The following is a 144,179-nucleotide window of genomic DNA, read 5'->3' on the forward strand; positions in this document are numbered from 1 at the left end:
TCTTTGTCACAATTACACATAAGACCACACGCCGTAATGCCAATTACACATTGGGCCACACATCATGATGCCCATTACATACTATATAACAAACCGTAATGCACATTACATATTTGACACATAAGTGCCGCTTACCCATGTGTTCATTGTTAGGGGGTTCTTGCTTGATGCCAGGGGCTTAATGCTCGTTGCCAGGAGCTTTTTTGCTTGATGCCAGGGGCTTCATGCTCTATGCCAAGGGGGCTTCATGCTCTTTGCCAAGGGGGAATACATGGTTGTTGCCAAGAGGGAGTTGTTAAATGCTCATTGCAAATTGGGAGTGGGGAATGCTTGTTGCTAAGGGGGAATACATGCTTGTTGCTAAGAGGGAGTGAATTGTTCCTAGCCTAGGGGGAGATAAATGCTCATTGCAAGAGTAGAGTGAATTTGCTTGTTGGGCGGGGGGGGGGAATTACTCATTGCCAAGGGGGAAGGGGATTGTTCGTTGCCAGAGGGGAGTGAAATTGCTCGTTGCCAATGGTGGGTGGGAATTGCTCATTGGCAAGGGGGACGGAATTGCTCATTGCCAAGGGGGAGTGATACCAAGCGTACACAATTTATAGAGCTATGACATGTGGGCAGAAAGGGCTGTGCGGTGCCCGGCCGTATAGTCACTGTCTAACTTCTAAGCAAAGAAGCAGCTATATCTCCGTCGATATCTTTATTCAATACTCTCGCTGGACCGCAAGCTCCTGGCAGCCAATCCGGAGCGGCATTGGTGGTATTGGTGGCCGCTCCTGATTGGCTGCCGGACCGCGAGCTCCTATCGGCTTGCGGTCCAGCGGGAGCATTGACGGTATTGACGGGCTCGGAGCTGCTGCTTTGCTAGAACTTAGTTAGCCAGTGACTATATACAGTTGGGCAGCGTACAGCCCTTTTCTGGCCGGCTGTAATTTCTTTAAATTGTGTGTGCATCGGCGACGGTCGGCGGTCTAATGGGTTGTCCGGTGCACCCCCGAACCACCCCTTAGATTCGCCTATGGTCACAGAGGGTGTCATCTGGAGTATACTCCTCACCATCAGTGTTACTGCCATGTGTTCCCCAATGTTCTATAATATCCCCCATGCTTTGTGCAGTGTATATGCTACCACTGGGAGAAATAATTAGGTGCCATGGACTTCTCTAGCACTGCTATGCAGATGATACCCAACTGTACTTGTCCTTTGCTCCAGGCACTGAGAACAAAATAACCCTAAATGACTGTCTCTGACCCCCGGGAGTGGATGAGTGCCAGTTGGCTGAGACTGAATCCTGATAAAACAGAGGTCCTTATATTATAACCTCAGCATCAAAGGACAAGACTACAGCACAGCCATCCAACCGGGCAGACACTTGGGGTATAGAATTACAAAACTCCATGTGTGGAATCTTGGCGTGGAACTAGATGGTGGCTTGACACTTAAACATCAGATATCAGCCACAATCAAATCCTCAATCTTTCATCTGGGGAACATAGCCATAATAAAACATTTATTTCCCTCTGAAGATCGGCCAAAAGTCATACATGCATTTGTATCATCTCGTTTGGATTACTGCAATGCCCTTTACCTTGGTCTACCAGCAAAAGAACTGCACCAATCACAGCAGGAACAAAACACAGCTGCCAGGCTGTTAACCAACCATCCCCGCTCCTGCCACATAACTCCCATTATCTACTCCCTTCACTGGCTGCACCTACAATGGCAAATCATCTTCAAGATTAATATACTGAGTTTCAAAACCCCCTAGGTACCTGAAGCAGCATCTGACTCCATACTGTCCCACCCGATTACTGCGATCTGTAGATGAAGGACTTTTAACAGTACCTAGAATCACACGTTCTTCATCTGGGGACGAGCTTTTAGCCATACGGACACTATGGAACAGACTTGCCCGCACAGATCGAGAAGCGCTCTCTACAATCCTTCAAAAACAGACTCAAGACTTTCCTGTTTACTCATGCATTTCCATAATTCCTTTAAGTATAGTTTATGAAAAGATTTTTTTTGTACTTCATTGTTCCTGTACTGTGTTACATTCATTCTATCCGTTAAGCACCTTGAGTCCTATTGGAGAAAGTGCGCTATATAAATAAAATTATTATTATCATTATTATTATTTATAATTATTACTATTGTCATTTTCTCCCTTACATTACCAGATGTTTCTTCCCACCAGACAGATTGGACAGATAAATCTTTAGGCATGTACCCAGCTTTTCAGCCATGGCAAAAAGAGAGCATTTATTGTGGCTGCGTGTTTAGCCCTGCAGCAAAATGAAATTAAATACATTCTGTAATAGAAAGGTGAAACTAATATAAATAGGGTTTCAACTATGTCAGAAAATCCTGCAGGGGAGACGAGATTTGCTGCTGTCACTCATAAAACAAAAACAAAAAAGGCATTTGCATCACGGACAGGAGCTGTCGGTGCATTGTGAAACATATATGAATGCAGCTGCTGTGTCTGTACAAATGTAAAAAAGCAATACATCTTCTTGACCCTCTTCTACAATGTAGAAGGTGATAAAGATCTATTACTTTATATATCATACTTATTGAGTTCTCCCATCATGCTGTGATTTGCCGGCCCGCTAGAGCTTAAATAACAAATTTCTCGTTATTATCTGTCGATCCTGCCTGCTTCATTTGTGTGGGCAGGACAGACGGTGTAATAGTTATGGGTTAGGTTCCCACCATGGCCCTAACTGTGCGGAGTTTATATATTCTCCCCATGCTTGCGTGGGTTTCCTCCTGGTACTCCGGTTTCCTCCCACAATCCCAAAATATACTGGTAGGTCAATTGTCTCCCAACAAAAATGAACCCTAGAATGTCTGCGTGTGCGTGTACATGTGGTAGGGAATATAGATTGTAAGCTCCACTGGGGCAGGGACTGATGTGAGTTTTCAAATATTCTCTGTAAAGCGCTGCGGAATATGTGTGCGCTATATAAGTAACTGTTAATAAATAATAGATAAGAGTGTAGGCAGGATGCGGGAGATAAACCTGTTCTTGCAGAGTCGTGAACCTTCCGCAAGTTCTGTCCCTTTGCAAATTTGATTGCTGAAAATGCATCTTAATCTCAGTGCACAAGAACATTGAACACTGTGCTGATTAATTTGATACTTGTATACTGTGTGTGATTAAGGGGGTTATTCTGATTCACTCAGAAAGGCACAATCACTTTCTAATGGACAAAACCATATGCACTGCAGGTGGGGCTGATGAGAGTGATTGTGCCTTTCCGAGTGAATCAGGATAACCTCCTAAGTCTGTATACCGAAGAGAACAGAACTTGAATTGGGAAAAGGTCATGGCTGCTACATTGTAGCACTTTGTGCACAGATTGAGAGACTCAGTGGCACACAGATATTCTCTCTCTCTCTCTCTCTCCCTACTTCTTTCACCCCCATCCCCACCCCCATTCCCCTCTATCTCACCTCTCTCCTCTCTTTTTCTCTCCCTCTCACCCCCATCTCGCTCCTCTTTTTTTTTACTCTGTGTAGCTCTCTGGCTCTCTCTTACTCCCCACCTCTCTCCCCCAGCTTCCCCATCTTTTTCTCTCACTTCCCCACTCCCTCTCTCCTCTGTTTTTATTCCCCGTCTCTCTCCTCTCTTTTTTGCTCTCACCTCTGCCCTATTTTTTATCTTCTGCTGTATCGCCCCCCCCCCCCCCCACACACACACACACACACACACACACACACACACACACACACACTCACTTTCCTCTTTCTCTGTCTTTCCCACTGCTCTCTCTCTTTCCTCCTGCAATCTTCTATTTCAACCCTCTCTCTCTCTCCCCATCCACCTCTCTGCCCTTAGTCTCTTTTTTTCTCCTCCATATCTTCCCCCCTCTCTCTTTCTTTCCTCTCTTCCCCCTTCCCCTCTCCCTCCCTGATGCTGTATCTCTCTCTCTCTCCCTGTTTCTTCTCCTTTCTCTAACTGACATCTCCCTACCTGGTGCTACCCTCTCTCTCTCTCTCTCTGTTATCTCTTGCTCCCCCCCCCCCTTTTCTCTCTCTGACACCTCCTCTCTATTGCTACTCTTTCTCTAATTCCCTGTTTTTCCATAAAGTATTCTCTCCCCGTGTCCATCCCTCTCCTCTCTCTCTCTCTCTCCTCTCTCTTTTTCTCTCTTTCCCCTAAGGGGCATTGTAGTGATAATGGTGGGAGGAGGGCCCTTTTAATATTTTGCTATGGGGCCCTCAAAGTTCTAGTTACACCCTGATGACAGAGCTAACTGGCTTTTGTAGTGTGCCCAGTGCAAAGAACAATAGTTGGGGGCTGGCAGTCTGTCTTGCAGGTCCTAGAGTTTCTACCCTGGGGCTGGTAGACAGAATGTATGGCGGGGGCCCAATGCTGTGTGTAGCTACCAGCCATGCTGTTTGTACCCCCAATGTATCCACTGCAGTACCTGCCTAGGCTTAAGGGGACTAGTGCTTGTTATGAATATGTGGTGTGATTACTCACCAATTTTGTTATTATTATTATTTATAAATGATCATACACAGTAGCTGCCTGCACTGATCCTAGGGAAGTCTGTCATTTTCTCAGCAAATGCCCCCAAACCGTTGTTCTCTTTTATATTGCAACAGGGCGCTGTCACTTTTTTTTTTTTTTGGGGGGGGGGGGGGGGGGGGGTTTATTATTCCTGGAAATAATTTCCTTTTCATGTTTTGAAGTTTAAAAGCTTGCAGCCCTGTGTCTCATTTGTGGTCACTGTATATTTGTTTCAATATGTGTCACACACTAGTTAATTAGTAAAACCTGTAAGTATCTACAGAAGTGAAGTGTTTCTCTAAGAACTTAAGTTATGAGACGCATTTTCAGCTGCAATGACAGTATTCGCTGCTATGTGATATAACAGGGAGCGGTATAATAATTACTTATGTGAACTAACAACATGTTATATAAATATTGAGACAATAAGCTGATCATTTATAGGGGACATATAATGCTGAGTTGAATGAATGTGTCTGCAGAGAGCCTCATACATGTATTCAGACTGCGCTGTTTTGGAGACATGCTTATACAACTTCCTGTGATGCGTGACATAGGCATATCAGTGGCATCTCCACTGACAACTGAAGGGGAGTAACTGGGCTGTAACGGGATGGTCTCTTGTGAGCGAAGCTGAGTGAAGGTGAAAAGGTGGAACCACAGGTAGTGCAGGGTCATGCGGATGCATTAATATCATACCTCCCAACAGTCCCGATTTTATCGGGACAGTCCCGATTGTCAGGGCCTGTCCCGCTGTCCCACCCGCGGGCGGCAGTGTCCCGCGGTGTGGGGGGGCTGTTGGGAGTCCCCCCTGTCAGCTGCTAAGCAGCGGGGAATAAACGCTGTGCGCATGCGCACAGCGTCTATTCCCGCAGCCAGGGGGCTGGGGGCATGGCTAGAGGCTCACAGAGCCTCTGGGTCATGCCCCCATAGCGGCAAAATGGGGGCGTGGCCTCGCGGAAGAGCCGCGAGCATAGGCCATGCCCCCAAATTAGGCCACGCCCCTCCGGCGCGCAGCAGCAGCGTCACGCCTGCTGTACGACCAAAGTTGGGAGGCATGTAATATGCCTGCTTTCAGATGGATCTTCTTTGGGACAGTGATAGAACTGGTGTTGCACACAATACTTACCTACTGTCACGGAATGGCCGCATCAGCCCCCCGCACACCCACCCACTGCTGGCCAAATACCGTCATTCGCAGCTTCAGTGGTGTGCAGTGGGGTGAGGCAGGTGAGGCACAGCCTTTCCTGTCATACTAGCGCATATGCCGGCGTTTTGAATTGATAAAGTATGTCAAAAATAAAAAAAAAAGAGTTTATTAAAAAATTCTTATTTTTATTATTCTAATCATTTTTATAGTCAAAACGCTGGAGTAAAAAGTCTATGGCAGGTGAGGCAGTGCCTCACCTGGCTACCTTTTCTGCACATCTCTTATCAAAACTCAGTGAATCTCCAGCAGTGTATACTGCTACACATGTGTATAATGCTGGTCTGTACCTCGTGGATCATGTATTGTGTGCTAATCCGGCTCTGGTACTTCCCAGGGACTCTTGAGCCATTTACCTCACCACAAGTCCATGCGCATCTCTGTGGGCAACTTGCGTCATTTAGCACCACCCCTTCCCCGAAGAGCCGCAAATCACAATTACATGAATGGGGGTGGGGCTTAAGCTGCAAAAAGTCTCCTCAGTGGGAGAAACTCAAGGTATGCAAGTATGGTGCCCACTGATAATGATGCTATAAAACTACCGGGTTTATTTAATAAGATGGGAGTTCTATTGCAGATGATGTTGCTATGGGCAACCAATCAGATTCTATTATCTTCTAGAGAAGGTGCTAAATAAATAAGTAGATTCTTATTGGTTGCTACAGGCAACATCGAATCTTCAATAGAAGTCCCATCTTAGAATATAAACCCTAAGCCTACAGATAGGGGCAGTCCGTCTGTATCTATGTACCAGAGATAATATGCATTTAAGGCCATTTTCAATGACAGACGCCAATGCCATCGCAGCTGTGATTTAGATTGCAGCGGCTGCACAAAAATGTGCTAATGATGCAGCCTCCGCGATTCAGATACACCGACACATACTGGAGATGCCTGAGATCTGCCAATTCCGGCATGCACTGACCGCAGAAAGTAAGACGCTGAACCTATTATAACTGCATAATGGATCGCAGTCGCAGGCTCAAACACATCCTTTGAAATTGTCGCGACACCGCTGCGTTTGTGTGGCCACTCCCCCACTACCGCCCACAAATGTTCCCTGCCTGTCAATAACTCACTGAGACAGCCATGGCAAGACCATCACCGCACTGCAGCTTCATTCTGGCAAATTCAAATTTCCACATTTATCAATTTTCCAGCAATGGGGGTTATTCAGACCTGATCACATGGCAGCAATAAATGATAAAATCCGGCAAATTTTTGGCAATATGGAAGATGACAGAAATTCGGGGTTTGTGGGTGGTAACCAGGGAAAATGCAAGCGTGCCCAGGCATTTCAGTGGCAGTGGTGTGACGCCAGCTCTGGCCTCGAACAGCCTGTTTCTCTGGTAGCCACCGAGTAAGTCCCGGGCTACGCGCAGACCGCACGCAGTGGAAATATCAGTCATGTTGAGCGACTTGCGTATGGATTTGCTGCTAATCGACGATCAACGCAAGTTTCCCAAGCAGTGCACATACATCGATTCGCAGGCTTGCACTGGGGGGGGGGGGGTTCACTCTGGCTGTGCGGCAATTACCTGACCACAGGCCTCTGCAAATGAACAGCCCACAGTGAACAGGTCTGAATAACCCCCCCCCCCCCTTATATAATTAAAATAGATTCTATTTAATAATCGTATTGTATGACATGGGACCAGCAGGAGGAGACAGGGGTCATAAAAGGGGGTTATTCTGGTTGATTCGCAGCCTTGCAAATCCACCAAACCCCACCCTCCGAATGACCAACCACCCGCCAAACCCCCCGCCCTTCACAGCGCGTGTTCCCCCGCACAGGCTGCGAATGGATGTTTAGCATAAACATCCATTCGTATGCCGCGGGTAACCTCCCACAACTTCCGATGGTCGCCGACCATCTAAAGCTGTGGAAGGTGCACGCATATAAAAGTGACTTTCAAGTCACTTCCATATGCGTGCACGCTGGGTCGGATATGGGCGGACAGCTCACAAGTGCAGAAGCGCGCCTGCGCAGGCGCAGATGCGCAACATCGGTCCTCCATGCGATTGCACGCAGGACCGAAGGAATAAGAATAACCCCCAAAGGGTACAGGTTGTTTGAGTGCCTAGGTCAACACTCAAAAGGTCGGCACATGGTATGGTCGACATGGTCAAAAGATCGACACAAGCAAAAAGTTCGACATTGAAAATGATGCCATAAAAAAGATCTACATGAGAGTTTATAAAAAATAATAATAATTGGTGTCTATGTCGATGTAGATTGACATAATGCATATGTCAACTTTTTAACTGTCGACCAATAGTGGTCAACCTAATGACCCCATTATATGATAAAATAGGTTACTGTAACACAAGAGTAATCATTTCAAAGGAAATATCCAGTAAGCCAATTACCACTGACTGCTTCCTGAATTATTTATATTTCTCTTATGTTCATCATTTACTAGGTGCACTCCATCTGAACAGTGCCACCAAGTGGCCAAATCCGCATGAAAAATTGTAACTTGCAAACTCGCTATAGCTGTGGAGTGGTTTGTACGTTCTCCATTTGCTTGAGTGGATTTTGGATTGTGCTCTGGTTTCTTCCCACAATACAAAAACCTTCTAGAGGCTTAATTAGCACCTGACAAAAAAATGAACTTTAGTGTTGTGTACTTGGGATCGGGGACATAGATTGTAAGCTCCAATGGTGCAGGGACTGATGAAATATATTCTGTAAAGAGCTACAGGATATGCGTTTGTTTCATAAATACCTATTAATAAATAGTTTTTTTTAAATCTATGTTCCACTATAATTCTGCCCTATTTACTTATTACCAGTTATTTATATAGTGCACATATATTCCACAGTACTGTCCCTGCCCCTGTGGAGCTTACAATCTATAATCCCTACCACATGTACACGCGCACACATTCATTCTAGGGTTAATTTGTTGGGAGCCAATTAACCTACCTGTATATTTTTGGATTGTGGGAGAAAGCGGAGTACCCGGAGGAAACCCACGCAAGCATTGGGAGAATATACAAACTCCACACAGTTAGAGCCGTAGTGGGAATTGAACCCATGACCTCAGTGCTGTGAAGCAGTAATGCCCAACCATTACACCATCCGTGCTGCCCATCTGCCCAAATATCTGAATCTTACACAGGAGCCACCAGAGGTAGCGTATTGCACTTTATGATGATAATGACACTTACCTGCTCCCTTCTTTTTTCAGTAACTCAACCTCCTCATGCCCATCACTGCCAGTGTTGGTACCCCGAGCTGTCACACTGCAGCAACCCATCTTAGGACAGCTGTGGCTGTACAAGCCTCACAAGCACACAGGCAAGTGGAAGATGTTGGGAGATGGGATGGTCTCACACATCCTTCCTCCCTCCAAATTACAACTGTGTGGAGAGGGGGAGCTGGACTGACATAGACAATATGCTTGAAAATTCAGTAACCGGTAGTGTGAAATGGAGAGAGCTTCCTGTTAGGTTAAAGCTTGTTTCTCTTTCCTGCAGAATGAGATGACCTGAGGGGGGAGGGAAGCTCCAGCAAGTTTCTCAGTTTTAGAGAAAGAAAAGAACTTGTAGAAAGGGTGAAAGGCGAGACTGAGGCAGAAAAGACCCCGACAAAGGAATACACTCTCTTTGTGCGACAGGGACCTGTGTGGATAATTGTAAGTGACACTGTGGAGTCACTATTCTGTATAGTACAAAACTTCTGCACACCAGAGAAGGGAGTGAATCCCAGTCAGTGATTATACAATATCACTGCATGGGAACAGCAGGTCAAGACTGTCAGAGATATCAGTGCTAGAGTGACACGTAGGAATAATTCTACATGTCATATTCTATCCTAAGGCAGGTATTTCCTAACGCCAAGCCCTATTCTCAGTGTGGGCGGAGACTGGGGAGTTGTTGTGGCTCGCACCTGCACATCAATTAATCAAGGGGAATATTCTACCCAATAAAAACATCACGGCTAAAATAAAGTCAACTAGTTTGCGACAATTATTAATCAGATACATATAATATGAACAACTTGTCAAATCTTTATTTAACAATTTAATGACCACATGTATTCGCACCACAATAACTAGACATATTTTGAAACATTTTGAAATTTTGTGTAGATTGATTCTTTTTGCATAAGTGGATCTAATACTGCGGTTTTGTTTTAGGATCCGTAGGTATTTCCATAGCGAGTATAGAGGATTTGTTTTGTCTGGTGCATTTGAGGGACATTTTAACTAGAGATGTGCAGGTTCTGATTTACTCTGATTTACTCTGATTTCAAAGCAGGGTCTTATTGGCTATTCCAAAATCACATGACAGTTGTTGACAGTTGATAGCCAATACGATCCTGCTTTGAAATCTGAGTAAATCAGAACCTGCACATCTCTAATTTTAACAGAGGAGGGGTCTGTGTTGCAGACTCCAGATGGGCACCTTCTCTCCACTGTGCCATCAATGATTCCTAATCATCGATGGTTTATGGCCTATGTAGAAACTGTCAAAGAAAATGGATGACCAATACATGCAACCATCAATGGAAAATTGCACTATTGTCATCAATGGCAAACATCGATGGCAATGTTGGCCATAACTACAGTACAGTAGGCTCTGGCATTGTTAAAAAGAGTCAATATTTTATAAGGCACAACCTTGCCTTGCCAATGACTGCCATCCTGTATGTCCAGCGATCTCGGACTGCATTACATCCCGCCTATAGTGTAAATGGATCAGGGGCAATGTTCCCTCTAATTTTATGAAGACTGTGTGCGGCAAAAGATTTTGGCTGTGCAACTTTGGAAGGAAATTTTAATTTTTGTGCGTCACTTCTATATATAACTGGAAAATTACGTTCAGCATTTGTGTTAACTTTTCTTCAAAATGATATTAAACATTCAAAACATTTAAACATTCAAAACACAGCACATGATGTAGTTAATGGGTGAAACACACATGAATTTAGTCCACAACTGCAAAAAGTTGACCACTTCTGCTTTGTGCGCTCTGTTGTAATGTCTGTGCGCATACTCGGCGAGGTGTGTGCGCGCGCACACGCGCACAGCTTAGAGGGAACACTGATCAGGGTGTGGTTTGCTGGGAAGTAGGTATGGCCCAGGTAGAAAATAATAGAAGCCAAGTAGCCATGGCGGTGGCCTAGATGTTAAAAAATAAATACGGGCATGGTGTATATTTTGCAGTGACAATTGTATGGCCCATGTTGCAATGAATATGGTGAGAGTGGGCCAAGTTGCGGTTTGCCAGGAATATGCTACAGTCCATGTGAACATTAACATAGTGTGTGGGCATGCCAGATTTTGGCTTGAGCATATCCATCCCTCTGAGTTGTCATATGATGAAATAGCACCAAATAGCACCAATGGTTGTAGAATTCTGTTCATTATTTAAATATGTAGGTTATGTATATAAAATATCATTCCTGTTTATAAAAATACAGAATATAGCTGGATTTAAACTACTGCTTTGACCACAACACAGTGTTCAGCACAAATACACTAAAAAATAAAAACACTTATACATTTGTGTAACACAAAACAATGTTTACAAACATAATGGGTGAAATGTAATAGGGTAAGAGAATCAGAAAGTGAGAGATTTGGTAAGAAATCTCCAGGGTTTTTTTTTAAAGCGGCAATCATTTACACTGCAAAATCAAACTGGTTTTGCAGTGTAAATGATTGCCACTTTTAAAAAAAAACCTGGAGATTTTATACCAAATCTCTCACTTTCTGATTTTCTCACCCTATTACATTTCACCCATAAGTCTGGATAAACTTCAGGATTACCAGACTTTTTTTTAAAACATGACAGTTGGGATTCCTCTATTTGGCTTTCCAGCACTTTAATAGAGTTAAGCCCCATACAAACTAAATGTCCGGGAACCGCGGCCCATATATTGAACAATATCGGCCATATTGCATGTACAAACGGAACGATATTGGCCACTGATATCGTTCAGTGGCATCACTGGAACCCACTGAACAAGCAGCCAAATTGACCTGCATGTTCAGAAGACATCAATCATCGTTAACGATGTGGCGGGAGGGACCTGTGTGGCGGGAGGGCACATCGTTAACGATTTTGAAAATACATACTAGATGATATTGTGAACGATATCGATCGGGAGTCCTTTTCTGAGAGATTGTTCACAATATCCTCTAGTGCGTGTGTATGGGGCTTTAATGTTAGACCTGAGAATAAAAGAACAACACAATTCTGGAATTTGTTCTGCAGCAGGAAATCTGTCTTTATTCATTTCCAATGGGACTTATTCCTCAAGGGACTTCAGATGTCCCTGTTTAATGTTCTGCGTATCTTCAAGACGATTATGTTCACTGGTTTCCTTATGTCCGGGGTTATAACCAGTGTTTAAAAGATTATAATTGAGACTTGAGCTGACGACAACATTTGTGTATATTGGTGCACAGGATGAGCTCCTTCTGGTGTTCTGGTTTTTTTTATTTCCAATTATCCGAAATCTCTGAGGACCCGAAAAGGAGATTTTGGCTACAGGACTTGGCGGCTCAATTTTGCCTTTTGTTTGTCCCGGGTCTGTTATAAAGTTATGTTGTGTTACATCAAAACTCTTCGAAGTGGTCTCCTTTCTGCCTTTGTGTTTGACTGAATGGAGAGTAAAGCCATCATAAAGTCCGGTCATATTAACAGGAGATACTGCTAAGGTTGCTCTCTGCGGAGACCTGGAGATGTGTGGTTTAGCTATAATGAGGCTGCCACTGTCTTTGGAAGCTTTAAAAGATTTATTTGACTTTTCCACATTTTTTACTGGTCCATTAAGGCTTTCAGATGGCGCTGCTTTGTCCATCTTAACAGGGCTGATGCTTCTGGGCCAATTGAATTTCACAGTCTGCTCATTATTCTCTCCATTGTATAACAGTACAAACTTGCTCTGAGTATTCAGGGGTATAATGCGTTGGCCTTTAAAGCTTTTGTTGAAGATTTCAAGAGCCAAATCTACAAAAACAGAAAAACTGTTGAATTTACATCAGATGTCTAAAGCAGGGCACTTGTGTGACATGGAAACTAACAAAGGTGTGAACTTTGTTAGCCTAGAAGTGTATTTTTGAAAAACACTTTTTATGACATTCACAAACAATTAAGGTGCGTACACGCGCTTTGATTTGCTTTAGAATCAATGTTCGTTACGATTTTCCATTAGATTTGGCATTAGATATTTCCATTCAATTTGGCAAGAGATCTGTACTTTTGCATTCGATTCGATATCGATTCCACAGTGAAGGCACAGTTGACACATTAGATCTACTAGATTGTATTTGATATAGTCTTGCCTGGATAGTCTATTTTTCTATTTGATTTAGACAAAACGGGAGTGTGCATCATATCGAATACGGATCTAACACATCTTAAAACATTCAATTTCGATTAGATTTCGATTAGATTTTGCTTCTAGAAGAAAATCGAATTGAAAACATGCCAAACCGAAGCGAGTGTACAACCCATTATAGTTTAGTCATATCTGCTAGATTTGTGGGATAAGATTTAATGGGATGAGAGATTCAGAAAGTGAGAGATTTGGAAATCTCCAGTTTTTTAAAGCGGCAATCATTTACACTGCAAAAACAAACTGGCTTTGCAGTATAAATGATTGCCGCTTTAAAAAAACTTCTTACCAAATCTCTCACTTTCTGAATCTCTCGTCCTATTAAATATCACCCGTAGATTCAGATATACGCCTGTGAGTTGCTGGGTGGATCAACCACAACAAACACAGTATACAGATTCCTTTATAGTTTATGAATAAATATGTAAACTACGGTAACATCATGTTGGTACTCTCTTGTTTATGCACAGGGCTGGTGCTAGGGTGTTCAGTGCCCTCCCTGCAAACCATAAATTTGCATCCTACCACCCATATATTAATAAAGGGTCAGCAAAAGCAAAAAAGGGGTATGGTCTCACAGGGAAGGACATGGCCACCTTGACCCGTGCGCATTGTGATCATTGCACATGTGCGATCTGCCAATAATCTGTTGCGTGAATATCAGCCATTACATACAAACATGAATAAGGGCCAATGGGTCAGATTTAGTAAAGCAAATTATTCTAAATCTCTCTGCTCATGTTACTGTATCTGCCCCACCTGCAGTGCAATATGGTTTTGCACATCTTGCATTCATTGGGGGGTATTCCATTTCTCGCCTCTATTTCCAACGGGGGATATAGCGGCAGGTGCCTATTCAATGCTGTCTCTCCTGACAGCTTTGAACAGGCACGTCGGCAGAACGGACCCAACTTTAAAAGCAGTCGGGCCCGTTCTGCCGAGAACAGCTGTGGATTGTTGAGCTCATGGTCGTATCTCGATGATCCATGGCTGTTTCTCGCGGACACGTCCTCTTTTCCTGCACTCGGCAGGTGGGACATTCACCTGTTGAATCTTAGTCGAGCAGGCCGAGAACGGGCCAGGGGCATGACTATGGGGACGTACCAACAGTTGAATACCCCCATAGTGAAAAAATATGTGTAAAACAAGTGTTTTGGGGCTTTTATTAATAAACCTAAAATTTTATTCAGCATTTTCGTAGGAGAAAGTTATTCTTTTCTTTTTTTGTATTTAGAAAATTCAAAAGTACTTAGAAATCTACATAAGAGCTTACTGTCTGTGTCCAGCCCCTATTACGTAAGTTCTCGATCTCGGTCCACAGGACCCCACACAGTTCAGGTTTTACAGGTCCCCTGAGGATTTTTAAAATGTGACAGTTGTGTGTACACAGTGCAGCTGCCGGTTGACCTGGAAAACATGACCTGTGTGGGGTCCTGAGGACCGGGTCTAAGAACCACTGTTCTAGTTCATATTGAGCTTGAATATTGAACAGTAGGCACTTGCTTACATCAAAGTTATTGCATGGAAATACCTTGTAGCCTTCATCCAATTGCTGCAAACCACTGATTAAATTCTTGGAATCATCCATGTTTTTAACCGATTGGTTTCCAATGTCCATCCCTACTCCTGTGTCAACTCACCCACACCCTATTAGAGAGCATTGTTATATCTGAGTGGGGGGGATTGAGGCCAGTGTTGGCCTGGCTCGGCGTGGAATAATTGACACTTCTGGAGGGCCCTGCTTTACATTTGGGAAAAACAGCTGCAGAGACAAGTAGACTTCACAAGCCTGGATGGGGAAATGTTTTCTAACCATAGAGAGAACAATTGGCCTATTCATTGCTTGATAAATTGCATTAATATCTCTCCATAACTCAGATAGTACTACGTTACTTCAGTAAGGCAGGAGAAAGCTGGGATTTCTCCAGAGAGGACCATTTAATAAATTGGAGAAGGCCCTAACGATTAATTTATCATAAATAGAGCCCTTAATATCATACATGAGAAACATACCGAGAGTTTCAGTGACCACACTTGGAATGACTTCTTTTAGCACCTCGCAGTTGGTGTGCAGGGCAGGATTGCAGTTCATCTCCAGTAGCCAAACCTAGAAAACAAGTGTCACATAGGGGTGTGTGTCATGCCACAAAGTGATTCGCAGGAACTTTGCAGAACCATTTTCTTGGGTTAAGTGTTTAAAGGGGATACGGTACAGTTGGTCGACCACTAAAGGTCAAGAGAGGGAGGGGTTGAAAGGTCTACACAAGCATTAGCTCAACGATGGGAAGGTCGACAGTGAAAGGGTCAACAGAAGTTTTTCACATTTTTTTTAACCGACTTGTGCCGACAGACAGTATTTAATACCCTAGGGTGTGGAGGGAAAATATAATAGTGTGGCTGAAGCATGGCGAGTGCAGCGAGCCCTGCGAGGGGACACGGTGCACTGATGAAGAGTCCATGTCAAGTTCCATCAAAATACGACAGAAAAAGTGGAAAAACTCCTTTTGACTGTCAACCTTCCCATTGTCGACCTAATGCTTGTGTCAACATTCCGACCCTGTTGACCTTAGCCATGTCGACCTATTTAATGTGTCAACCTAAGCCCTGTCAATCTTTAGTAGTCGAACTGATGTATGTCGACCTGAATAGTGTCGACCCTCCGGCCCATACCTGTTTAAAGTGGGTACATGCTACTTAAAGGCCCATACACACACTGGGCGACTATCAGCTGAAAGACGCTCAGTTTACTCATTGAGCGGCTTTCATCTCGAAAACCAGCCAGTGTGTACGGGGCAGCGATGAGCGGTGAGTGCTGCTGCGTGCTTCGCATCATCGCTGGCCCGGCTGCTCATCTGCTGGTATTACCAGCAGACGAGTGATGGGGTGGACGGCTTTCCATAGTGTCCTGCTATGGAAAGTCGTCCACCCTGGGGAAAATCGCTTAAAACGGGTGAATAACGCTAAGTGTGTATGGACTGAGCAGTTTTGAGCCCAGCGATTTCCCCATCATCATTATCCATACACTCTGGGCAAAAACGTACGCGTGTATGGACCTTTCGTCCTTCCTGCTTCCGTTCCCAACCAACTTGTGTGCTGCTGCTGGCATCCTCATATCCTGATTGCTTCTAGGTAGTGCTAGGCCCAACCAATTAATCTTCTAATGTGCCCTTTTTAAAAAAAAAAATGGAATACAATAGGTGCTCTGACCCTTGCTAAACACAATTGAAAATGTCAAATGAAACAGTGAATTCAATTCCTTCAAGGTAATCAACTCACTAAAAAAGATCTAAATCTCTCTATGGTGATGTAGAAATGTGTAGCAGCTTATAAATAGGATGCTAAACTTAATAGTAAAGTAAACATGTTAGGCTTTACGTATTGGTGGATACAAATATAAACTTTAAGGTTCATAAATGCTGTATTGTGAGTTAAGGCGCTTATTTGTGTATACACTGATTATTATGGGAAGAATGCAGCTAATGATACCCCTTTCGCACTGGCAAATATTTCCCGGGTTATTGCACATGATCGCCCAACATCCCAGGAAATCTGTCAGTGTGAAAGAGCCCTGAAAGAATATCCCAGGTCCAACGTTCTGGGATTTCAACCCAGTTCTTGATCAGGGTAGAACCTGGGATCAACCCGGGATGCTGTGCAGCGTAAAAGGCCCCTACCCGGAATTGGGTACACGGGACTGTTAAAAACACTGTGATTGGAGCTTTCTTGGGCTCACAAAATATGATGTCATCTTCCAATGCCCTGGAAAGCAGAAGAGAAGCCTTGACATCGCAGAACAGAGGAGAGAGGCATTATGGCTACTTGGGCAGAACAGGAAATAAGAGAGCCGCTGAACATAAGGGGTGAGGAGGAAATAAAGCATCAGATAACAGGATTGAAGCCAGAGGAATAATCCGAACACAACAGCAAGTTGTCATTCAGGAGCTATGGCATACACACTGCTTCTCCATTGGCCATGGCTGCTGCAATGCTGTGAGCAAGACCCACCCCTCCCTTTACTTGTCTACTTATTGTGACCTCATCTATGTGCTCCAGAATTTTTTTTAATTTCTAATGCCATACATATGTATTTGCAGGGATTTCCCGGGATCAGTGTGAATGGGGCTGTCCCGGGTCAATCCCAGGTTTGAGTGATTGATTGGTAGTTTATCACTCTCCATTTTATCATACTTGAAGCTTAGTGCATCTGGCCCAGGTAGGTAGGTCGCCAGGGGATTGTCATAGTACAATAACAACTCTACTGTTTTTTTTTCTTCGTATTATTAATTCATTTTAAGCCTATGTGAAATCTGTTTCCCTATGTAAGACTGAAAGGAAATCTGGGATACAGTTTGCCTTCATGGAATACCTTGAAATCTTCATCGATCAGGAAGTCGCAGCCAATAAGGTCGAAGAACCCCTTCCGGCACTCCAGCTTGGATTTCACACTCAGGAAGCTATGTATAATTATCTGCTGCATCCTTCTCTGTCAGATACAGGATGATGTGACACCACATAAAAATAATGACCAGCATTCCTAAAGCACTTCCTACAATCTCTAGTAGGTGGGTATGACATTTATGTAGCATTGCATGTTCTAAATACCCATTCACTGCTTCCAGCGTGGAGCAAGATCCTCACCTGGGACTAAATATTTGGAGATCAAGCTAATACAACATGATTGGCAACTCATAATGATTTGGACATGTCAGATTTATGTGTGAGATTTTACATACACTATATTTAATTTTAGCGTTGAAAAAGACAAAGTAGTGTATTAAATTACCCATGGGAAATACTGTGGGATTTTAACTCCCTGAATAAGAGCTACAGTATTCAGTTACTGTTGGCGGTATGCCCCGAGGGTGCAAACCGAAATCTGCATACAATGCACCCTCGGGGATAGTTGCATTTATTGCCATGGTAACCTGAATAACTCCAGGCACTTATTATTCCTTACCCTGAGTTAGCCGAGGATTTTACCGTGTGATAAGGGGATCACTGAGGGATATTATTCAGCCCCTAACTGTCATTTTCCAAACGTGCACCAAAAAACTCCAAAAATGCTAGTTTCAGTTGTTTGGCCACATGCTGCCAGAGTGGCCAATCCCGGGCATTTTAGTTCAAGCCTGGGACTCTGACCGTGTCACTCTGCGCAGAATTATCACGGAATCTCAGAATTGGAAGCTTTGCTCCCTGGATTCATATGTCAATGATTTTAGGGCCATCCATGCTGCATATGCACCAAGCCCCAGAATGCAATAGATTCCAAGGCTTGATTGATGCGGTGGATACTGCCATCTTTAAATGCAATTGTCCTATTGAAGCCTATATGATTCTATTGTATCTCCCTGCAGAAAGGGGATCCGATTACACCCCTTCATCAATAGACGCATGCACAAATAGAACACTGGGTCATAATCCCAGCATTTGGTACTGCAAGAGCTGTCCTTTGTGATTTTCTTAATGCATATGCCGCTAACATACGCCGATATGCATACACATCCCATGCAAATTTTGATTAATCCTGCCCACACCCTGTAACATGGCAGTTAGTAGCTGATTGGCTGGTAGAATACCTCTGTCCACTTTATCTCTCTCCAGGGCTTAGTAAATATATCCCAAGTTACATATATTTATACAACAATGACTTTACACACACACACACACACACACACACACACAATGGCTGTCATTTTCTATTGTCTCACCGTGAAGACATTCAGTACCCAGTCCTGGGGTAGACCCTTCACTGGAGCAAACAACTCATTGACATATGTGTTGAATCTTTCCATCCCCCAGACTGTTTCCTCTTTCATCTCATTATACAGTGGGTTTTTCTTCTGCATGTACTGATAAGCAAAAATACATGACAAAAGGTAAAATAAAGGCATAACTGTTCTGCGTCAATACAACAGTCTGCCCAGACAAACAGATAATGTAAAATAAATGTAACATTAGGTACTTGTGTATTATCACGGCGCCCATCGCATATCAGAACACGATTTTTAATCGCATCGCATCACATGCCATCGCATGCCATACACCCGATGCACAGCGATTTAAGCCCCCTATACGATTTGAAATTGTATAAGCACCCTAATGGGTGCTTACAATGTTTAATGCACCCCCACGCCACCCCCAGTATGAACGTGAACCCTAAGCGTGGCGAGCGCAGCGAGCCGGCGAGGGGCGGCGTTACGCGTCCTCCGACCTTTTCATACCCCCACCATCCACGTCGGCGTGGAGTTCATTTTATATAGTGTGGCGAGCGCAGCGAGCCTCGTGAGGGGACGCGTATTACTTTACATGTATTCCGCGTCCCCATACTATATAAAATCAACTCCACGCCAACGTGGATAGTGGGGGTATGAAAAGGTTGGAGGAGGCGTAACGCCGGATCGAACCCATGACCTCAGCCGTGCTGCCAATTTCTAGATTCTCTTTGATGATGGGCAGATAAAGTAGTTTGTGTTGTGTGTAAAATCCCTTCCAATAACATGTGAATCTATACCAGCCTGTTACTTCTACATAACATGGCATGTCCAATGGATATGTTCAAGAATCAGTCTACTAATGCAGTGGTTCCCAACCCTGGTCCTCAAGTACCACCAACAGTGCATGTTTTGCAGGCCTCCACACAGAATCACAAGTGCTACAATTAGCTCCACCTGTGGATCTTCTCAAATGTGCCTGAATAATGAGTGCACCTGCCGGGTGACCTGGAAAACGTGCACTGTTGGGGGTACTTGAGGACCAGGGTTGGGAACCACTGTACTAATATTATAGGCCACTAAATCTATTAAAAAAGAACCAATTACATATTTATATTAAACTCTATACAGGCATAGGAGCATACACCTAACCCAACATGACTTGATCAGTGGATCGGATCATTACATACATAAATAGGACAATACACCCATTCAACATACTGTAACATGACCAATGCACATGGTCATTATACAGTTCTGTATAAATGTATAATGTACTGGAGGGCAGAACACTAACAATTCTTTGCTAATAATCCATCTGAATTACACTCAAAAGCAGCAAAAGGACATCCTGATGCTCTCCCAGGGTTGGGAAACACCAATACCCAGCATGCTCTGCCAGCTGTTAACTAGAAAATTATATCAGAACTTGCAGTACCACAATGCCAGTTTTACTCTATACAGTCATGTGGCATTATCCATACCTAGCAGAAAAAAAGGAATAGAACTGCGCAATATAGGGGGTAACAGTACATGCAATTTATTTGCTTACTAATATGAAACCACATACAACATATATTAAAAAACAACATATAAGAAAAATAATAAAAAGGTACATATAATATAAAATATTTTTGCACAACCGGTTGTGTCTAGTTAGTATGCAAATTTAAAAGAATATATTCCACTTCCCTTGAGGTTAGTCACAGTCATATTAGTGTGTTAGTTGATTAGAATGGCTGGTTTGGTTAACAGTCTGGTTATGGATGAATGATGAAACTTGCAATAGATTTTTGTGTTACACTGTCAAGGTTTTTTTATGTCTGGCCAGACATCTTGTAATTCGGGGTACCTTACAGCTGCCACCTGTTATTCCTCCGGTCTCCCAGTTGATGGTGCTGAATCACCTTTTGGTCCAACTTTATCTGGAGTCACCTTTGGATGGATGGTCTGGTCTGATTAGTTTGCTGTATGGTTTCCCTCTGGTGCAGTATTCAGTAGCCAACGCGTTTCCCCGCCTCCGGTCACGGACTCAGCGGCTTTCTCAAGGATAAGATTATTTTCTTATCCTTGAGAAAGCCGCTGAGTGCTAACACAAAAATCTATTTCAAGTTTCATCACTAATCCATAACCAGACTGTTAACCAAACCAGCCATTCTAATCTACTAACACACTAATATGACTGTGACTAACCTCAAGGGAAGTGGAATATATTCTTTTAAATTTGCATACTAACTAGACACAACCGGTTGTGCTAAAATATTTTATATTATATGTACCTTTTTATTATTTTTCTTATATGTTGTTTTTTAATATATGTTGTATGTGGTTTCATATTAGTGAGCAAATAAATTGCATGTACTGTTACCACCTATATTGCGCAGTTCTATTCCTTTTTTCTGCTAGCCAAATTTGGGGCACCAAGCTACCCCCCTTAGAACAGCAGCAACCAACGGGGAGTGACAGTACCGGTGTATTGTAATTAAGATCTGGTTTATTGGTTTAGGAGGGTCAACCCACTCACGGCGCAGGACTTAGTAAAATTATCCATACCTGGCTACCTTCCCATACTAGAACAGTGGGAATGAGATGCGGTGACATCACAAGGCAACGTCTCATTCCCACAGCATGGAGGATCTGCAGAGGAGCATGTTCCCTGATTCACATTCGGATGACACTCATGCTGGAGCCTCAGTTGACTGTAAGTCACACTACTTGTGTGGATAGAAGCTGGCTTCATCATGCAGTAAATTCTAAAAGAATTTTAGTTGGGGCCTGACAAATAAATATTAATTATGGGCGACATTAAGGAGGGGGTAAGTCACATGGTAGATTGATGGTACCAGTGGGACACGGGGGGGGGGGGGGTGTTAGATTGCAGAGACGCTGAGAATGACACTAGAGAGAAGAGGGAAATGTCACTGGAGGATAGCGCTGGGGAGATGCAGGGGGGTGGTGCTGGAGAGATGGGGGGAAATGTTGTTAGAGAGATGCAGGGATGATGGTGCTGGATAGATGGGGAAAATCTGACTGGAGAGATGCAGGAGGGCAACGTTGGGGAGATGGGGTAAATGTCTCTGGAGAGATGCAGGGAGAATGGTGCTGGAGACATGGGGGAAATGTTGCTGGATATATGCAGGGAGACAGAGTAATTGCCACTAGAGAGATGCAGAGAGGACAATGTTGGAGAGATGGGGTAAATGTCACTGGAGAAATGCAGGGAGGATGGTTATGGATAAACAAGGGTAAAGTTGATCAGAAATGCAGGGGAGGTGGCACTGGAGAGATGCACGGGAGGTGGCACTGTAGAGATGCATGGGAGGTGGGACTGGAGAGATGGAGGGGAGGTGGCACTGGAGAGATTATTGAGAGGTAGCACTGGAGAAATGAAGGGAGGATGGCACTGGAGAGATGAAGTTGAGGTGGCACTGGAGAGATTATGGGGAGGTAGCACTGGAGAGATTATGGGGAGGTAGCACTGGAGAGATGAAGGGGAGGTGGCACTGGAGAGATGAAGGGAGGATGGCACTGGAGAGACACAGATGGGATGAAATACAGGGGGAATGAGGTCAGAGACTATTCACAACTGGCAGGATTAGATAGAAATTGCTGGGGTTTTGGGGTTGAAGATATCTATCCTAAATAAACCAATTTACTCCTACAAATGGTTCCAAATTGAAGCTAATGTGTGCTTATTTTCATATGGGGGGCAAAGTTTGTTTTATTCTTGTGGGGCAAATTGGTATTTATTTCCTGTGGGGGTCAATGTGTTTTATTTTTCTCCATTGAGGAACAATGGGTGCTTATTTTGCTGTGATGGACATTGAATGTTTGTTTTTCCTGTGTAGGCCATGTTTTTTTATCTGTGCGAGTCAGACACACACATGAAGAAGTGCATTAAGAAGGTGTTTGCCATTCCTATGTGGCTACAAGGGGTTGGCTAATCAGATGTAGTTCCATATAGTGGTTGCATATAGAGTTTAGCTATATTGCCCAGACACATAGGGCCTTATTCTAGTTCACTCTTTCTGACAAATTCCGTCTTAGATGGACAAAACCATGTGCACTGCAGGGAGGCAGATGTAAAATGTGCAGAGAGAATTAGATTTGGGTGAGCTATTTTGTTTCTGTGCAGGGTAAATACTGACTGCTTTATTTGTACACTGCAATATAGATCTCACTTTGAAGAAAAACCCCACCCAAAGCTAACTCTCTCTGAACAAGTAACATCTACCCCACCTGCAGTGCACATTGTTTTGTCCATCTAAGAAGGATTTTGTCAGAAAGAGTGAACTAGAATAAGAGCCATAGTCTGTATCTAGCATAGGTCTGGTGAAAGATTCAATGGAGCAACCTTTGGCAGTTGTGAATTTCCTATAAGGCATGTGAGGAATCTTTCTAAAGCTGGCCATACATCAGGACGACCTGCATACGACCTAAACGTATGCAGGTTGTAGATCGGTCCAACAAGCGCACATACAGTAGGACTGTAATGAGAGCCGTTGGATGAGACATGCAGCACGTCTCATCTGAGGGCCGACCTCACAACCAGTGGGCCGCACATCATGTGATCGTGTGTACACGATGTGCACACAATCCATCGCACGACCAGTCGAGATTGGACGTTCATGTCCAATGTCCTTCTGGTGTATGGGGGCCTTAAGAGTGACACATGCTTGGGAAGGCACTGCAAGCTCACTAGCATGAGAGCCTTGCTAGGCCCATGGCCAGATGAGGACAGGTGATTCTTTTTCTGACATTATGACTTATTTATTTTGCAGCTGGTGACTGAGGATGAGGTAATGGGGAAGGGATCATGTGGTTGGTGCTGCTTTGGAAGTCAGAAGGACACAGCAACAAGGGGACAGTGACATTGTGGCTGAGAATATGGTAGGAGGAGCTGTGGAAACATGTTGGCAGACAGTGACTGAATGTACCTTGGTGTTACCCCCTTGACGTTTCGCTGCCCGGGATTGCGGCTTCGCAGGTGACTCATTTTTTCTTTTATGTACACCAATTGTATATTTATCTGCTTATTAAACGATGTTCAGAGCGGTTCGGAGTCTAACGACTGTAAATGTAGACACATTTTATTTCCAGATCTGACACTGGGACCTGGTACGGTGATCACGAGGTTAGCTGCCTCCTGGCCACTCTTGAGAGCCAACACTGAAAGATTGTTTCCTTCATACATTGTCAGGATATACTGTACAGCGCATAATCATTGTATGAAACACCTGCTGGTCAAAGTTACGCGCCCTTAGACTGCCTATGGCATACCAGAAGGATTCAGGACAGGAAATAGACACAAGCATAACAGGACACAGCTGTCAGGCCATCACACCTCTGCACTCCTCCACACCCTCCATTTTGAATAGCTACAAAAATAAAATCAGTACTGTATATTGTATGTGGTATTTAGGTAAACTGCCCCATAGCATAATAAAATACGTTTTTATTGAACATGACATATATGCAAGATCAACTCAGGTAGTAACATGGGAGGTAATTCTGGTTGACACGCAATGCTGTCAAATTCACAGATTTGAGCATCCTTTAAACGCCGCCGCGCACTGCATAAATGCCCGCCGAATGCATACGAATGAATGTTTTGCATCCGCTGACGTCAGATGATCTGAATGGTGTGGTTTACTAAAGGTAAAGACAATATCCTGACATTGCAGTATACCACATACCTGGTTGGTCAGGTGACCTGTGAGATCATCAGATTTTAGATCATAGGTGTTGCAGGTCAGTCGGACATAGCCGTGGCGAAAGAATACAAAATAGGGCACAGTAGAAGCTATGAGCAGGTAGGAACGAATGTCAAACTTCTTCCCTTCCAGAAGCAAAGGGTTTGGTATATATCTGCAATGGAAGAAACCCATATACCATAACTTTAATTGATACATAGCCAGTCATAGAAATGCAACTAAAAATAAAAAAAAATTGCAACATGAGTTAATTTGAAGCCACGAAAGATATTTTACACAACTTTTGAACTGTAATGGATTAAAGACAGATTCAGATTAATAGTTTTAAGCTGGTCATACAATAGGGCGACTTCTCCGATAAATTATATAATTATGTAAATGATAAGACTAATAGCATACCTACCAGCTTTATACGGGCCACAGACTGACTCCTCTATAAAAGGGGGCGTGGCCATCGTTGTTGAGTTGCCACTGTTGGGGGCATGGGCAGCATTCTGACAGCTGCTGGCCATGCTCCCTGTCCCTTTCTCCTCATTCACACAACAGGACAGCCCCCCAAAAACGTGACTGTCCCACGGAAATTGGGACAGTTGAAAGGTATGTTATAGGTTATGTTCCACAGGCAAAGGGCTTGAGAAAAGCGTTTAGTATACTTAATTAATTAAACCCTCTGTGGGCCAGATGTATCAAGCTTCGAAAAGCGATAAAGTGGAGAGTGATAAACAACCAGCCAATCAGCTCCTACCTCTCATTATTTAAACTCAGGCTGTAACATGGCAGTTATGAGATGATTGGCTGGCTGTTTATCACTGTTCATTTTATCACTTTTGGAGCCTGATACCTTTGGCCCTTAGTGTCTAAAGTAACCTTTTACCCGACCTTCCTTATTCTCCCAACTGACTATCTCAGAAGAGCAGCATCACCCCGGTGTCTTGTGGGTATGTCGCCTAAATATGCAGAAGGGCCCGGCCGTGGGGAGGGCTGCTGACGTCATCAGCGGTCTCCATCTCCCCGCGGTGATCTCAATCCCGAATAAGTCTAGACTTCGGCGGCTGAGAACAGGGGGGAAGCCATTCAATGGTGAGTGATTGCGAATTGATTTCCCCCTGTGTGCACAGCTGCAAATGTAATGCACAGGGGCAGTGATGGACTCTGGCGCGGTGGCACTTACCTGATCGCTGGGCTGCGAACATTCTCAGCCCAGCGATCAGGTCTGAATCGGGCCCTAAAATAGGTATAATATGTATACTATTGTATTGTAAAATGGTACATAGCAGAAAATGTCTAACTCAATGTACAGATAACGTGATAAATTGTCCCACAAATGTAACTGTTGTACAAGACGAACACCAGAGGGAGCTGTTGTAATAGGAAAGAGAATTCCAAAACCTACCAAGATGTTCGTCTTATTAAAAGCATCCTCATGAGCGATGTAAAATATATATAGAATGTATTGATATAGATATATATATATATGTGTGTGTATCGTGTCCTGAAGACGGGCGATGCTCAAAACGGCATAGACTGCATTAAAAGCATCTGATTACACTGTCTGAAAGTCCTGGAGTGACCCTGTTTCTTCCATGATATATGCAGGACGGTGAAGAAATACGTCAATGTTATAGAGCGCAGGGGGCAGGGTGAGGGAGCGTGTCAGTGTGATAGAGCGCAGGCCGCAGGGTGAGGGAGCGCGTCAGTGTGATAGAGCACAGTCCACAGGATTAGGGAGCACGTCAGTGTGATAGAGCACAGTCCACAGGGTGAGGGAGCGCATCAATGTGATAGAGTGCAGGCCGCAGGGTTAGGGAGCACGTCAGTGTGATAGAGCGCAGGCCGCAGGGTGAGGGAGCGCGTCAGTGTGATAGAGCACAGTCCACAGGGTGAGGGAGCGCATCAATGTGATAGAGTGCAGGCCGCAGGGTTAGGGAGCACGTCAGTGTGATAGAGCGCAGGCCGCAGGGTGAGGGAGCGCGTCAGTGTGATAGAGCACAGTCCACAGGATTAGGGAGCACGTCAGTGTGATAGAGTGCAGGCCGCAGGGTTAGGGAGCGCATCAATGTGATAGAGTGCAGGCCGCAGGGTTAGGGAGCACGTCAGTGTGATAGAGCGCAGGCTGCAGGGTGAGGGAGCGTATCAGTGTGATACAGTGCAGGCCGCAGGGTGAGGGAGCACGGCAGTGTGATAGAGCGCAGGCCGCAGGGTGAGGGAGCGTATCAGTGTGATACAGTGCAGGCCGCAGGGTGAGGGAGCACGGCAGTGTGATAGAGCGCAGGCTGCATGGTGAGAGAGTAGAGGGGGTGACCTAAGCCACACCAGGTGACTATAGGTCAGGTGCGCCTGTTATGAGCTGTGTTTACCAGCTGCTGCTCTGTGACAGGATAGTTAGTCCTGTGCTGATAGACAAGAAAAAATATTGGGTGTTTGAGCAGCGCTATAGGATAGGTATTTAAAAAATTAATGAAGATTGGTTAGATCTAGTACAAAATAAATTTATTAATCTAAAATGAGAATAACATGTGGCCAGTATGCATGAATAGTTATAAAAACATGAATAAAAAGTTTATGTCTCACCAACCCACCAAGGCAGTGGGGTAGCCTGGATAGTCCCGCAAGTCCACAGGGAGCTGAGATAGTATCCCCAAATTGGGTTGAAGGGAGGGAGGACCAGATGTGATGTTTAGGAGCGGCCCAATTTGGCTCGAATAACCGGCTCCCTCCGCTAGATGGAATAGCGGGCTGGTAACCTCTACCTCTACCTTTTTTTTTATGGATGTTGATAGAAAGCCAAAATATGGATAATGGGGGAGGTGGTATTAACGATCTTCAGGGTCTCCAAATCAGCTGAGAAGGTGTAGTAACCTGGGTGGTCTCGCAGGTTTGGATGAAGCTGTGATGGTGTCCCCAATGTGGCTGGGGGGAGGGAGGACCAGATGGAGTGTCCAGGAGCGGCCCACGATGGCTCAAATAACCGGCTCCCTCCGCTTCTGATGGAGTACAGCGGGCTGGTGTGCTCGACCTCTCCTTTCTAGCACGGTATTTGTATCCAAATTGGACGGGGATCTGGATGGAGGGTAAACGGGTTGGTATTCCAGGGTCTCCTGTTGGTAAGCTTAAATTAGCTTGGGAAGGTTGGTGAGAAATCCTAATCCTAACCGGTTTCGCTGCTCCAGGCAGCTTTGTCAAAGGATATCTGGCTCTGAGAGGGGTCTGGCTTTTATTCCCTGTAACATGGGTCATGTGACCAAATCAATTAGAACAACCAATCTATATATTTAAGTAAAATAGCGCTAGGGTAGGAGGCAAATGATTCCTTTAAAGTAGACAAATAAAGTAAAGTGTGTTTTAAGCTAGTATTAAAGACATAAAAATAGCAAGTATTAAAAATAAGGAAACGGAGTAAGAGGAATAAATGGTAGATAGGGGGAATATTTCCTGTTACTCCCTGGTCGCCATGGTGACCGTGATGACTCGTTTTCTATTGACCAATCTCTTAGTGCAGAGGCCCCAAGTGTTTCCGGGTCCTACAACTGCAGAGTTATACTGTAGAGATGGGGGGAGTCACGAGACGTCGTGTCATCGGCGTCAGCCGTGACTCATCCAATCCGCAGCCCGGTATCCTCGCCACGTGTGAACACGGACGGGACCAGGTAGTGAGGGCGGAAGTCCCGATGTCCGCCGTGACGCATCCAGCGTGTGACCAACGAGCGACCTGGTAACCCCGTCACGTGTGGGCATGGAGGGACCAGGCAGCAAGGGCGGAAGTCGTGACGCCGCATCGCGTCAACTGAGCCTCTGGTCATTGATGTGGGGGGAGTGTCTCACTACTCATATTATGTGAGACGGGTCCAACATTCTCACGACCAGGGAGTAACAGGAAATATTCCCCCTATCTACCATTTATTCCTCTTACTCCGTTTCCTTATTTTTAATACTTGCTATTTTTATGTCTTTAATACTAGCTTAAAACACACTTTACTTTATTTGTCTACTTTAAAGGAATCATTTGCCTCCTACCCTAGCGCTATTTTACTTAAATATATAGATTGGTTGTTCTAATTGATTTGGTCACATGACCCATGTTACAGGGAATAAAAGCCAGACCCCTCTCAGAGCCAGATATCCTTTGACAAAGCTGCCTGGAGCAGCGAAACCGGTTAGGATTAGGATTTCTCACCAACCTTCCCAAGCTAATTTAAGCTTACCAACAGGAGACCCTGGAATACCAACCCGTTTACCCTCCATCCAGATCCCCGTCCAATTTGGATACAAATACCGTGCTAGAAAGGAGAGGTCGAGCACACCAGCCCGCTGTACTCCATCAGAAGCGGAGGGAGCCGGTTATTTGAGCCATCGTGGGCCGCTCCTGGACACTCCATCTGGTCCTCCCTCCCCCCAGCCACATTGGGGACACCATCACAGCTTCATCCAAACCTGCGAGACCACCCAGGTTACTACACCTTCTCAGCTGATTTGGAGACCCTGAAGATCGTTCATACCACCTCCCCCATTATCCATATTTTGGCTTTCTATCAACATCCATCAAAAAAAAGGTAGAGGTAGAGGTTACCAGCCCGCTATTCCATCTAGCGGAGGGAGCCGGTTATTCGAGCCAAATTGGGCCGCTCCTAAACATCACATCTGGTCCTCCCTCCCTTCAACCCAATTTGGGGATACTATCTCAGCTCCCTGTGGACTTGCGGGACTATCCAGGCTACCCCACTGCCTTGGTGGGTTGGTGAGACATAAACTTTTTATTCATGTTTTTATAACTATTCATGCATACTGGCCACATGTTATTCTCATTTTAGATTAATAAATTTATTTTGTACTAGATCTAACCAATCTTCATTCATTTTTTAAATACCTATCCTATAGCGCTGCTCAAACACCCAATATTTTTTCTTGCATGGTGAGAGAGTGCATCACTGTGATAGAGCGAAGGCCGCGGGATTAAGCAGACCATCCGTGTGATAGAGCACAGGCCACAGGGTGAGGGAGGGCGTCAGTGTGTTAGAGTGCAGGCCGAAGGGTGAGGGCCGCAGGCATGCAAATGCCCCCTTGCCACCTCCTGCATGACACCCCCCCCCCCCCTGCTGCATGCGCCTTGGTGACTATGCAAGTCTCTGAGGGCGCACACAGAGAAAACCTGCACATGCTCATATTCGCATATGTACATGCTCAGATCTTCAACATCGGAATTCACAACGTGCCAATTAGACCAGAATCATCCCCATTGCCTCTAAAAATATGGGGGGCACCAATGCAGCTTCTTACACGACACCAAAATGTCTCGTTTCAGCACTGATCCTCTGTATTGTGTGTCTGTCACTTGGCTGCTTTAATGCTTTTTATACAGGTAAGCAAAGGAGATCAGATTTTTTTTATTTTACAATGATAGGGAATATTTATGTAACCGTTGCCTACTTTTGTGTTAGCCCCCCCCCTACAGTTGGTTTAGTCCTGCCTACATGACGCCACATTCAGAATTCACTCTCTGCACATCCACTCCCCTGTCCCCATATGTATTTCATTATAATTCATTTGGAGCAGTGGGTGGGATCCAAGGGGGAAAGGGGGAGTCTTCTAAACATATTGGCGGATCAGGCAAGAAATCTGTTCCCTATACACTTTATACAGTACCACAGCTAACATTGGTTTTCAAATGAATCCCTCATCACTAACTGCCTGCCGTTCCCTCCGGTAGAACCTGTATCCCCCTGAGCTATCTCTCAGCTTCTGGCTGATTCTTATGGACAACTTAGCTTCTTCTGTATTCCAGTGCTGCAAGCTGTTCCTCATCTACAAAACGTTCTTCAAGGCTTCTATCCACTGGTTTTTATTACACACATATTAATACAAGGAAGAGGTGAATAAACATGTCTGACATTAGAAACCAGTCTATAATGAACTCCCGGGAGCTACTAGAACCTAGTAAAATCAGCAAGGGAGGTAGCACACGGTCAGGATTTGGGATGTGCTTTGTACATCAAATGAATAAATTACAAAACAGTGAGTGAAAATGCAAATAATCCAGTCATTTGTCAGGTGTGGGGAACAGGTACTGCGGCTAATCCAAGGATCTTCCTGTAATACTGCAGTCATACAAAAGCCAATGCAAATTACTATACAAATGATGATGGTCATCTTTGGAAGACAGAGCAGCAGCCTCTGATTATAAATGTCAAAATGTGGATGACATTAAAATTTGACCAATTCTGAAATACTGTCGGTAACTCTTCCTGTCCGGGTTATGCTACCAAAAAAATGGGTTATTGTTGGGGCCTACTCATATAACATTCATATGTGCCAGTGGTTCCCAAATGTTTTTGAATTACAGCTCCCTAGAGCATCAAAACATTTACAAGGCGCAAAAACAGATATTAAATTCAGTAAATTGTGGTTATATGTCATCCTTACGCTGGGTACAAATTACTAGGTACAGATGGGGCCGGGCTCATCTTTGCTAGCGAATCACCAGAACGTCACCGCTGGCGATTCACCAGCAGCCCAGCTCGCCATCTGACAGACGCGCGTGCGTCTCACGAGCGTCTCAGTGTCCATGCGCCGGGGCAACGGGACCCTGTCCGTCTCCGCTTCAGGGAGACGGACAGGGTTAGGAGGGGTGCGGGGAGGCGGTGGGGACCCCGGGTGACCGCCGACAAGCCGGTGGGGACCCGGGGGAAGCCATCGGAAGGGGACGCGCGTGCATCTCGTGCGCGCACGTCACCTTTCGCAAATACAGGTGGCGGGGGATAGCAGATGGGGTCGCCATCGCCATCCCCTGCAAAGAAGAGCCCGGCTCCTTCTGTATGCACAGGGCCGGCACAACCACTAGGCAGCCTTAGTCATTTGCCTAGGGCGCGGGCCACTGGAAGGCGCCTCATCTCCAGTCGCCTCCACATACCCCCAACCCCCGGTGGAGCGAACCAGCGGTGTCGGAAGGCGCATCACCCCCACCAGTGGCTCTACGGTGCCTTGCACCGGCCCTGGGTATGCGTACCCAGCTATATGGGAGCGGCAGGACCCAACAGGAGTGCCGGCATTGCTGGGTACCGGGGCTCTCCCAACAGGACTCTGGGGGGTAAGTATTTTTAAAAATGGGCGCATGGTGTGTTGTATGGTCCCTCTGGGACTCAGGGGCCCCTATGGACTGAAAGACAAGTATTTCTATAATCTATCAGGGGCAGACAGGGTACCTCTGCACTATCCGGGCCTGTGGGCATTTGGCTGGAGACAGAAGTTTCCTAGATGAAGTCATATCAGCCATGGATTGCATTTGGCAGCGAAGGGTATTGATCTGTTCTTGGTTTTTCAGCAAATAGATTCCCCGGCCCTGATTCAGCCCAGTAGGTTTGCAGATCCATGTCTGGCCCTCTAAAGAGTGATCAAATAAAAAAGAGAACCAAGTAAATGTACAAATAATCTGTATCCCAAGAAACATACGCTATACCAATATTACTAATAATGTAATTAGTTGTACTGTAGGTCTGCCTTGCTCAGATACTTACATCACTCTTTTATCATCTACAGTATATATATATATATATATATATATATATATATATATATATATATATAGTGTCCGTGTGACTCCGAAACACTGCCATCTGTTGGCAGCAAGTGAAACCCTGTAGTGTTTATTTGTTTACTGCAGGATTTCCCAAACTAGGTCCTCATGACACCCTAATACCCCTTTCACACCAGCCTAAATTCCCCGGGGCCCAACTACTAGCGCTGGTGTGTAAGGATCCCGGGCCAAAATCCTGGCAACATTTGCCAGGATTTCAACCATGCTATGGAGCAGGGTTGTTCCCGTGTTCGACCCTGGGTCCTGGCCGGTGTGAAAGGGGTCAAATCCTGGGATACGCCACCCTAGTCAGGGCTAATTGGATATTCCCAGGGTCAGGTGTCCATGAATGTAGCTGTGATTTCCCATATCTAATATGATATCCACAAAAGCTGTTTTGAAATTCAAGGTCGCACAAATCTTTTATTAAAAAACCCGTCTGACAGATGACATTGGGGGCACAGATATGTACACATCCAAGCATACAGAAGACTGCGCATCGTCTCCTCCCATAACAATTCTTATCTATACAGTATATCATTACATTGGGGTTTACTTACTTAAGGTGCCCATACACTAGTAAGATTTATCTTCAGATCTGTCTGGTTGAAACAAAAACATGGTTATGGATGAGTGACAGTTTGTCAGTTTTCCAGCATTTCCAAGCAAACGGTCAACTGTCATTTGCTCTCATCCATAACCATGTTTTTGTTTCAACCAGACAGATCTGAAGATAAATCTGCCTGTGTATGGCCACCTTAAGATAGGAGTTCTAGTTGAGATGGGATGTTGCTATGGGCAACCAATAAGAATCTTCTTATTTATTTAGCGACTTCTAGAAGACAGTAGATAGAATCTGACTGGTTGCCTATAGCAACATCCCATCTCAAATAGAACTCTCATATTAGTTAATAAACATTATACAGTCTCTTAGAAAGTGCATTTCATAAACTAAAGGTGGCCATACATCTACAGATCGATTGTCAGATTGGGCTGGTTGGAACAAAATCCTGGTAATGGATGAGAGCAAATGACAGTTGACCATTTGCTTTGAATTGCTGGAAAACAATATCATTCAGATATTACCAGGTTTTTGCTCCAACCAGCCCAATCTGACAATCGATCTGTAGATGTATGGCCACCTAAAGTCTATTTGACAGGGACTTCTATTAGAAAAGAAATTAGGAGAAAATACTTGGCGCGTAATGTAGTAAAAAGAGGCACGCTAAAAAGACGTCAACAGCTGATTATAAAAAATGACACTTGTGTTACCTTCATAGGTGGAAAAGAACACCTCTGCCTCTTCCTTTGCATCCAAGCGGAATGTCTCCGGGAAGAAGTCTGCCATTTTCAGCATTCTACTGTGAAGGATACAGTTGTATTGTTTATCACATTAAAGTAGAACAGGGACAACCACGATACCTTAAGTTTTAGTATTCTCTGTTTACTGGTGGTAAATTACACAGCCTGATGCACACTGAAAAATGCCTTTTATTTCACCAATACATCTAATTGGTCTAACCAGGACGCCTCAAGAACACAGGTAATCTACACTCTCTGACTGCCTCCGCCGCAGTGGATAGCAAATCCCATGGATACGCAAGAGCGTAAAGTTACAATCAAAGTCCAAACCATTTTGTGTAGTTCCTTTTTGAATAATCTAAGCCAGTGGTTCTCAACCGCAGTCCACAAGTACCCCCAACAGTTCCCGTTTTCTAGGTCCCCTCAGATGAACAGGTGCACTCATTACTCACTGTCACATTTTAAAACATCCACATTAATTATTTCACGTGTGAATCTGTGTGGAGGCATGGAAAACATGCACCGTTGGGGGTACTGGAGGACCGAGGTTGAGAATTACTGATCTAAAATAGTGTACATGGCTTGGAGTGAACACAAAACTGTACTTCCAGGGTGCAATATGGGGGTTCAGAAGGGATTAGAACTCAGGCCCTTGCAATGAATGATCCAGAATGAATTAAAGTACAGGTGGATGAAGCCCCAGAGAACCAGTTTTATTTATTCATTATAAAAATGATGTCAGCACTTAAGATTGGGCCTAATTCAGATCTGATCGCAGGTCAAATTTGTTCTCAAAATGGACAAAACCATGTGCACTGCAGGTGAGGCAGATGTAACATGTGCAGAGAGAGTTAGATTTAGGTGAGTTATTTTGTTTCTGTGCAGGGTAAATACTGGCTGCTTTATTTTTACCCTGCAATTTAGATTTCAGTTTCAACACACCCCACCCAAATCTAACTTTCTCTGCACATGTCTGATAGAGGATGCAGGAAGTGGTCATAGGCCACAATGGGCACTGGCACTGTCCAGGGCAATAGAGAGCCTGGCCGGGCCCAGGTGCACTCAGAGGGCATGGACTAATCACAAGAGGCGTGGCCATGTACCTTAAAAATAAAACACAGAAAAATAGTACTTTAAGCACTTTCCTGGCCACAGTGCAACCCAGCACAGCAGCATGTGTTGGGTTGAGAAGAGCTGCTGCTGCTGCCAGATAAAGGGGGCCCCACTTTGCCCCTCTATTAGATCTGGGCCCAGGTAATTAGTACCCACCCATCTCTTGGCGCCACTGGCACTGACCCTCTATGTAGAATAGATTGTACTGCATTCTGTAATCTATAGCACATTTTGGACCAGATGTACTAAACTTGAAAAGTGATAAAATGGAGAGTGATAAAGTGCCAGCCAATCAGCTCCTAACTGTCATGTTACAGGTTTTGTTTAAAAAATTACATGTATGAACTGATTGGTTGGTGGTTTATCTCTCTCCCTTTTATTGCTTTTCAAGGCTTAGTACATCTTGCACTTTAAGATTTCATAACACATCAGCATACCTCCCAACATTTGAAGTTAGTCCAGAGGGACAGCTGTAAGCAAGCAACATTTTTGGGGGCGTGGCATACATAAAATGGGTGTGGCCTTTACCTGCGATGCTGCCGCGAGGCCACTTTCCCGTTTCCACCTCTGTGGGGGCATGCCCAGCAGCTTCGTGAGCTGCTGGCTAAGCCCCTCTGGCTGCAAGAATAGACACTGTGCACACAGCATCTATACATGGACAACAGGGGGGACTCCCCACTGCCCCCCCCCCCCCATGGGACACTGCCGGCCGCGGGAGGGACGTGTTATAGTCCCAAAAAAACGGGACATTCCCGAAGTAAGCGGGACAATTGGGAGGTATGCAACAGTACACTATACACTAATAAAAAGCTAATAAAAAGCATATCACTAAAACACTCTAAAGGTCAGACTGGGACATTCCAAAACTTGACTGCGGAGGAAACCTGACAAGTAGCAGCATTCCCATATTTCTGACAATGGCAAATATTAGCCAGTATTCCCTGGAGGATCCGTTCCCCAGTATTGCCATAGCCTGAAGCTGGGAGCTGCAAGGTGCTGTAGTATATTACAGGTGGAAGTCAGTGCTCACCTGGTTTTGTTGATTTTTTGCATGACCCTTTCATATTCCCTCAGGCTGCTCAGAAGGCCAATCTTGCTGGTGAGTACTTTATTGTTGGGTATCTGATAGAGAAGTTGTTCACCTTAACAAAAAAACAGTTCAAACTCTTATTTCACATATTTGATACAATTATGTTATGAAAATCCTACCATGCGTATACATATTACTTCCTAGAATAAATAGTTTAACACAAGAAATGAACGGGCCTCATTGTAATAGCTTCTATGACCTCCCTCAACCTATACATCTATTCTTTGGGGGTTATTCAATGTGTGCTGATATTAACAGTTGGAAATATTGACACATTCAATGTGGCCGTGTTCTAACGCGTTTTCACCCATGAAGATTTCGGCTTTGTTAAATTGTCAAATCTGTGGCCGTTTTCCGACCATCAAAATTTTTTAACCGAGTCTTTTCGAAAAGTGCCGACAGACAGAGATACTGTCAACATTGAACACCCATCTTATGGTGGGTGCACACGGTTCGATCCCGGTGGCCATCTATACCAATTCGATATCGATGGCCACCGGGACCGGTTGGGTTACTGGAAACGAACAGGAGGGAGGGCTTGCTGCATCGATTTCCACTATTTTTCTATTTGATTTTGTTTCTATAAGCAAAATTGAATAGGAAAATAGTGGAAATCTCACCGTGTGTATCCACCGTAAGGGTAAAATCCAATTTATCCCTCATTTTACACATTTACAACTTCCGGCAGAAGAAGCTGAGTAGAGGGATCCAAAAGTATACCTCTTTGCAACTTAGGACTCCTTCCTATAGGAAAGGAGTGGCAATTCTATGGAATCGGCGCCATCTGAAGATGGTGATGGCTTCTGCAGTCAATTGTTCTCGAAGTTGATGAATTAATGTGCAGAAGGTCAGATCATGACTGAAAAGTAAGCAGGAAATTTCCGTGACATCTCCTGCATTACCATTATGAAGAATGGAAATCTCTACAAAAGTAGGCGAGAATGTTCATTTTTACCTACTTTTGTAGATATTAACTGATCATGCATAGACCCTTTTAATGTATTCAGCCTTTTGTCCTTATAAGATGTCATGAACTGGGTGGAACACAGTGAAGGCGCACTTGCCGTCACATTTTTCCCAGCTGTAGCAGTAACACTATGGGGGACCTTTCTTGGCTGCTGTACGATGGGTCACCCATTTCAATGAGTCTTCCAAATGTGAAAAAAAACATGTAATGTATTCAAATCTCAGAAAGTGAACGGTACTTGTGGAGTATCATGGCTCCCATCGCATGCCATCGCATGCCATTTATAGTGGCATGCGATTGGATGCGATTTTTGCAGTTTTTTACCATTTTTACAAAATCGCATGCGATCGCATCGCATGCGATTTGATTGCATGCGATTGCATGCATTTTTTTAACAGAAAAGCATCCAAATGCATTGAAATTATTATCAAACATGTTCAATGGCCCCCAAATGTCATTTTTGAGGCTGTACCACCCCCGCTATCAACGTGAACCCGAAGCGTGGCAAGCGCAGCGAGCCCGGGAGGGGCGGCGGTACGCGTCCTACGACCTTTTCATACACCCACTATCCACGTCGGCGTGGAGTTGAGAATAGAAAGTGTGGTGAGCGCAGCGAGCCACCGAGCAAGAAGTGTGGCGAGCGCAGCGAGCCCCGCGAGGGGACGTGGACACCTGTGAAGCCCGCGAAGGGACGCGTATACCTGTGAAGGTATCCGTGTCCCCTTGCGGGGCTCGCTACGCTCGCCACGCTTCGGGCTCGGTGGCTCGCTGCGCTCGCCACACTTTCTATTCTCAACTCCACGCCGACGTGGATAGTGGGGGTATGAAAAGGTCATAGGACGCGTACCGCCGCCCCTTGCGGTCTCGCTGCGCTCGCCACGCTTCGGGTTCGCGTTGATAGTGGGGGTGGTACAGCCTCAAAAATGACATTTGGGGGCCATTGAACATGTTTGATACTAATTTCAATGCATTTGGATGCTTTTCTGTAAAAAAAACGCATGTGATCGCATGCGATTTTTTGCTATGCGATGCACATCGTGGGAGCCGTGATTATCCACAAGTACCAAGTGAACATCTGTAAATCAATATAGATTACATTTCTAATAAGCAAGTACGTGGTTGGCACAGTTGGGTCTGGCCACAAGACTCTTACCGTCCCGGAAGGAGTAATAAGTGGCTGGACTCTTGGTCTCGCACCACTTCAACTTGTAGTCATCTCTCTTGCTGTCCTGGATGCGCTGCCAGCCTTTGTTAAGGCAATACGCACTTACCCTAGAAGTAAATGATTTGTTAACAGTCTTCTCAGTACAGTATCTTTTACTTACACATAGGCCCTTATTCAGGTTGATTCGCCCCCCTGTGTGTTCACGCAGGGGAGCGATGTTTTGCGACTGCACATAGTCAGTTATGCGCCTGTGCAGCTGCTCTGTGTGCGAGCGGCCATGGCGAAGAGATTATTCACTGGCGCTCGCACAAATCAGTGCGGGCGGGGAGGGTGGGCTTGCAGGCTGGGAGATTTGCCCATGGGAACGGCCAGAGTTTCATGGGAGTTCCCATGAAAATGCTGGGAATTCTCATGGTAATTCCCAGATGACGCGGGTGTGGTTGGGCGGGCATCTGATGTCAGCAGATGTCAGCTGCCCGCCTGCTTCCCATACAGGCACTTGCAGATGTAAAACACCAAAGAAGTGTCTTAGGGTGCATACACACTGTACAATTTTTTTGACCAATTTGGTTGAAAGACATTTCCATTAAACCCAGTGTCCTGGACTAAAGATTTTGACGAAAGATATTGACGACAGATGAAAGAAGAAAGATCTAGCTACAGTTTATAGGCTCTTTTTGAAAGATATTCAAATTGAGCTGCATGCACAGTTGACGAACAATCTTGATGAACAACTGGCGGGTCTGCGCATCATCATTCATCGTTTGTTTGTTGACAATATCTTTTGTCAACATCTTTCGTCCAGGACACTGGGTTCAATGGAAATGTCTTTCAACCAAATTGGTCAAAAAAATTGTACAGTGTGTATGCACCTTTAGATTTGCGAACGCTTGAAAAATCATTAGATGTCCAGGACATCTAATGATGTCCATTGATGTCCATTACCCTGCGGGTAATAGCGCCGTGCGAGGGGGGGCAGGCGGCTCTGCGTGAGCCGGGCTGCAACCGGTGAACTCGCAAGTCTGCAAAATTCGCAGACTTGCGAGTCAACCAGAGTAAGGTCCATAGTTCAGTCCAAAGGATCTATTTATTATACTTTTATTACCTCACCTCCATTTTACCATTTTAGTACCAGGAGCAAAACACAGTAAGATATCAGAGCAATGTTCTGCATTCATCTAAGTAATGCAGGTTACCATAGTCAATGTTTTCTATTATTATGATTCTTATTATTTTACATTAATTGGTGCCAGGAGGTGCCCCGAACATGCAGCACCGTGTCTATGTCGATGGTCAATAGGTTGACTACAAAAGATTAACATAGAAATGGTCAACACAAAACAACACAAAACACAACACAGCAGAATGAGCGCCGCCATGTTGGTCTTTATCAAGTGATTGGTCATCTTCCAATCCCAGACAGCCATCTGATAAAGTCAGCCAATCCAGACTCCAATACAGGTATAAAACTCCCAGACCAATAAGCCAGTGTATCCAGACAGTCAGAAAGTGTATCATTGTATTCTGACTTCATCACTGAGTCTCCTGGAAGACTTCTTAGCCTGTACCATCGGTTCAGTCCTATGACCTCTGTGCCATCAGGTCCAGTCTGATAATCTCTGTGCTGATGGTTCCAGTCCAATAATCCCTGTGACATCGGTTCCAGTCAGGGTCGGATTTGTGCCTAGGCGGCGGCCCATGAGGCATGGGCCTCGGGCGGTACCAATTTAGGGCGGCAGGCTAACTGAATAAATGCAAAAAAGGGGAGGTGACTGACTGCGCTTGAGTGGGGGGTAGTAGGGTGCTGCTGGGTGCAACATAAAAAACCTTTAATAGGGTATAAGTCCAGTCTATGCAGCAGTTGTATTGATGCCGTACTGGGCAGAGTGGTTGGTAGTAAAAAATGGCTATGCTCCAGGCTTCTGCACAATGTGTTTTGGGAAACTGAAAAAAAGGTACCGTGTGACGCTCTGTCGCGGTCCTTGGGGAAAGGATGGTGTCTGCCGGCAGACTCAAGTTCTCTCCAGCCGCTAATACTGAATAGTGCTGCGTGCCCGAAGGTTCTCTCTGTCAATCAACGTGTTTCACCCGCAGCGCAGGCTTCGTCAGGATAAGCTTATCCTGGCGAAGCCCGCGCTGAGGGTGAAATGCGTTGATTGACAGGGAGGACCTCCGGGCACGCAGCTGGTGTGAAAGCTGCCAACCCAGGAATGTACCTGCATGATCCGGGGACCATATTCCCCTGCATTTTCTGGTGTGAAAGGGGTATAAATCATCTAATCCTAGAACTAATGCAGTGCCCATCGGCCACCACAAAGTTAAAATCCCCTTGTTGGGGTCCATGGCGAAGACCATCAGTGATTGAGGCTCGGCCAGTCACCTGGTTTGTATTGCAGTTCTTGGTTTTGTGCTACTGGATGATCATTGGTCTGGTATCATCTGCTACACACCCAGCTGCTGGCTGTCCTCCTAGATGCATAGGAACTTTTATATGGGAATAAGGTATCTTGCGGTTTCTTGCATTTATGTTGTATAAACACATCAAACACATGAAATACACAGAAATATATTTTATTTGTGCATGAAACAAGGTTTTAAAACATGAAACAAAGTTTGTGTCCAATCTGATACTGAATTTGAATGCCAAGCCATCATTTTCTTGCACATATTTACTGCCAGTTACATGTTATTTCCCAGGTAGTGCTAGTTACAGATGTACCCAGTAGTGCCAGTCACATATCGTGTCGTCAGTAGTGCCAGTTACAGATGTTCCCAGTAGTGCCAGTTACATATCATGTCCTCAGTAGTGCCAGTTACAGATGTACCCAGTAGTGCCAGTCACATATCGTGTTGCCAAGAGTGCCAGTTACAGATGTTCGCAGTAGTGCCAGTTACATGTCATGTCCTCAGTAGTGCTGTTACAGATGTTCCGAGTAGTGCCAGTTACATATCATGTCCCCGGTAGTGCCAGTTACAGACATTCACAGTGCTAACTACATTGTGGAGACTGTGGTTTTCAGAATAATTTGGATATTTGGATAAGGAATACTCAACCTGTACTAGATCTTGCAATAGAAACAAACAAAGTAAACAAGAGTGTTGCTCAGAGTCTTTTGAATCCCTGTAGGTAGAATAGTTATTTCTGGCACATCATACCTCTATTTTCTCCAGTGAGACTGTTCCCTTGAGTAAAGGAAATATTAAGTGTCTAGAATTATACCTCCGTTGTTTAATTTTACAAACTCCCAGATTGCAGATCCTGTTTGCTTTATATGTAGCGCATGACGTTGTATACCTGTAACTCTTTCATGCCCTGCTGTTCTCCAGACACGGATTACATTTCTTATTTTTTTCCTCCGTAAATGATGCACGTCTAAGGGCCTTATTCACGTTTGTATTGAACAAGAAAGCAGCTGTGCAATTCCATGTCATTAAAATTCAAATGCAGCAGATGGCGTCTGTAGGAAATAGATGCTTCCTGCATGCATCTGCGAGAGCCGAGTTCTGCATCTGAGTTTGCAACCTGGGATCACTATTGCAATCACTGGCCAACCTGTGTAAGCGGGTTGGTGATTTATTCAGGATTAATGGTGTCCTCAATGCTAAGAAATTCAGAGAGGTGCTTCACCATTATGAGCTACCATGAGGGAGGTGTATGATTGGCTCAGAATGTATTCTGTAGCAGGACAATGACCCCAAACCTACAGCCAATGTCATTAAAAATAATTTTCCAGAAGAACAGTCCTGGGGTGGGACCTAATGACATCAGAGGCCGTCCCTAAACCTATGATGTAGCCAGCTGCAACCCTTCTCCAGGCCAGGGTTGCCTACCCTCCCGAAATCCCCCTCCCGGAAAGGGGGGAAATCCTCCCGCATTGCCCTCCATCTCCCATGAAACACAGGTCAAATGATGCAATTGCTGCATTTTAGCCCCGCCCCTGCAGTGCAGTGCCTGAAATACCGGCATTGCACGATGGGGCAGGGCTAAATTGAAGCAATCACTGTAGACTCGCCCCCAATAGGACAGCTCATCTGTGGCTCCACCCCCGAACCACCTTATTTCCCCTCCCAGTGATGGCCCTGCCCCCTGCTTCACTGAGCTGGGTGCCCTCTCCCGGAGAGGGCAGCCAAAATGGCGGCAACTATGCTCCAGGCTTTTCCTAGAGAGGCGATAGAAAATGTTGACAAGGGTTGAATTTAAAATAAGAAAAAAACTGCAGCCCAATACTGATTTATGAGTTGGAAAATGGACTTTAAGTATCTACTGGTTTAAAATTTAAATACTGTCTTGAACAATCTCTGTTAAGGCGCGTACACACGGGGCGATATATCGCCAGGCGATATATTGCCGGGAGATATATATCAGCGAGTGATATATCGCTCAATGCCCCCTTTTCATCAGCGACCAGAGATGGTTGCTGATGAAAAGAAACCTCTGCCGGCGGTGCCGCAGAGGTAATCAGCTGCGACCAGCGATTAGAACGGGGCTGAAAACGGGAGCGCGCGCGGCGATTTATCGCCGGGGCAGACTCCCATCACTGGCAATATGGTCGCCAGCGTCCATATTCCCAGCAATATCAACCCATATCGCTGCCGTGTGTACACGGCTTAAGTGTCAAGTGTTTAAGGCATAGTTACTTACCATCCTGCATCTCCCTAATTAGTCTAGCAATCTCCCTGATTTCACCTATCCCACATTATGCAGCTGTTACATTTTTATTGGCAGGGGAAGAAAAGAAATGAGATGCTTTTTCAAAAGTAGGCAAGTACTGTATGGTTAATTTGCATTTGGAATTTATTGAATAGGGGACATAACACTTATTATCCTGTACATGGTGCTAAGTTAGAAGAAAATAGTTGCAAACAAATAAATCCAAAATTGGACACAGCAATGTCATTATCAATACTTGCTAAATTTCCCCAACTATATAGTTAATAATGTTATATAGAAATATCCTTCAACAAACATTTAAGCATAAAATATATACACCCATATATGGAGCAAGACACGCCCTTTTGGGTGGAGCATGACACGCCCCCTCAACGGGGGTGCCTTGCGAAATTTTACTACCAACAATAATCTCCCTGAAATTAGTTTTCAAAAGTAGGCAAGTATGGTATAAGGTCACCCAGCACAACCTAAGCCCTTAGTGTAGAAGTACAATAGCACAAGTATACCTTGGAAACAGCAATATTCATGAAGCCAGTAGAGGGAGCCATACATTCACTCACATGATGTTAATTGTTATTTTATGGCTGACTTTACAGTTGGGAGACTTTGACACAAAGACAGTTACCTACAAAGCATGCTGGTTGGAAAATATGATTAAACCCTAAGTATTAACTGCCTTTGGGAAAATGCATGTTTACCTTGACCTGTTATACAGGTTACAGAGACATCGGAAGCATTTAAACATTTGTAGATCAAACCGAGTGGGCCTATTTGCCATATGATTCACCAGTGATTGTGTAGGGCTTCGCGAGCCAACATTCAGACATTTACAATGTAAGTAAATTGCTAATGTGCTTTAGGACATGTTTGAGTCACTGTTGAGTGCAGCAGTTTGCAGCAAAATAACTTTACACCTTAGAAAAAAACATTAATCTCTAGCCCAGAATGCATGTAAGCCAGCATAAGGAAATGTAAGTGTAATTGCCAGGAACAACATGCTATTGGCCAGATTTATCTATGTGCAGTATCTATACCCTCCAACATCAGAATGCAGAAACTGGTACAAAAAGGGGGTGTGGCCATGGGTAAAGGGGTGTGGCCACACTCCCTTTTCTATGCTTTCAATGGAGAGTCAGAGACCCAGAAAATTGGTACAATGCCCTTTTTGGCAGGTACAGGCCAAAAAAACTGGGTAAATCAGTCTGATCTTGCATAAGACACTTCCCGGTGATGGAACTAAAGATGGTCATATACTACTGCGAGAAGTCACAGCAGTTTATGGCCAGCCAATCCCCCGTGAGCCATGCGGTCATTCTGCATGTGACATATCACGTGCAATCCCGTTCCCTGCTGCAGAGATAGGAGTCGAGTGGGAGATTGGACGTACAGCAGGTCTGACCTCCAACTTTGAAATGATGCGTATGGGTCCACGGATCGGGTGGCAAACACATCCGATTTCGCCACTTTTCAACCGATTTCTTGGCCAGATCCTTCAGAGTTGGGTGAAAAGTGGCCAAATCGCACTAGTGTATGGGGGCCTTAACTCTGCAGCTACCCAAGCATCTGATACAGAGCCAAACAATCCTGGAGCCCCTAGGGCCCCTCTCCATTTTTCGGTGGTGGTCATTAAGGGGGAAATTTACCAATATGAAAAACCTAGTTTTTCGTATTGGTATTTCCCCTACGGCTGCATACGACTGTTTTAGTCGTATGCAAAGTCGTGTTCCGGAGGGGAAATTACAAAGCAGTCAGATACGACTGCTTTGTAACCCTCCGATGGTGTAACAATTCGTATTAGCGGCCGTATATACGGCTGCTAATACGAATTATTTCTAGCAGTCTGCACGGATCAGTCAGATCCGTGCAGGCTGCAGAGTGTAAAAATTTTTTTAAAAAATAAATAAATGGAAAAAAAATCGGCGTGGGGTCCCCCCCACAGCCGAAACCAGCACCAGGCTGACAGAGCCTGGAGCCGGTAATTAAAAATCAGGGAACCCGACAAATAGGGGTTCCCTGATTTTTAACAACCAGCCCCAGGCTCCTGCTCTGGGGCTGGTTCCCAAAATACAGGGGACAAAATGACTAGGGGTCCCCTGTATTTTAAGAACCAGCCCCAGGCAAAACCAGCCAGCAGGGTAATGCCACAGCCGGGGGGAGACTTTTTATGCAAGTCCCCCCGGCCAAAGCATTCATCCCTACCGACCAGTCAGCCTGGCCAGGGGCCCTGGGGGAGTGGGGACCCCCCCAATGAAGGGGTCCCCACCCCCTCCAGGACTTACCTGACCAGGCTGAAGCCTGGTACTGTCCCGATGCCCCTGGGCGGTGGGCATCGGGCTGATTATGGTGTAAAAAAAAAGATAAAACTATTGTTTTTTACTGTGGCACTACAAGTGCCAGCAAGCTGGGACTTGGAGAACCACAAGTCCCAGCCTGCTGGGCATTAAAGGGCCCGCTGGCACTTGTAGTTCCACAGTTAAAAAAATAGTGCACAAAACACACTGACACACATTTGAAATAAAAGTTTAATACACACATCACAAACACACTGATACTTACCTATCTTGATCCCGTCGGTAGGTCGCTGGCTCCGGTGTCGGCGGCTCCGGTGTCGGCGGCTCTGGGTCGGCGGCTCCGGGTCGGCGGCTCCAAGGTCGGCGTCCTGTCTGAAGAAAATCCATGTTGGACCCGTGGAAGTAAATCCTACTCACCAGGTCCTCCATGGATGGTCTTCTGTCTGCTCTCTTCTTTTCCAGGACTTTATTCTTTCTCTTCTGTCTTCTGTCTTCTTCTTTGTTTACGCGCTGCCGGCTGTCGGGACTTTCAGAGCTGGAGAGATGTTGCCTCCTCGACGTCTGGACTAAGAATGAATTCTAGCCAATCAGGAGCCGACTTTACTGGCTCCTGATTGGCCACTAGGCGGCTCCTGATTGGCTAGAATTCATTCTTAGTCCAGACGTCGAGGAGGCAACATCTCTCCAGCTCTGAAAGTCCCGACAGCCGGCAGCGTAAACAAAGAAGAAGACAGAAGACAGAAGAGAAAGAATAAAGTCCTGGAAAAGAAGAGAGAAGACAGAAGACCATCCATGGAGGACCTGGTGAGTAGGATTTACTTCCACAGGTCCAACATGGATTTTCTTCAGACAGGACGCCGACCTTGGAGCCGCCGACCCGGAGCCGCCGACACTGGAGCCGCCGACACCGGAGCCGCCGACACCGGAGCCAGCGACCTACCGACGGGATCAAGATAGGTAAGTATCAGTGTGTTTGTGATGTGTGTATTAAACTTTTATTTCAAATGTGTGTCAGTGTGTTTTGTGCACTATTTTTTTAACTGTGGAACTACAAGTGCCAGCGGGCCCTTTAATGCCCAGCAGGCTGGGACTTGTGGTTCTCCAAGTCCCAGCTTGCTGGGGAGGCTTGCTGGCACTTGTAGTGCCACAGTAAAAAACAATAGTTTTATCTTTTTTTTTTACACCATAATCAGCCCGATGCCCACCGCCCAAGGGCATCGGGGACAGTACCAGGCTTCAGCCTGGTCAGGTAAGTCCTGGAGGGGGTGGGGACCCCTTCATTGGGGGGGTCCCCACTCCCCCAGGGGCCCTGGCCAGGCTTACTGGTCGGTAGGGATGAATGCTTTGGCCGGGGGGACTTGCATAAAAAGTCTCCCCCCGGCTGTGGCATTACCCTGCTGGCTGGTTTTGCCTGGGGCTGGTTCTTAAAATACGGGGGACCCCTAGTCATTTTGTCCCCCGTATTTTGGGAACCAGCCCCCGACCTGGAGCCTGGGGCTGGTTGTTAAAAATCGGGGAACCCCTATTTGTCGGGTTCCCTGATTTTTAATTACCGGCCCCGGCTCCTTCAGCCTGGTGCTGGTTTCGGCTGTGGGGGGGACCCCACGCCGTTTTTTTTTTAAATTTATTTAATTTTTCTATTTTTTTACACTGAAGCCTGCACGGATCTGACTGATCCGTGCAGGCTAAAACGCAAATAGAACAGGAAAATGGTGTTCTATTTTCCTGTCGTATTTGCGTGGGTGTTTTACACCACTTAGCAGCTGTATTATCAGTACGGCTGCTTAGTACATCAGGAACCACCATTCTTTTGAATGGTGATTTCCGTCGTATCCTATCGATGGTGTAGGACATCCGTATTTGTAAATACAAATACGAATGTTCCATCTTTAGGAATACGAATTGTTGTATTTTCGGGATTGTAAATCCCGAAAATACAAATTCGTAAAAAAAAAGGTGTATTTCTCCCTACGAATACACCTTTTTTCTACGAATCCATTTTGGTAAATGTCCCCCTAAATGTCTAATATAACAATAGAAATGGACATGACTAGAATATACACCTATCTCAGAGTAAAAGAAAAATGTACTTAGATGGGAGTTATATTACAGATAGGATGTTGCTTATAACAACCAATCAGATTATATCTATTATCATCTAGAAGCTGCCAAATAAAGAGTAGAATCCGGTTGCTATGGGAAACATACATGTGCCTATACTTTATCCGAGTCTAAGATTAGAGGATAGTTGTATCTGAACCCTTTAATTAAGTTCCATGCTAGGGATGGCTATCGACCATCGATGATTCATAGTCATCGATAGATAATGTCAATGCAGAATATTTTTGACATCAATGGGGGAGAAACAGATGGTTTCCCTATATCGATAGCACAGCATAACCCAGCGGTTTCCAACCATGGAGGTTACACTGCTGACCAGTTGGGGGTACCTGAAAATAATATTGGTAATAGTGGAAGCAGAAGAAGTCTCCCGGTGGCAGAAGAAGTCTCCCATGGAGATGAACCATGTTGCGTAACTTCCAGTTCTGTCTGCGGTGTCATCAGCATCTCCTCGTACTTTTGCCTGACCAGAAATCCACTGGGAGCTACCCGAGCTGCCCGCAGACATCAGTGATCATTGACCCAGGTGGAGGAAGCAGCGGCATTAATCATACAGGCATTAGTGGTAACCCCAGAGACAGTACACAGCCAGCGGGCAGACACACAGGGACCCGATTCCTGATGGCACAATACTCCTCCGCTGCTCCTCAATATAGGGACATGCACAATGTAAAACACGGGCAATGCAATTTATATGCAAAATACACCATTCACAGATATACAGTATTGCACGTACACACTATCAGATGGTCGTGATGAAATATCGTTGGCTGGTTGCATGAACGATGTATTGTCTAATGTGTACCCAGCAAAAGACTTGTTCGCATACAGTAGCTGCATTCTTTTTTCTTAAACATGTTAGATTTTCTATTAGTGTTTGAAGCCCATGTACATACAGGTTGAGTATCCCTTATCAGAAATGCTCGGGACCAGAAGCATTTTGTATAAGGGATTATTTGGGATTTTTTAATTACATACTCACGTGGTCGCCTGGCAGTCCCCCGATGTCCACGGTGTCCCCTGTCGTTCACAATGACAATCGGATTTGTCTTCAGTGGCACACCCGTGCAATGCATCCTTGGGACTGGGGATGCCGTTAAAGTCGAATCCGTTGGCCGCCGTGGACACCAGGGCAAGAGGTGAGTATGTTTAAAGGTGCGGGGGGGGGGGGGGACGAACAAAAAAAATGGAACTTTTCTGTTTCAGTTTCAGAATATCCGGAAAGAGATACTCAACCTGTACTGTATGAAACTTATACCGCTTTCACATTGCCAAAACGTTTCAAAAACTGGTATTTTTAAATGGTATTTAAAACGGGACTGAGCCTTCGCATTGCAGTAGATTACCGTTTTAAATACCGTTTAAGTACCATTCACATCAGTCAACCCGTTTAATCCCTGAACACGTTTCAAGGCAGAACGCAGGGGACAGCCTATCACAGGTCTGTAGTCTGGTGTTATTACTAAATACCATTTCAGAGCCATTCTCACTGCATAAAAAACGGCTCTGAAACGTGTAGGACTCTGCTTTTTAAACGTTTTGAAATACCGGTTATCTGTAACCAACTCTGGCACTTTCCCACTGCAGCCTTAAACGCGTGTTGAAATGGGAAAAAAAACTTCAATATACCGTTTAACAAGTGCAGTGTGAAAGGGGTATTAGGGGCATTTGAAGAGTAAAATTATATTTTACGTGGAACTTCATAAACACTTTAAATAAATTATTTTTCTCATCCTCGGTTCCCTATATGGTAGGCTAGATAAGGTACTTACAATTGTGCCCCATTGTTGCCCCCAATGTAAAAGTAGGATCCAGGCCCTCGTGGGTCCGCTAGATGAGATGCTTCAGAGGAAATCTTCTGGACAACTGTGGTTGTTTCCATTTTAGCTGCCTCTGAGGGTTCTGTCTCGGAAGGTTCACATCCAGCTGTTCACGGTAAAGCAAATGATAAGATAAATGCCAAACTGTGCAATCCATTGTTTTGTGAGACTGAAGCTCTCCTGAGGAGCCATGTATCTATCTGTGCCAGCCACTAACATATTCATCCTGAGACATAAACGTCCTTGTCAGCAGCAGACAAATACTGGCTATCACAACAATGGTAATAATTGTTGCATTCTGAGCATAATGCAATCACCGTGTTAAAGTTACCTTGGGAAGAATGGTTTATGGACACCTACAATCTATATCTACCTGTCTTTTTTAGGTACTCTTTACCTAGCACGGCGCCCATCGCGGCCATCGCGGGCATTGAATGCACTTAAAAATCGGGTGCGACGCGACCGACGCGATGCCCGCGATTTCCCATAGGGAACAATGTTAAATTTCTCAATTGACCCGATGTTTCTGTTCAATGCCTCAATTGACCCGATTTTTCCATAGGAAACAATGTTAAATGGCCCACAGAGGCCAAATAGGCACCCTAAAGTGTGAAATTGCCCCCACAATTGTTAACGCCACCCCACGATCAACGTGAACCCGAAGCGTGGCGAGCGCAGCAGTACGCGTCCTACGACCTTTTCATACCCCCACTCTCCACGTCGGCGTGGAGTTGAGAATAGAATAGTGTGGCGAGCGCAGCGAGCCACCGAGCCCGAAGCGTGGCGAGCGCAGCGAGCCCCGCGAGGGGATGCGGATACCTGTGAAGCCCGCGAAGGGACGCGTTTACCTGTGAAGGTATCCGCGTCCCCTCGCGGGGCTCGCTGCGCTCGCCACGCTTCGGGCTCGGTGGCTCGCTGCGCTCGCCACACTATTCTATTCTCAACTCCACGCCGACGTGGATAGTGGGGGTATGAAAAGGTCGTAGGACGCGTACCGCCGCCCCTCGCGGGCTCGCTGCGCTCGCCACGCTTCGGGTTGACGTTGATCGTGGGGTGGCGTTAACAATTGTGGGGGCCATTTCACACTTCAGGGTGGCTATTTGTCCTCTGTGGGCCATTTAACATTGTTTCCTATGGAAAAATCGTGTCCATTGAGGCATTGAACAGTAAAATTGGGTCAATTCAGAAATTTAACATTGATCCCTATGGGAAATCGCGGGCATCGCGTCCGTCGCGTCGCACCCGATTTTTAGTGCATTCAATGGCCGCGATGCCCTCGATTTTTTTACCTGCGATGCCCACGATCAAAATCGTGGGCGCCGTGCTAGGTAAAGAGTACCCTTTTTTATATAATGCACTTTTCAGTCACCATGGATACCAGTAATGATGGATAGCAATAAGAACAGTGGTGGAACATGTGAGTGGTCAGCCTAGGGCCATTATTCTGGTTCACACGCAAAGGCAAATTCCTTCTCAAATGGACAAAACCATGGGCACTGCAGGTGGGGCAGATGTAACATGTGCAGAGAGGGTTAGATTTGGGTGGGGTTTTACTTCAAAGTGAGATCTATATTGAAGTGTAAAAATAAAGCAGCCAGTATTTTCCCTGCACAGAAACAAAATAACTCACCCAAATCTAATTCTCTCTGCACAAGTCACATCTGCCCCCCCCCCCCTGCAGTGCACATGGTTTTGTCCATTTAAGAAGGAATTCGCCTTTGCGAGTGAACCAGAATAATGGCCCAGGTGCCAAAGTATAATTTAGGCCCCGCACCAGTGGGTGACAGGGGTACAAGCTGCTTGTCTGGGCAGCAGTGGGCCCTTTAGTCCTCAGGGGCCCCGGTGCAATGCACCTGTAGCACCAATGGTAGTTCCGCCTCTGAATGAGAGAGCTCAACAAAAGTTGCATTTCTATTTCTTATTGTTGTTTGCTATGTACAGAAGGGTAGATACAGTAGTGTATTACGAGTGACATTTACTGTAACTAGTAGTTTATTAGTTCCTGACATTGGGGCTCAGCCAAATGAAAAATAACTTGTAGGGTAATTTGGGCTAATAGCAGCGTTATAGAGAAAATAGGTAGATCAGCCTGTACCCTAAAAAACTGCAAATTATACTGGATAATAGTGTATTAATAGGCAAAAGCAAAATAATTGGGGCTAGTAAAACATTTCAAATGGTTGATTTTTCCATTCTTATACAGCAGTGAAACAAATGATAGAGAGCATGATTCATTTTAAGCCAGTTTTAAAATAATAGTTGGAAAAACACCTGTAAAGGCCCATACACACTAAGTCAGCGGTGTCAAACTCAAATTCATCGGGGGCCGCATCAGCAGTTTGGTCACCCTCAAAGGGCCGGTTGTATCTGTAGGTCCCCCTGTATAATTATAATGCCATGACACCACAGGCTGCTCCCCCTGTATAATATAAAATGAATGCCATGACACCACAGGCTACTCCCCCTGTATAATAATAATGCCATGACACCACAGACTGCTCCCCCTGTATAATATAATAAAAGTAATGCCATGACACATAAATGATTATACAGGAGGAGCAGCCTGTGGTGTCATGGCATTATTATTATTTTACACGGGGACACCTCAAGAAACAGCAGATATATATATTTTTTTATTGTGAGTGTGATCCTCATCCTCACTTACTGTTTCTCCGTCTGTCCTGCAGGTGCTGCGGCTTCCAGCTTTTCTTCACTGCTTCCTGCGGCCACACTGACTCCCGGTCCAGCTTCCCTGCCTGCTCCTACTTCTCTGCAGACGCATGGGCGGGCGGCGTCATCGTCATGACGTCCCCACCCAGTGTCTGTCACTGCCGGGCATCAGAGGGAACAGGCGGCCGGGCCCTCCCCCACGTAGCCGTGGAGGCCGGCGGCCATGTTTCTGTAGCCGCATACATATGTGCCTACAGGAACATGGCCGCCGACAGTGGAGGAACAGGTAAGGCAGACGTGGACGCGGCCCGCAGCACTCCTGTTTTAGACACACTGCCCCTGCATGCTATCTCCTCGCGCGGGCCACATGACGAGGTCTGGCGGGCCGGATTTGGCCTGCGGGCCTTGTGTTTGACACCCGTGCACTAGGTGATAGTGAGCTGAAAGTTTTGTCGTTTGAGCTACTTTCAGCTCAAAAGCCAATCCCGTCTCCTGTAGCACAGAGCATGGGACTCCATTTATACAGACTGTGGCAGACTTTGCTACCAATCTAATCAGTACTTGCTGTGAGGATTTCAGATTGATTGTAAAGGCTGAATCCAAAAGGCATGTACAGGTGTGTGCCGAACAAAGGGGGTAGCTGCCTACTGGGACCCGCGCCTGGATCCTGCCTGACACTGTCAGCATCAGCAGGGTGCTGTGACTGGTAGCAGGATGCGTCTTCAACAGTGACACAGTGTCTGCTAAGTATATTATTAGAATGGGGGGAGTTGAAGTGAATTGCGCTGCTGAAAGAAAATGACACATAAATATACATTTGTTACATTACATAAAAACAAGTACTAAAAATCTAAATAAAATAGTCATGAATTGGGATCCCAATATTATAAGCTGTGATAGTTTTTGTGGAATTCAGCAAGGTTAATTGGTCGACAGGAAAGTGCAATTATATGCACATGATAATGGTTTGCGATACCAGATATATCTGAGGGGGGGGGGGGGGGGTTCCAGATTGTGCACAAAGTAGGTATATTGCATGTAGGCTGACCGGTGGAATTAGTATTGTAGAAGATATTTTACAGTCACAGGCTTAGTATGATATGCTCACCCTGTGGGATAGCACTCTCTCCGTGCTGATTTGCAAGTGGTTCCAGCAAGCGGTCCTGATTGTTTTTGGGATGGAGCTCCTTCCACACCGGTGTGACCTGCCTGTAGTCAGAGACAGAATCCCCGTCTTGACCTCGGCGGCATAAGGAGTGAGTTTGGCGGTGGCTGGATTGCTCTGCTCTGCGGTGAACCCTCACTGTGACGTGGCGAGCGGTTCGTGTGGACAGCTGATGGCCGGCAGCGTAGATGGAAGCTGCACTTCAGTTGAGGGTAGGTGGAAGGTCAGCGGGGAGCCAGACACAGTGGGGAAACCTGTGCCGAAGCTGTCCCGGTCAGCTTGAAGCGTGAAACTGCTGATTGCCGGCAGCGTGAGACAAGCTGCGCTTCAGCTGTAGAGCGGGCTGAAGGTTTGCTGAATGGGTCTCCAATTCAAATGAGGTAATGACATCAACCCGTTTCGTTCCCGTAGTTGGCTGGGAACTTTTTCAAGAGTTGCACAGCTGTCCACACGAACCGCTCGTCACGTCACAGTGAGGGTTCACCGCAGAGCAGAGCAATCCAGCCACCGCCAAACTCACTCCTTATGCCGCCGAGGTCAGGACGGGGATTCTGTCTCTGACTACATGCAGGTCACACCGGCGTGCTGCCGAGAGGAGCTAGAGCTACATCTGGTAGGAGCACCATCCCAAAAACAATCGGGACCGCTTGCTGGAACCACTTGCAAATCAGCACGGAGAGAGTGCTATCCCACAGGGTGAGCATATCATACTAAGCCTGTGACTGTAAAATATCTTCTACAATACTAATTCCACCGGTCAGCCTACACGCAATATACCTACTTTGTGCACAATCTGGAACCCCCCCTCAGATATATCTGGTATCGCAAACTATTATCATATGCATATTATTGCACTTTCCTGTCGACCAATTAACCTTGCTAAATTCCACAAAAGCTATCACAGCTTATAATATTGGGATCCCAATTCATGACTATTTTATTTTGATTTTTAGTACTTGTTTTTATGTAATGTAACAAATGTATATTTATGTGTCATTTTCCTTCATATAAAATTTGAAAAAGCAACAGTGTGTTCGGCATTCACTTTATCCAGCCAAGTTCAGTGTGTTCAAAGTAACATTGTGTAATCCAGCAGCGCAATTCACTTCAACTCCCCCCATTCTTTCTTTTTCTAATGTGAGTCTAGACGGGGCTCACAGAAGTGTATTCTGCAGCTGTAATACCCCATATTTATTAATTTAGTTCATTTTAACATAATCTAACTACTGAGCGCCAGGAGGTGTGTCTCGGAGGGGTCCTCTTAGCTCCACTCCGGTCCACACTTATTCCTTGTAAGTATATTATTAGTTTAATTGCTATTCCAAGCTCTCTCTCACTCTTCTTTCTCTCTCTCGCTCCATCTCTCCCCTCATTCTCTCCTCTCGCCCTCTCTTATCCATTCCTCTCTCGCTCTTCCTTCTCCTCCCTCTCTCTCATTCTTCTCTCCCTATCTCTCTCCCCATTTATCACTCCCTCCTCTCTAACCCCTCTCCTCCCCCCTTTCCCGGTGGTTCCATGTTCATAACTTGAGTAAAATGGCACCCTATCTCTCCGTTCACTCTGCCATGCTCTCTCTCTTCTCTGTTTCTCTCCCCTTCTCCTCCCTCTTCTCTCAACTCCTTTCCCTCTCTGTTTTCCCTCTCCTAACCCCCCCCCCCCCACTCCCATGGCCCCATGTTCTGAACATGAGACAAAGGGCACCACTACTGTGTGGCATTACGTGGCATCATTTGAACCTTTTTCTTACTGCTTTGCCCTGGGTGCCGAAAATCCTAGTTCTATCCCTGTTTTAAGACAGGATTGTGAAGCACTGCTCTACAATATTGAGTTATGAAAGATTGGTGCCTTCTGCAAACCTATCAAGCGGTTTGAGGTGTATTTGTGTGGGATCAAAGCAGCATTATATTCATTCTTCAAAACTAGGGACACCGATGTTCAGAAAATAAAGGAACAGTGGCGTCACAAGGCAGGTGCAGGGGGTGCAGTCCACGGGGTGACATCATAAAGTCACAGAGGAAGAGCTGGCACTAGAGTCAGACCAAATTTCTAGGGGCAGATAGCATCTCTGGGGATAATGGACACGCCCCATGTGTGAGTAGGCCATGTCCTCTTCATATTAAACCATGCCCACCTTTCAGGTAGGTGCACGGGGCAAAATGAAAAGTGTGCATCAGTTGTCATCAGTGATGCCTCTGTGAAGCAGTTGTGCTTCAGGCCCAATATTTGATTTCCATTGTAGAAAGAATGCCACAAGTGAATATCTATGGTTATATCTGCAAAAATCGCTACTTTCAAAAGTCAATATTTTTTACTAAATTTTGTTAAAATATTTCCAAGATTGATAGTTAAGTAGGGGTGCAGAGAGTTGCAATGTGAAGATTGCGATAATTGTTATTGTTTTATACGTACTGCGCACATATATTTGGAGAACATTTTTTATAATCAGTGAATAATGATCACATCCTTTAAATACATTATATTTAGAATTTCTCAATGTGCATCAATGCTAATGTGATCGATTGGAAATACGGAGTTTTATTTTGCCTATTTGTTTTGGGGTTCAATACTGCTGGCATAGAACATCTGTTTTTGAATTTCTTTACACCAGCATAAGAGACATTTTGGTACTTTGCAATTACATAGGTAATTGTGTGGGCGCTACATGTATTCCATATTACGTTAGTATAATATTGACACAGAGGATCCTTTATAGCTTCCGGTATTACTTAAGTGCCCTCACTCCACTTACCACATGTTCCTTTTTTAAGGTGCATACGGTGCGATGAACTCTGTGATTTTAGTACTAGATTCCATTGTATCTAGTATAAAAAAGCATACAATGTGTTACAGCATACAATGTGTTACAGCAGCATGCTTTTTGTACTAGATACAATGCAATCTAGTACTAAAAGCACAGGCTGCACAGACTTTCTGTGCTGCGCGATATGATGTGCGCAGGAGCATTGCACCCAAAAAACGCATCATGTATGGGCACCTTTAGATCTCCTAGAATCCACACTAGACTACCTACCTCAATACATGAATTACTGCCCAGCTATATTGATATCACCTGCTGAGAATTATTATGTAAGCATGTTGGCAGTTAGTGACAGTTGGTATGAACTCTGACCCCTCCCTGCAGTGTCAGAGATGTCACTTCCTGTCATAACTCACATCTATAGTCTCCAAGGAGCAGGTGAATGCCCAATGTTTTATAAGCGTCTCATGAAAACGCTGGGCTTTCCCCCGGGAATGCAGGCGGGCCGATGCCTGCCAGGGGAGGGTGGCTATGATGTCACATGATGTCTGGCCATTTCTATCTTAGTGCATTGGTGCACCATCAGATGGACATTATCACAGTATGCACCAGACCTGTGGCAGCTTCATCTAAGTATGGCCTTCTGTGTCATCAGCTGTGCATCTTTGGACATAGCCTTGTCACGCTATGTCCCCTTTATTACCTCCCAGGAATGCGAGAAACAGTGTTGCAGACACAGAGGGGCAGGAGAGAAACGGTCGCAGATACAGAGGGACAGGAGAGAAACGGTCGCAGATACAGAGGGACTGGAGAGAAACGGTCGCAGATACAGAGGGACAGGAGAGAAACAAACACAAACACAGAGGATCAGGAGCAAAACAGAGATGCAGACACAGAGGGTCATGAGAGAAACCGAGACACAGATATGGGGCAGGAGAGAAACAGATGCAGACACAGAGGTGCAGGAGAGAAAAAGAGACACAGAGAGACAGGAGAGACACAGACACAGAGGGACCGGAGAGAATCAGGGACTCAGACACAGAGGGTGATGAGAGAAACAGTCGCAGATACAGAGGGACAGGAGAGAAACGAACACAAACACAGAGGATCAGGAGCAAAACAGAGATGCAGACACAGAGGGTTAGGAGAGAAATAAAGAAACAGACTCAGTGGGTCAGGAGAGAAACAGAGACATAGACACAGGGGTGCCGGACGGGTTCCCGACAGTCGGGATCCCGACAATCATTTACCCGACGTCGGGATCCCGACTGTCAAAACGCTGACAGCCGGGTGCCCGACGGCCACCCGCTATTTTCCCTCGTGGGGGTCCACGACCCCCATAGAGGGAGAATAGAATAGGTGGCTCACATAGCGAGCCACCGTGCCCGCAGCGTGGCGAGCACAGCGAGCCCGCAAGGGGCTTTTTTGCACTCGCCATGCTGTCTGACTCCGGGCAGTCGGGATCCCGACGTCGGCATAATGACTGTCGGGATCCCGACTGTCGGAGTCCCATACCACACCCAGACACAGAGGGTTAGGGGAGAAACAGAGATGCAGACACAGAGGGGCAGGAGAGAAACAGAGATGCAGACACAGAGGGGCAGGAGAGAAACAGAGATGCAGACACGGAGGGGCAGGAGAGAAACAGAGACACAGAGAGACAGGAGAGACACAGACACAGAGAGACAGGAGAGACACAGACACAGAGGGACAGGAGAGAATCAGGGACTCAGACACAGAGGGTGATGAGAGAAACAGAGATGCAGACACAGAGGGGCAGGAGAGAAGCAGTGACGCAGTCACAGAGTGACAAGAGAGAAACAGATGCAGGCACAGGGTCAGGAAAGAAACAGAGATGCAGACACAGAGGGATAGGAAAAAAACAGAGATGCAGACACTGAGGGGCATCAGATAGACAGAGTAGGAGACTAAGTGGGGCAGGCAATAAGCAGAGCTGTAGACACAGAGGGACATTCATTAGAGATCGATGTTGGGTTTTTGGCGATTTTTATTGCAAAAACGGCCGTTTTCGCACTTTTTCCCGAATTCGCATAATTGATGAGATGCGAAAATCGGCAAAAACTTTCTGAAAGTGTGATTTTTTTTTTATCTCCAGAACTCGCATCCAGATGTTTTCCCATTGAAAAATATACAATTTGCATATTTAATGAGATGCAAATTTGGAAATCGCCAAAAAAAATGGTCTAAACATCACAAAAAAAATAGACCTGATCCTGACTTGCGAATTTGTCAGAACCATGCACAGATCATTGCGATCTGTGTATGGTTCTTTGGTAAAATATGTGTAAAAGTAAAAAAAAAAAAAAAGGCGTGGGGTCCCCCCTCCTGTACATAACCAGCAGCCGAACCTGGTTCCAAAAATACGGGGGCCAAAAACCGTAGGGGTCCCCCGTATTTCTGAAACCAGCCCCGGACTCTTGGACCGGTCCTGGTTCCAAAAATACAGGGGACAAAAAATCTGGGGGTCCCCTGTATTTTGAAACCAGCACCTGGCTCCAACAGCCCGCAGTGTCATGCCACAGCCGGGGGACACTTTTTACATAAGGTCCCCCGGCCGTACCATGAGCACCGTGGCTGGTCAGCCTTGGACTGGGTACCTGGAGGAGTGGGGACCCCCCCAATAAAGGGGTCCCCCCCAGGCTTCACCCCTCCAGGGCTGAAGCCCGGGGCTGTCACCGGCGTCCGTGGCCAGTGGACGCCGGCCTGATAGGGTTAAACTGACATTCCTAACATTGCTTAATACAGGAGAACTACAAGTGCCAGCAGACCTCCCCCGCATGCTGGGACTTGGAGAACCACAAGTCCCAGCATGCGGGGCATTAATGGGCCCGCTGGGACTTTTAGTCCACCTGTAAAAAGAATGTTAAAAGAAAACACACACAGAAAAGTAAAACTTTATTACATACACATCCACACACCTCACTTTTACACCAATATACTTACCAATCCAGGATCCAGCGCTGGTCTCCCTTCTGCAGAGCCGGCTCCCCCCGCACTGACAGTGGGGACAACCGGCTTTCTCCGATGGAGCTAACAGCTTCTGTCGCGCTGTCCCAGCGCTACAGAGGCTGAGAGCGTGATTGGGCGATGCGTCTCCATGGAGACGCATAGCTGAGCCCTGATTGGCTGAGCTATGCGTCTCCATCGCCTAATCACGCTCTCAGCCTCTGTTGCACTGGGACAGCGAGACAGAAGCTGTTAGCTCCATCGTAGAAAGCCGGTTGTCCCCGCTGTCAGTGCAAATTCGCTGCAAAAATGTGATTTTTAAATTGCGCCCAGAGGGTACATTTACTAAAGATTCTCAAAGTAAAAGAAAGTGGAGGTTTTAGCTTTCATTGCTCTGTTGCATCCTAGATAATAATAATAGAATAGAAAATAATCTAATTGGTTGCTAAGGGCAACATCAGAGGGTCAGAAGAGAAAATAACACATACACAGAGAAGCAGGAAAGAAAAAAGATCCACAAACAGAGGGGGGAATTAATAAATTTGCCATTTTATTGGTGCTTATACTTTGTGTTGAATTCTATTTTCTATGAACTAAAACAGCAGGACCAGTTACCATGGTAAAGTGACTTTCAGATGCAATGTCCCAGTAGATATTGGATGTCATATTGCTGCAGTACATTGGTAACCCAAAGCACTGTAGTTTAGTAAGAGCAGAAATACATCTCTTCTCATGTTGTTCTTGTTAGCAGAGTAAAATAAATATTCTGCGTGATTCGACTAAAATTCTAGGGGGAAAGATGACAATCTCGTTGATGGACCACCGCTGTCAGCTGTTTAGTAGCCCTACCACTAAGCATGGTAGGAAAGTTTTGTTGAAGAACAACACTACCTCCAGAATCTTTTACCTGTCTCTTGTTCCCTTAAGGGGTGTACACACGGTACTCAGTCCCAGCGATTTCAACTGATCCCCGAATGTGAAATCAAGATGTAGTTAATCCGTCAGAGAGACAACTAACTACACCGTGCCAGCCCTGCGACAATACACGGTGCAGGTGGCGTCATTTTCTTGCCTGCACAGTCTATCTGGCTGCGCAATGTTATCACCCGCTGTGTACACATGGGGCAATTCTGTCAAACCTTCTAGGTGATTTTGACAATCTAGTCAAAATCGCCTGGAAGAATCGCCCTGTGCCATATAAGTTATATATAGATAATTAGATTTGGGTGAGTTATTTTGTTTCTGTGCAGGGCAAATACTGGCTGCTTTATTTTTACACTGCAATATAGATCTCACTTTGAAGTAAAACCCCACCCAAATCTAATTCTCTCTGCACAAGTAACATCTGCCCCACCTGCAGTGCACATGGTTTTGTCCATCTAAGAAGGATTTTGTCAGAAAGTGTGAACTAGAGTAAGGCCCATAGTGAGCACAGGTACACCTCCATGTCTCTGGCACCTGATAGTAAGGAGCTTCTTTTAATCTGGATCGGGGAGCCGTGCTGTGGGCAGGAGTTGTGTGATGCAATGGGGGGGAGGGGGGGCATATGGATTTTTTAGTTTTACATTTCAACCAGATTATTGTTAGATTTCTCTCTACACGCCTTGCTCCAAGAGGCCCAAGCACTGAAGGCTGCAGTAGAAAGATATTGAGGCTTCTGCACCCTCGGGCTCCTCAATGTTAGATGTAGGACAAGCCCTATTTTCTTGAGAACAAGCAGATTATGGATGTCTGCCAAGGATCCCCCAACCTCCCTTATACGTCATGTTGGCTTGCTGCTAATTCATCTCCTCAGAGGTGCACATGATGTCTACCATTTAGGATTTCAATGTTACGGTTGATATTGCTTAGCATCTGCAGCCATAATTGAGTTCTATCTATTACTACTTACAGGAATCACCTAACAGACATTCAGTTACGTTTATGGTGGTGGTGCAGCAATGTGCAGCAGTTGACAAGAACACAGTGAAGCATCTATAATGCAGTGCGTATGGTGCTCACCTGCCACCCAGAACAGACTCAATTGTGTGCCATGTAAGGACCCTTTGTGGCGCCGTATAATCATACCTGCCGACTTTAAAAAACTCCTCTCTGGGAGGCGCGAAGGGGGGTGTGACTAGGCTAAGTTCCGGGGGCGGGACGAGGCTGATGTAACCAAGCCCCGTGCCCATGACAGGCAACCCCATTAATTTGCAGGTCTGTGGATGGGGTGAGGGGCTAAAATGATGCAAAATGATGCAAATCATGTCATTTTATCCCCTCCTTGCGGACCCGCAAAATTCTGCATTTTATATAGCAGGGAAGGGGGAGCAGGGGCTGTGGTGATAATGCGGGAGACGTACCCACCTTTCCGAGGGGCCGGGAGGGGGACCAGATTTGGGGGACCCTCCCAGCCATTCCGGGAGGGTAGACAAGTATGTGTATAATTAATGGTAATAATAAGCGACCAACTGGTGTAATTCACAGTACTTTAGAATTCATAACCTGTAAGGAATTTCTGCAGTGCTTTTCAGCTTAATCCTTACATTATATATATATATATATATATATATATATATATATATATATATATATATATATTGGAAAAAGAGGGTGGTACAAGCGCTGAGTGGATTCTCCGGATCAAGGAAAATTCTGTCCTCCAAATCATCATAGTGGAACAGTGTTAGCAATATTACACTATTCTATTTCCATTTTCTTTTGTTGTTCCACTATGATGATTTGAGAGGAATAATCTGTGGGGATAAGAGATACCCAAGTCCTGGATGCTATACTCCTGATAACACGCTCATCAAAAAGTGGTTGGAATCCACTAATAACGGTACACGTGTACACTATTGGGGTGATCACTCACTAAAGGTGAAGGGATCTATATTAAACCTAGACCTACTACACCAGAAGGCGCCCTTCTCACCTCTTTTTCATATATATATATATATATATATAGCAAAGTCCCTGAAGCACATCTTTCTGTCTGTCTGAACGCGATAATCTCGATGGGTGAAATTTTGTGCGGTTTTCACTATTACATAGTACAGGTCTTCCAGTTCTTGCAGCCAATATCAGCTATCTGCTTTTATCCCTCCACCACCCCTCCGTATTGCCCCATTGGTCATGCAAACATTCATCCGCAAATACTCACTGCCATCACTCCTCCCTCCTGGTGCCGTTGCTGGATACGGGGCGTGCAGCTTCCTGCATGCACTGCAAATGGTGCAAGACACCTAACTGAGGATACTGTTTGCCAGAGGCTGGTAAGTATGGCATGAGGATGCTGCTTCCACCTGAGTGTGTGACAATGAGGATCTGTGTGCGGGAGGGCTGATGAGTGCATGGGGCATGTGACCGTCTGTGTGCTGCCCATAATTGCTGTCATTGTTGCAGAATCAGGAACGTTGCTTTATACCATGTATGGCTTTACACTAGGTAAGGATACAGAAGGATACACTATTACTTCTACACCAGCCGTAGCGGCCAACGTGAGTAAACTAAGTACTTTATGCAGCGCTACATCTGTTGTGGCCTACACCCTGTCACCATTGCCCTATTCTATATGAGAGCTGAGCACACAGAGTTTATCATAAAGCGGGATGGAATATGGCACTCGCTATGTAGCCATACCCACTCACTGTGTAAGTCATAACCCGGTGCTTGTAGTACAGTTGCCATTCTAAGTGTATTCATGTTCCTGGCACATATCCTACGTTAATCCCTATAACCCACCTTTGCCATACACCCTCGCCACATCGTAGTGCTAAAATGTTGTATCATGCAGGTTCTGGGGTCGATTCTCTCCTCCTTCCTCGGCCCCGCTCAGTGCTGTGGATAACAGCATCCTGCGCACAGCTGTCAGTGGTGCTTCTCAGCTCGGAACAGGACTAGACACATGCTGGCAACTGTGCTGAGGGATCCAGTTTGAGATCCAGCAGGAGTCTTGCAGCTGCGTGTGGTAACTGACTTGGCCCCTAAGGGCCACAAAGACTGTGTGTGTGTGTGTGTGTGGGGGGGTGGACCTGGGTTTGATGCCAATTTGCAAGTGTCCCTGGCCATATCCAGCAAGCAAGGGTAGCTTTCGCATGTGTCCGGCTGGAGCAGAGTAGATGTGAGGAGGAGACGGATGAGGAACAGGTGAGGGGAATGAGATGCTGTGTCAGGGGTATGGGATGGTGCTTGCATGGAGGATTTGTGGTGCAGTGGAAGAAGGCCAGTGTGCATGCTGACACAGAGGGCAAAGGAGTGTGTGACTGGGGAGGGGGGCATTTCAGGAGCACATTGTGTTTCTTGAGGCACAATGAGACAATGGGGCTGAATGTTGGGGTGTGTGATGAGGAGCAGGGGCATGGAATGGTTTGACTGAGGCAGGGGGTTGGTTATAGGTAGCAAAGGGTGTGGAGCGGGGTGGCTGGGGTAGGGGGTGTGTGATGGGTAGCAGGTGGTGTGTGATGGGGAGCAGGGGGTATATAGTTGGATGGCTGGGGCAGGGGGTGTGTGATGGGGAGAAGAGGGCATACAATGGGCAAAGATTGCAAATTAAAACTGACAAAATTTTCATTGAGGGTAATATAATGGCTGTGGAACTGGAGAAACTGTTATACCCAGAATCCCAATGATTCCCTCAAATTTACCTTTTAATTAATGAGCCCAGTTCCCGATAACAATTTGCTCTGCCATAAATAAAGCACAAGGTCAAACACTTAATGTAGCTAGACTTTGTGGCCCTTTCACGTATTACATTTAAAAAAATATTTTTGTACTTATGTCTGAAGGAAAAATGACAAATGTGGTCTACAAAGAAATTTTATGTCACTAACATCATATTTATTTACAAACATCACTGTTACTAGAAAAAATGTACCCGTGCTAAGCAGGGTGGGAGGGGGTGCTAGTGTGCTATAATTGTTATGTATGTCATTTAAACAGACCATGCTACTTAGCAAGTGTACCAGACCACTAGAAGCCTATCCTGGTATCCCTATCCTGATATCCCAAGGCTTTGCTGTTCCCTTCCTAATAAATTATTATTACTGGTTTTCCGGCAACTGTTATATATGCCACCACATCTAAGAAAATATATAAGTAGCTATTACGATCACCTAGTGTACTATCAAACCAAAAAGAACAGCAGACAGTGATTGGCTTGTGTTAATAACTTGCTACTATTTCTTAGGGTCACTGTTCTTTTGTGAACCTTAAAAAATGACAAAGAATGTATTACACTATACATTGAATTCTAACAGTTTAAGCTTTTCAAATGGAATCATAGCCAGTTATGAAAGACTTTCCCTCCCACAAAGGATGACCTGGGGAAACAGATCTGGAGAAACAAGTACAGTGACAAATGTCAAATGGAACAGGCTACAATTGATGATGAGATGCGAAAGAAGATATTGCAGACAATGCCTGAAGGATGGTTGTAAAGTGCATTTAATCATTAAGGAGTTATGGCCTCTTGTGGAGTGACAAAATAGTGATTCCTGGGTCCACACAAGAGAAAAACATTGACAAAAATACATTGTGGTCACTTGGGAACAGTTTTGTTCAAAACATGTGCTAGAGCTTAGGGGGTATATTTAATAAAGTTTTTATAAATAAAAAGAGGTGATCAGATTCTGTCTTTAATTTCTCTATTACTTCCTAGAAAATGACAACCAGAATCTGGTTGCTATAGGCAAATATATTAAATTACCTGATTTAATTTTTAGAAGCTTTAGTATATATATATACCCCTTTCACATCGTAAAAATAACTCGGTTGGTGCGATGTGAAAAGGCCTTTTTCAATTCCCCGGTTCCAGCAACCCGGCATTCTTAAAAGAAAAGCTAATCCCAGATCGACCCGGGTTACTGTATTGTGCTGCGCATACTTCACACTATGGAGAAGGCAGAGCTTAGAGACAGACCACTGCTTCACCCCGTTTTGCGCCAGGAACCCGGCTTATTGACAGGTCACTGTATTAAGCGAAACATTGCAAATACTGGGTCTCTTCCGGGATGGACCCGTGTCCAAATTTCGGGTTCCACCCCAGCATTTGTGATGTGAAAGGGAAATCCGTGCTCTGCTACAAATCAAATTGAAAAATTGATAGCAAGTTGTCAAATACCAAGCAAATCAAAAGGAAACAGCAAACTCCATTGATGTCTTGAAAAATTTGTCAGGGTGAAAGGCAAATTTTGGGATCAGGGCTACAACAGAATAAAGACAAGTAGCTTGACCAATTTATAATGGGCAATGGTGTAAATAAATTAGGATTAGGGAGGTTAATCCCAGGATCGGGATCCCGGGATTTTGGCCTAAATTCGTCTGGATTTTAATACCGGGATTGAGCCTTCCAATCCCAAAATTCTGGGATTAGTAACCTCATGCAAAATGAACTGTTTTTTTCAAGCCGGGAAGCGCTGAGCACCTTAGTATATGGCTCAGATGCTGCCCGACTGCTGCTGACCACCGGCGGGCGGACTGCACAGCATGACCCCTGACATCATGTCACACTGCACAGCCCGGAAGCCGCTATGCCTCTACACTACTCTGTTCCAAACAGCTGCCCACCCACTGTGCTGCTTCCAGGGGGATCCACTGAAGATGAGCTTGCTGCTACCTGTTACCTTCGCCATGTAAGTGTACAGCGCAGGGGTAATGGGGAGAAATGGTAGGGGTTTACTCTGCCTTTGAAGTGATGTGCTGAGCAGGCAGTTTGGGGGGCAGGGGTGTTTTTTTTTTTTATTAGGGAGTCCAATCCCGGGATTGAGCATTTTTCAATCCCTGGGATTGGCATCAAAATATCAAAATGAAGAATATATAAAATATTATTAAAAATGGAACATAAAGCATAATTACAGTATACACATAAAAGAAGCCTAAAAAGTAGAACATTAGCTTCAAGTAACTTGAGGGACACTAATACCCCTTTTACACCGAGGCAAATACTTTTTTCCTCGTGGACCTGGTTTAGCGTCATTGTGAAAGGAGCACTGAAAAAAAATCGGGCCATTTTCCTGGGAATCCTACCCTGATCCTGACCAGGGTGGAACACAGGGAAGACCCAAGTGGTGGGGCAGTGTAAACGGGTAACCCGGTTCGATGCGACCTGGGATCCATTCACTCATGCTCTCCTCTCCCAACAATGGACGGCCCAGAAACACCCCCCCTTCCCCTTTGACATTACCCCCCAGGCAGATTTGACATCAAACCTGGAAAGTGAGTCTAAAGGGGTCACAAGCCGGGTGGATTGGTACCTAGCTTTTTGGTATAAAAAAGGTATTACTCTAATGTATACAGTAAAGGTCTCAATACAATAAGCCAAGGTATCACATGCAGCCTTACATGCAATACTTTGGCAACTGCCCCCCAGGAAGCCGTCGTACTCCCTGGAGGCTTGGATTGCATACGTTACATCGTATGCAGTCCCTTGGCATACGGTGTATCGTATGCCATTCACTGCCCCTGGAAAAGCCACAGGACAACCTACTGTATGCATTGGATTGGAATCAGAAGTAAATGACATATAAATGATATGACACTTTTCACATGATTTATAGGCCTGATGGATCAAATTGTATAAAAAAAGGGCCATATTGTACTATTGTATGGGCACTTTTAGAGAGCATATATTAATTTGGGGACAATCATGGAATAAATGAAACATTAACAATAATGGCAGAAATCCAAGACAAGTATATTGACCCTAGGTCATTGGTTCCCTGGGGTGCCTCAGGTTCTTGGTCCGGGATCGATTCAATTTATTTATGGACATTAGAAAAGGCAAAACCAGTGCTGGTAGCTGCCAGTCATAAATTATGTGGACGATCAGAAGTGAATCCTGTCCCTCCACACATAATTAAAGCTAAGAATTAACTATAACCACAATTTACTTACATTTATATATTTTTTTCTAAATTTCTCAATAAGAAACTTTTATTCTAGGGCTACCGTGATTCAAAAACGTTTGGGAACCACTGCTACAGTAGGTGATGAAATAAAAGCTATTTTATGCTATCATTTAGAACAGACTCATCAGGGGATCTCATTTTCTGCAAAAGAGTGAGAAATATACAGGTTGAGTGTCCCTTATCCAAAATGCTCGGGACCAGAATTATTTTGGATAACAGATTATTCTGTATTTTGGAATATTTTTATATTTGAATGAGGTATCTTGCATTTATGTTGTATAAGCACATAAAATACATGAAACACACACAAATATATTTTATTTGAGCATGAAGCAAAATGTTGTGCCAGTTACATATCATGGCCCCAGTAGTGCCAGTTACACATCATGTCCCCAATAGCATAGGTGCCGTTTTATGTTTTTGCTAGTGGGTGCTCAAGCCAAAAATATAGAGGAGTGGCTTCATGGGGAAGGGGTGTGGCCACAAAATAATACCAATTGATATTACGGAGCACAGTTGTCTCCAATATTCAAATTACGGCAACAGAGTTCCACATACATAAATGCCCCCACAGTGCAGGTACATAAATGCCCCCACAGTGCAGGTACTCCGTGGACAGAATACACTCTTCCCGGGTTTCCCAGGTGGCGGGTCCGGCAATGTGGGTGCAGCAGCCGCAAATTAGCAATTTAATATGGCGGCCCAGCAGCAGAACTCGAGCACCTTGGGTGCTCATCAATTTCCGTGGGTGCTCGGGCCTTTGAGCACCCACAGAATTGGCACCTATGCCCACTACTGGGCATAGGTGCTAGTTACAGATGTAGCCAGTAGGTTTTTACAAAAAAAAAAAGTACATTTTGGAGACTGTGGTTTTCGGATACTCAACCTGTATTACCATTAATCCCAACATGTATATAGATTTATTTACGTGATCCTTCAAGTAGCATAGGAGTATATGTATCCTCCAAGTTAATGTAATTGCGTGGTACTGTACGGTACTGTAGGTAGAGATTGCATGACTAGTTTGGTCACACAACCTTTTCGGTTAAAAACACAGATAAAGGACAAGGTTTTGGCTACGCTTTTACTAGAATCATTTTAAATACATAAATATGAGCCTTTAAATCATTTTATACTGTAAGCTTCATTTTTTTAAAATGTTTTGTAACTTTCACCATAACATAAATCATTTATTTATGCAGCTCACAAGTAAAAAAAAATCTTTAGGAGGAGACTATTTAAAATGACAAAGCCTGATGATCTTTCAGCAGGAAATGTGAATGAAATGCAACACTGGCTAAAAATAGACATATCTAGGGCACTGCAAAGCTGGCTCCAGTGGTCTCTGGGATGACTCACCTTGCTGCGTAATGAGGATGATCAAGGTTTTTTCCCCCCCTTGTTTTTAATCATAGGACTTAGAAATAATGAGCTTTACTTGTGAAAAGCTGATTAACTGCTTTCTTTTCCTGGCATTCTCCTTTAACACGTCACTATATGGTGGTGTTTAGATTATTATCTGAAATTGTATTAGCTCCCTCAGCACAGAGCAATACAACAATGCATATTTACAAATCCACTGCTGGACTTTCTCGCTTACTGCAGTTCTTAACCCTTTGAGTGCCAAGTGAATTTGTCAAAATAGGTGTGAAAATGGGCAAGAAAAAATTTGTATTCGTTATAATGACCTGTAATGTTTACCTTTTATAGGAAATCTAATTTTTTTTTTTTACACAACATTTTTTATTTGAATTTATATAACAAATGAGAGCGACGCTGGCATTTTTAGCAGATATTTTGTACATCTCTCACAGAGATGTTTGCACTCAAAGGGTTAAACATTTTAGTGCAGTGGGATTTTTCTTTGAATTCCAAAATGTCTATCTATCTTTATTAAAGCGTATTCACTTGGTGGACTGAAGCTTGAAAGAGCATCCAGACCTCCAGGGTTACACATTGATGTATACTGTTCTCATTTTTAATCTAAGATGTACTAAACTTCAAAAAGTGATAAATGGAGAGTGATAAACAACCAGCCAATCAGCTCCTACCTGTCATTTTTTCAAACCCAACCTGTGACATGGCAGGTCGGAGTTGATTGGCTGGTTGTTTATCACTCTCCATTTTATTACTTTTTAAAGCTTTGTACATCTGGCCCTTAGTCGATATGGTGTTTCAGGGGCTTAAAGGCGCATTAACTAATATCTAACAATCAATATAAAAATTGAGGGCCAAATGTAATCAAAAAGTGAGAGATTTTGGGAGAGTTTTCCCATTTATTTAAAGCGCCAATCTTTTACACTGCAAAACCAAGTTGCCATGTACATGATTGCCACTTTAATGGGAAAGGGTGTATTCTGTAAATTTCCATCATTAACTCTCATGTTGGGTGAAATTTTATAGGATGAGAGAAATCTCGGTACTTATGTAATATCTGAGCGCCCGATTTTTTCATCGCATCGCATGCAATATAGTGTCATACAATTCATGCGATGCGATTTTTCATTGTAAAGACCCGATTTTTAATTGTATAGTCACCCATGGGTGATTTCATACCCCTACTATCCAACTACGCATAGAGTTGATTTTATATAGTGTGGCGATCGCAGCGAGACCCGTGAGGACGCAGAATACATGTAAAGTAATCCGCGTCCGCTCGCCGCGCTTCGGGCTCGGTGGCTCGCTGCGCTCGCCACACTATATAAAATCAACTCCATGCGTAGTTGGATAGTGGGGGTATGAAATCACCCATGGTTGACTATACAATTAAAAATTGGGTCTTTACAATGAAAAATCGCATCGCATGCCTTAAGTAGTGGCATGCAATGAAAAAATCGGGCGCCCAGATAATGCATAAGTACCGAAATCTCCAGTTTTTTTAAAGCGGCAATCATTTACACTGAAATATCAAACTGTTTTTGCAGTGTAAATGATTGAGGGGGAGATTCTCTAAACTAAAAATGCAGTAAAAACCCCATTATCGGCAGTGCCGGTGGAAGGCACCGCAGCACCCCAGGCGGGGGGGGATGCTCTGGTACTCCCCCTCCCCCTAGGGGTGGTGGTGTGTGCTCCGATTCGGGTGCTGTACAGGGGGGGTGCCGGTAATTGCGGCGGCTATGTTCCGGGGGTGGTTGGCTGGGGGTGTCGGGTGATGCGCCGTGTGATGCGGCGGCCTCCTAGTCAATCCGGAGGGGGGAGTTGCGGCGGCCTCCGGTGCCACTCAACTCCATGGGGGGAGGACCTGCTGAAAACTGGTGCCCTCCAGTGGCCGGCGCCCTAGGCAAATGCCTAGAGCTGCCTAGTGGTGGAGCCGGCCCTGATTATCGGGGTTTTTAGCATATTTTGGGATGCTCTAAGCATCCCCCGCCGGGTTACCGCGGTGTGGGGCATAGCCAGAAAAATCTGGTGATGCCCCATAGAAGCCTATGGGCTTCTACCGCAACCCACAGCCGCCCCGCACCGACTCCCTGCCGCACCACACCGACCCCCGCTGCCCCGCACCGACCCCCCCTCACCTGTGTCCGGGCAGCACAGAGCTGTGCTGCCCGGACCTGTGACCGCCTCCTCCTCCCTGCACTATGATCCTCTTCCGGGTGCAGGGAGGAGGAGAGCCTGGTGCAGCAGCAGCAGTGACGGGTAAGGGAGGGAGGGGGAAGCCGCCAGGACCCAATGGGACCTGGCGACTCTCACCGCAAAGGACAGCTCTTAACGCAAGAGCTGTCCTTTGCCATAATTATCGCATATGTTAGAACATATGCGATAATTATGTATGCGATGGGCGGCGAAGGGGGGGGCGGAGCTGGGCCGCGATTGTTAGAGAATCTCCCCCTGAATCTGAATCTCTCATCCTATTAAATTTCCCCCCATACTGTGAAGTAGGTTATATATAACTGCCCCAGCCATTGCAGCTTCACTTTAGCATAGCGGCAATGTATCATGCTTTCGAAAAATCAGTACCTTACATTCAGAAATGCATATGGAACACAAGTTGACACTAGTTTATATCCTAAGGTGGGAGTTCTATTGAAGATGGAATGTTGTTCCGAGCAATCAATCTGCTTCTATCTATTATCTTCTAGAAGGTGCTACATAAATAAATAAATAGATTGATTGGTTTCCATAGCAACATCCCATTAGTAAATAAACCCCTGAGTTTGATTCAGAAACAGATGTTACTGTAATATTACCACACATATCAATTGTTTTTTTAAGATCTGCACATGTGTAGAATCTGCATTATACTTGTGCAGAACTGGGACATCCTGAGATGGCCAATGTTCACTCAGATGATCTGATGACTGCGTCTTCGGACGTAGTAGCAGATCACAGAAGCTGTCAGGAGGTGTATTTGCCTATTGTCGCACAGCTGTTGTATACAAATACCTTTTCTGTATCAGCCATACGGTGTTATGAACTGATACATAGTCCTAGGGGCAAAACTTGCAGAGGCAATGGAGGCTCCAGCCACTGGGCTTCAAGCCCTGAAGGGGCACCTGCATGTAAAGCATCACCTGTGTGGTTCGCAGCAGGATTCTCTTGCAATGGAGCTCTGCTGCGTACCCGTAGGTAATTGGCTCCAGTGGCGTAGCTACAGGGGTCGCAGCGGTCGCACCTGCGACCGGGCCCCTGAGCCAGGGGGGCCCAACCCCCCGCCACTGTCTGTCACCCCCGCCACTAATATGTTCGCATGATAAAGGGCAGCGTGCGCCGGCAGCTGTTCTGCCCGGCGCCGGCGGCCTGCCTGCTCACCCGGTCCCAAGAAGCTCTCCCCCTGATCACTCAGCACTGCGGGTGTCGCGGCACTGACGTCATGCGGAGGACCCGCGGCCCGCCTGCATCGTCTCTGTGCGCGCACTAAGTACTGGAGAGCGTGACAGGGTGCACCAGCGGGCTGAAAGAAGCACCAGTGTGGCAGCCGCCTGACTGCCACTACTGAAGGACTGCAGCAGGTAAATCCTGCTTACAGTGTGTGAATGGTGCTTACAGTGTGTGTGTGTGTGTGTGTGTGTGTGTGTGTGTGTCTGTGAATGGTGCTTACATTGTGTGTGTGTGTGTGTGTGTGTGTGTGTGTGTGTGTGTGTGTGTGTGTGTGTGTGTGTGAATGTTGCTTACAGTGTGTGTGTGTGTGTGTGAGAATGGTGCTTACAGTGTGTGTGTGTGTGTGTGTGTGTGTGAATGTTGCTTACAGTGTGTGTGTGAATGTTGCTTACAGTGTGTGTGTGAATGGTGCTTACAGTGTGTGTGTGAGTGAGTGAGAGAGAATTGTGTTTACAGTGTATGTGTGTTTATATCTTGATAAAGGTCATAGGAGTACAAAACTATGCCCTTTAGCAGATAGCCTGCTCAGTTTTGTCCATGTAGAGGTTGATATTGTTTCCTTTAGGGGTAGTTGGCACCAGAGCCAGATGTTTCAGTTTCGTTACAGGATGCCATTAATATATATTTCCAGCAAAAAAAGTTTCACTCATAACGGCTGTGCTTTAAAAATCCTGCGTTTGCCACTGAATATATATCATTATCAAGGTGGATTTTTTTTTTTTTTAAATTTTGTTGTATGTAGGGGGGGGGGGGGGCCAAGCTGACCTTTCGCACCAGGGCCCATGAACCCTTAGCTACGCCCCTGATTGGCTCTATACCAGTAGCTCTACTAACATTTGCAATAGGGGACAGGATGGCTCCTGCCTGGTTCCACTCAGCCTGCGCTGCAGCAAGCAATGCTGCTGGACTCTGAGATGATATGCACAGGTGAATGGCACCAAACTCCAACTTGCCTACAGCGACTGAGATTAATTTACACCCCTGCATAGTACTATCTTCATCAGCGGCGTAGCTTTGTTTGGGGCGCCCCCCCGCCGTTAATAGGGGGGCGCCCCCCCCCTCCCCGCCTGCCCGGCCGGCCCCCCGTACCTGCCCCCCGTGCCTGCCCCCCGTGCCCCCTCCCCCATTGCCGCATGCTTATCTGTCCGCGCGTCCCGGCTCCCCTCCTGGATTCAATAAAGTCTATGCAGACGGACCACGATAAAATGGCCGCCCCTATACCGCAGACAGTTTCAGAGAACAGTCTGCTTTATGGGGCGGCCATTTTATCGTGGTCCGTCTCCATAGCATTGATTGAAGCCAGGAGGGGAGCCGGGACGCGCGGACAGGTAAGCATGCGGGGCGGGGGGATTACTATAGCACCGCAGCCCCCCCGGTGCCCCCATATGCACAGCGCCCCCCCCCCCCGCGACCGTGGAGGGCTGCGGTGCTATAGTTCCGCCACTGATCTTCATCATACTCCCAATGTCACAAACCGTGGGTCTCAGCCCCGTCTGAGACCACGTCCATTACCTTCCCGGTGGTCAGCGTTGAGAGTAAGGCCTCTGGTTGCTGTCAGTGTCTGGCAAGATGTCCCATGTGTGGCTGGCGCTGACCCGTGTAATCGACATGCCGGCATGGTGGACTCCGCGCGTCATGGGCGCCGCCATGACACTTGCACTCAGCTGACCAGGGGGTCCAATCCCGCTGCTCAGCCTGGGTAACCTCTGACCCACACACCTGCATACCTCTCAGGTATGCTCACTCTTTTCCTGTACTGATTGGTGCTGCTGCAGCTAGCCAATCAGTACTCAGCGAGGGGGATATATTCCGGCCTCTAACTCTCAGTCATCGCCTTGAATATGTGTTCATCTGACCTCAGTACCTCCTGTGTTCAGCTGTTTCCAAAGGCTTCTGGTTATCCGGTCTCCCCGTGTATCTCTCGCAGATTCTGCCGTTACTACCTGGTTTGTCATCTCCAGAAGACTCCTGCCATTCCACTCTGCAGTCGAGTGATTACTCCTGTTACCATCCTCACCTGGCATACCATCTCCAGAAGCCTCCTGCTATTACCATCGTGCAGTTGAGTGATCTCATCGACCCAGCCGTCGACATCAGTGTTGACACTTTCACACTGTGCCTCCCAGAGACTATTCCACCTACCCGTGTCTCCAGTGTCATTACCACTCACAGCCTACGTCCAGAGGGCCAGGGCAGAGGGCCGCGACCTGCCTGTCAGACGCAGCGAAGTCCATATCCCCTTGCGGGGGTCCCTGGTGAATACCGCTGGCAGGTTAGACTCCGCGCCTCTGTTTACGGTCTCCGCCAACACTCTGGTACGCAAGGCTTTGGCTCTGTGCATGTCATTCATCAGGCCTCCAGCCTTCCGATACACAGCGCCCTCCACTGGTCCACCACGGTCAGGGCCGGGAACACAACAGACCCCAGACCTGACAGTATATTCAAGGCCGATGGACTCGGCTCAAGACCCAAGTGTGGGACCAGCGGTTCTTCAAAATGTTGCTGCCAGAATGGAGACCCAAGAAGCCACCCAGCAGCAGGTGATCAAATTCTTACAGGATGTGTCCAGCCAGTTGGACACCCTGCAACAGTCCCTGTCGACTTCTGTGTCAACCTCTCCCGTACGATCAGCAACACCAGCCCTACCTTCTCGTCTCCACCTGCCAGCACCCACCAAATACGATGGTGACCCCAAGACCTGCAGAGGGTTTATCAACCAGTGCCAAATTCAGTTCGAATTGATCCCTCAGAACTTTCCTACGGCCAGAATTAAAATTGCATACATGGTGTCGTTATTGACTGGTTCTGCCCTGAAGTGGGTATCACCCTTATGGGAAAGAGCAGATCCTCTGCTGGCAGACTATGATCAATTCATCCAGACCTTCCGCCGCATATTCGACTTGCCAGGTCGACCCGTGTCAGCAGCTACCGACATCCTCCAGATTAAGCAAGGGTCCCGCCCCATGGGGCAGTATGTAATCCACTTTCAAACTCTTGTGTCTGAATTACAGTGGAACAATGAAGCCCTCACAGCTGCCTTCTGGTTAGGAGTCTCTGACCGGATCAAAGATGAGCTGGCGTCTCGCGATCTTCCTGACCAATTGGAAGATCTTATATCTCTATGTATCAAGATTGATCTACGTCTTCGTGAGAGAGGACTAGAAAAACACAAGAAGTTAATTCCCAAAGTTTCTCCCAAGGTTCGTTCTGAGTCTCCTACGCGTGAAGAACCAATGCAAGTGGGTAGATCACGACTGACTCCCGAAGAACGTACCCGTAGGCAGCGCAATCGTCTGTGCATATATTGTGCTGCTCCTAGTCATTTCATTAACAATTGTCCCGAGCGTTCGGGAAACGACCGGGCCTAACCTGTAAGGGAGGAGTCAGGTTGGGTCAAGTGGTGAAATCTCCTCCAGAAAATGACTTTGTTTTGCCCGTATCTTTGGATACCCCTGCCGGTGCCCATGCTAGCACTGCCTTGGCAAATTCCGGGTCAGCCGGGAATTTTATCTCTCAAGATCTGGTTACCAAACTGAAGATCCCTATGGAACCATTAGTTCCCCATCTAGCGGTTACAGCAGTTGACGGCAGCAGAATCCCAGGCAGTGAGGTTCGTTTCTGTACCAGCCTCCTCACCCTTAGAGTCGGCATGCTGCATCAGGAGCAGATCAAATTTCTTGTCATTCCCAAATCTTCTTATGAAATCGTCCTCGGTCTTCCCTGGTTTCGTCTCCATAATCCCAACATCAATTGGAAGACGCTTCAGATCGAGCAATGGAGTTCTCATTGCCAACAGCAGTGTATCAAGTCAGTGGTACCCACTCGTTCAGCCAATGTAAAAATTCTTCCTGGGCTCCCCGAAGTCTACAGTGAATTCGTTGATGTGTTCTGCGAGCAGTCTGCTGATACTCTTCCTCCTCATCGTGATTGGGACTGTAAAATTGATCTCCTCCCAGGGAAATTCCCTCCTAAAGGTCGAACTTATCCATTGTCCGTTCCTGAGACTCAAGCCATGTCTGTATACATACAGGAGAATCTTCAGAAAGGCTTCATCCGGTCCTCCAGTTCCCCAGCAGGCGCAGGTTTCTTTTTTGTAAAGAAAAAAGATGGAGGCCTTCGCCCATGCATCGATTACCGAGGTTTAAACAACATCACAGTCAAGAACAGCTACCCGCTTCCTTTAATTACCGAACTTTTCGACCGAGTGAGAGGTGCCCGAGTCTTCACCAAATTGGACCTCCGAGGGGCATACAACTTGATAAGAATTCGTGAAGGTGACGAGTGGAAGACCGCATTTAACACCCGGGATGGTCATTACGAGTACCTGGTAATGCCTTTCGGCCTCTGTAATGCCCCAGCAGTATTCCAGCAATTTGTGAATGAGGTTTTCAGGGACATGCTCTATGTTTGTCTTGTGGTATACCTCGATGACATCCTCATCTTTTCCAAAGACTTATCCTCTCATCGAACTCAGGTCAAGGAAGTATTGTCTCGTCTTCGCCGAAACAAACTGTACGGCAAGATTTCCAAATGTACCTTCGAAGTTCCTTCCGTGCCCTTCCTGGGTTACATCATTTCTGGTTTTGACTTACGTATGGATCCAGAGAAGTTGGAGGCTATTAACGGGTGGTCACAACCCACTTCCCTCAAAGCAGCCCAACGCTTTATAGGGTTTTCCAACTACTACAGGAAATTCATTCGAGGCTTCTCCACGTTGATTGCACCCATCACCGCACTCACCAAAAAGGGGGCTAATCCAGCCAGCTGGCCTCCAGAAGCCGTCGCAGCTTTCCAGTTTTTAAAACAAGCCTTTGTCACTGCTCCTATCCTGTCCCAGCCTGATGTCAACAAACCCTTTTTTCTTGAGGTAGATGCCTCTCACATAGGAGTCGGTGCTGTATTATCCCAAAAGAACAGTGATGAAAAACTCCACCCCTGTGGGTTCTTCTCTCGCAAGTTTCTTCCAGCAGAAAGAAATTACTCCATTGGAGACCAAGAATTACTGGCCATCAAATTATCCCTCGAAGAATGGAGATATCTTTTAGAAGGTGCCAAGTTCCCCGTGACGATCTTCACAGATCATAAAAACCTGTTATACCTCCAGTCTGCCCAATGTATGAATCCTCGACAGGCTCGTTGGTCCTTGTTTTTCTCTCGTTTCTCTTTCAAGTTGTTATACCGTCCAGGTACTCAGAATGTGAAAGCTGATGCCTTATCTCGTTCCATGCAAGAGGATTCTGACCTACAGGAGAATCTGCCCATTCTTGACCCCATCGCCTTTGCTCCCACGCAAGTGTCGCCTGTGCCTCCTCCTGGTAAAATCTTCGTCCCCACTGAACTGCGTCAGAAGCTTCTCTCCTGGGCACACAAGTCATTATTCTCTGGGCATCCTGGCGCCCAGGGGACATTAAAGATTCTTCAGAGATCCTATTGGTGGCCGCAGATTGGCAAGGAGGTGAAGGAGTTTGTGGCTTCATGTCCAGAGTGTGCACAGCACAAAGTGTCCCGACAAGCTCCAGCCGGCCAGCTCCATCCTCTGTCCATTCCATCTCGTCCCTGGACTCACATTTCAATGGACTTTATCTGCGACTTACCCAAATCTCAAGAGTATAACACCATATGGGTAATAGTTGACAGATTTTCCAAGATGGCCCGATTCATTCCATTACCCGGGCTACCGTCCGCCCCCAGTTTGGCTCAGCTGTTTGTACAACATATCTTCAAAAGTCATGGCTTGCCTAATGAAATTGTGTCCGATCGTGGGGTACAATTTGTAGCACGGTTTTGGAGAGCCCTGTCTGATGCATTCCAAATCAAATTAAAGTTTTCTTCAGGCTATCATCCCCAGTCCAACGGTCAGACAGAAAGGGTGAACCAGGATCTGGAGACTTTCCTACGTCTTTATATATCATCCTCTCAAGATGACTGGTCGAGACTCCTCCCATGGGCAGAATTTGCTCATAACTTCAGGTACCACACTACCACTGGTCATTCCCCTTTCTTTATAGTCTATGGACAAAATCCCCGTGCCCCCAATTTTGAAGCTTTACCTGCGATAGAAGTACCTGCAGCCGCAGCAGCCGTTAAACACTTTTCTCAAATCTGGCGAGAGGTTCATTCCAACATCAAGAAAGCTTCAACAAGGTACAAATTCTTTGCAGATCGCAAGAGAAGAGCTGTTCCTGAGTTGCGTCCAGGGGATAGAGTTTGGCTTTCTACCCGAAATCTCAGACTAAGGGTCCCTTCTATGAAATTTGCTCCCAGATTCATTGGTCCTTACACTGTTCTTCAAAAGATCAATCCTGTGGCTTATAAGTTGAAGTTACCCAAATCTTTACGCATCCCCAACTCATTCCACATCTCTTTGTTACGCCCTCTCATCCTGAATCGCTTCCATACTTCTTCACCATCACTACCCAAAGTTCGAACCAGCAGGGGAGTGGAATTCGAGATCAACAAGATTATTGATTCTCGTCGGCGATATGGGCGCCTCCAGTACCTCATTGATTGGAGAGGATATGGTCCTGAGGAGAGGAGTTGGGCCAATGCAGAAGATGTGCATGCCCCCCGTTTACTCAAAGTGTTCCATGAAGAGAACCCGTCCAAGCCTAAAGGGTGTTCGGTGCCCACCCTAAAAGGGGGGGGTACTGTCACAAACCGTGGGTCTCAGCCCCGTCTGAGACCACGTCCATTACCTTCCCGGTGGTCAGCGTTGAGAGTAAGGCCTCTGGTTGCTGTCAGTGTCTGGCAAGATGTCCCATGTGTGGCTGGCGCTGACCCGTGTAATCGACATGCCGGCATGGTGGACTCCGCGCGTCATGGGCGCCGCCATGACACTTGCACTCAGCTGACCAGGGGGTCCAATCCCGCTGCTCAGCCTGGGTAACCTCTGACCCACACACCTGCATACCTCTCAGGTATGCTCACTCTTTTCCTGTACTGATTGGTGCTGCTGCAGCTAGCCAATCAGTACTCAGCGAGGGGGATATATTCCGGCCTCTAACTCTCAGTCATCGCCTTGAATATGTGTTCATCTGACCTCAGTACCTCCTGTGTTCAGCTGTTTCCAAAGGCTCCTGGTTATCCGGTCTCCTCGTGTATCTCTCGCAGATTCTGCCGTTACTACCTGGTTTGTCATCTCCAGAAGACTCCTGCCATTCCACTCTGCAGTCGAGTGATTACTCCTGTTACCATCCTCACCTGGCATACCATCTCCAGAAGCCTCCTGCTATTACCATCGTGCAGTTGAGTGATCTCATCGACCCAGCTGTCGACATCAGTGTTGACACTTTCACACTGTGCCTCCCAGACACTATTCCACCTACCCGTGTCTCCAGTGTCATTACCACTCACAGCCTACGTCCAGAGGGCCAGGGCAGAGGGCCGCGACCTGCCTGTCAGACGCAGCGAAGTCCATATCCCCTTGCGGGGGTCCCTGGTGAATACCGCTGGCAGGTTAGACTCCGCGCCTCTGTTTACGGTCTCCGCCAACACTCTGGTACGCAAGGCTTTGGCTCTGTGCATGTCATTCATCAGGCCTCCAGCCTTCCGATACACAGCGCCCTCCACTGGTCCACCACGGTCAGGGCCGGGAACACAACAGACCCCAGACCTGACACCCAACTCTCAATGCATGGGTTAAGCATTTATTCCTTCAATTGTTTTGTTAGATTAATGTGCCTGAAGAAAATCTGATTGCATTCCATCAGTGTGTTTAGATCCGCATCTCTAGAATACTTGTTTATAAATTTCCATTTTCAATCAGATATATATTATATTATGTTAACGTATTCACGATCATATATTTTGAAACCAATTGTAGCAGTTGGCTCATTTTGAAAAATATCTTATCCCTGTTTATTATGATAATTGATAGACACTGCTGCCTTGTTTTCATCTAGTTTTGTGCTCAGTGCAAGGCAATCTGTGTTTGCAGACTCCAGGAACACGGACTCACAAGATGAAATTTAATTAGACAACCTAGTTTTATTAACTGCTCAAGAAATTCAATATCAAGTAGTGACTCTTATTCACAATAAAGTACAGTGTAGTGTGCAGAACCCGGGTTCTCTAAAGCTCTGATAGATTGGGTTACTGCTAAGTGGGGTATTCAATTAGCATGGATTGCCACTGAAGAAATCCAATTAGGGATGATTACACCATACTTAGGGATGCCAATCCCAAGGCATTTCTTAAATCCCAGAATTCATGATATAAAAATGCCCAATAGGGATTGGTTTCCCTAATAAAAAAAAACCCGCCTCAGCCGTCTGCATATTTACTTATATGTGTGGTGCGGCAGGGTGCTATGTGGTGCAGGCCAGGAGCCAGATCGGTGGGCGGACGATGGAGCCGGGAGCCAGGTGGATGGGCGGGTGATCCCTCCTGCCCCACTGCTGGGCGCATCCCCCATAGGTTTGTATGGGCTACGGATTGCACTGCTGCCAGGGCATTGCGGTCGGCGGAGGCGTGCGGGGGGGGGGGGGGGTGAGCGCTAACCGTGCACGGACCCCTTGGTGCCCAGCTCAGCACATCGTAGGGACCGTCTCTGTCCCTGCGAGAGGGTGATATATTCAGGTGATAGGATCGCATTTTACAACGGCTTGATAAATGGGCCCCTAACACATTGACTCTATTTAGGCCATGAGCAAACATTTGGGTTAAATGTTGCAGTATTATATGAATGGACTTACATCTGCTGTAATATTGCAGCCATCATTATATTGTTGTTAGGTTACTTTCGCCAATATATTTCTATGCTAGAGCACTGGTGATTTAGATCTTAAAAATCTGAGGAATAACTTATTTTATGAAACACAAATATTCGATATGTCAGATATTTTCAAGTAATTTAACCAGACTTACATCTCTTCTTTTTTCGTGCTGATGAAGCCGCTTTTCTAGGACCAGTCAAAACCTTTCTCAGTCTCCTTTTGCTTGAGGGATCAGTAGAACTTTTTTCCGCAGAAAGAGCATCTTTTGACCATTCCGGTCTGTTTTCATTACTATCATCAGTTGAAGGTTGTTTCTTTTCTTTTACATCGTTTGAGGTACTTTGTGTTTTATGTTGCTTTATTTCGTCTGGCTTTGGAACCTGGTTTGATGTATCACATAATCCATGCTGTGAATCGGTTTGACTGGTTTTTAACTGCATTTTGTGAGATTGGAGATGGATTTCAGTTGTGATCCTTAGTCATTCTGGCTATTCAATAGGATTCAATGACATTTCTCTGTTGGGAAAAAGAATATATACTGTATCTTTTAGATATATTAATAACAAGATCACATTTATGTAGCTTCATTTGGTGTCTTTGTTCAAAATGAATGTGGTTGAAAATAAAACACAGTGCATTGCTCATTATAAAATACGAGGACAGGTCAACGTTTGCTTTTGAAATTGACCCAAAAATTTTGTCTTGTGATCTTCAACTGGTTATTTTTGGTATATATATATTTTTTTTTTTAATTCAGAATATTTTTACTTCTTTTAAAAAAAAGAAAAATGTATTAATATCAGTAACTAAAAACAAAAACCATACAGTACCAGTCAATAGTTGGACACACCTTCTCATTCAGTGGTTTTTGTTTCTTAAATTTAATTTCTACATTGTAAATTAATACTGAAGACATCAAAACTATGAAAGAACACATATGGAATTATGTTGTAGATGAAAATGTTTTAAACAAATCAAAATATTTTTTTGTGATTTTGATTCCTCAAAGACCTAAAGCCAATTGAGACGCTTTGGGATGAGTTGGATCGCAGAGTGAAGAAAAAGCAGCCAACAAGTGCTTAGCACCTCTGGGAACTCCTTCAAAACCATTCCAACGGACTACCTCGTGAAGCTAAGTGAGACAATGCCAAGAGTGTGCAAAGCTGTCATCAAAGCAAAAGGAGGCTACAGTAGTTTGAGGATTCTAAAATATAATAAATATTCTGATTTGTTTAAAACTTTTTGGTTTACAACATAATTCCATGTGTCTTCTTTCATCGTTTTGAGGTCTTCAGTATTAATCTACTGTACAATACAGAAAATAACATAAATAAACAAAACACCATTGAATGAGAAGGCGTGTCCAAACTTTTGACTGGTACTGTATGTTATAGATCAAACATCTACTGTATATAATAGCCACCAGTGCCATAACTAGACATTTTGGTGTCATGTGTCATAAAGAGAATTGTCACCCCCCCCCCCAATACATGGTCAGTGCACGCCGAAGGAGAATGTAGGGGTGTGGCTTCATAGGGAAGGGTCATGGTCACATAAAGGTACCAATGCACATTATACCACACAGTAGTGTCCGTTATTCACATTACACTACACAGTGCCACTTGTACACATTGCGCAAGGTAAAGCCCCTAAGACACACTGCACCAGTTAGAGCCCTTTAGGCTCACTGCTCTAGGTATAGGTAGATGTAATGTACACAGGACTAGCACCCCTTATGCACATAATGCCCACAGGACGATCCACCTGCTGGGGAAAAAAGTGCAGCACAGAGGGTAAGCGCTCTCTCAGCCTGTAACAGGGAGAGTCGGGGGACAAGGTGTGTACCAGTGGATATGCCCACAGTGGGCAAGGCACCACTGGCACACACCTAGTTATGGCCCTGATAATCAGCAATGATCAGTTATGTGCCGCAGGGGTACCCCTAATGCTGCCAACGCAATGACAGGTACAGGACAGACACAGAGAAGAGAAGCACTAGTACAGGGTAAATCTGGCTTTAGGGCATGTACTGGAGTGACCCATAACATGCATTTGTATACCGACCCCATTTCCCAGGATATTTACGGGTCAACCTGGGTCAGCCTCAGTTCAAACATGCCCCTTAAATATAACTGGGGTCCAAAGACCCAACAATACACCCCCAATAAGTGTTGAGGGTTGAACACGGGTAAGACTTGTGTTCAGGGGCAGTGTAAAGTAAACAGGTAACCCGAGTCATTCAACCCGGGTTGAATGACTGTTGCAAGTATCGAGGATGCAACAGGGTATGCAGCCGGGGAGGAGATAAATGGTGCCGGTGTGCATCATTCACCTCACGGATGGGGGCTGGGAGCAGCCCAGCAGCTTTCTAGTGCTGGGCTTGACCCCAGCATGTCGTAGGCACCACGGGGGTCCCGGGCAGCGGATTTCCAGTTGCTTGGAGAAGATGTCATCTCTAAAGGCCCCCGTACATTAGGCCGACTTGTCCTTAGGACAAGTCGGACCCAATTCTCCTGTGAGCTGCCCGGGAGGCTCACACACAATTTGGCACTTGATGAGCCAAATTTGACATGTGATAAATCGCTTGCGATTTATCACATGTCGGGGTGCAGGGGGCGGGCGGTGAGGGTCAGGGGGCGGCGGTGCTCTTATCAGGGGGAGCAGTGGGGCGGGCAACGGGTCCCTGAGTGCTAAGCTGGCGGCGCCGGGGAGTGCTGACCTGGCCGGGCAGTGATGATCATAGATATCAGCACAGCAGCGCTGCGGGACGGGACGCGCAGTGGCGGGTATTAGATTTTAAAATACCTGTCAAATGACTGGCCGTTCTCTAATTGGCTGGCTGAGAGCTCAGCCAATCAGAGAACGGCTAGACATTTGACAGGAATTTTAAAATCTAATACCCGCCACTGCGCGTCCCGTTCCGCAGCGCTGTCCCGTCAGCACTCCCCGGCGCCACCAGCTTAGCACTCAGGTTCCCGCTGCCCGCCCCACTGCTCCGCCGGTGTCTGCATGCATATGCCTGTCAGGTGGGCAGGCATATGCATACAGGGAGGTCGGACGTGATCGTATGTACTGACCGTCCAACCTCCCTGATCCGGTCCGATGCGCACGGGACCGCGCATCGGATCAGATATCACACACCTGCGATTTTGGGCCGATTTCACCCGATTATCGGCACAAAGTGCCGAAATCGGATGAAATCGTCCCCAAAATCGCATAGTGTATGAGGGCCTTAAGGAGGGAGCATTGAAGACCCGGTCGGCACCACAGTGTAAACACGATGAATCTCGGATCGACCCGGATTGGAACTGAGCCGGAATTTTGGTGTAAAAATCAGAGCCGGGATTTTGGTGTAAAAATCGGTATTATATATAATGCCTTTTATGTGCATGTATTTCTTTCATTTTGAATACTTTAACTTTTGGGGGGACTACAGCAATTCAATTGCACATGGGTGAATTGTTGGCTAAATATATATGAATATCACATGCAAAGAGTGATCTATGAATAAATGTAAAACTCTAACAATGACCCTCGGAATATACATTTAACCATTACAGACCACATATTGATTTCTGGTTATACTTCTGTTAACTAATGTTGAGCAGTCTCTAGATCTAATAACATCAGACTTCTATCTTGTAGGGCCAGCTCCACCTCTTGAACAGGTGCATATCATACTTGTGCCCTAAAGAGATGCAGTATTAGCTTTCTCTGAGTCTTTATATCATAATGCGTTAAGCCAAGTTTTCTTTTTTATTATTGGAACCCGAGTACAGCACTCAAGTCTACGTACCCTAGTTTTATGTACCCTTGAGGCAAGGAGCAGCCACAGATGGACAGAAAACAAGGAAATAGCACAAAGCCGACTTTTGTAAAACATTAAGGTTCCTATTACGAAAAAAAGACAACGATGAATTTTTATTGTGTCTATTCACTAAAATGTATTCCTGTTTTGGGAAGGCTTTCAAGTAATCTACACACTCAATGTTTTTTCAATTTTTTTTAACATATACAGGGAGTTACAGCCTAATCACAGCCAGGGAGCCTAAGCTCACCAAAGCATGCTACAGATTCACCTACGGGCCTTGCCAACGTCTCACTTGTGGAATAATCTCACTGATTTCTTGTTCTGCTCCTTCTGCAGGTCATTGTAAACCCAGAAAAGGGCAAGTGTGAATTCCAGAGAAAAGACAATGAATGGCTGAAATCCAATCTCCCTATTCTGGAAACAAGAGTCATGCCAAGTTACTTATTAAAAAAAAAAAAAAAAGTTGCTGGAATGAATGAATGCAAAAAGCAGCCGGTGGTTCATAACTTTCTAATCTGCGAGAACATTTTGCACTTGCCAGAAACAGGACTCTTTCGCTTGAAGAGAGTAATAGAAAGTATTTGCGGTGCCTTCTTAGATGAAATTTCATATACTGGTTAGATTATGACGTGACCTTATGTACCACATTACAGCGGAGAGAGGGGAAATTCTATATTTGACTATTATCCAAATTTCTTCATTTTCTTTCTTTTAATCTGAATCGCTATTTACAAAAAAAAAAAAAATGTCAACACCCCATGGCAATGTGAAATGTAATCTTGCACTGCACTGGCACAAAAGATCAGTGAGATATGCAACTAGGCAATTTAGGCACCGTAAACCATTGGCTAGGACAAACTTCCTTTGATTTGGTTGCATCTGGACGATTTGATTTTTTAAAAGATCAGGTCAGCAAACAATTTTAGGACTCAGTTAGGTGTATAGTTTGAAAATTCAGCCTTCACTTTCATTCTCTGATCAACTTGGTTGGAGAGGTACATGTATGATTGCTTTTGATTGTTTAATAAAAAAAAAAAGTCAGGTGATACAGGGGTTAGGGTTAGACAAAAATATGGAAACACCAAGGAAATAAAATATAATCACCTACCCTCCACAAAGCTACACTCTCAGCATCAAACACTCCTGGTCATACACTTGGCTCAGTGTTCTCTACAGGTAAACTCCTCCTGCCATTGAAAGAGGGTGAAAAATGATTTATACAACCAAATGATAGCCTCCCATTTCTTGGCAGTCCACAATTTCTGAGTATTACACCATTCTCTGCATTGCTTGGCATTATTTGGGTTTACCAGTGGGTTGGCAACTCCAGCTCACCCAAGATTACTGTACTTGTGGAGTTCCCTCATCGCTATTCTTGTAGATATGGGGTGTGGGACAAGGGACTGCAGCTCAGCGGTCACATTTGCAGTGGTTGTCTTCTTATTCTTGGGCACAATCATCCTCACTGCCCTTTTGTCTTTGGCATTTTACACTTTTGTCCCTGTTGGGGTTTAGCTGATGATATGGTACTTGTGTAGTTTCACGGCTGCAGCTTGCGTAGTTAGTGTAGCGTCCTGTCAGAATCGGTGTAGTGTTTCCGCAGCCAGCGTAGTTAGCGTAAGCGTAGTCAGTGTAGTCAGTCAGAAACAGCGTAGTGTTCTCGCGAGCGTCCCTGTCAGAAGTAGCGTAGTGTTCACGTGGCCGCTTAGCATTCCTGTAAGATCCAGCATAGTGTTCCCGCGGACAGCGTCGTCAGTCAGCGGTACGCAGTTAGCGTAGTCAGTCATCAGGTACATTGTCTCAGAATTACATTGAGGTCAGTTAAGGCTGCTGAAAAGCTTACTATTTTTAACCTGCCGCAGACGGAGGAGTCTGTGGGTTTTTTACACAAGTCCCAATGGCCACCCTATGCGACCAAATCTGAGGGAGCGGATGTGGCGCTGCCACATCAGAAGCTGTGGCAAAAAGGTCAGTGTCAGGGCCGCACAGTGGTTCCGCTGGTGCCATCTCACCTTTGTGATGCTGATTCGATTCATCTTTTGTTGGGCAGAGGAGCTCACCAGCATCACCTTTTGTGAGCAGCATCTGTCCATCTCCCAAAAAACGACAGTGCAGTACAACAATCTGATGTGGGAGGCCTGCACCGTCGACCTAATGTCGTAGCCCCAACAATGGATTGGCGGCCCAGGCAAGATCGTCAAGGTGGACGAGAGCCTCTTTGTTCAAAGGAAAAGCCATGTCGGACGTATGCTGCCCCAGTAGTGGCTGTTCGGAGGCATTTCTAGGGAGACCGGTGAGTGCTTTGTCACAGCAGTTGAAAGACGTGACGCCAGCACCCTGATGGCTGCCATTGAGAAACACATCGAACCAGGGACTACCGTCTACTCCGATTGCTGGCGTGCCTACAACACAGAGCAGCTGGAGGTGGCAGGGTACCACCATGCTCGGGTGAACCACCGGTACAACTTCCTGGATCCGGAGACCGGGGTTCACACCCAGAACATCAAGCGCCTTTGGGGATCCTGCAAGTGGCCCAACAAATGCCAAAGGGGCACTGTGCGGCATCAACTCGACTCCTACTTGCAGGAGTTCAAATGGCGAAAGACCGTGGGCGCCGAAAACACTTTCGAGCGTATCCTCCATGCGCTAACCCTGCTCCCCCAGACTGAGAAAGGCGACAGCGCAGATGCAGAGACAAGTGCATCCACTTCTGATGCTGTTTCTGCCAATGCAGATTCAAAAGAATTACTGATTTATTATTTTCTTTTCGCATGATTAATTGATTTTATTGTTATTTGTTAATGTGATCTTTTCTCCTTTATTATTAACTAAAATCCAGTTAACAGTTAACAAATGTTGTCATTACTGTCTCAGATGTATGATATGTGTTCCTGAAACACCCCCACTATCCACGGCAGCCCGAAGCGTGGCAAGTGGACCTGGTACGTGTCCTCCCAACCTTTTCATACCCCCACTATCCACGTAGTCACGGAGCTGATTCTATATAGTGTGGCGAGCGCAGCGAGCCACCGAGCCCGAAGCGTTCTGAGCGCAGCGAGCCCCGCGAGGGGGCGCAGATTACCTTACATGTTATGCTTTGGGCTGTTGTGGATAGTGGGGGTTTCAAATGAAGACATTTGCCAGTATGTAACATGGACCACTGGAAAATGCCTCGTTCTTTGTGAATGAGACGCACTTGCGTCCACACCCCCTCTTCAGACAGGAGACCCATGCGCTACAGAATCCCTAACCTTCTCGGCAGGGTTGCTGTACCCTGCCACAATAGTTACTCAGACGCAGGAGCGTCTCATTGCTAGAGCGTCTGAGACGCTCCTGCGTCTCAAACAGATGGAGTGCCTCTCCGCCGGCACCAGTATGATCCCCTCTTCGCCAAAGAGATGGGATCATGCTGGCGCCAGCGCTGTGAGAGAGCTGCTGACTAGGCTTGCCAGGGACGCCGGGGACAGAGATGCAGTTCCCAGCAACACTTGTGTAGTTTCACGGCGATAGCCTATGCTTCTACACGGTGGCAGCCTACGCTGCTAACATAGCTTAGGCTGCCGCCATTAAACTACACAAGTACCGATGATATTTTTTCAGAAATGGTGTATGCTGTCATACCATGTGCTACTAGGCGGGCACCACCAATTTGTCCTCTTTGAAAGACCATGTGCTCATACATGATTCACCAATGCATGCACAGAACATGATAGACCTCCAACCGCCTCACCAGATTTCTCACATACAAGAAACACAAACTACTGTGGCGCCACGTCTAGTTCACACATGCCATTGGCGTGCTGTTTCCATAGTTTTGTCTAACCCCTGCTATATTGTGCTTGGGGAAAACTACAGCTTCATCTCTATCTTTTGGTAAGCTCCTAAACCTTCTACATTTTTGAATGTTGTGAATACCAATTATTTTATGGCAGAGGGTGCAGCTGTTTCAAAGCCTGGTGCACCCAGTTACACTGCATTTCCCGAGCCCAGGGGTTAAAGTGAGGGGAAATGGGCTGGAACTGAGTTCCACCTCTACCACAGCCCTGAACAGTAATTCCAACATGAATGCCTGTCCCAACGGCTTTTTCTGTCACAGTGAGTGCACGGTGCCTGGACTTGGAAGCTATTATATTTGCTAGCCAGTCTTAATTTAGCCACACTATTTCACATTTGGGGGGGGGGGGGTGATTCAGACCTGATAACTCCGAATTTGCCTCTGGCCCCAACGGTGGGGGTTTGCATGCGCGTGTATGCGCATGTACAAATCCCAGGAGCAAACACCTGGGGCGTTTGCTCAATGGTGGGGCGAAAGGGGGGTAGGCATGGGCTGGATGCAGGGGACCGCCCAGCTTTTAGGAGTGTGCCCACAGAAACGATGGGCATGCCCATGGAAACTCTGGGCGTACCCATGCGAACGCAGGTGTGCTCATGCATCCTCGGGGCAGGCGGCTGATGTCACATGATGTCAGCACCAGCCCCAATTTGTCGGATAGCGGGCATCTGAAAGGTAAGTGTAGACTTACTTTTCAGAGAGAAGTCTGGAGAAATCAGTCGATGGTGAGCAACCATCAAATAATTTCTCCTCCTTGCGGCCCGTTAGCAATCACATCCCCTCGCATGCTAGTGCGGGGTTCCACTCGACTGGGGGGGGGGGGGGCACGCGTTCAGCAGGGCAGCATTTACCTGCTTAATGGGCAGCGAATATCCGCACCCTAACGATCAGGTCAGAATTAGGCCCTTGTTTTCCTACTATAAAGTGAATCAAATCAGGTCAATAGGAGTTTATTAAATTACAGCGGCTGTATCTCCTTATTTTATGGTGGAATTCTGCTGAAGAACGATGACTATGGCCAGATACGTAAATGTGCACGAATGCTGCCAAGCTTATATAGCTGCAGGAACAAGTACAACTCGCTATAAAAATAGACATTAGCACCAACATCTACAATAAAAGAGCCCATGGAGAAGAATAGATCTAACAAAGGTGTTATATGATCACAGGAAAGAGGTCAATGAGTCAATTCCTGATATCACATCTATAGACAGACACTCCGCCGTTCCTTTTTCTCACACAAATCAGATTTCTCTTTCAGGGTCTATAAATGGAAACCAAAAACGGAAAGCACTACAGGGTCATTACTTTGTTCTTTTTATATAATCAAATAAAAGGTAAAGGATGGCTGGTTCATATCAAGATGGATTTAATCAACAGATTTGACACCATTGTAAGAGAGCATTCCAACCTAAACTTAAATAAAAAAATAAAAAAATTAAACATACCCTACTGTTCAAATGTTTGGGGTCACTTACAAATGGTTTTATATTTTAAAGTAAAGCAATGTTTTTTTTTTCCATGAAGATAACATTAATTTAATCAGAAATACACGCTATACGTTGTTAATGTGGTAAATTACTATACTAGCTGCAAACATTTGGGTTTTAAAAGGAATACAGGTATCTACATAGGTGTATAGAGGCCTATTTCCAGCAACCATCGCTCCAGTGGTACAATGTGTTTGCTAATCACGTTATAAGACTAGTGGATGATTATAAAAGCCTTGAAAACCCTTGTGCGATTATGTTAGCACAGCTGAAAATTGGTTTGCTCATTAGAGAAGCTATGAAACTGGCCTTCCTTTGAGCTAGTTGAGTATCTGGAGTATCACATTTGTGGGTTCGATTACACTCTCAAAATGTCCAGAAAAATGAACTGTCATGTGAAACTCGACAGTCTATTCTTGTTCTAAGAAACAAAGGCTATTCCATGCGAGAAACTGGCAAGAAACTGAACAATTCCTACAATGGTGTGTACTACTCCCTTCAGAGAACAGCACAATCAGGCTCTAACAAGAGTAGAATGAGAAGTGGTAGGCCCTGGTACACTACTGAGCAAAAAGACAAGTACAGTAGAGTCTCTAGTTTGAAAAATAGATGCCTCACAGGTCCTCAACTGCCAGCTTCATTAAACGGTACCCAGTACCAATGTCAACATCTATAGTGAAGAGGTGGCCTTCTAGGCAGTCCATAACACTTTTTCCAATCTTCCCTTTCCAATGTCTGTGTTCTTTTGCCCATATTAGTATTTTCCTTCTATTGGCCAGTCTCAGACATGGCTTTTTCTTTGCCATTCTGCCTAGAAGGCCACCATTCCAGAGACGCCTCTTCATTGTAGAAGTTGATTCCGGTTGTTTTGCGGGTACCTTTTAATGATGCTGCCAATTGAGGACCTGTGAGGTGTCTATTTCTCAAACTAGAGACTCTAATGTACCTGTCTTTTTGCTCAGTTGTGCACTGGGGCCTCCCACCTCTTTCTACTCTTTTTATAGTCTGTTTGTGCTGTTCTCTGAAGGGAGTAGCACACACTGCTGCAGGAAATGTTCAGTTTCTTGCCAATTTCTCACATGGAATAGCCTTTATTTTAAAGAACAAGAATAGACTGTTTCACATGAAAGTTCTCTTTACTGGCCATTTTGAGAGTTACTCAACTAGCTCAAAGAAAGGCCAGTTTTATAGCTTCTCTAACAAGCAAAAATATTTTCAGCTCTGCTAACATAATTGCACAAGGGTTTTCAAGTGTTTTCTAATCATCCATTAGTCTTCTAACTTGCACCATTTGCACACAGTCGTGATTGCCGGAGCTGGCACCCTCTCACGGAAACAAACCCCCTTCAGGATATTTGGCAGATAACAAGAAAGCGCTGATGGCAGCTGTAATCACCAATGAATGTGTGCTGGCGTGGTATGGCGGGTCAGCGGGTCCCCTAGGGAAGAGAGGCAGAAACCGACAGAGGGTCCTGTTGGGTGTTTGTTGTATCATCACACCAAAATGCAATAGCCTATGAGAGTGTGGGCTGGCTTAATACATGCCATCGATGTCTGGATTCATGTATACAATCCTTTAAAAAAAGAAATTGCCATTTTGATGACCACACTCTAAAGGCTGATGTACGCATACAACTATCTCCCTTGATCTGTATAAAAATAGACTCAATACCCGCCAAAGGATAAAAACTATCCAACTATCTTCTACTGTTCTATTGTTTAATGGACTCAGTATTCTAATAAAGATCATTGAGGATAAATTTAGCGCTTTATAACTGTTGGACTGGCTTAAACATACCTATATACTAGTGAGTATGATTGGGTCATAGATGTGTTTTTTTATTATTATTGCTGACATGATAAAATGGAAAGTTGTTTTTTTATTAAACTGATTTTATGTAGTATTTGTAATAAAATATACTTTTTGCCTGTTATCTGAGCGTTCTCTTTGTACCATTAACTTTTTCTAAGCGACACCCAACTTTTTCTAAGCGACACTCAACGTTGCCTCACCCAACGTATTTTTCTGATCTCACCCTGGGCAATTTTTTTCTATTTCTTCTTACGAAAAGAGACCTTAAAGGAAAATGTTTTGCTGATATTGAAGAGGTGGAAAAAAATAAAAATAAAGTACTAAAAGGCATTAAGGACAATGGGGGAAATTTACTAAGATCGAATGTGTACGAATGCAATAAAAATTCGTACCCATTTGAAATTAAATACGACTAGGACCCACTCATTGTATGATTTACTATCAGTCGAATTCAACTGATTTGCCAAATTTATATACGGCAAGCTCATAAGAATTTGGGTGTAAGAATGAGTACACCATTGATAGAACTTGGCTTTGAGTTCTATCGGATGGCAAAATTTACTATTATTCCTACTGCTGAATTTGTGCATGAATTCAGCTGGAAATACACCACATTTTTCAGCCATATTTTGCTGAAGCCTGCATGAATCAGTCAGATCTGTGCAGTCTTCTCTGTGTAAAAAGTAGAGAAAATAATTAATAAAAAAACTGCGTGGGGTCTCCCCCCACCCCCCACAAGTATAACCAGCCTGGGATCTTTGAGTCGGTGCTGGTTGCAGTAATACAGGGTAACAAAAAAAACTGGGGTCCCCCTGTATTATTAGAACCAGCACCGGGCTTCTGGACCGGTCCTGGTTACGAAAATAGAGGGGACAAAAAGAAAAGGGGTCCCCCTGTATTTTTTAATAACCAGCATTGGGCTCCAACAGCCAGCATTGTCATGCCACAGCATACATAAATTCCCCCAGCCAATGCAGAAACACCCTGGCTACTCAGCCCCGGTCAGGCACCAGGGGGAGTGGGAACCCTCCAATTAAATGCCCCCCACCTCTCCAAGGCACCCCCTGGCTGAAGCCTGGGACTGTCCCCAAAGCCCCAGGGTGGTGTGCACCGGGCTGATGACAATGAAATGATTAAATAAAGATAAGGTATTGGGTTATGTAGTAGAACTACAAGTCCCATCAAGCCTCCCCCACATGCTTGGAGTCCCAACATTTGGGGCATTAATGCAGAGCATTATTGGGTTATGCATTTTGTTTTTTTAACCCCCTGGGTGCCTACTGGGACTATAGAGGACGTGATCTACGCCGGTCGGGTGGTGAATATAATTTATTTCCCACAGGTGCCCATTTGGAATTCTACTGGAGAAGAGGACCGAACCTATGGGATCTACAGGTGAGTATGTATGGAAGCAGTAAATAATAAAGTTGTACTTTATTATGTGTGTGTGTAATTTCTTTGGGTATCAGTTCTGTAGTGGTACTACAAGTCCCAGCTGGCACATTAATGCCCCACATGCTGGGACTTATGGTTCTCCAGGTGCAATGTGGGGAAGCTTGCTGGGGTGAAGCAATAAATATGTGCACTTGTGCAGCACATGATATCTTGAGATGCGAGATTAGACCAGCGTGCCCATGCATCGCGTCGGGCATCACATGCGATTGGTGTGCGATCCATGTAATCGCTGCGATTTATCGAATTTGCATGATTGTACCCAATATCTCACAAGTGTATGGGCACCATTAGACTCATTATTGCATTACATGAGATGAATATAACATTTTAACAGCACTGATGTGTCACAGAGATATATAAACTATGTATAAAATACTGCACGGCGCAAGATGGGCGCATGCGAAAAACCTACTGTTTCATTTTTTCGAATAATTTTAATTGCCAAATAGATTTCTAAGCACTTAACACATATTAAAGCAAATATGTTACCACCAGTGTGTACTGTGTGCATGTACACACTGCATACACACAAATCAGTTTTGATGTGTATCTTTCTATAATAAAGTTATTCACATATTCACATAGCAGATCATTAGCAATATATATTTCCATTGACAATCTGAAAAAAAAAATAGATTTTTTATTTTAATTATATAAGTATACTATTCATAATTGTTGGTTTTGCTGTAGTAGTGTATAATTGTCTCCTGCTGTAAATATATTCCGACAGTCAGAGTATGTTCTGCTTTATCTGATAACAAACTTGCACAACATGTCAAGCAGCCTCATGGTCTATGAACTTACAATCATCTATTTTTTGGAAGAAATAAAATGCAGGTTCATATGGATAAACAGTACCATTTCTTTCACTTGCCTCAAAAGCTCACACTCATACTAATTGTATCTCAAAATGTATAGATAACTTAACAGTCCTTAGGTTGCGTTGTTCTTTAATGTAGGTACTAGTATAAAATGATGAATGATTGAGAGGACTAGACAAACAAGCTGCTCTTTATTTTCTCCCCTTACTTCTAAATTGACAGGTCCTACAGAGTAGCATGCTGCTTAGTGGCAGGGCCCCCTCCCCCAAATCTCTGTATTCCTGGCACACTGTCCCCACAAGCACTAACATTGGCTTTACCTGTTTGCCAGTGAAAGATTCGCTCAATGCAGGAAGTCATATTTTATGTCACAGAAGCAGCTTTTGGTTGCTGGGACACCAAGGGGTGTTCCACAACTCCGGCTTGGCAAGGTGGATTACTGTCTACAGCCCCATCCCCCGTTTCCTTTTAACAGTCTGTTCCCTAGCAACTGCTGTCTAGTAACCATAGTGTATAGGGGCAACGACAACTTCAACATGTAGTCCCAGTTCACTCTGCTTGGCATTAACCTAAACATTTTTCTCACATGCTTGCAGAGGCAATTTTAACTATAAATAAATAATTTTATCATGGATTGAGCAATATTTAAGTCATACTTACCTCCTTTATTGTTGCCTCTCCGGGAGAAACCCGAAGAGGCAACAAGTCGAGGGACAGGGACGAGGCTGATGTCACCAAGCCCCGCCCCCATGCAACAAAAATGCATTGATTCACCTCCCCACAAGTTAAGTTTGGTTCTAATTATTTTAGCCTGTGTGAAATCTTAGCTTTTTAGATGGATTTATGGATATATATATATATATATATATATATATATATATATATATATATATATATATTTTTACCTTCATTCTCTTTTTTATTATGTCCCTTGTCTTCTTTTTTGTTATACAGGTTGAGTATGCCTTATCCAAAATTACCTTATCCAAATTATCCCTCATCCATAGCTTCCAGAATGTAATATATTTTTTTTTGTTAGGACATCTGTAACTGACACTACTGAGGACACCTGTAACTGGCACTAATGGGGACATGAGGTGAGGTCTTAAGGTCCCCATACACTATGCGATTTTCGGCCGATTTCATCGATATATCGGAATCTGAGCCATCATGGGTGCTTTTTAGCACCCACGATGTTCAGATCTGATATATCTTTATATACAGCCCCCCTGTCTTACTAGCAGCCCCCCCCCCCCCCGCGCGCATTGACGGCTCCCTGCGGAGGTAGTGCAGGTGGGGACCGCAGGCGTCGCAGAGCAGAGACCGTCGGCGCGGCGGGAGAATAGGAAGAAATCCTATTCAAAAGACCGGGCGGGCGGCCGCTGATTGGCTGAGCTCTCAGCCAATCAGCGGCCGCCCAGTCTTTTGAATAAGATTTCTTTCTATTCTCCCGCCACGCCGACAGTCTCTGCTCTGCGACGCCTGCGGTCCCCGCCTGCACTACCTCCGCAGGGAGCCGGGAGCCGTCAATGCGGGGGGGGCGCTGCTAGTAAGACAGGGGGCGCTGCGGGGGACACAGAGTTGGCAGTAACAGAGCCGGGCAGGAAAAGCTGTCAGCGCTGGGAAAAAAAGCCCATACAATGAATGGGCAGCCTGTGATTGGCAGAGTGCTTTCTCAGCCAGTCAGCAATTGGCTGAGAGAGCGCTCAGCCAATCACAGGCTGCCATTCATTGTATGGGCTTTTTTTTCCAGCACTGACAGCTTCCGCCTCTCCCTGCCCGGCTCTGTCACTGTCCCCCGCAGCGTCCCCTGCACGCTGCCTTAGGCCCCCATACACTATGCGCCCCCCAGCAGCCCTGTTCTGCAGCCCCCCCCCTGCTCCCCGGGTTTACATGTGATAAATCAAGATGATTTATCACATGTAAAAAATGGCACATCAAGTGCCAATCTTATCAAGCTCCCCCGGGGAGCTGCCGGGGAAGCTCAGGGGGAAGTCGGGGGCGACTTGTCCTCAGGACAAGTCGCCCTAGTGTATGGGAGCCTTTAGAAGTTACACAGCCACCAACTGTATGAAGTACAACAAGGATCCTCATAGACATCCTTGATTATTTGATAGGCAGACTTGGTGGTTCCCCCCACATCCCATCGCCCTAGGCAGATGCCTATATTCAATCCCCGGCGAGCATCTCCCGTGGGGGAGATGCTCGCCGGGCCCTATTCAATGCTGTCTTCCCCTAAAGGCATTGAGCAGGGTTTCTCGGCAGAACGAGCCCGACATCACAAGCTGTAGGGCTCGTTCTGCCAAGAACGGCCGGGAGGTGACGAGCTGCCAGCTGCAGCCCGCCTCTTCCCGGCCGCAACTCGCGGCCACGCCCCCTTCTCGCTCCCCGGCAGGCGGGACATTGAATCCTGCCTGCATGTTCTCGGTCGAGCTGACCGAGAACGGGACTGGGTCACGGCAAGCTCGACTGCCGTGACCCTCAGATTGAATACCCCCTTAGTCAATATTGTCTAGCATAGATTGCATAGCATAGATTGAGTGCGCAGGCAAGGCAATTTTGACTAAATCATTACTTAGACAAAGGGGGTTATTCTAGTTCACTCACAATTATTTATTTATTTATTAACAGTTTCTTATATAGCGCAGCAGATTCCGTTGCGCTTTACAAAGGAGACAGTGATACAACAAACAGGGCATTTACAGACAGTCAAAATGTAGGAGGGCCCTGCTCGCAAGCTTACAATCTATAGGATGGCACAATCGCTCTCTAATGGACAAAACCATTAGGACTGCAGGTGGGGCTGATGTAACATGTGCAGAGAGAGATAGATTTGGGTGTTTGAGTGTTTCTGTGCAGGGTAACTATTGGCTGCTTTATTTTTGCACTGCAATATAGATATCAGTTTGAGGTACACCCCCACCCAAATCTAACTCTCCCTGCACATGTTACATCTGCTCCCCCTGCAGTGCACATGGTTTTGTCCATTAAAGAGTGATTGTGCCTTTGCGAGTGAACCATAATAACCCCCAAAATCAAAATCTCCAGTGCATCTAGCCAAAATCTCTCTCAAAATTGCTTAGTCAAAATTTCCCATTAGCCAATATCTCAGCGCGTGTACGGGGCCTCCGAGTCGTTATTTCAGGTTTAGGTTACGTTAAGTTAAATGTTAACTATCATGCAAACACAAGGACACACATCAGCTGCTAGGTTGTTTAAATTAGAATCAAACAACATAATCTAAACATATCGCTCCATGGAAGTGGCAGGTAGAAGAGTTCTAAAAATTCAGTAGTGAATAGCTGCGCCTTCACTGCCTGAAATCCTTAACAGCTACAATATGATCATACCCAGGGTTGCCGACCCTCCCGGAATTCCCGGGAGTCTCCCGAAAATCGGTTCCCCCTCCCGGCCCCCCGGAAGGGTGGGCAACCCTCCCGGAATCTGGGGGACCCCCCTGAACCCACCGAATCGCGTCATTTTAGCCCCGCCCCTTCCATGGATATCAGTAATTTCTTCTATTTACAGTAGGGGCGGGGCTTAATGACGTCACTGTCAAGCCCCGCCCCCCGATCGGGTAAGGAAAGTCTCCTCTCCGGGCTTCTCCCGGAGAGGAGCATTAAAAAGTCGGCAACCCTGATCATACCAGAAAAAGTGAACTCATCAGACATGTACTGTAGCAATATCTTTCAATCCCTTTTCTCTTTTCCTCATTCTCAACGCTCCAAGATTCAACGGGCGATGCATGACATAAATAGGAGTCGATAGGGGTATATAAATAATATATAACGTCAAGCTCAAAGTGACCAGTGCTTACATGCAAGGTGAGAAAAAGAGTCAGCTCAATATTGGCAAACCCAGGGCCATCTTAACAGCAGTGTGGGCCCCTGGGCAAAGCAATGCACTGGGGCCCTTACCTATTCTCCCCTCCTAGGGGTGTGGGGTGCTATCAGCAGCAGCTTTGATGTCCCACGGGTGGCAGCGGGTGCTCTATCTTCCACTCAACATGTAGGAGCTGGAGCAGTAACTTCTGCTAATTACTCCTTTACTGCACAGGTGGTGGGAGGGTGAACACTAACATATGGAAGGGGGCACTGAGCTGAATGAAGGGTCCCTTGTAAATCACTTCCAGGGAGGTAGGGGGTGTTTTATACACAGGGGAGGGTTGGAGAATGGAGTGGGCTTAATATTCCTAATTTTCCGGTGGAAGGGCAGCTTGTTTGACTGCAGATATCGCCATTATCTGGAAATAGATTTCTTAGCCTTCAATAGTATAAAGGTGCTGGGAACTTGGGGACCTATAAGCGTTCCCTAAAAACTCATCTCTTCAGGCAAGCTTATCAAATTCCAGAACCAGTCATAGAACCTTGCGTTCTAGTGGAATTGATGCAATAAAGAATACAGTATCTATCCTTATGTACCAATGCCTATTTCCCTATAGATTGTAAGCTTGCGAGCAGGGCCCTCCTACATTTTGACTGTCTGTAAATACCGTTTTGTTGTATCACTGTCTGCTATTGTAAAGCGCAACGGAATATGCTGCGCTATATAAGAAACTGTTAATAAATAAATAAAATAAATCAGAGATCAGGAGCCAGAGCAATCCATTGACAAAAATATAAAACTGTACACCCGACTTTTGGAGCTGGAGCAGGGACCGACTGCTGGAAGGCTGCTATCTCTGGTTCTGGGCATGATAGAGACAAGCCACTAGTGTTGACAGAAAGAGGAGAGTCCCAGCTTTTAGAATATACTCTCAGAAAACCTAAGTCAGAGAAAACCTTTCAGTGCTTTTCAGATGAGATGTTGCTATTGGCAACCAATCAGAATCTACTTCTTATTTATTTAGCACCTTCTAGAAGATATTAGATATAATCTGATTGGTTGGCCATAGCAACATCACATCACAGTAAATAAACCCCATTGTGCTACAGTTCCACAAACCAAGCAATTATGTACATTAAAAACAAAAAAAACGCCAATATATACTTTAACGCAGATTATTGATCCTTGGATGAATTTCAGTTGTCCTTTAAAAAATTTCTGGGTATTCCAAGACGTCACTAAAACCAAAAATACTCCCACAATGGAAAGGACACAGTGATAGTGTTGTATTCATGAATCAATTAATTAATTAATTTACTACCAGTTATTTATATATTGCACACACATATTAATAGATAATTAAAACAATCTAATAAACACATATAACACACATACAGATTTAGCCGCTCTCATCTGGGTGGCTACCATGGCGCTGATCGCCATCCCTGCCGGTGAATAGGGCGCATGTACGTTGGAGACACTCGCTCGGCCCATTCTCAGCAATGGATGCGCGAGAGTGCGAGATGCTTGTGCGTCCATGTTCGCTGGCGCTAGTCGTCAGATACCGGTGGCTCGAGAGTTGGCAAGTACAAAGAGAGTGGCTCCATGTGTATGTAATGGACTCGAACAATATTAAAAGAATACAAAGGGGATATCTTATAATCACATCATATGGGCCCTTATTCTGATCGGTGCGTACTTTTCCGCATTCTTTCGGATGGCGTTTTTTAGCCGTCTGCGCATGCGTGGAGAACGCGACGCGCATGTGCCACGCATGGTCTCCGTACATGTTCTCACTAATCCCGTACAGAACTGTGCACCGCATACATTCGGCCAATAGGGGTGTGTTATGGGCGTCATGCGGAATGACACAGGGGCGTAGTTTCAAAGTGGGCTAAACTGGGCGGAAACATGGGCGGACACGGGGGAGTACACATATATTGGTAGGCGTGCATTCGGCCAGCACGCCGAATGCACGCGAACAAAAAGGGAAGAAATGTGCGGTGTCCAAAAGGTTACTTTTGCTTTGCGGACACCACTCGGTCATGCGCTAGGCAATCGGAACGCCTAATCAGGACGGACGCACCTCAACCAATGTCACCTGAACCCAATACAATCACATACTTTACCCATTACTTGTTAATTACACGCTTCTCACTGCTACAATTGGAAGCATTGCAGCTTAAAGGGAACATTACATGCTGCACTTGTCACACACTTTAACATTGCAAATAATGCACACAACTTAATAATATTAATACTAATACACATGCCACTTCTGCATGTCTAAATTAATACAGACATTTGTGGGGCCAAAATAACATTTATTAAACAAACTTAGGCAAAAAATGAAAATACATAACAAAACAAATGGTACCATACCAGGACCAAATAAAATAATAAAGAATAAATAGCCACAGCAGAATCATTGGGAACACATCAGGTGGCTTCACAACAAAAGTACAGCACCAACACTTCAAGTACAGCACACTGAAACAGGGCAACAGAGGAACCAAACATGACATTTGAACCGCGGGCAAAAGTGGTGACCCTGGGCACGGATTTGGACACAGGATGCTGACACACACAGCTCAATGGAAGATTTGGGAAGACATAACGGAGGAGATTAATGGGGACACAAGTTCATTTGCGAGCACGTTTGCCCCTGGCAGGCTCCTTGCCAGGTGCAGCAGCTCTTCGGCCTCGTCCACGGCCAGAGTCCGATGGTGGCTCATGTGGAGCACGTGCTGGGGAGGGGGTGGATCTTCTTCCCCCTCTGGCAGCAGGGAGTGATGAGGATGGTAATGCACCCGAAGCGGGTGACATTAGGGCCCTATTGCTGTTAACTAGCTCCACCATAAGTTCATTATGGCGGAGGAGGAGGTCGTTTTGCCGCAGGGCTTGATCAGCCAGCACCTGCAGGCTACCAGCAATAGCTTGTTGGCTGCCAGCCATAGCTTGCTGGCTGGCACTCATAGCCTGCAGGCTCTCAGCAATACTCTGCTGGCTGGTGGTCAAACCCTGCAGCACCTCCTCGGCCCTACGCACCCGCTCGAATGCCGACTCTCCCTGCTGCACAATACTATCCAGTACACGGCCCCACATGGACAATTCAGCCGCAGACAATCCCGGCGGCTGCTGCACGGGCCTGCTACTGGGGCCAGGTGGCACAGACTCCACAACCTCCTCAAGAGAATCTTGACCAAGCGGTGGCGATGCTGTTGAACAAGAAAATTGAAATTACCACACATTCCATGCAAAATGTTAAACATCTACTTATGGCCTGGCAAATAATTACCTTCTAGAGTAGAAGCCATCACTTCCGCTGGGGACTCGCTGTCTATAGTGCTCACCCCCCGGACCTCCTCCACTGCTATACAGCACTGGGCCATCTCTTCCAGGGGGGTGAGCTCCAGCTTGGATGGCATGGGGCCAGCCCCAGAGGTCTGGCTGTGTTGCCACCGCTCGGTCAATTTCTTCTTGAGGTTGCCTTTGAAGTCGTGCCACCTGCAATCAAAGTGTACATATTAATACATGTAACTCCTCATGTTTGCTGTAGCACCCATTGCAATCTGAAACATAATACAACATGTGCCTACTGACACCAAACTTACATTATATTCTTTTTTCAAACCAATCCTTAGAAGATACACCCTCCAATAACTATCAATTCAATGTCATGGCCTACATGTCTGTGCGTCCAAGCAACGTGAACACCCATTGGCCAACTCCATCTAATATTGAATGTAAACATTACTGGACTTGTCCTACTCAAATTTTACACACATGTACTTGCCTCTTCTTAACGTGCTCTGTCTGACGAACTTGTGGAGCCACTGCATTAATCTCCGCCGTTATCTCCTCCCAGATCTTCCATCTCCTTGTGTGTGTCAACTTCACCGCTGGACACTCAATTAAATCACGTGCCCGGGTCACCAGGATGTCAAGCTCCCGCGGTTCATATGCCATGTTTCGTGTTGTGGGTTCCCGTGTTGCCCCACTGCGGCCACGGGCACGGGCACTGCCACTGCCACGGCCACGGCCACCGGTTGCTGTACCTGAAGTGCTGGGCTGGCTACTCTGTTGGGAAGCCACCTGCTGTGTTCCCAATGATTCTGCCGAGGATGGCTCAGCTGCTGATTGGCCTGCTGTTGATGGGCCAGCTCGGTCCTCTGGGTTGAGGGGTACATAGGTGGTGTTGGCCTCCATGCGGGCCAACAGATTCTGCACCACCTGCTCTTCCTCTGAGTCTGAGCCTGGCATGTTTGCAACAAGTGTTTGCCTTTCTAGGACCACTTTAAATACTATTTCTGTAATTGGCGTTAATCAGCTGCAAGCTGCGTTCCGTACGGCCGCGTCCCGTACGCCAGCGTCAACCGTGCGGCGCATACGGGCCGCCCCTTGGTGTGGAAAAATATTCCCAAAAAACCTGGCAAACTCAGTAAGTCTGATTTATTTGCTAAATGCAGATTCCAACACCAATGACCAAATACAACTGAGGTCAGACATGACATGTATATTTGAATGTACTTCTGTACTGTGCACTTGTTTGCTATGTAGTACAACTGACACTACCCATTCCATATGTCAATCCAGTCCACCACTTAGCCACAAGTAATCAGTGCTAGCATCCAAATCACATGTGAAAGCACTCCAAATTCAGGCTGTATGCTAGCTACTTTTCATTCCACCTCTGTATTAGGGGCCAGTAGAAGGTAAGTGTACACATGGCAGCATGGGCAAATTTTTGGAAAAGGTCTGCCACTATTTGCTATGTTTCTGTTGCATAGCTTTCATTATAAAATACCTGTTTACTACCTTGTTGAGTTAGGTGTTAGTGTCTAGTGATGCAGACTATTTCACCTGGTGCTTATACCCATGTTTGGTGAATGTTATAGATTATATATAATGTGTTTACATCTTAGTTTAGACTGTGTGTTTAGGATGGGGGTGCGATGCAATGGGTTAGCCGGATGTTCGGGCGCATACACGCTGTTAGTGTAAAAATGAACAATAAAGTTAATACCAAATATCACTCGAAACAACCAATGACAGCACATGATAGTTTGATTAGTGCCACTCCTAAAATGGCTTCCTACCAGCGTGCAGAACCCTTCTCCACTGCGGAGCTACTGGCGCTGGTGGGAGTTATGGAGCGCAGACTGGGGCAGGCAGGCCCCTTCATTACCAATCGCGACAAGCGCCGGGCATATGTTGCGGCCCAGCGCCGCATATTCGCCCGCACTCATGTGCGGAGGACCATCGCCCAACTGGAGAGGCGATGGTCCGACCTGCGGAGGCGGGAGCCGGAGCGTCTGCAGGCTCTGAGGCGGCGTCTGCAACGCTGTAAGTATTTTGTGCAAATACATATAATTGACAGAGGCCAGGATTTGGTCTGCTTCACAATTTTTAAAATGGAGATGAACAAACAGGCAGCCAATCAGCTCCTACCTGGCCTTTTACAACTACAGTCTGTGACATGACAGGAAGGATGTGATTGGCTGCGTGTTTAACACTCTACATTGTATCACTTTTGAAGGCTAGTGCATCTAGCCCATTGAGTGTTTGCATTTTAACATTATTTAATATTAATATTACATGAGGTCAATTGGGAGTTTATGACATAGAAAAGCCATATACTATATGTGTGATATATAACACATATATATTGTGGTTATGAGATGTACTTGTTAGAGTTATTTCTATGTGAAATGACACTCACACATTTTGTATGTTTAACCCACAGCACGGGAGAGAGCAAGACAGGCCCGTCAGGAGGCCCAGGAGGTGGCCAGTGCGGACGCCACAGAGGAGGTGGCCAGTGCGGAGGCCACAGAGGAGGTGGCCAATGAGGAGATGGCAATTGAGGAGCCCAGACAAGCGGGGGCCATTGAGGAGGAGTCACAGGACCAGAGCTATGTGACAGAGGAGGATACAGAGGAGGCACAGGAGGTCGGGCAGAAGGTGGAAGTGGAGGAGGAGGAGGTGCCCCTACCCCTGGAGGATGTTCCACCACCTCCCAATGTGGAGGAGGACGACCTGGTCGAGCTGCCTGCCAGGGGTAAGTAGACATAATGCTTCATTAGTGAGTTAGGTACAGGTTGTTATGTTGCACAGCTGATTCAATTTGCCTATAATATAGTAAAGAGTAGTCCCAAAAAATGGAAAACAACAGACACACTTTGGTCTTATAGGCCCATGCTGCTAACGTGCAATCTGGATGCTCATGTAGGTGATGAGTGTTAATTTATGGATGCTCTTTGTATAGAAGCAACAAAAACACTTCAATGGAATATGGCCAGGCCTGATTTATACTGGAGTCCCATGTGGGCAGTTTGCATGGCCCCCCTCTAGCCAGTGTGCCCGTGTTGTTGTCATGTATTTTTGTAAGGTATTATGTATGATGGATTGAGCTTCGAAATTGATAGTTGGATGGAAGCGGATTACTTCTGCCCTTTCACCTATGTGTCAAATGTGACAAGGAATCATGAAGTAATGGGCAGAGGAAGTAGCCGAGCATTTTCCTGTGGTATCTATTCTATCTATTCTATCTATTCTATCTATTCTATGTATTCTATCTATCTATCTATCTAGCTATCATGCAGTTTAGCTATTAAGCAGTAACATGCAGGTATATATGTATGGGTCAATGTGGCATGTTGTAGTGGGTGTATGTTTTGAGTTGAGTGAGGAGTCTTTGGCCAGGACAAGTGTGAGTGATCCTCAAGTGTGGTTGTGTTTTTGATATATAGATTGTGAAATGTATATGTCACACAAGTGTGTGGGTGTGGTGGCAGCATCATGATCATATATTTGATGACATAACATACAAGAGTGGATAAGGTTTTTTTGGTATGTATGATTTTGCATGGTGTAGGTCATGGGTCTTCAACCTTTGGCCCTCCAGATGTTGTGAAACTACATGTTCCAACATGCATTGCCACATTTGTTCCTATAAGAGCATGCCAAAAAACCTCAGGGCATGCTGGGACATGTAGTTCCACAACATCTGGAGGGCCACAGGTTGAAGACCTGTGGTGTAGGTACTTAGGATTGACTGTACAAGGTGTATGTGAGTAGCATAATTAATGTTGTACCCCCTTTCTCATGCACACAGATTACCAGGAGCCACCCCAGGGAGTGAGAGGGGCTCTCATGAGGTTGAGAGAGGACCTGAGGCGGATGACGGCCCATGTGGAGGACCTCTGTGTCCTGCTGCTGGACCAGTGATAGGGGTCCTTTTTTTTTTTTTTTTTTTTAAGTTAATAATTTGAAATTTGGAATAAAAGTTTGCACTTGTTTAAGAAGTTGTCTGTGTGTTATTTTAGTCTTTAACATTAAAAGTATAAAAAGCTTTTAACACACAAACATGTGGATGTTTAGATATGTACACAGCAAAAGGGTAGATAACATTTTTATCCCCATAGGGAATGTTAGGGTTAATGTATAGTGCTTGTAAGTGTTTAAGGATCAATTAGCTAAATAACAGATGACCAGGAGCAACAATCTGTTCTCAAAGTGGTTTGCTAATTGCATAAGTGTGTCATGTGATCTATGTGGGAACTCTGATAACAGTAGGCTTGTTGTATGCGGAAGTACACCGCATCTGTGCGTAGTGGCCGGTTCGCGTCCGTTCTGACGCGGGAAGGCCGTGCATACGCGGTCAGACCGTGCAGAATCGGAGTGTTTCCCCCGCACACGCATGGTTTATATGTCGTCCGTACACACGCCCTGTTCTTACAGAGTGAGTCCGTCCGAATGCGGAGGACACGTGGGCGTTTCTACGGACGATGGCCGCACGCTGCCGCACAGCGATGCGTGCGGGCCGCACCGAAAGAATTCGGGAATATCCGCACCGATCAGAATAAGGGCCATGGAGAGGTAGTGGTATGACACTATGGAAGTGCACCGGGCACTTTTTGTGTTTCGTGAAACGCGATTTGTCTCTGTATCTCGGGCAGTGTTTTGGATCTGGATCTGTTCCAATACACCACCATTTTCGTGTTTCGTGTTCTGATTTTTTTTTTTAAACGCATATAAAAAGCGAACATCGCAGAATTTTTTTTATTTATTTTTTGCTCCTACGCTATTATTAACCCTAATAACATTAATTTCCACTCATTTCCAGTCCATTCTGAACACCTCACAATATTTATTGTTTTAAGGGGAAAAGGTTGGATCGAGGTGGCTGGATGACTATGTTGAGCGACACAAGTGGGCAGCACAAACCCGTGGCTCATCCAGGAGTGGCACTGCAGCAGAAGACAGGGTGGCAGTTTGGAAAACGAGTCCCCAAAGAGCACATAATGCAAAGAAAAAAAAGGTGCAAGATAGAATTGTCCTTGGGCCCTCCCACCCACCTTTATAAAACGTGCCGGGGAAATGAGACAGCCTGATCTACCTGCACCGCATGGGATGCATGACAATATCCTACAGGCTATTAAACAGGCAGTGTACTGATAGACCAGTTTCAGCCTATGCTTGGTCCTGCAATTCGACATCTGCAGAGCCAGAAAGTCCTGAGCTTAGGTGCAGTGGGACTGAACTTATGTCGCCGTGGAAAGTTATGCTGGCTGCAGGTGGCTACGAAAAGATGTGATTATCTTTTTGATGTCCTTCTCTTGGGGCCTGGAGTTTTCAGAAATGGGCTACAAATGGTTCTTGAAGACAAATAAATATGGGGTGGTTCTTAGCAATGTCTTTGATACACAGGTAGGAGATGTATACCTGTTCTTCATAGAAACCGGGGGCTTCCTTTCTAATCGTATGTGTTCACTTAAGGAATGTTTGATTCGACATCTCAACATGCTGTTTCATTTCTGACTGTTAAAACAGAAATAACGCATCAATAATTTTATGCTTTTGTTGCACTCCGTTTTTTCAAATACTGTTATTTCTTGCTGCAGGTGGCGTTAGCTTGTTGAACAAAGCACTAGCCACGGCGTATGAGGCCCACCCTTTACACTAAGCAGAAGGTGTTTGTTAGAAGCAGCAACCATATTGTCCAATCTATGACTTGCATAAAAACATTGAAAAATGGCTGAAGATACAGAACAGTACTGTAAAAGTGATTTCTTATAGAGAATTGTTTTTGGTTTTAGAAGCTTAAGAATGTGATGTTGACAGTATAATGGAGCAAGGACAGACAGCTTATTTAATGCTATGCGCATTTGAAATTCGCACTTTTTAGGTGTCTATTTATCGCACTTATTTCAGACCTGGTTCTGTTTGGCGCATTTGCACAGAACTCATTTTGGTCAAGTGCACACATGGTTAATTTCAACACAGGTGCCTTCATTATCACTCACCAACCCCCCTACATTAACCCCAACATCAGTAAGGACACCTGTGAGGGTTTAAATCATGTAGATTTTTATGACTATTTTAAAGTTGCTTATCTGTGATGTGTCCCATTTGGAGGAGCAACGCAGGAGGGAGGAAGGTGGGCAAAAGATGCTGGTAGCCCCCCCACTACTGGGTACCCCACGTATGTATGGTGCTCACCTGTACCTGGACTACCTGTCGGATCCACAGGTTGTGGGGATGGTTACGCTGAACCCCATTACCCTGTAGGAGTTATATGAGCAGGTGAGATATGATTTGTCCCATTTTGTGGGTGCCAACTATGTAGTGTCTGGCCAGCACTAATTAATGTGTACCCTCTCCTATTTGTCCACAGCCTCCACTCAGTCTGTGACCTCATGGTCCTTGGTGGTATCACAGGCCACTTTGTCCAAGCATTTGACTCAACTGTTACTTGCTATAAAGAAGTGGTTGCAGACATACATCAGCAGGCGTAACTTATCTGGTAAGCACATGTGGCCTGTACTCCAAAATGTACCAGTGTTGTAAGTGTCCTCATTCACAAATTATTGACCAATACCATCTGTTTCCACACACATTTAACCCAACACCAGTCCACAACGTATGCACATGGTGGTGCTGACCTATCCCTTGCTGATATCTACCTTCTAAGTACTCTTGGTACATGTATGAATGAAGTTTGCAGTGAAACATGGCTCACTGGTGTTGTGGAACTACATGTGCCAGCATGCCCAGACACACTACAACCATTACAGTCCAAACCATGGCCCTTATTCTGATTGATGCGTACTTTTCCGCATACTTTCGGATAGCGTCTTTACGTCGTCTGCGCATGCGTGGAGAACGCAACGCGCATGTGCCACGCATTGACTCCGTACCTGTTCGGCCAAATCCCGTACAAAACTGTGCACCGCAATCAGTCTGGAAATATGGGCGTATTATGGGCGTCATGCGGAATGACACATGGGCGTAGTTTAAAAGTGGGCAAAACTGGGAGGAAACATGGGCGGACACGGGGGAGTACACTTATGTTGGGGGGCGTGCATTCGGATAGCACTCCGAATGCACACGAACAAAACCGATAGAAATGTGCGGTGTCCATAAGTCAAGTATTGCTTTGCGGAAACCACTCGGTCTTGCGGTAGGCGAACGGAACGCCTAATGACTACAAGCATTAACACCTGAACCCAATACAATCGACTCCTTTACTCATTACTCACTAATAGGACGCTTGTCAGTGCTTTAATTGAAACCATTGCACTTCAATTGCTGTAAGGGTTAATGTGTGCAATGCATGTGTTAGGCATGCTTGTAAGGATATATTGGCATATAATTGATTCCAATTCCAAATAAACATTTTTTTATGAGGATAGGTAATTGAATAAGTGGGTCATGTGATGTATTGCAGAATAGACATAATAGTGGGTAGTTTTGCGTAAATACACCGCTTCCGTGCGGACGGACCGCTTGCCATCCGTTCGGATGCGGTATTCCCGTGCATACTCTGTAATACCGTGCAGAATCTGAGTGTTTCCCCCGCACACGCATGGTTTGTATGTCGTCCGTAAACACGCCCTGTTCTTAAAGAGTGAGTCCGTCCGAATGCGGAGGACACGTGGGCGTTTCTACGGACGATGGCCGCACGCGGCAGCACAGCGTGGCGTGCGGACCGCACCGTAAGAATTCGGGAATATCCGCATCAATCAGAATAAGGGCCCATGAGTGTGAGAGCCTGCTGGAATATGTAGATCCGCAACCTTTGGCAGCCAAGGAGTTATACCACACGACTATACTGCAATCCCATAGTCATATACCATTACAACATGTTAGAATTCACACATTAATTTATATTGAGAAAAAGACACAGACACAATGGTATGCGGTTAGCAACTTTTACTTTTTTTGGTGTAAAGCATTCTGCATAGGCCTGCATAGCTAGTAGGGCATTGGTCTGCGCTGTGCATGTTTGGGTTAGTGCTGTGAGAGTTTGGGCCAGGCTCCCAATATGGCTATTCTGCTCCCTTATTGCAGCAGTTAGTTCTGCAAAACGGGTGTCAATACTGTTGGCAATGCGCACTTGAGTGCCTACACCTACCCGTACACTACGTGCAATTTTGCGTAACTGCAGGAAGGTGTCACGCATGTACCCCTGGATATTACCAATTTGGAGGCTTTGGGAGGCCATGAATTCTAGCTGTTTGTCCTTGAAATTAACCAAGGAGTTAGCTACTTGGGAAGCTGTAGCTGGTGTATGGGGTTGCTAGGTGGTTGGGGGTGGGTTGGGAGACACCCCACTTGGGGGAAGATCACTCTGGGACGAGGTCTGCATTTCTTCCTCTGCCGCAAAGGTGTCGACTGGATCAAGAATGATGTCCATTTCGTCTAGCACCACTATTGAAGAATCGGTTGTGTTGCTCCCTAGTTGTATAGCACCTGTGGATACAGATGAAGAGGTAAGTAGTGATGCATATATAGGCCACACTGTCGTCTACACTTTTTTACATAGGGCTATAGATGGCTGACGGCCATACCTAGGGGTGTTATGCAATTACACATGTACCCCGATACAGCATGTAACATTGACATTAATAATATGTCACATGCCTAGGTCAGATTACACTCATTTCCGTTGCAATGTAGCAGCAGGAGCAGAATGTAGTGTGAGATATTGTTGTTGTGACATGGGTGTGTGTACTGTATGTGTAATGGTGTGTTGTTTAGTCATTTACATGCTTCCGCAGATTCCGCAGCAATGGGCCTTCTTCTCTTGGATGCCGCAGCACTTCGGGACGGACAATCTGTACAAGGAAAGATGGCCAGGCATTATGGACCTTGCAATGGATAAGCATTTTCAGAAAACATGCATTGAAATGACAATAATGGACAATACCCAATGGAAAAGGACTGCATTATATCTGGACCACCTTTTTTTGGTTTTAAGTCAAATATTTAATTTAAAACTTAGTAGTAAACTAGTGTACACATGACAACTATGGGCTAATCGGTGGTATGTTGGCATGGCAGCTAAACCACCAGTACACCACAGGGTTTTTGTACACATACATGTTAGTCTGCGGCAAAGAATGGTACACTGTTTATCAATCAGATTAGTTGTGGAACTACAAGGCCCAGCATTATCAGCAATTTCAAAGTAGGAGCAGCCATTTTCTTGGACATGACCTTGCTGGGCTATGTAGTTCCACAGCAGCACTTTACAAAGCATAACAATACAAGTGCACATTACAGGTATAATACATTGGCATGTATGTTAAAGTTTGCATGGGGTCACACTTACCAGCTCGCGGTGGCGTTTGTGGCCTGTCGGAATCCGCCACATGCATGCCAGGCAGGACCTCAGGGGGGATGATGCGCTTCAGCTTCACCTCATAAGCATTGTAGCTGACAGTGGTGGGGCTTCCTCCTCCAGTCCTGGTGGCCTCCTCCATCTCCAGGGCCATTTTATGCTTTAACTGGCGTTTTATATCATTAAAGCGCTTTTTCACATTGCGCACCAGCCGCTTATGATGACTGACAGCGTTCACCGCCTGGGTGATGTCCTTCCATATAGCCCGCTTGCGCTGGGCAGTGGTCTTGTAATTACTTTTGCCAAGCAGACGCTTGAACACTGGCATGATAGCCCGGACAAGTGCCACATTTTCTTCATAGGAGAACCTGACCATGCGGCCACTTTTGGTGCGACCAGTTACCACCTCCTCCTCCTCATTTTCACCACCAGCCATGTCGCCCTCCTCCTCCTCCATGCCAGTGTCTTCCTCCTCCTCACCAGCATCTTCCTCCACCTCTGACATGTGGCCCTCCTGCAGCTGGTGTGGGGTATGGTCTAGGGCTTGGCTGTAGGATGGGGATGCCAGCGGATCCTCCACCTCCTCCTGCTGGGGCTGGACGGCCAGGGTCTGGGCTGAGGCTGGCCTTGCTGTGGCCGAGCTGCCTGCCACACTGCTGCCTCTCACACTTGACTGGCTGCTGCCACTGCTCCCTCTGCCACTGCTCCCTCTGCCACTGCTCCCTCTGCCACTGCTTCCTCTGCCACTGCTTCCTCTGCCACTCCCTCTGCCACTGCTCCCTCTGCCACTGCTTCCTCTGCCACTGCTTCCTCTGCCACTGCTTCCTCTGCCACTCATCACTCTGCCACTCCTCACTCTGCCACCAACACCTCTTCCTGAACTCACGCTTCCACTGCTCCTCTCCATGCTCCTTACTTCCTATCAAAGAGTGAAATGGCGCCAATGCCCCTTTATATAGGGGGTGTGATGCATAATGGAGGGGACATAGGTGGGCCAATAGGTTTGGGGGTTCTTAGTCATGCAGAGACAGTTTTGTAAATCGCACTCCGGTTGGTCCAAAACTCGCACATGACCGCCGGAACAACTCGCATTTTTTTGTTACTTTAAATCGCACTTTTTTGTTACTAAAATTCGCACCTCTTCGCCGCAATTCGCACCTCTTCGCACTTTTCACCCTCAAATGCGCATCACATTAAATAATCGAATTGTGACTGAAAAGTGCGATTTAGAAAAATGTGATTTGCGGCGATGTGGTGCGCGAATAAAACATGCGCATTTAGCGCAAAGCATAGAATCTCACCCCTTGTCTCCACAAACTTATCAATAATATGGGAACAGGGCCACACATGCGTAGACCCCAAGGCCACTGAATCTTTGCCTAGTAACAAGAAAGTTGGGTGTTGGGTTAATTATGACATCATGATTGAAAGCAGAGCTTGCCAATAAGACTCAATGCTTATGAGTAATTAATGAATTCATGTGATTAAGGTTTAAATATCAGAGTAGAGAAGGAAGAGGAAGGCAGTTGAGGAAGAACAGGCAAGCAGGGGACTGGAGGTAACTATGAATGAGCTTTAATGGCTGATCACATTTTGATTTGATTTAGAATTATTGTTTAAGTATTAGCTAACCAATTTCATGTTTCTTGTGTTAGTCTGCATTTGCAAATACCTGTAATCAAGCTATTTTTTCTAGTAAAGATTTGTCATACATTTTTTACAAGTTTGTGTTGGTGTGCCATTATTTCAGCGTTGCCGTTATAATTTAAAGGTTATAAAGTAAATATATATAAGTTTGGGTTATCAATAAAAAAAAAGGCGTTATCATGACTTACAGTACAAGTAAACTTTATTAAAGGATAACCGGTACTTGTTTCCTAGCACGGCCACAACGATCATGATCGTGGGCATCGTGAGTAAAAATCGGGGGCATCGCGGCCATCGCATGCACTAAAAAATCGGGTGCGATGGTACCGACGCGATGCCCGCGATTTCCCATAGGGAACAATATTAAATGCCTCAATTTACCCGCGATGCCCCCGATTTCCCATAGGAAACAATGTTAAATGGCTCAATTTACCCAAATCATCATAGGGAACAATGGTAAATGGGCCAGAAACCCCCCAAAACACCCCTGAACAGTGAAATGTCCCCCCAAAAGTAGTTTACGCCACCCCACGATCAACCCGAACCCGAAGCATGGCGAGCGCAGCGAGCCCGCGAGGGGCGGCGGTACGCGTCCTCCGAACTTTTCATACCCCCACTATCCACGTCGGCGTGGAGTTGAGAATAGAATAGTGTGGCGAGCACACCGAGCCCGAAGCGTGGCGAGCGCAGCGAGCCCCGCGAGGGGACGCGGATACCTGTGAAGCCCGCGAAGGGACGCGTTTACCTGTGAAGGTATCCGTGTCCCCTCGCGGGGCTCGCTGCGCTCGCCACGCTTCGGGCTTGGTGGCTCGCTGCGCTCGCCACACTATTCTATTTTCAACTCCACGCCGACGTGGATAGTGGGGGTATGAAAAGGTCCGAGGACGCGTACCGCCGCCCCTCGCGGGCTCGCTGCGCTCGCCACGCTTCGGGTTCGCGTTGATCGTGGGGTGGCGTAAACTACTTTTGGGGGGACATTTCACTGTTCAGGGGTGTTTTTGTGGGTTTCTGGCCCATTTACCATTGTTCCCTATGATGAATTGGTGAAATTGAGGCATTTAACATTGTTTCCTATGGGAAATCGGGGGCATCGCGGGTAAATTGAGGCATTTAACATTGTTTCCTATGGGAAATCGGGGGCATCGCGTCTGGACCATTTAAGCCTTTTTTAGCCGCATACGACGCGACCGACGCGATTTTGACTTTTTTCAATGCATTTCAATGGGAAAATCGGGGGCATCGCGTCGGTCGCGTCGCAGACCACTAAAAATTACACCCGATGCCCGCGATTGTGGCCGTGCTAGGAAACAAGTACCGGATAACCCCAATATATGGCTTGATCGTCCAATGTCTCCACATTTGCTGAAAAAATTGGCTCTGGAAGTCTTACACCACTTGGCTCTGCACCTAGAAATTTTGGATGCCATGTTAGCTGATTTTACATTATTGGTTGATGGGTATTTAAATACATATAGCCAAGGAGCAGCAGATGATTTGGGCAGCACTGAGATCTGCTCCAAGCTTCCAAAGGAAATTCAGAAATGTACACGAATACATTGTCAATGGCCAAGGGTTTCTTACCCGGGTGGAAAAGAGAAGCCAAGGAATGGAATAGCTGCACTGCAGAGCTGCAAAGGAGCGGAACCTACTGGCCAATCATAACCCCCCCCCCCCTTCCTTATTATATCCCCTTTAGTATATGCACTTGCACTTGAGTCAGGTGTATCCCCACTCCTTTGCCTATGTCGTTGGTGGCTGTGTAGGCTTGAATGGCCTTTTGATGCTCCTCCATCCTCTGCAGCATATAGAGGGTGGAGTTCCAGCATGTCCCAACCTCTTGTCTGAGGTGATAGCAGGGCAGGTTGAGGAGTTTTTGATGCCGCTCCAGCCCTCGGCAGGCAGTGGCAGAATGGCAAAAGTGTCCAGTAATTTTGCGGGCCACCACAAGCATTTCCTGCACGCTCCTGTCACTTTTTAGGTCGTCTTCCATCAGCGTCTGATTGTGTGACGCAGGGTGAGAGCGGCAGCGGCGGACTCCCGGAATAATATACGGAATATCTTCATCAGCATTACAGTGTCTGTGAATGTGAAACAGTCATTTACGTGTTATCTGTGCTTCACTGACACATCAAAGAAACCAAAGCAATTTGACAAATCGGCCCTTATTCAGATCTGAGCTCAGTACAAATTTGTTTGGAAAATGGGCAAAACCATGTGCACTGCAGGCGGGGCAGATGTAACATGTGCAGAGAGAGTTACATTTGAGTGCGCTGTGTTGAAACTGAAATCTAAATTGCAGTGTAAAAATAATGCAGCCTGCACAGAAACAAAATAACTCACACAAATCTAACTCTCTATAACATGTTACATCTGCCCCCCCCCCTCAGTGCACATGGTTTTGCCCATTTTCCAAACAAATTTGTACTGCGATCAGATCAGAATAAAGGCCACAGAGATTTATATAGAGTTTTATTTATTTCTTTTAAAAAAAATATTTTTTACAGATTATCTAACTATTATATACCAATTAATAGCGCCTATTACTCTAGTAATAGTAACGAGTGTGGTGTGGTACTTTTTAGGAAATGCTGCACCACCAAATTTATTGTGTGGGCAAAACATGGCACATGTTGTAAATTGCCCATTTGTAATGCCCACGCAATGTTACTGGCGTTGTCCGACATCACAAATCCCCAGGAGAGTCTAGGTGGGGTAAGACACTGCAAGATGCTTTCCCTCAGTTTCTCTAAGAGGATGTCGGCATTGAGCCACTCACTGAAACTGGTGATACACAGCGTAGCCAGCTGGCGTTTCAGAGATGCTGCTGTTGCTGTGGAACTTTGCCATTTTGGATTTGACATGCCCTTTACGATGACAGTGGGCATCGGCCTTGGCAGAGGACATTGATGGCATTTCATGTTCTATGTCTTGACTAGTGGCAGCAGCTTCAGCACTCGGAGGAAGTGGTTTTTGTTCTTTCACTATTGGAGCCTCCATATTTTTGTTCTCCATGATTTTTCTGGAGTTATAAAATATGCGTAACAGGAGAGTAATGTACCCTGTCCCTCACACACACACGGCAAAGAGATAAAAAATTTAAAGGATTAATAACTTATGCATCTCAGGAACCGACAGGGAAGTGAAGGTGCCCAGTTCCATCGGTCACTGTCATCCAGTCCCTGTGAACTCCCGCAGGTGAGACCCACCGGGGGAGCGCACACCCACCTCATATCTGACGGTCCAGCACGGACGGGGAGCTGACATCATCCATTCCCTATGAACTCCTACAGGTGAGACCCGCCGGGGGAGCGCAGACATACCTCCCATCTGCCAGTCCGGCACAGACGGGGGAGCCAACGCCGTACACCATCCCTGTGGAGGACACAGTGCAGCCTATAAAAGTCAGGAGCAGAGGTAACAATCCACCTTCCTCACAGCTCCATATTATCATTGACCTAGAATGTTTTCCCCATATGGATTTCCTACATAAGAGATCTTCGTTGAGGATTTGATGTTATGTGTTTTTTTTGTTTTGTTGAACTTTTATGGTGTTTTGGACTAAAGGCCCATACACACTGGGTGACTTTGAGCTGTAAGTCGCTCAAAACAGGAGGTTTGAGCGGCTTTCAGCTCAAAGCCACCCAGTGTGTATGGATGAGTGGTGAGCGCTGCTGCGCGCTCCCGCAACATCGCCAGGAAAGCCGCTCATCTGCTGGTTATACCAGCAGATGAGCGGCTTTCAGGACGGCTTTGCATAGAGCTCCATAGAATGTGCCCTAGGTTCTAATCTGCTTATGGTTGGTCAGTTGCAGCTTGCAGGAGTGCTGCATAGCCTGTGCAGCCACTTCATATATCATTGTGATATCATTGTGAAGATGGAGCAGATCAATGGAACCTACAGTAGATAGAATCCAAAACCCTTGAGATGATGACTTTCAGCCTCGTTCTGGATCCATAAAATGGTGTCATGGATCGCACCCTCGTTGAGACGGCAATCAATCATGTAGGTTGGGGGGGGGGGGGGTTGTTCGGTCCTCTAGGAACTGAACCCGCTCATCTCTACTCAGCACCCCATTGAGGGGGTCTGTCGTGTGTCCCATTCCAAGCAAGCAATGTGTATTTCCCTACCTATAGGTATATTTGTTGTCACTCAGGGGTGTGTCCTGCAGTGGCAAGTGAAGACCAAAGTACAAACCGCAGTACTGGCTACACACCAACATCACACCTACATTATACAGCAGGGCTACACACCGACATCACAGCTACATTACACAGCAGGGCTACACACCAACATCACACCTACATTATACAGCAGGGCTACACACTGACATCTCACCCGCATTACAAAGCAGAGCTGCATACTGACATCACAGCTACATTACACAGCAGAGCTACATACTGACATCACAGCTACATTACACAGCAGAGCTACATGCTGACATCACAGCTACATTACACAGCAGAGCTACATGCTGACATCACAGCTACATTACACAGCAGAGCTACATACTGACATCACAGCTACATTACACAGCAGAGCTACATGCTGACATCACAGCTACATTACACAGCAGAGCTACACACCAACATCACACCTACATTATACAGCAGGGCTACACACTGACATCTCACCCGCATTACAAATCAGAGCTGCATACTGACATCACAGCTACATTTCACAGCAGAGCTACATACTGACATCACAGCTACATTACACAGCAGAGCTACATACTGACATCACAGCTACATTACACAGCAGGGCTACACACTGACATCACAGCTACATTACACAGCAGAGCTACATGCTGACATCACAGCTACATTACACAGCAGAGCTACATACTGACATCACAGCTACATTACACAGCAGAGCTACATACTGACATCACAGCTACATTACACAGCAGGGCTACACACCAACATCACACCTACATTATACAGCAGGGCTACACACTGACATCTCACCCGCATTACAAAGCAGAGCTGCATACTGACATCACAGCTACATTACACAGCAGAGCTACATACTGACATCACAGCTACATTACACAGCAGAGCTACATGCTGACATCACAGCTACATTACACAGCAGAGCTACATGCTGACATTACAGCTATATTACACAGCAGAGCTACATGCTGACATCACAGCTACATTACACAGCAGAGCTACATGCTGACATCACAGCTACATTACACAGCAGAGCTACATGCTGACATCACAGCTACATTACACAGCAGAGCTACATGCTGACATCACAGCTACATTACACAGCATAGCTACATACTGACATCACAGCTACATTACACAGCAGAGCTATATACTCACATCACAGCTACATTACACACAGGGCCGGTGCAACTCACAGCAGCGCCCCAGGCATGGGGGGATGCGCGTGCCCGCCCGCTCACCTGCACACGGGAAGGGGGGGGGGTGAGTGATGCGGGGGGTGAGTGATGTCTTGGGAGGTCAAGCGGCCACCGCCGATTGTGGGGGGTGCTTGAAGCAGCTAGCGCTGCCGCCAAATCCGGGGGGGGGTGTGATGCGCCGAGTCTGCGGGGGTACTGCGGTCTCCGCCGAGTCCAAGGGGGGGGGAGACGGAGGAATGCGGCCACTGCATCCTGGGGGAGCCGCCACCGCCGGGTTCTCGGGGGGAGGGGGTGATGCGGCCGCCGAGTCCCGGGGGAGGAGGGGCTTTTGAGGCGATGCTTACCTGGAGTGGTAAGTGGGGGGAGCTGCTCCAGAATGCCGCCCTCCAGTGGCCGGCGCCCTAGGCAAATGCCTAAGGCTGCCTAGTGGTGGCGCCGGCCCTGATTACACAGCAGAGCTACATACTGACATCACAGCTACATTACACAGCAGAGCTACATACTGACATCTCAGCTACATTACACAGCAGAGCTACATACTGACATCAAAGCTACATTACACAGCAGAGCTACATACTGACATCACAGCTACATTACACAGCAGGGCTACATACTGACATCACACCTACATTACACAGCAGGGCTACACACAGACATCACAGCTACATTACACAGCAGAGCTACATACTGACATCACAGCTACATTACACAGCAGAGCTACATACTGACATCACAGTTACATTACACAGCAGAGCTACATACTGACATCACAGCTACATTACACAGCAGAGATACATACTGACATCACAGCTACATTACACAGCAGAGCTACATGCTGACATCACAGCTACATTACACAGCAGAGTTACATGCTGACATCACAGCTGCATTACACAGCAGAGCTACATGCTGACATCACAGCTACATTACACAGCAGAGCTACATACTCACATCACAGCTACATTACACAGCAGAGCTACATACTGACATCACAGCTACATTACACAGCAGGGCTACATACTGACATCACAGCTACATTACACAGCAGAGCTACATACTGACATCAAAGCTACATTACACTGCAGAGCTACATACTGACATCACAGCTACATTACACAGCAGGGCTACATACTGACATCACACCTACATTACACAGCAGGGCTACACACAGACATCACAGCTACATTACACAGCAGAGCTACACGCTGACATCACAGCTACATTACACAGCAGAGCTACATGCTGACATCACAGCTACATTACACAGCAGAGCTACATGCTGACATCACAGCTACATTACACAGCAGAGCTACACGCTGACATCACAGCTACATTACACAGCAGAGCTACACGCTGATATCACAGCTACATTACACAGCAGAGCTACATGCTGACATCACAGCTACATTACACAGCAGAGCTACACGCTGACATCAAAGCTACATTACACAGCAGAGCTACACGCTGACATCACAGCTACATTACACAGCAGAGCTACATGCTGACATCACAGCTACATTACACAGCAGAGCTACATGCTGACATCACAGCTACATTACACAGCAGAGCTACATGCTGACATTACAGCTACATTACACAGCAGAGCTACATGCTGACCTCACAGCTACATTACACAGCAGAGCTACATGCTGACATCACAGCTACATTACACAGCAGAGCTACATGCTGACATCACAGCTACATTACACAGCAGAGCTACATGCTGACATCACAGCTACATTACACAGCAGAGCTACATGCTGACCTCACAGCTACATTACACAGCAGAGCTACATGCTGACATCACAGCTACATTACACAGCAGAGCTACATGCTCACCTCACAGCTACATTACACAGCAGAGCTACATGCTGACCTCACAGCTACATTAAACAGCAGAGCTACATGCTGACCTCACAGCTACATTACACAGCAGAGCTTCATGCTGACATCACAGCTACATTACACAGCAGAGCTACATGCTGACATCACAGCTACATTAAACAGCAGAGCTACATGCTGACATCACAGCTACATTACACAGCAGAGCTACATGCTGACATCACAGCTACATTACACAGCAGAGCTACATGCTGACATCACAGCTACATTACACAGCAGAGCTACATGCTGACATCACAGCTACATTACACAGCAGAGCTACATGCTGACATCACAGCTACATTACACAGCAGAGCTACATGCTGACATCACAGCTACATTACACAGCAGAGCTACATGCTGACATCACAGCTACATTACACAGCAGAGCTACATGCTGACCTCACAGCTACATTACACAGCAGAGCTACATGCTGACCTCACAGCTACATTACACAGCAGAGCTACATGCTGACATCACAGCTACATTACACAGCAGAGCTACATACTGACATCACAGCTACATTACACAGCAGAGCTACATGCTGACATCACAGCTACATTACACAGCATAGCTACATACTGACATCACAGCTACATTACACAGCAGAGCTACATGCTGACACCACAGCTACATTACACAGCAGAGCTACATGCTGACATCACAGCTACATTACACAGCAGAGCTACATGCTGACATCACAGCTACATTACACAGCAGAGCTACATGCTCACATCACAGCTACATTACACAGCAGAGCTACATGCTGACATCACAGCTACATTACACAGCAGAGCTACATACTGACATCTCAGCTACATTACACAGCAGAGCTACATACTGACATCTCAGCTACATTACACAGCAGAGCTACATACTGACATCACAGCTACATTACACAGCAGGGCTACACACTGACATCACACCTACATTACACAGCAGGGCTACACACAGACATCACAGCTACATTACACAGCAGAGCTACATACTGACATCACAGCTACATTACACAGCAGAGCTACATACTGACATCACAGCTACATTACACAGCAGAGCTACATACTGACATCACAGCTACATTACACAGCAGAGCTACATACTGACATCACAGCTACATTACACAGCAGAGCTACATGCTGACATCACAGCTACATTACACAGCAGAGTTACATGCTGACATCACAGCTGCATTACACAGCAGAGCTACATGCTGACATCACAGCTACATTACACAGCAGAGCTATATACTCACATCACAGCTACATTACACAGCAGAGCTACATACTGACATCACAGCTACATTACACAGCAGGGCTACATACTGACATCACAGCTACATTACACAGCAGAGCTACATACTGACATCAAAGCTACATTACACTGCAGAGCTACATACTGACATCACAGCTACATTACACAGCAGGGCTACATACTGACATCACACCTACATTACACAGCAGGGCTACACACAGACATCACAGCTACATTACACAGCAGAGCTACATGCTGACATCACAGCTACATTACACAGCAGAGCTACATGCTGACATCACAGCTACATTACACAGCAGAGCTACATGCTGACATCACAGCTACATTACACAGCAGAGCTACACGCTGACATCACAGCTACATTACACAGCAGAGCTACATGCTGACATCACAGCTACATTACACAGCAGAGCTACATGCTGACATCACAGCTACATTACACAGCAGAGCCACACGCTGACATCACAGCTACATTACACAGCAGAGCTACATCCTGACATCACAGCTACATTACACAGCAGAGCTACATGCTGACATCACAGCTACATTACACAGCAGAGCTACATGCTGACATCACAGCTACATTACACAGCAGAGCTACATGCTGACATCACAGCTACATTACACAGCAGAGCTACATGCTGACATCACAGCTACATTACACAGCAGAGCTACATACTGACATCACAGCTACATTACACAGCAGAGCTACATACTGACATCACAGCTACATTACACAGCAGAGCTACATACTGACATCACAGCTACATTACACAGCAGAGCTACATACAGACATCACAGCTACATTACACAGCAGAGCTACATACTGACATCACAGCTACATTACACAGCAGAGCTACATACTGACATCACACCTACATTACACTCTCTCCACTTACTTCTCCACTTTTTTGCTAAAACTATTTTTTACTCTCTACAATGGCACTGAACCCTTGGTTTCTGCCACCCTGGTGCTTATTTCAGTGTCATGTCTGACATGTTTATATACTATATACTTATCCTACATTATTTTCTTGTCTTCTCATTTTGTACTTTGTTAGGCGCTGTAGAACCCTTATGGCACCATATAAATCAAGGATAATTATAATCACAGACTCTTACTAGAGGGTGTGTTTACACTAAATGACCAGCAGAGGCTCCCACTAATCTTTTTAAGAGCTGCTGGAATCAGTAGACTTGTGTTTTCCAGTGCAGGGGAGTACCAGCAAATTGGTAGGTTTGTGGGCTAGGTGAAGTCAAATAATTTAATTTAAAAACCCCCTTCAACACTGTGTTCCCTATTCAATGCGGCCCGGGGAAAAGGGTTAAATAGCACGGATCGCCGAAACAAGCGACTGTCGACGTTAAACCCCCAGGTCGGCCGCTCACCCTATTCCACATTCCGGGGGGGAATCCTCGCTGTCCTCCCCCAAACAGTGAGATTCGTGACTAATATGGCAAGCCCGCTGTTTTAGTGGCTGCACACGCCGTTTCCCTCTTGCTGCAAAAACCTAGCGATGGGGAAACGGCGTGTGCAGGGGGTCACTGGAATACTGACCGTGTGAACTTTAACAGCGGGCAGTCAGCACTGCATATACCCCTTTGTGCTTTTGTCTGCGAACAGCAGCATATGACTGCTTAGGAGGTTGTGTGAATAAGTGTTTTTATTTTTTACTAGTCCTTCCTTAATGCATAATTTATGTGTCACAGTAAAATCTAATTGGACAGCTGTCAGTGCCCTTTCAAAGTGCAGGAAATTTGTGACATCCAGAAACAAGCATGTTCCCTTTCTCCTGCCCAGCTCAGCCCAGCACACATGGTTTGATTTATTTCCAAGCAGAGGCTAAACTACCATTGGTGCATTAGGTGCATTGCACCAGGGCCTCTGAGGACTTAAGGTCCGTGATAGTAGCGTGCAATGCGACGTGATGCGATGCGCGCACCAGCGGGCATCGCATCGCACAGTACAAAAAGTATGTGCTGCGCATACTTTTTGTACTGCCTTGTACTGCCACCCGATAACACATCGCATTGAACGCTGCTATAACACAGCGTGTATGGGGACCTTAAGGGGCCCACTGTTGCCACCCACTGCTGTGTAGCATTTTGTAATGTTGGGTTGGAGGAGGGTTCTGACAAACCCGATCAGAACTGAACACGATGACCTAGGAGGAAGGAGATGAGATGAACGCCAATATTCACGGATGCAGACTGATGCGCCCACTGTCCCGCAATGAGTCTCCAAATCAGAGCTTCACACTTAAGTGAAGGTTATCCTCAGCACTCTTTGCCTCAGATCCTATAGTCACTCGCGCACCAGGTGAAAACTTAACCTTGTATCAGAGTGCAAGGTCAACCCCCGTTTTACCGCATTTTCATATGCACTAAAACCCGGGTGCACCGTTAGCGCCGGGCAGGGAATCGCCACCTTTGGGTGGCGATACCGTATAGAAGCCTATGGTCTTCTTTTCGCCACCTGCCACCTCCGCTGAAAACCCACCACCACGCCGACCCCCCTCTCCCCCTCCCCCTGGCTTACCTTGCTGCAGATCCTCCTGGATCCGGAAGACGTCCATCCGGCGGCAGGGGGGAGGAGCAGGTGCCGGGGACAGCCACGCTGAGGGGGGCAGTAGGCGGCTGGAAGGTGACGGAGACCCCCAGCACACCACAGTACAGGGGGGCCTCAGTCACCACACCGCGATACCAGCCGCATATGTTAGTACATATGCTCTGGCATCCGGGCGGCGAGGTATGTTAATACATCCCACCAAAGATCACCATAATGCAGGTCCTAACAATAGATCAGGTCTGAATCAGGCTCTTTTCCTGCCTTTTCTTAATGCTCTCAATTATGTCCCAAATAGAAAAGCCTTGGGGCGGGATGTATTAAAATACATCGCCGCCCTTCGCCGGCTGTCCGCCGCGATGCCAGCGCATATGTACTATCATATGCGGCTGGCATCGCGATGCGGTGACGGAGCCCCCCCGCGATACCTGTACTCTGGTGTGCGGGGGGTCTCCATCACCTCCCTGCCGCCTGGCTCTCCCCTCACGCCGGGGACAGCTAAGCAGGCTGTCCAAGGCGCCTCCTCCTCCCCCCTGCAGCCGGAAGGATGTCCGGCTGCTTCACTAGGGGGAGGAGGGGTTTACCTTCCGGGGTCCAGGAGGACCCTTCAGGAAGGTAAGCCAGAGGGGGGGGTCGGCGAGGCGGCGGGTTTGCGTCGGAGGCGGTGGGCGGCGAAAAGAAGCCCATAGGCTTCTATAGGGTATCGCCACCCAAAGGTGGCGATACCCTTTAATGCGTTATCGGTTTGATACATTGGAAAATGCGGTAAAACCGGGGTTTTACCGAATTTTCTGTTTGATCCATCTCGTCCTTGGGGTGATTCACTTAACAGCGATTTTCCCACAACTGCGCATGCGTGCCCACCTACAATGCTGGGCCGATGATATAGGGTAAGTTGCCTCACCTGTGTCATGGATTTTTATTTTCTATAATTATCATATAAAATATATTGAAAATAAGGTCTATATAGTTGCAGAACATAACACAGAGCAGAGCATCCATCTACTAATGCAATTTTGTGTCCTGTTCGGGTCCCCCTCCCGACCCCTGGAAAGGGGGCAACCCTTCCACATTGCTGTCCACCTCCCACAAACCTCCCCTAGGTGGGGGGTCTGCGGGTTAAATTATGCGATCGCTGCATTTTAGCCCCGCCCCCCGCCTGGCAATGTCTGAAAAACCGGCATTGCACGGTGGGGGGTGGGGCTAAAATGCAGCAAACGCTCTAGACACGCCCCCAATAGAGCATTACTTCCATAGCTCTGGCCCTGAATTGCCCCCTTTTCCCTCCCATAGATGGCACCGCCCCCTGCTTCACAGAGCTGGCTGCCCTAAAAGTCGGCAACTACTGTATGTTCTAAGGCATCGGGCCTAGGAATTGGATGAAAAGGGCCCAAATCCCATGTGTTTAACCATACCTCCCAACTGTAACGCTTATCGCAGGAACGTCTAATTTTTTGGAACATTCCCATGTCCCTCCCGCAGCCGGCAGTGTCCCGCGGCGGGGGGGGGGGGGAGGGGCAGTTGGGAGTCCCTCCCTGACGTCCATGAATAGATGTCTATTTTTGCAGGCAGAGGGGCTGGTCGCTGGCATGCCCCCACAGCGGTGGAAAACAGGGCGTGGCCTCATGGCAGCTCCACAAGTAAAGACCACGCCCTTTTCATTGGGCCACGCCCCCAAAATTTGACGTGCACCTGGGACGCGTGCCCTGTCCCGCCCCAGTGTGCTGAAATGTTGGGAGGTATGGTTTCACCTCATATTCCAATCCGATGTGCAGTCCTTTGGCCGGCGGATTGTAGATTGTCACTGTTGCACCAAGGATCCATCGGATCCCGCAGCGGGAAATGGGATCTCATGCGATATATCGCATGAGATCCTGCTGCACGGGACCTTCCTGGGCGGCTCCAGGGGGATCGGGGGATCGGCTGCAACTTCTCTCTTAGTCTAAAGAGGCATATCTTGGTTTCAATAGGGCAATTTTCATTTTCAATGTAGAAATTGTTTTTTTGTTGTGTGACTAGTTAAACTGAATTGATTAAAATGTGGATTGAATACCTTTCTTAGAAGCAAGGGCAAAAATGGCTATAATGAGCAAATTAAGCAGTTGCATTGATTAATCAGATCAAGGATTGCCATATATGGAGTCAAGAGTTTTGTTTCTATTCCTGAACAAATAAATTGATAGATGCTTATGTCAGTTTTATAATCCTTGATCCAAGGGTGTAACTAACATAAAGGGGTGCAACTGCTATGGGGCTGAAGGGGGCCCATATTTACTGTCTAATTAATATATTTTACATACATTTATCGCCATCAGTTACTAAATAGGGGGCCCTCACAAACTTTTGCTATGGGGCCTACGGATATCTAGTTATGCCCTTGCCTTGATCTCAACATCACAGACCAGGGCCCCTTTGGCAACCTTGCAGGCTAACGTATATATGCCAGCTGAGTCTCATACCTCCCAAGATGACCCTCTCCAGGAGAGACACAATGCACAGGAACAATTCATAGAGCACTGATGCACAGAAAAAGCTTGGGTGGGCCCCTCTCTGTCTGGGCCCGGGATACCCTACAGTCCATCCCTGATGGCATAGTTGTCTGAATGTGACATCATGCAGCAGCTACAGCCCGCCCCGCAAATGGTCTGATTATTTATTGCATTTTTCTCTACGTGACCGCAATTGAAGGTGATATGCGCTGCACGCACATATAATCAGCGATGGAAGCTGAATTAGGCCCAATGTGCATAATAATATAGTGTATATGTATACAGGGCCTAATTTATGTTTGTGAATTCACATCTTCAAGGAAGTGGCTGTATAATTCCCTGTATTCAAAATTAGATGCAGCAGATGTTAGGGATGCCACCAAGGTGCTGTTGCACTTGTCCAGCAGTCCTTAAAGCCTTCTGCAGGCTATGGCTTCACCTGTAACAGCCACGTTTATGAGGGTGAATTAGGCATGTCCCCACTCCGATGCTGCCAGGCCTTACAGAGGGACCAGGCTGTTACAGGAGGCTGGGCAAGCCAAATACAGGACTGGAGTTCAACTGGGACACAAAAGGAAGGACCAGACACACAGGACAAACAGTAAACAAGTATATACTACAATGGCACCGGACCACTGTGGCAGATGTTACACACTAGTGACCCTGTACTGTACATGTTTATTTAAGTACAGAGTAGTGATCCACAATGGCTGGTCGCTAATTGCATCTAAGTGTAGTACTAAGGGACAACACACTGGCAGACAAACAGACTGGTTACAGAATCCACAAAAGCGGAATAGACACTTACAGGGAAACAGATGGATATACAGCAAGGCCAGATGTGGGGCAGAACTGGTTTCAAACAGGACACAGGAATAATCACAGGATACAAACAGAAGCTCCTCTTGAACAAGTATCAGCTGTAAAAAACGGACCAAACACAGCACAGGCACATAAAGGGTTAAGCAAACTTTAGGAAACAGGATCCAGGTAGGTGAACACAGGGCTGGATAGGATCAGGGTATACAGGCAAGGACTCAGTATGATCTGCTGCAATAGCTTGACACAAGCAGTATAAGCAGAACAAAGCTTAGGGCAGACTGGGTAATATAGGGAGCAATGTCCAATCAGAACAGCTAGAATGGACAAGCCCCCTTAATGAGGAAAGTCCTGGCAGGTGAGCAGCCTGATGCACAAGGCAGAGTGCTAATTGCCTAATTATATGAAAGGTGAAACTGAACACATAATAAATACAAGAGTCAGGCTGGATTTACATAGACCCGGCAGAGGCGGATCGTAACAGCAGAAGGCATCTGTAGATGATCTTCAGATGCCTCCTATATGCATTTGTGAAATCTGAGTTCTGCGTCAGAGAAGGAAGCCTAAAATCACATTGCACATTGGTCCCATTTCGCAATGTTTTTTCAGCATAAGCTCCAGAGACCTACAGTTGGTGCAGTAAGTCTGCGTCCGATGACGCAGGCCCATCATGCCTTCAAATTGGGATCAATAAGTCCCCATTATAAAGAATAGTCCAAACCCGCTCCACCCCCAAATACTGAGCATGTCAGTCATGTTGCATCTAAAAGGGACTGCTTACAATATTGTATTTGCACCTGCTCAGACCCTACACCACTGTATTTGTACTTAAACCATTGAGTTAAAGGTAAGCTTATGGTTACCATTGTAGGCTACAATGTATCAGTTACCACCATTGACTTTAATGTAGTAATTCCCTCAATTGATGTCAATGGGGAAACCTTTCATTCTCAGTCTAGCTGCACACAGCCAGTCAGCAGGAGCTCCTAAGGAGATGCCCACTCAGACCAAATCTTTAATGAGTATGCAGAAAAAATTGTGTGCAGTGGCTTATGGTCTGTGAGACTGCACTGGCTTCACTGTAACTGGCAGTGACTTCCCATTGGGAGGTGTACCCCTTACCCCTGGGATGCCTCTATGGGCTGCTTCGACTGCAGCCTATAGAATCTGGGGTATGTGACTGCGCAGTACTGAGGCCAATACTGCGCTTGTGCTGGTCCCAGTGCCTGTCATCTACAGTGTACAGGTGCCAGGACCGTGATTTAGCTTTTATGGGATGCTGCCAACTAGCAGGTGATGTGGCAGTGGGTAGGCAATAGTGGGAACCAGTAAAGGTAGTGGAGGGGGGGGGGCGGTATCATGGCCAGAGCAGCCCTCCTCCTACAAAGATGTGGGAGCCGCCCCTGGTTGTGAGGTATGATAAATCACATCCACTGCTTACATACTGTAACCCCTGTTCTGTTCTGTACATAGCAAAAAATATTTACTTCTTAATCCTTCATATAAAACAGATCATTGGTTTGAGATCTGTTATTCTATGCTTTGAAGATTACCATATAATCTTGTTGCTATATACATTTATGTTGTCTCTAAGCAACACACTGCCTGTTTACCTAAGCTAACAGTATGATGAAATCCTTTATGTATTTTGTCAGTTTGTAGGTTTCTTCATCTTTATCAGGTATCACTACTCTCAAAAGTGCTTCAATTTATTTGATGACTTTATGCTAATGCTGCAACCACCGGGTTTCCTACTGAGATGGCCACTGACTGCGGCCACTAATCTGCTGCTGTGCACTCAAAGACATGCTATCAGTTGCACCATTGGACAATGCACCAGCCCTATGGAAGAGTAGATTATACATTGCTATCTAATGCTGCTTTCCCACTGCAGACCCGTTTTAAATTACAGGTAATCTTAAACGGTATTTAGCATTCCCACTGCAGCAGATTACAGTTTTACCATTCCCATTGCAGGTAAAACGTTTTAGTTCTTCAAAACGTTTTTACAGCACAAATGAGTACCTGTGACTTTAATGGGCTTTTCAGGGTTAAAAAGGTGCATTTCTGTTCCCCCCCGCCCTCCCCCGGACTCGGCCCCCGCAGGGGCCTCTTCACACCCCCCACCCCGGACTTGGCGGTGGCCACCGCATCACCTCTCCCCCCTCCCCCGGTGAGAAGCGAGGCCACCTCTCCCCCGCCTGGGGCGCTGCGGTGTATGGCACAGCCCTGGGTAAACACCACCCCATGCCGCACCGCCAGAGTGAAATCCCACCCACCTGCTGCGATTTCATTTGCTGCCGTGCACATAGGTAGAAACAAAATATACATTGGTGGGCAGGGGTGCCAGTTATATATACATTGCTGGCATGTGCCTGCAATGTATACATTACTGGCTAATACATAACGTTGGTGGGCAGTGGTGCCAGTTATATATACATTGCTGGCATGTGCCAGCAATGTATACATTACTGGCATATACATTACATTGGTGGGCAGTGGCTGTGTCGATGCTCAGCAGGGAGGAGGAGGGAGCGACCTGTCAGATGTGTGCCATGTCCGGGCGTCCTGTCAGATGCCTGCTCTCCGTGCATCAGTGTGAGCCAGAGCAGACAGCGTTGGAGCGGGGCCGGGTGAGTATTGGCAGAGGGAGGGAGCGCGGCGGTGCGGACGAGCGGGGCAGCGCTGGTGAGCGGCGTTGAGTATGGAGCAGGGGGAGGGAGGGAGTGTGCAGGGCGGTCAGCTGGGCTGAAAGTCTCTTATCTTTCAGCCCGGCGGCCGTACACACCTAGCGATGATGGCAGAAAAACCAGCCATCATCGCTAGATGTGCTGGTAAAACCAGCAGACTGCCCACTTTGCTATCGATGATGCGGGAGCGCGCATCATCGCTAGTCGGCAATGTCTGAGGCATACACACTAGGCGATTTTCAGCTGAAAATCGGCAAGTGTGTAAGAATACCGTTTAAGATGCATTCCCATTGCCTCTTAAACGGTAGATTACCGGCTAAAACCCTGCTTGGAAAACGGGTTGAAATACCGTTTAACTTTAAACGGTATTTCAACTCTGGCGCTTTCCCACTGCAGCCTTAAACGGTATTTTGCCCTCAAAAATCGGCAATATACCGTTTTAAGGCTGCAGTGGGAAAGGTGCATTAGAGGGTTGCACGGATGGCCTAATAGTTAGCATTACTGCTTCACAGTACTGAGGTCATGGGTTTGATTCCCACCATGGCCGTAACTGTGTGGAGTTTGTATATTCTCCCCGTGTGCACGTGGGTTTCCTCCGGGTACTCCGGTTTCCTCCCACGTTCCAAAAATATAATGGTAGTTTAATTGGCTCACAACAAAATTAACCCTAGGATGTCTGTGTGTGTGTGTGTACATATGGTAGGAAATATAGATTGTAAGCTCCACCGGGGCAGGGACTGATGTGAGTGTTCAAATATTCTCTGTACAGCGCTGCGGAATATGTGTGCGCTATATAAGAAACTGGTAATAAATAAAAATAAATAGGTCAGCGCAACTCCCAAGTTATCTGACAAGCTAGCCTATTGTTATTTCCCAGGAACTCTTTTGCATCTAAATTCATTTGGCGAGTCCCATCATCAGAGCGGCGCTCATTGCACCATCCCCCTCCGCCATCCCGAGCCATGAGCCAGAATGGGGTGCGCCCCATTCTCTGCAATGTGCAATGTGAGACGCTCGCACCTCCCAGTCCCGCCATCTGCCAGCTATAGCGATATGAAGAGCTGGTGGAAACACAGAGAGCGGTTCCATCTGTATATGCAGTTCAGCATGGACGCATGTGTCTCTTAAAAACATTGTCCACTTCCATTCAATGGACCCAAGCTGATGTTACACACCCTCCCCCAAAATGCTCAGACACGACTATCGTTTTTCCAGACACTCCAGACGGCTTAAGCATTTAACATTTGGATCCCACCCCCAGACCCCTACTTCCTGTCAATCACCATGCAAATGCCGTGCGAATAGAAATTGCAGGACTTCATTGCCAATGCCAGAACAGTGTCCTCCTCTGAATCAGATACGCTACCTACGCTGGCCGCCACAACACTACGCTGATTCTGACAGGGACTCTATGCTAACTACGTAATGAGCGCTGTGCTATTACACAAGTACCAATATTAATATTCACCTATTACCAAATGGCCTTTGTTGTATAAACTTGTATTTGCTTATTTTCATTTTGACTGAATAAATAGTGTTTACATGAGTATTATTTTTTACACACACACACACACACACACACACAAATACACTGCAAAGAGCAGTACCCTGGCAAATGTAAGATCGGTGATGGTTACAGACGTACAGTATTTTTTCGGTGTACATGTGTAAGGGGTAGATACTGCACAAAAACAATCTGTAGTTTCACAAACTTAAATTCTTTCCTGCAGTTCTTGGGTTAACTCTTGAAAAAGGGGTTTAACAAAGTGGTCGGACCTGTTATGACCGAACAGGAGGTTTCAGATGAACAAGTGCCAGAGGTTACAGAAGATTCTAAGGCAGTGGTTCTCAACTTCGGTCCTCAGGACCCCCAAGAGTTCACGTTTTCCAGGTCACCCGGCAGGTGCACAGGTGTAGTCATTATTCACTGACACATTTTAAAAGATCACAGGCGGAGCTAATTATTTCATTCGCGATTCTGTGTGGAGACCTGGAAACCGTGCACTGTTGGGGGCCCTGAGAACCGAGATTGAGAACCACTGTTCCAAGGGGTTTATTTACTAAGATTAGAGTTCTGTTGACGGTAGGATGTTGCCTATAGCAACCCATCAGATTCTACTTATATATTTAGCACCGTCTAGAAGATATTAGGCAGAATCTGATGGGTTGCTAAGGGCAACTTAATCTCTCTTTAATAATACTCCCATCTCAGTAAATGTACCCTTTAGCCTACATCCCTGGGTAAAAGTCGTTCCTTTATTATTTCTGTACCTGTAAATGAAATAATATACACAATTAGTGTTCTGCTGCTGTACATGAAAGCACTTTGTTCATCAAAGTGGGATTCGGTTATTATTCACATAAAATCATGATATTACATATACATAAGGAATGCTTATAAATGGTGTGTTTAGGAACACTAAAAATACTTTATTTGTACACTTTCACGTGAATATCGTATAATATTGTATATCTGATATGTTTTTAAATATCTACTGTTTATATGCCTACAGTAAATTAGGGAGATTATAGTTGGTAATAGAACTTTGCACAGCGCCCCAATGAAGGGGCGTGTCATGCTCCACCCAAAGGGCGTGTCTAGTTCCATATATGGAGAGATTGTGAAAAGAGATTGTGAACGTGGCACCTAGAAGCGTGGGTGTGCACTGCTACCTCTGAGGGGAATCTTTTAAAATGACTTATAGCCAAATGTAGATGAGCCCCAAAGCAGTTAGTAAGAGATACTATACTTGGTAAAGTGCTGGGAAATGGTGCAGATGATTCAATGTAAATGTATCTATCTCTCATTCCTTTTTTCCCCAAAAAAATGTAACAGTGTAATGCGGGCTAGGTGACATGAGGGAGATTGCTAGACTAATGAGGGAGAGAGGGAGATTGCTGTTATTTCAGGGAGTCTCCTGCAGAATGCAGGAGGGGAGGTAACTATGATGTAACAGTGTAATGTGGGCTAGGTGACATGAGGGAGATTGCTAGACTAATGAGGGAGAGAGGGAGATTGCTGCTGTTTCAGGGAGTCTCCTGCAGAATGCAGGAGGGTAGGCAGCTATGAAATTAGGTTTGTAATGTGTAATTGTTTTGAAAAAAGTTTGCATTGTTCTGATTGGCTGATGTAAATCATGTCATTACAATGTTTACAATTCGTTACTCATATCAGTCATGTGTGTTGTTGCCAGTGATATTGTTTCTGTTTCCTGTGTCCTCAGTCAGGCTTTTGTTTCATCTTCCTGCATCGTCCTGGCGACATTTTGGTATAAAATGTCCACAAGCGCTGCTTTTATAAATGATCCCGCATTTGGACAGGGACTAAACCTGAAACATTTAATTACAGTATGTAGAATTGTCATTTGACAGAAAAAGGCACTTTCCTGACCAAAAAATATTTTTATTTATGCTACCTATATATTTGCTAGTTTTTTAATTATTGATTGACCATTTAGCTTTGTAGAGTTTTCACTTTAAATGTAAAATATTCACTAGCAACCAGAGCCAGTAGATCTTATAGGTATGTACAGCAAAGTGGCGTCTTTTTATCTTTCCACTATCATTGCATGAAAAATCTATTAAAATAATCCCAGTATGACCAAGCTGTTTCTGTGGCAAATCATTAACTGCTTGGTCTCCCTAAAGCAAGGTGTGGTTCCATTCTGTATCTCCACTTCCTTGTACACTGTGAGAAATTCTGCGCTAAAGGTCACAGAACTGTTAAATCTTTAATAACCAGATAAAATTACTTACATACTATACAACAATGCATTTTTCTTTTACCCGGAGGCTCATTATGTCAGGGCAGCTGTTTCACATGTTCAGAAAATGTGAAATAAATTTGACTCAACATAAATTGTAGCCTAAATCAAACTACAACACTGTGGGGGGGATGTTCTAACATCCGCACCCAAGCTCCGCCCCCCCTTCACCACCCATCTCATTCATAATTATCACATATGCACTAACATATGCAATAATTATGGCAAAGGACAGCTCTTGCGTTAAGAGCTGTCCTTTGCGGTGAGAGTCGGCGGGTACCATCGGGTCCCGGCGGCTCCCCCCTCCCTTTCTTACCCGGCTCTGCTGCTGGGCCGGGCTCTCCTCCTCCCTGCACCCAGAAGAGAATCACAGTGTAGGGAGGAGGAGGCCACAGGTCCGGGCAGCACAGCTCTGTGCAGGCGAGGGGGGGTCGGTGCGGGGCGGCGGTGGGTAGGTGCGGGGCGGCGGTGGGTCGTGTTAGAAGCCCATAGGCTTCTATGGGGCATCACCGGATTTAACCCCCCCCCCCCCCCCCACGTCGCGATAACCCAGCGGGTGATGCTTAGAGCATCCCAAAATGCCGTAAAAAAAAACCAATAACGGGGTTTTTACTGCATTTTTAGTTTAGAGAATCTCCCCCTGTGTCTTGTTGGGTATGGACCAAAGGGTTGATAGTGTCTAGTTGGACAGTCAAAAGGTCAACACCACAATGTTAACATTGGGAAGGTCACACACATGAAAGGTGTTTTCACATTTATTGTGTTAAAGTTGACACGCCAACATGTGGACCACCAGTTTGTGTAGCTTGTACCCCTGCACGGTTCGCCTCACTTGCCCTGCTTCAAGCCAGTCGCCCCGCTGCGTTCGACACACTTTATTGTTCCCAATCGGAGTCCACATGGATCGTAAAGCAAGTCGAGTTTTGGTTTGGTTTGTGGTTTGATTTGTGGTTTGGAATCCGGGAGACTGGAAAAGCCTCCTGGAGGCTTTCCACCAAATCCGGGAGAATCCCGGAAATCCGTGAGAGGTGGCAACTCTGGTGACAGAAGAGAAGGTTATGGATATAAAGTGAGTGATACAGGGTAGATGTAGAGGATGAAGCAGTGGGTGACAGAGAGGCAGAGGGTGACACCAGGGAGTAGGTAAGGGGAGTGGGTGATGGAGAGAGGCAGTGGGTGACACAGAGAGTGACAGGAAATGGGGTGACAATGAGAGGCTATGGGGGAGTCAGAGGATGACAGAATGTGTGATGGAAAAAAGCTGTGGGTGACGGAGTAGATGATGGGAAGAGGCAGTGAGTAACAGTGTGAGGATGGGTGATAGAGAGGCTTTGGGTGACAAAGAGGGTGACAGAGAGTGAGAGGCTGTGGGTGACGGTGAAAGAAAGACAGGCAGTGGGTAATGGAAAGAGGTTGTGGTTGACACAAGGGTGACAGGGAAGTGATGACGGGAGAGGAAGTGTGTGACGGAAAAAATGACGGAAAGAGGCTGTAAGTAACAGGTTGAGAGTGGCAGGGAATTTGTGATGGAGAGAGGATTTGGGTGAAATCAGGAGCCAGGTGGAATAGAGTACAAGTTTGGTGACTGTGCGGGATGCCGACCAAACTTGGATGTTTTTGTTAAGGGGCAATCATGGTACTGATTTTGAGGTGAACGCTAATGCACTCACTATAGCAGCTGCTGACAACTGTAGCTGCAGACAAATGCAGCTGCAGCACTAGTGCTGAACCACCCACTCAGGGTCACCACTAGAAATGTTGGGGCCCAGGACTGACCTACAGTCTGGGCCCCCAGCGGCACAGTGCCATACCTCTAGCCACACACCCCTGTGTGCCCGCCCCCACCTGCCATCATCCCGCCTCCCCCTACCCCATCCCCATTATTTACCATGACCCGCGTCGCGCATCGTCCTCCGGCTCCTTCTGTGTCCACGGTCAGGTCCGAAGCACACGCTGCACAGTGCAGCCTGCAGAGCACCAAGCCCCTCTGTGTCCTAGGCTCGGCACTCTGCAGGCTGCACTGTGTATTGTGCATGCCTGGCCATCAGCAATGGGTGGGGGAGGCTGGATGCGGAGGGTGGGCTGTGGGCATCTGGTGCCGGATGCGTTTCCCACAGTCGGGATCCTGACAGTCATTTACCCGACGTCGGGATCCCGACTGTCAAAACGCCAACAGCCGGGTGCCCGACGGCCACCCGCTATTTTCCCTCGTGGGGGTCCACGAGGGAGCGTGGCGAGCGCTCGCCATGCTGTCTGAGTACGGGCAGTCAGGATACCGACGTCGGGCTAATGACTGTCGGGATCTTGACTGTTGGAGCCCCATACCACACCCGTGGGCATCTGCCTGGGTCCCTCCAGAGGCGGGGGCCCTGGATAGCTGTACCCAGGGCACCCCCCTGTCGGCGGCCCTGCACCCACTTTCTCTGAGCGTAGATAGCACGACTGTTGAGGTGGTTCTGAACAGGCCTCACTTCAGACAGGGTATGGGCTGCTCAATGATTCTGTCTAAAATAAGTGTAAGCATGGCCCCAGAGGCTGTGGGTCTGTGTTTGGGAAGGCAGCTGCGCTCACTGACACTCCCATAACACGCCCAGGTAATAATTGCTCAGCTGCACAAACATCCGTACTGGGTCCACTTCTGAATCAGACCCGGTCTGACATATTTACAAAATGACGGCTTCTTTACACCTCTCAAAACCAGAAATGCAGGTTTTTGGAATGGTTTGCAATATCTTTGATTAATATTATTCAATAAAGTATACAAAAAAAATATAGAAATAAAGAAACTGCTACCTCTGATGTAGGTGTTAATACACTTAGGCCCTCAGTCTAGTTCATTTGGACGTGGCCAAATTCGGCCCCGTACCGATGTTTGGGGCTCTGCACATGGTCTATTATTCGCATGTGTAGGTCCCCTTTGCGAACGGCTTTGGGGACTTGCCTTGCATGAAGCGGAAGAGGATCGACCTGGCTCATCGAAGATTCTCCTGAACTGGGCAATAAAGCTTGCATAATCGCAGAGCCGATGGCAAGGATCGGAGCGGCTGACATCCCGTCTTTGTCCCGGCGGCTGCAAATAAAAGTTTGTTTCCACTGACTTTTAATTGCGAGACAGAATGTGATGGTCGGAGACCATTGAATGATTCCCCTGCTGCGGAGACATGCGAGGAGATGTGTTTTCATTACAAATCCGCTTGCATGTTAAAGAGGGGAATCGGCAGTGGGGGGGTGGGCCCTTGGACAGGCGGCGGGCAGCATCTCTGTGATTCTCACAGCTTACCGAGCCAACTAGAATGAGGGCCTTAATGTTTGTATGTAATGGATAATATTCATGCAGCAGATCGATCACCGTCAGACTGCGCATATACTGCGATCGCTGTGTGCATGTGCCAATGTGACAGATACAGAGCTCAATAGAACGTCCCTCACTATCCTTGGAGTGACATATATGAAGAGGACAAAGACTGCAGATACGCTACACGGTAATACTAACAGACGGCATTGCCAGTGTGTCTCCTGCATATTCCTCACAGCCGACAGACATGTTCTTATTGTAATGCTAACAGCCTCCCGCATAGTCACCGCTGGCACTGCCACCTCCTACAGAGTGCCCACAGCAACTGTGTCAGAAGTGGTAGGGCAGCTTGTTGTTAACATTACCATGGAAGCGTGTGTTTGGTCTGCGTCCTCTGTAATCATGCCTCCAGGTGCGCTGGTGGGCAATGTGGTGGGTCGTGGGCATCAAAGTGTCAGGGCAATTTGACGCATTCTTGGCAGAATATGTGTGGTTCAAGAAGCATAAGGCCACCACCAGCTTCCTGTCACACATAGCACAGCTCTAGCATTCAGACACTGAAGACACTGAGGGGTAGATGTATGAAGCAGTGATAAGGGAGGAGAAGTGATAAAGTGCCTGGTACTTTAACACCGGCCAACCAGCTCCTGACTGTTAAGTTACAGGCTGAGTTTAAAAAGGAACAGTTAGTAGCTGATTGGCGGGTGATAAAGTACCAGGCACTTTTTCACTTCTCCTCCCTTATCACTGCTTCATACATCTACCCCTCGGAAGGGTAAAGTGCACAGGAGATGTGGACACTGTGTAGCTTGTCCACAGTGTTATGGTATCCTAGAAAAGCGCTGGCAGGAAGTATGGTAACTTATGAGGACGTGTTTATATGTTATAAATAATCATGTTATTTGTGCCTCTTGACAGGGGCATTTAAACAGAGGCGGGGTCCGTGTGCACACCGCTCCCATTCTATCCACAGTTCCGTAAACTCTAGCATTTGTGCCAGAGTCCACTGCGCAGGTCTCCAAAAACAATAGTGCCCGCCATATTACAGAGACCAATTTCACTATTGGGCATCGATTTTTCCTGCAGATGAATTACCTGACACGGGACTCTGGAAAGTTGACTATAAAAAAGTCCCACCGCAGTGTTTGCGGTGTGGGCCCCCCTGGGTTCAGGGGCCCATGCGCACTGCACAGAATGCACCCATTATAAAAAGCCTATGACTAGTAAATGTACTATATTGGAATGAAGTTTCCCTTCACAAGTGCAGAATGTTGTGTTCTTATGAAATATATCCCTTCATAAACTAAGGTGCAGTCGTAATTAATTAGGGAAAAGATGCAAAATCTATAAACAAAAAAAATTCAAATCTGTGTCCCATTGTTCCCTATGAGTACATTTTTTTTTTAACATCCACAAATACATGTTTTCATATATTTTGGCTTTTTTATATGCATGGCTATACTTAGGGTTCAGGCCGCCCCAGACAAAGTGCTTCCATATAATAGTTTTTCCTTATAACTTCCGTGCTGTATGGGGCATATTATTGTAGACCAGGGGTGGCCAAACCTGTCCTCAAGATCTACCAACAGTTCTTGTTTTTCAGACAACCTGTGGATCTATAGAATGCAGCAGGTTTGAAAAATGTGACAGTTAGTAATGACTACAGCTGTGCAGCAGCTATTATTATTATTATTATAATTTTATTTATAAGGCGCCACAAGTGTTTCGCAGCGCCGTACAAAGGAACAATACAGGGAGACAAAAACTTGGCATAACATTGAATAAATAACAAAAATACAGTACAAATAAAGAGCACCACAGTTCAATACACATTACAGCTTAAATGTAAGTAGTGAGGACCCAATCAACATACAACTAGAGGCTTGAGGCCAATGATGGAGATGAGTATGAAGATGGTCACTGAGTGTTGGAGTAAAGGAGAGCTGTGAGTGAAATGTGAAGAGAAGTGGGCTTTGACAACAGGAGGGAAGAGGGCCCTACTCGGAGGAGCTTACAATCTAGTAGGAAGGGGAGACAGACAGATTACAAGAGGTGCAAGCGAGGGGGTGGTGGTTAGATAGCAGGATGTAAACAGGAAACAGGCAAGGGGTCGGAGAACCAGCTGGTTTATGCAGTGGAAGGGTACGCTTTGATGAATAGGTGAGTTTTCAGTGCCCGTTTGAAGCTTTGCAAGGTCGGGGAGAGTCTAATGGAGCGAGGGAGTGCGTTCCACTGAAGGGGTGCAGCACGGGCAAAGTCCTGTACTCTAGCATGGGAAGCAGTGATCAGGGTGGAGGAGAGACGACAGTCGTCAGCTGACCGTAGAGGGCGGGAGGGTGTATGAATGGAGATGAGGTTAGAGATATATGGAGCAATGGAATGAGAGATGGCCCTGTATGTGAGTGTGAGGATTCTGTAGGGGAATGGAAGCCAGTGCAGATTTTGTTGAAGGGGAGTAGCAGAGTTAGAGCGGCGGGAGAGGAAGATAAGCCTGGCTGCAGCATTGAGGACAGATTGGAGAGGAGCTAGTTGGGATTGAGCGAGGCCAGTGAGAAGAGCATTACAGTAGTCAAGCCGTGAGATGACTAATGAGTGGATGAAGCTAGGTGATCTGGGGAATGTGGACCGTTGGTAGATCTCGAGGACCGGTTCAGCCACTCCCTGTTGTAGACCCCAGTCTAGGGGTTGTCAAACTTTTTTGAATCGTGGCCCCCCTGAGTATCCAAATTTTTTCCAAGGCATCCTTTGGGCAAAAGTTTCTCATTGATAAAATCAGAAAGAAATCTTACATTGAGTAAATTGTGTTTATATCTCATCCTTAAGGCCAGTTACCACCAAACAAGGGCACACCTGCAAGTCTTCCAAGGAACCCCAGGGTTTCAAGGCACACACTTTGGGAACCACTGCCCTTGGATATATGATAAAGGGGGACATTTACCAAAATGGATTCGTATTTTAAAAGTGAAAAAAGTATTCGTATTCGTAGTCGTATTGGCGTGAATTTCTGGCGTATTCGTGAAATCGTAATTTAACAAGTCAAAAAATCGTACTATCGTGGAAATTATCTCGGCGTGAACTTGTCATATTGAGGTCGTATTCGTATATCAAAGTACGACTACGCATGTGTACGAAAAGTCTACACCATCGATAGAATACGAATGATTTTTGCATGGGCTAGGCGTATTTTCATCATGTACTAAAAATTCGTATTCGTGAAGTTGTAAAATAGGATTCGTAAACAACTCAGAATCGTAAAAAAATTCGTGAAATAAAATACACCCTCCTTGACAAGGTCTATTTTAAAGTGTATTTCACCGGCTTCAATGGAACACATGTGTTATCATTTTAAAAACACATCACAGACCTTAGAAATCACACATGTGTGCCTTATAAAAGCCAAACATCCACCTACAAACACTTCCTGACTTCTAGCATGGCAGACTATATGCTATATCAGGGTGCTTCAGTGTGGGCTTTGAGACAGCTGATGTCTTGGCTGTGCCAAGGAAGAAGACGCCGGCGTCATGAAACTGAGCATGACCAGCAGGTCCAGCAGGTATCACAGAGGCTGCGTCGGCCTCATTTATTTAGGCCGCGTTTATGTTTAGACGCATTGCCGGATGATGTGGTTATACAGATGTTCCGGCTTAATCGTACCAACATTCTCCGTCTGTATGGGCTCATTAGACTGGAGCTAGATCCTGTGACAGGACGCTCATGCGCTGTCTCAGGCCTGCACAAACTGCTGGCTGTGTTGTACTTTCTGGCGTCTGGCAATTTTCAACATGTCATTGCCCAAGGCATTGGCATATCTCAGCCCACACTGTCCAGGTACCTGACCCAGGTGCTTGAAGCTTTTCTGCCACATATAGATGCCTCAATCTGCTTCCCAAGCCAGGAGACAGAGTGGCATGATGTTAGGGTAGCATTCTATCGCATTGCATACCTCCCAACTTTTGATCTGAAGAAATAGGGACCGAAAAGGGGGCGGGGTGTATGCAAATGAGGGTGCGGCTTATGCTAATTAGCCGCAACCTCATTTTCATACGAGAATAGACGCTGTGCGCATGCGCACAGTGTCTATTCTACTAATTTGGGGGGTCTCCCAACTGCCACCCCCCGCAGCGGGACAATGCCTGCCGCGGGTGGGACAGCGGGACAGGACCCGAAAATCAGGACTGTCCCTCTAAAATCGTGACAGTTGGGAGGTATGCATTGCATGCATGCCAAATGTGCTTGGTGCTATTGACTGCACACACATTCCGCTGAGACCACCTCGGGATACTGCCCGTTCCTATTATAACCGACATGGAAGCACAAGTACCAACGTGCAGGTGGTCTGTGATGCAAATCTTTGGATCATGAGTGTGTTTGCAGGCTACCCTGGCTCATGTCATGACTCCTATATCCTCGGCCAGTCAGTCCTCTTTGATGAGTTTGAAGCCGGATCAATGGCAGAGGGCTGGCTACTGGGTAAGTCTCTAATACTGTATAAACTGCTGTATGCGACACATAGGGAATTGATGACACATGTGTGTTTATCTCTCTGTCAATTTGGATGTGTATGCATACATTATGAACTCTCTCTCTCTCTATCTATCTATCTATCTATCTATATATATATATATATATATATATATATATATATATATATATATGGGATGCGGTTAATTTCCCGGCGGTCGGGATCCCGGCGGTCGGAATCCCGACACTGGAATCCCGACCGCCGAAATCCCGAAACTTTCTCCCTCCATGGGTGTCCACGACACCCATAGAGGGAGAATAAAATAGCGTGCCGAGCGTAGCGAGGCACCGGGCCCGCTGCGTGGCGAGCGCAGCGAGCCCGCAAGGGGGGGCGATCCATGTCCCCCCCTTGTCGGGATTTCGGCGGTCGGGATTCCAGTGTCGGGATTCCGACCGCCGGGATCCCGACCGCCGGGAAATCATATCGGATCCATATATATATATGGGAAGCGGTCATCTATTAGAATTTACTTAGGTCTACAGGCATTAGGTCGACCCCACTAGGTAGACTGGCAGGAAGGTTGACCTGATTTAAGGTCGACATGGGCCAAGGTCGACATGACTTAAGCTCAAATTTGCATAAAGTTCGACATGAGGAAGGTAGACTGGTCATAAGTTCAACATGGGTATTTCACTGTTGTTTGTGCCGACAAGTGGCGACAGCCGGTATTTCATGCCCTACCATCCACTAGGGCGTGGAGGAGCTCATTCAAGCTGTGGCGAGCGAAGTGAGCCGTCGTGCCCGATGCATTGTGAGCGAAGCGAGCGCTGCGAGGGTCCAATTCTCATTGCCAACTGTGTCCATGTTGACTGTGTCGACAATCGGTTCTAAAAACAGTGCAAAAACAATGTCGACATTATGACCAGTTGACCTTCCTCAAGTTTTGGCGCCTCCACGACTTATATATGGGTGTGAGAGCCCTCCCCAAGTGTAAAAGAGATACACTAATCACGCTTGTAGTTTCATTTTCGTAGTGAGCAATGTGGTTGAATATACGAAAATTCGTATTACATTTCACAACAAATTCGTGAAATAACGGTGTTTTCAGACTAAAATCTCTACGCCATTCGTATTTCACCTACGACTCTACGACAATACGAAAACATGCGTAAACCAACATACGTATGCCTACAACATCGAAAAATACGAATTTTACAAATACGACTTTGTAGTAACTTAAACCCCGGAACACGACTTTTTTAGGATCACTATCAATCGTACTCATTCGTATTTCCTACGAATACAAATACGAATACGAATTTTTAGGAAATCCATTTTGCTAAATGTCCCCCAAAGTGTCTGAGTTGGCCAGAGGTGCTAAACAGTTGCAGACATTTGTTTTTAAAGTGGTCCCGGCATTTGCATGGCAAAAATAACAAGTTTTAAAAAATTGTCCAAGGTCCGACCGACCCTAATAATACATATGGCCCCACCCCCAGTTTTGTAAACTTTAAATGGAGAAGATACTGTACACTAGGGAAATGTGGAGAAATTGAGAACAGTAACAGTGGCAGGAAAGTAGGGTTTTTGGGCAAGAATGTTGGGAAAAAAAGATGTGAGACATGCAACCATCTTTCCCTGCAGTTCTTCTTTCCCCTAATCTTTCATCTCTTCCAACGGTAGTCCGCCTCCGGTAGTATGTGGACAACCCTTTTGCTTCCCTATGTCTCAGCTGTATTGTATACTGAGACTTGTGCTGCCTATTGTTACCTGTTTTAGTTTTAGTATTATGTTAGGTACTTGTTTCCTAACACAGCGCCCAGATTTGCTACGTACGCAAACGTAGTCAAATCGCATCGCATAACGCATAGTACAAGCATGCGATGCAATGCAATGCGATTTTCACGTTCCCACTCCCTGTCAATCCCGCCCCCTGACACATCCTGACAGAAATCACTCTGAGGTAAATTTTTCTGTGGAGAGAGGAAGCATAACTGAAAGCTGGTGATTTTTGGAGTGTTACTATCGAGATGGCTGGATCGATTAATATGTTTTCGCTGCCGCAGACCGAGGAGGAAGCTGTGGCTTTTTTCCAAGCCCATGGTCTTCTTCCTGTGGCGATGAATTGCGAAAATGGGCATGCGACTTTCTTTGAAGGAGTCAATGTGGTGCTGCCATGTCCGAATGTGATGGCTGAAGGTGAGCCTGAGAGCGGCACACTGGTTTCCCTGGTGCCGCTTGTCGTTTGTGACAATGCTGCGGTTTATATATTCTTTGAAAACACTAGTCTGTCCCTCAATGACCCAGGGATTGGCAGGTTTAGCCAAGTGGAAGCCACCTCAACCACCGCCCCTGGAGAGTGTGGTCCTTGCTAGCCACGAGTTACAACCTGTTTATACAGTTTGTTAGAAAAAATATAGATTATTGGCGTCTCCTCAGGGCTCCAGGCTCCCAGCTCTATATAATCAATTGATTAATTGGTAAAAACACATCAAATATTTATGCTTTATTTTTCATAATGTACTTTATTTAACTTTATTTTGTTTTATTGGAATTGTATATTTATAGAGAACAATGATAACATGCAAAACAAACTGTCACTATATATTAAATTCATACTTCATTGTCATCGATGCTTACCATCAAGTTATTTTATTGAACTACACAAACAATTGTAAATGTTTATTGCAGTGCAGTGCTTTAATAAAAAAGTTATTAAAAAAATAATTCATTAAAATTGTAATTGTTTTTTTGTACGATTTTTTTTCTTTAAGAATGTATGTTATGTTATTTTGTGTATGTAAACTAAATGTGAGAATGTATTTTTAGGTCCACCATCAAGGTTTAAAAAAAAAAACTGCTAAAAATTAGAGCAAGCTGCATTTTTTTTAAATTAAAAAAAAAAAAAAAGAATTTTTGAAAACATTAGCAGAGTTATTGCTTTTATCCTAGGATAACATTTTCTGCTGTTTTACAGTTTTTTATGCTTTTTTTAAAATAGAAAAAATAGATTGAAAGAAAACAATGCGCTTGTTCGGAGACTGTCGATGTCTCCGGTTTGCAGCTGTTAAGGACCAAGGTGGTGGTCTAGATCAACTGCTCCTTTGTGTCTGTTTTGTGAGTGGAATGCTGGAGGGCACAGGGCTGATATACTAGGTATCTTGCATTTCCATTATCTATGCACCCAAACACTGAACATCTGACTTGTGCTACAGTGAGATTTGCTTAATGCTGTTGACTGCACCGTTTGTTTAGCGAGCACGAAAGCTCATTTCTCTATATGCAAATTAGATTGCCTTTAAAAACATTCAGTCATTTGCAAAGCAAAAATATTCTGAAATGTCTGGTTTAGGCTATTGAACTAATCACCTGGACAAATGTGTATTTAATCACTAAAAGTCTTTGCATTTCAGTACCACTCCCCAACCCTTACTCAAAACCCTCAGGTTACCTTTTTAGCAGTCATTTAATCCCCTGCTGTTTGTGATGTGTTTACCCATCATTACAAAAGGAGACAAAAGCGTACCCATGTAGAACCATCACAGGGGTGGAATAATGAGCCGCGCTCAGGAAAAGAAAGGGGTGTCTACAGGCTGAATGGTAGATATGTAAATAAAAGAAGGCAGCTGAACGTATATCACCCATTATGTATATTTTACATATTTGATAAGATCTCTGTAAAAAGCCACTCGGCAAAGTAATTCACAATTGTTGGTGCCTGAGTTTCAAAACCCTCATATCCTTCTTCTGGAAAGGGACAATAATATCAGAACTGTGGACACAAATTGTGAGAGATAAAGTACTACTGTAGCTAATCAGCTTCTACCTTCTACCTTAGGGCAGGATGTACTAAGGTAAAAATGTGGTAAAACCCCCGTTAATGGGGGGGGGGGGGGGGGGGGGTGTTTACCGCATTTTCAAAGTTTTTGCTGGCCTATGGGCTTATCGCTGCCCGTCGCAAATGCAGACCCCCTCCCCCTTGCTTGCCTTCCTCCAGGAAGCCTGGACCCAGAAGGTAAACTCCTCCTCCCCTTAGCAATGCAGCCGGCGGTCCTTCCAGCTGCAGGGGGGAGGAGGAGGTGCAGGGGACAGCCTGTTTAGGCTTCCGGCTGTGTGGGGGGTGAGGAGAGCTCAGGGAGGTGACCGAGACCCTCCGCACACCACCTCACAGGTATCGCAGGGGCCTCCGTCAACTCATTGCTATGCTGATCGCATAAGTTAGTACATATGCGATGCCATCGCTGCGGTGGTGCGGCAAGGGGCGGTGATGTATTTTAAAACATCTCACCCCCTGTTTGAAAAATGACAGAAGTTGATTGGTTGGTACTTTATCTGTTATAATTTTGCCTTTTGGAAAGGAGTATAGATACCGGTTCCGTTTTTAAATAAGGTTGATTTTAAAAAAGGTCAGTTGGCGGATTGACCGTTAAGATGGCTTCATCTTTGCTGATATTTATTGTCCGTTCAATTGAACAGTGTGTACCATTGATATGTCTGTGAAACAGCCAGTCAGAGACAACTGTATTCAAGGCACATTTGTGTTCTATTTTTATTGTCTGAATTTTAATTACCATATATACTCGAGTATAAGCCTTCTTTTTGTCAGAACATTTATATGCTGAAAAAGCCCCCCTCGGTTTATACTCTAGTGA

At 46.0% G+C, this 144,179-nt stretch overlaps 2 protein-coding genes across 5 annotated transcripts in view; both read right to left on the minus strand.

The window, feature by feature from the left end:
• The window catches only part of LOC146042954 (putative pleckstrin homology domain-containing family N member 1), a 70,577-nt gene extending 61,436 nt beyond the window's left edge, over positions 1-9,141 (minus strand). The window contains exon 1 of the mRNA XM_083163249.1: positions 8,904-9,141. Coding sequence (XP_083019375.1) covers positions 8,904-8,992 — 89 coding nt within the window. The 5' untranslated portion in view covers positions 8,993-9,141. The remainder of the gene's footprint in view (positions 1-8,903) is intronic.
• A 2,774-nt stretch (positions 9,142-11,915) lies between these two features.
• Positions 11,916-93,270, minus strand: TTLL10 (tubulin tyrosine ligase like 10). Of its 4 annotated transcripts, none has more exons than XM_083163253.1 (13): positions 93,137-93,261; positions 84,514-84,592; positions 79,746-80,110; positions 48,569-48,722; positions 37,701-37,819; positions 35,521-35,632; positions 33,348-33,433; positions 31,705-31,882; positions 24,491-24,662; positions 18,792-18,932; positions 17,450-17,566; positions 15,097-15,190; positions 11,916-12,695 (listed from the first exon to the last, which is right to left on the minus strand). In XM_083163253.1, exons 3-13 carry the CDS (start codon positions 80,032-80,034, stop codon positions 11,992-11,994), a joined length of 2,166 nt encoding a protein of 721 aa, XP_083019379.1. In that variant the 5' UTR covers positions 80,035-80,110; positions 84,514-84,592; positions 93,137-93,261; the 3' UTR covers positions 11,916-11,991. The 4 variants fall into 4 exon arrangements, with proteins under 4 accessions (XP_083019379.1, XP_083019377.1, XP_083019378.1 ...); XM_083163251.1 differs by having other exon boundaries at positions 11,917-12,695; positions 33,348-33,436; positions 93,137-93,260; XM_083163252.1 differs by lacking the exon at positions 84,514-84,592 and having other exon boundaries at positions 11,917-12,695; positions 33,348-33,436; positions 93,137-93,270.
• Positions 93,271-144,179: the final 50,909 nt, after the last annotated feature.

This window comes from Crinia signifera, chromosome 19 (assembly GCF_055691185.1).
Source record: "Crinia signifera chromosome 19, ASM5569118v1, whole genome shotgun sequence".
Taxonomy (NCBI): domain Eukaryota; kingdom Metazoa; phylum Chordata; class Amphibia; order Anura; family Myobatrachidae; genus Crinia; species Crinia signifera.

Bases quoted from the DNA above. Each gene is read 5' to 3' on its own strand.
- TTLL10 (XM_083163252.1), bottom strand. From the start codon at position 80,034: ATGCAGTTAAAAACCAGTCAAACCGATTCACAGCATGGATTATGTGAT. The intron at 31,883-33,347 runs GTAACACAAGTG...ATCACTCTTTAG, and splicing joins GTTCTTTTCCACCTATGAAG to AGGGCCAGACATGGATCTGC. The intron at 18,933-24,490 runs GTATGTGGTATA...TTTGCTTATCAG, and splicing joins CAGGTCACCTGACCAACCAG to TACATGCAGAAGAAAAACCC.